The 142,527-nt window shown below is 40.5% G+C and overlaps 8 protein-coding genes and 2 long non-coding RNA genes across 15 annotated transcripts in view; 2 read left to right on the top strand and 8 right to left on the bottom strand.

Annotated features, from left to right (window-relative positions):
* Positions 1-3,682: 3,682 nt before the first annotated feature.
* Positions 3,683-7,988, bottom strand: LOC101477367 (dickkopf-related protein 2). The gene is made up of 5 exons (XM_004574876.3): positions 7,820-7,988; positions 7,481-7,650; positions 5,743-5,899; positions 5,513-5,635; positions 3,683-5,431 (listed from the first exon to the last, which is right to left on the bottom strand). Exons 2-5 carry the CDS (start codon positions 7,646-7,648, stop codon positions 5,097-5,099), a joined length of 783 nt encoding a protein of 260 aa, XP_004574933.2. The 5' UTR covers positions 7,649-7,650; positions 7,820-7,988; the 3' UTR covers positions 3,683-5,096.
* Positions 7,989-15,194: 7,206 nt separating this feature from the next.
* Positions 15,195-41,099, top strand: LOC105940517 (uncharacterized). Its single transcript, XR_001167293.2, has 3 exons — positions 15,195-15,282; positions 15,388-15,565; positions 40,781-41,099. It is a non-coding gene; the product is annotated as an uncharacterized LOC105940517 (long non-coding RNA).
* On the bottom strand, positions 38,561-53,885 carry cfi (complement factor I). The gene is made up of 17 exons (XM_024800872.2): positions 53,624-53,885; positions 49,779-49,975; positions 48,668-48,821; positions 46,191-46,254; positions 45,941-46,097; positions 45,599-45,795; positions 44,658-44,759; positions 44,450-44,572; positions 43,737-43,772; positions 43,626-43,646; positions 42,894-43,042; positions 42,106-42,209; positions 41,739-41,843; positions 41,099-41,274; positions 40,187-40,288; positions 39,967-40,115; positions 38,561-38,822 (listed from the first exon to the last, which is right to left on the bottom strand). The coding sequence occupies exons 1-17, from the start codon at positions 53,681-53,683 to the stop codon at positions 38,754-38,756; spliced, it is 1,965 nt and encodes a 654-aa protein (XP_024656640.2). The 5' UTR covers positions 53,684-53,885; the 3' UTR covers positions 38,561-38,753.
* Positions 53,886-59,165: 5,280 nt separating this feature from the next.
* Positions 59,166-60,244, bottom strand: LOC143416975 (uncharacterized). The gene is made up of 2 exons (XR_013097218.1): positions 60,011-60,244; positions 59,166-59,413 (listed from the first exon to the last, which is right to left on the bottom strand). It is a non-coding gene; the product is annotated as an uncharacterized LOC143416975 (long non-coding RNA).
* A 1,954-nt stretch (positions 60,245-62,198) lies between these two features.
* On the bottom strand, positions 62,199-87,097 carry ttc39b (tetratricopeptide repeat domain 39B). The gene is made up of 19 exons (XM_014413189.3): positions 86,730-87,097; positions 74,967-75,001; positions 74,726-74,830; positions 74,487-74,618; positions 72,941-73,011; positions 72,772-72,839; positions 72,138-72,202; positions 71,942-72,047; positions 71,192-71,257; positions 70,994-71,102; positions 70,745-70,812; positions 70,609-70,668; positions 70,206-70,367; positions 70,016-70,107; positions 69,769-69,889; positions 69,539-69,650; positions 67,726-67,843; positions 67,494-67,610; positions 62,199-66,514 (listed from the first exon to the last, which is right to left on the bottom strand). The coding sequence occupies exons 1-19, from the start codon at positions 86,766-86,768 to the stop codon at positions 66,418-66,420; spliced, it is 1,743 nt and encodes a 580-aa protein (XP_014268675.3). The 5' UTR covers positions 86,769-87,097; the 3' UTR covers positions 62,199-66,417.
* A 641-nt stretch (positions 87,098-87,738) lies between these two features.
* psip1b (PC4 and SFRS1 interacting protein 1b) lies at positions 87,739-98,224 on the bottom strand. 2 transcript variants are annotated; one of them, XM_076879943.1, is made up of 12 exons: positions 98,067-98,224; positions 95,762-95,886; positions 95,616-95,680; positions 95,400-95,535; positions 94,089-94,565; positions 92,752-92,928; positions 91,114-92,517; positions 90,932-91,038; positions 89,925-90,858; positions 89,585-89,686; positions 88,980-89,259; positions 87,739-88,409 (listed from the first exon to the last, which is right to left on the bottom strand). In XM_076879943.1, the coding sequence occupies exons 2-12, from the start codon at positions 95,843-95,845 to the stop codon at positions 88,390-88,392; spliced, it is 3,786 nt and encodes a 1,261-aa protein (XP_076736058.1). In that variant the 5' UTR covers positions 95,846-95,886; positions 98,067-98,224; the 3' UTR covers positions 87,739-88,389. The 2 variants fall into 2 exon arrangements, with proteins under 2 accessions (XP_076736058.1, XP_023010809.3); XM_023155041.3 differs by having other exon boundaries at positions 91,114-92,556.
* A 2,072-nt stretch (positions 98,225-100,296) lies between these two features.
* Positions 100,297-103,473, bottom strand: LOC143416976 (low affinity immunoglobulin gamma Fc region receptor II-like). Its single transcript, XM_076882624.1, has 6 exons — positions 103,416-103,473; positions 103,296-103,331; positions 102,028-102,291; positions 101,703-101,948; positions 101,436-101,627; positions 100,297-101,324 (listed from the first exon to the last, which is right to left on the bottom strand). Exons 1-6 carry the CDS (start codon positions 103,444-103,446, stop codon positions 101,224-101,226), a joined length of 870 nt encoding a protein of 289 aa, XP_076738739.1. The 5' UTR covers positions 103,447-103,473; the 3' UTR covers positions 100,297-101,223.
* Positions 103,474-109,298: 5,825 nt separating this feature from the next.
* Positions 109,299-114,402, bottom strand: LOC143416668 (zinc finger protein basonuclin-2). The gene is made up of 8 exons (XM_076882124.1): positions 114,382-114,402; positions 114,176-114,278; positions 113,292-113,461; positions 113,154-113,219; positions 112,223-112,352; positions 111,262-111,318; positions 109,911-110,095; positions 109,299-109,670 (listed from the first exon to the last, which is right to left on the bottom strand). Exons 1-8 carry the CDS (start codon positions 114,400-114,402, stop codon positions 109,299-109,301), a joined length of 1,104 nt encoding a protein of 367 aa, XP_076738239.1.
* Positions 114,403-123,623: 9,221 nt separating this feature from the next.
* On the bottom strand, positions 123,624-137,818 carry ccdc171 (coiled-coil domain containing 171). Of its 5 annotated transcripts, XM_076879954.1 has the most exons (25): positions 137,523-137,796; positions 136,908-137,058; positions 135,988-136,258; positions 135,419-135,569; positions 134,885-135,054; positions 134,541-134,687; positions 134,364-134,456; positions 133,320-133,480; positions 133,047-133,185; positions 132,724-132,927; positions 132,556-132,645; positions 131,929-132,132; positions 131,493-131,660; positions 129,885-130,052; positions 128,275-128,782; positions 126,794-126,910; positions 126,528-126,703; positions 126,313-126,450; positions 126,067-126,246; positions 125,237-125,382; positions 125,105-125,159; positions 124,864-124,995; positions 124,567-124,719; positions 124,336-124,446; positions 123,624-124,060 (listed from the first exon to the last, which is right to left on the bottom strand). In XM_076879954.1, exons 1-25 carry the CDS (start codon positions 137,563-137,565, stop codon positions 124,001-124,003), a joined length of 3,936 nt encoding a protein of 1,311 aa, XP_076736069.1. In that variant the 5' UTR covers positions 137,566-137,796; the 3' UTR covers positions 123,624-124,000. The 5 variants fall into 5 exon arrangements, with proteins under 5 accessions (XP_076736069.1, XP_024656629.2, XP_024656626.2 ...); XM_024800861.2 differs by having other exon boundaries at positions 123,624-124,446; positions 137,756-137,818; XM_024800858.2 differs by having other exon boundaries at positions 123,624-124,446; positions 126,528-126,676.
* A 360-nt stretch (positions 137,819-138,178) lies between these two features.
* Positions 138,179-142,527, top strand: part of wdr55 (WD repeat domain 55) — a 6,843-nt gene continuing 2,494 nt past the window's right edge. Inside the window, exons 1-3 of the mRNA XM_024800841.2 lie at positions 138,179-138,787; positions 140,457-140,563; positions 142,296-142,527. The exon at positions 142,296-142,527 is cut by the window's right edge and continues 38 nt beyond it. Coding sequence (XP_024656609.2) covers positions 138,236-138,787; positions 140,457-140,563; positions 142,296-142,527 — 891 coding nt within the window. The 5' untranslated portion in view covers positions 138,179-138,235. The remainder of the gene's footprint in view (positions 138,788-140,456; positions 140,564-142,295) is intronic.

Genomic DNA, 142,527 nt, shown 5'->3' on the forward strand with positions numbered 1-142,527 from the left:
AACTATTTAACTTAGCTTACTATAACATTGTAAAATGGTACTTACACTGTAAACACTTGCAAATTACAGTATAATGCTGCAATTCGTTACATGTATTATTTTTATGTCTTTAGACTGAAAAGTACTCACGGTGTGTTGCCATCAGTGTTGGGTAAGTTACTTTAAATTAGTAACTTAGTTACATTACTAGTTACTTCTATCAAAAGTAACTCAGTTACTTCAAGTTACTCGTTACTTTCAGAGTAACTAGTTACTAGGGAAAGTAACTTTGGTTTTACTCAGAATTCTCTTGTTGATGTGTTGCTTCCGTAACTGGATACCCAGCAAGACTGTCAGTCTTCTAGCTTGCTTACTTGCCACAAGTGCACTGTGCCACCTACCAATAGAAAGGAAAAGATAATGTGCATATTTCCACGAGAGAAATCCCACGCCTGATTCTATCCTAGCCTGCTTTTTACATCCAACACAAAAACTGCAGTCGTGGTGCTTTCGATTGTACTCAGAACTCGGAAATTCTGCCTTCTGAATAGGAAGATGTAGGTAACATCAGACTGCAGATGAGCTGCATACAGGGCTGGACTGGGACAAAAAAATCGTCTCGGGCATTTTGACTAGAGACCGGCCCACCATTATAGGAAAAATCATAAAGCCTTTGAATGAAAATAAACACTGTTGTGACAGTGATGTACACTGTTCTGATGGTATATATGCATCAATCTATCAATTGTTTGTTGCAAGACTCAGATAATTATTTTTTTAAAAGCTAGACATTTGAAATGAGAATAAGAAAGTATTTCCTTCTGCCCCCCTTTCCCTTTTAATGTCCTACATGGACCCCTGGCAACACTTTGCTAGATCCGCCCCTGCACAATTACCAGCTGTCAGCTACTTAGAAAAGGATCCTGGTGTTATTTGTCTCTCAGAAACAGTTCATAACTTCCCTTCAACTCATTCATGTTAACTAAAAGGTAAACCTGTTTCTCCATCACAGCTCTGATGATCCAGTAAGGACATCTCCTGGTTTCATCTTCATGTTTCCCTCTCACCAGATAACCAAACCGTCATCATGACCAGCAGCTTTACAGCTGTGGCTCCAGCAAACATCAGCTGATACTAGAAATTAATATTAAATAAATTCTAACAACAGCTGATCAAGCTTAAAAGTGCTGCTGTTGTTTAACGCGACATCCGCTGGTTTCCTCTTTCTGGCACAAAGTGAGCGATAAATAAACAAGAGAGAAAAGCCGATCAGCTGATCATTGATCAGTTTCATGATTTAAGTAGAAACGGGAGAGGGAGGGTGAGAGGATGAAAGAAGAAGAGGCAGCTGTGCAGCGTAAACACAGAATAACTCCAGCTTTGTGCCTTTTTCATTGTAGCTGAAGTCCGGGACAAACTGTTCCTTTTCACCTCAATAAGAAACCCGTAATATTTTCTCTGAATACCAGGCGATTCCGTTTTTTACGGGACGGTTGGCAACTCTAATAATTAACCTTATGAACAAAATAAAGTTCAACATCAGTAACATAGCACCACCCAGCTGTATAGAAACTCTGTCATGCTAGCTCAGGCAGTACGAGTTATTGTAACTGACTGTAAAAAGTCAGCACAACGAAAATAAACTCCACCTAAACTTGGTTTATATCTGACCCAGATGGACTGCAGGTCATAACTTCTTACCTGAAGTTCAGTTCACCTGATACTCGGACCGGCGGCCGCTTTGGGTCTCTCCTCTTGCCTCCCTTTTCCTTCATCCACCTGCTGGCCTCCACCACTTGCTAATGTTATTGAATCTGTGGAAGCTCCGCGATAGCCACCACACGAAGTAACGAATAATGAGCCTATCTAAATCCCAGTAACGAGTAACGCGTTCCTGGTTTTGGCATAACTAGTTACCGTGCTCGTTACCACAATAATAACGTAGTTACTGTAACGCGTTACTTAATAACGCGTTAGTCCCAACACTGGTTGCCATAAAACCAAAACTAACACAAAATTAATTTTAAAAACTGACTCAAAACATTAAATTTATGGTGTTACTGCCATGTCAATTTAAACATATTGGAGAAAATGCAGACATGTTTAACAGTGAGCCCTTACACCAGCGGTGTGAAACATTAGACTTGGGGGCCAGTAGTGGCCTGGCAAACACTCCAATCTAGCCTGTTGGACGACTTTGGAAAATGTGAAGGAGGACATAAATTTTTAACTTTTAATTGTATTTTTTTTTCTTTTAACAGATTTACAACTTTTCTTACCAATAAAGACCTGCCCCATAGCCGCTGCCTCATATGACACCAAAATGATGGTTTTGTAATTGTAAACACTTTCACTTTCTTTCATTTACTACAGCTGCATTTCATTGTCATGTAGAAAAACCGAGACATATTGTTGCAATTACGCTTCTTTTTCTTACATTAAGTTAATTCGTTGATTAATTGTGTAGTTACATTTCAATACAGTAGAAGAAAGGGGATTTTTACCGGTTTGGTCCAAACATATACATATAGTAGACTAGATGTTGTCTTATATCCTGCTTTATTTCACTTTGACCATGCGGATAATAATGCAAAGTTTAAACCTTAATACAATTTTAAAAAGTAAGTTATAATAACAAAGAAATCACCCGCTGGTAATGTTAGTATGAAGGGGCAGATTAGGATTAGATCTAGGCCAAAACCATAAATGCTTAGTTTATTTTAACATGGATTCTTTGGGATGGACTCTCTGTTGGAGTCAGCCTCAAGTGGTGATTGGAGGAACTAAGCTAAGAGCTAAGAATCAGGTTATCATGAGAGCAACAAGGAAAACTTAGGAAGGAAACGAGGAACGTGACGCTCATGCAGATAAATCACCCACGCAGAATATATGTGAACAGGGAAGCTGGGAAACACAGCTGGAGGGGTATGGAAAACACTGTGTGTGTTTGTTATCTTTATGACAACCATACACAGAGCGAGAACAGCTATGCCCAGCAGCTACCAGCCACAATGAAACCAACACATGTTCTTTTCTGTTGTCCTGTCCAGACCTTCAAAAGATCACAATCAATTGGAAGGAAGGTTTTAGGAAACAAACAAACAAACAAATCCTTACATGGTCATACCCACATGCCATCAGATTGTAGTTTTATTCTTGTAGACCTTTAAAACGGTTTTTATCAGATCAGACCTCACTTAACCTCTTTCTTTACAAACCTTTGGAGATGATTCCTTTCCCACTTTAGCTTGTGTTATCAGTGCCCATCAGCTAAGTGGAAAAACATTAAATAAGCATGTGGTCTGAGCAGATGCAGGGCTCTCTGTAACAGATATTAAAGCATGAGAAGGATGTGATTTAACCACTAGTTTTATGTACTCAAGTTCAATCTTACTGCATTGTATTGTTCAAGTGACCAGAGAGCCTAGGGATCCTTCTTACTGGTCTCCTTTCTACTTAAAAACTTTAATTTTTCTCAGTTCAGAACAGAACTCCTAATGATAGATTTTCTGTCTAAAGTATGCTAAACGCTACTTTTAACCAAAATTGCAGCATTAGCTCTATACAAAGCCACAACAGTTTAACACATCTTAGATTAACACACAAAACAAATATACTTAAGCCCATTTTGTTGTTTAGATACACAAAAAACAAATAAGAACAACAATCACAGTCACAACTTACATTTATTATGATCTAGGCTACCACTTGCTACAAGCTAACTGCTAGTAAACAATAACAAATCCAATAGAAATGGGCATCTTACAAGTATCCCAACAATAATGAAACAGAAAAAATAACTGATTATGATTGGAAATGACAACTTAAATCTTGTGGGTTGTTATCAGACATTACACTTTCCAAACATGGCATACTTTCAGCCATATAGCTTAAAAGGTAAATCTTAAGGAGTTCAACTATGTTCAACTTAGATTGACAAATAGTTTTATGTTACATTACAATTTCCTTTATAATTGCTGGTATAAAATCAGCAGAGTGCTACAACCAATTAAATCTGATACATATTTACACCAACATTAACTCAAAAATATACAGACACCACTTACAGGAAAGTAATTCCTCTCGACAGCCTCAGACCTGAAACTTGAGGATGTTTTTAAATGTGTTTGTGTAAAAAACTGTTTGAATTATTTTATTGAATTATTTTGTCTTTTTTTTTTTGGAATTTTTGGTTCCTTACTTTATCATTACTATAAATTTTCCTAAAGAAAATATTAAATTTGGAGGTTCTTGGTATAATTTCGTGCTCCAGCATCAAGCACATTTTTTTTTTTTTTTAGATGCCTCTGATTTGACAAAAGAAGAGAAGGTTAACATATCTGAGGCACTGTTTTGGAACATTATTTTATTGTAACATTATATAACTACAAATGTATTTTTTCAGAAAATTTAGCACTTGGGTCTCTGAAGTCCAATGGGTTAGAGTAATATTTGCACCTCTTGAGTGCTTCAGTTGAAAATCATCACCTAGTTTAACACCTGTAAAAGCTTATTTTCTTTTTTCTTTACAGGTTGAAATTGTGGAGAAGTGTTTGAAGATTGAGTTCAGTATTCCTTCTTAGTTTTAATTCAATGTTTTAGCTAATACAGGTTTGTTTGATAACTATTTTTCCTCTTTAGTAACGAAGTAATGATGTTATCTTTGTTTTGGGAATATGAAAACAAAACCTTTTCATTTCAGGTTTCTTCAAAATCTCAGCACATGAATACATGTGCTGGAGGCAGTTGCAGCAGATATGCATTAGGGATCAAACACCGGTTCTTTTCGTGGTGGTGCAAATGGGGTCAAACTGGATTTCAAAGTGGTTTCTGCTTGTCTAGACACAAATGAGGAAACAAGATCTGCACCACAAAGAGTTTCACTTCCTGCTGAGTTTGCCTGTCAGTGCAGCCTGGCAGGAAGCTAATTAGCATTAGCATGTAGAAACACTGTAAGATGTAGTGGGGGAGGGGCCACGGGTATTGTCATGCATTTAACAAGTTATGTTATTCACCCCTCCCTTCATTCCACAGGTCTTCATTTTCTGTCTCTCAGGTAAGTCATTGGCAAAAGCAGCAACTCACTAGTCCTTAGTCATTCTTTCGGTTTGTCCACTTCATTTAGATCGGTGACACACATGAAGCCTTGCCTTGGCTGGTGATGCAGAGCCTGAAGACAGTCCTGAGGAGTAGTGAGATGAGGTTGCCGAGAAGTTGAACCGTGACACTGCAGCTAGTTGGGTACCGGGTTCTCGCAGTGTCCGGCAGATGAGTCCGTCCCCACAGGGACAGCGCTGGAACAGCTCCAGACCGTGGTTCCCCTTGCGTCGGTGTCGCGTGCAAACCTGTCCTTCACGTAGCACGGGCTTGCAGATGCGAGTCCAAAAGTGACGGGCGCAGCACAGACCGTCCAAGCAGTCGGATGAGCGCAAGCAAGGATTCCCGACCTGACCTGAAACAAACACACAAACCCTTAGAGAAACATGAAGGAGGCAGGGGGAAACATACTGCGGGTTTATAACACTAATCTCACTTCTGCCAGGGGATCCTTTGGCTTCCTGCCTCCCGCCTTTCTTTTTGGTGAGCGGGCTTAGCGCTCCATCAGTGTTTGGAATCCTCTCAGACACAAAGCCGTCCACATCAGGAACACAAATATCTGCCGCAGGAAGAACATAGAGATAATACACTTGATAAAATTTTAATTATGAATAGTTTATTGTCATTAATGTTAAACTGAAGTTTTCTGTAGAGGAGCATCTAAACTGTTGCTGCAGTGGTTGGTGGGGCAACACATTGTGTCCCTGAGGCAGGGCCTCTTCCTTCTGCGGCAGGTCTTGCAGTGGGAGTGGGCAGGACGTCTTGAGGAGGTGTGACAGTAGTTCCCCTCTCTGCACTCCAGGTCACTCATGCACTGGTAGACCTGCAGACAGACACACAAACATTATTACAGAGTAACAAATGAACCTGGTTTTCGTTTTGTAATTTAAGGTGATCTTTTCGTACTGGTGAAAAAATAGCATGAAATAACAAACGGAGGGCTTAAACTACTCTGACTTGCAGTGCCCTGAGCCACTTTATGTGAGATTTATACTTCTGGACTAAATCTACGCCATAGGTAAGTCTTAACTGCAGACCTCTCTGAAAAAGTAACTACATGTAACATAAACACAGTCTTCAAATATTGTGATTGGCCTGAAATCCGAATATGCATTTCTGGCTAGTTTTCCTCTGATTGTCAATGGATCATAAATGTCATCGACTCATTATAGGCTTGCATAGGCGACATCATAGGCTCAACGCAGAATTATCAGCGTTTAATTTTGTAGCACTCTTCTAAAGTACACCTCAACATTACAACTTAAAACTGTACATTGGGGCAAAACAGTCCAGTTGATAAACCAAAGAAACCTTTTATTATCCTTCCCGATGATGTTGAAAGCCAAAGAAATTTTAAAACATCATCATAGTTTTTTTTTTATCACGAAAACCATCATAACAGCTGAGAAGTGCACCTGAAACAGTATCCTGCTGATAAAAAAGGCCAATGAACTTTTTGAAACAATGTGATGTTCTTGATGATAATGTTTAGAAACATGTAAATATTATAAGTGACTGGTAACCCAGATGGTACCTGTAATTTGAAAGTGAATACAGACTTGTAATATTCCCACCAATCAAATGTTTGAAACAACAAAAAAAGACCAAAACTCCTGTCAAACTGAAGCAATGTAACCAATAATGTTCAGTCAATAAAGCTTTTGAAACATTGCAACAACACTGCAAATAAACATTTCTCTCTCTCTCTCTCTCTGTATATATATATATATGTGTGTGTGTGTGTGTGTGTGTGTGTGTGTGTGTGTGTGTGTGTGTGTGTGTGTGTGTGTGTGTTTTATTTAACAATGAAAAGGACCCGAGTCCAAAAGTGCTTTGTCAGCAGCACATAACTTTACAGGGAGTAGGAAAGAGTCAACTAAACTAACGTTTTCGATACAACTAAAGATTAAAGGCCAATAAAATTTTAATGAGCTTTGTAACATTGTAATAGTTTGGTCAATAAAATTTACATATTAAAATACATCGTAACAAACAAAAATCCCCTGTCCATTTAGTTTAGAAACATTGTAGCTAAAAGTTTAGCTAAAGTTGTTAATTAACTTTAATTAGTAGTAAATTAGTTAAAAGTCATATTTATATATGTAAATAGTGAGATCTGTGGACTCGGTTAAAAAGCAGCTAAAAAGTCATCTGTTTAAATGTGCTTTTGTAACCAATGCTGTTTTGGCTTTTAAATTGATTAGCCCTTTGTTTTATCCAACTAGAAAGTTCCTATAAAAATAAATTTTTCACTCATTTCTTACTTGCCATTACATTTGCATGAAGTGGGACTTTAAATTGTGTGAGAGGCAAATGTTTGATTTGATTGACTTCAAAGCACAGACTTGTTGAGACTTCTGTGAACCCCCTCAGACTGAAACACGCATCGTGGTAACAGACTCACCGTCAGGTCCACTCTCGGCTCCCACGCGCTCCTGTTTATCGGCAGCGCGTCACTGTCCCCGAGGATCTCCGTACTGACGGAATTCTGTCCGACGCGCGCCTGCCCGCAGCGAGAACACGCCAAAAGCGCGATCCCGAAACTGACCAGCAGCACCAACCAGCGGCTCATGACTGCAATCAAGATTTCATTAGACACTGTGAATAAAATCACTTCATGTACTGACATACCATTATCATCATCCTTTCTTAAACATACGGACTTTAATATCTCCACAAGAATAAACAAGAGACAGTAGCGGTCTAAATGTTTTCCATTTAAACCAGCAAAAAAATCACTCACTTGTCAGCTGTAGACTTTCTAATGGATGGAAGAAAATCGTCACAGTCCCGTGCAGTTTGCTGCTGCAGGTTTAAATTTCCCGTTGCTTCCTTTTTTTTTTTAATTAAACCAACTCCCAGGAGCGCACGAAAATAAGAATAAGAAAACGAGCCTTCGCTTCAGTCCTGTCCTTCAGTGCAGGACAGGTGAGAGGAACCCGGACCCTGATCCACTTTATACAAATCCGATCCTCCCACATCCTTGGTCACGCGGAGCCCTAACCCGCCCCTGCAACGCTTACATCGATACCCCCACCCTGGCACTTGCATCCACGGCTGCAGGTGACAGGGTGACAGCGGAGGCACTGTTTAGCTGTAAAGCTCCATATGGTGAGTTTGCTGTTTTTGCCATTCAAAAGTCCCATTGAAAAACAGAAGTTTTACTGGGAAACCTGAAACATGGGGTATAAAAAAGTGGAAAAGTACACACACACACACACACACACACACACACACACACACACACACACACACACACACACATATGAAATGAAATGAAATGCATATTGAAAACAATATGCAAATTTAAATATAATAAAAAATTAAAATAAATACAAAAAAATGCTGTCCTTCTAAAATGTGTTTTCAGCAGATGTTTTAATCAAACTACATATCCATTCAATATGATTGATGGGGCTATGGATTAGGTTATCCTTCTGACTCACTTGTATGTGAAATTCCTTGAAGTGGTAGTGGTGAGGATCTCAGTAATCTGAGCTCTCATTTTGATATATCACTGAAATGGCAGGAAAGACTGACCGCTCGCACTCTTGTGTCTCCACATCAGTGGTTCTTTTAATAAAAAGCTCATTAAACCTAAATCTGGTGATAAAGTGACCAAAGGGCTTATCTTCAGGAGTAATTAACAGTGTGTAGGAATAAAAATATTTCAGCCTGAAGTGGAATTGTGACAACAGCTTGTACATTGAGGCGATCGTGGGTCAAGAGTTGGCAGTTCATCTTGTAATTGAAAGGCTGCCGGTTCGAGCTTGGGCAAGACACTTCACCTACCGCCTACTGGTGTTGGCCAGAGGGGCCGATGGTGCGATATGGCAGCCTCGCTTCTGTCAGTCTGCCCCAGGGCAGCTGTGGCTACAACTGTAGCCTCCACCAGTGTGTGAATGAATAGGGGTATTGTAAAGTATATAGTAAGTAAACTATATAAACGCAATCCATTATTATCTCCTACACACACAAACCTTTTACTTATCTCTCCATCTCCATGACCTTTCTCAGACACATTTAACCTTTCCACACCTACAAGAGGAACAACACATGAGTGCGTGCGTTTTTATTGTGTTGATAAGATTGGATGCTGTAATCGTCAGATTAACACACCTACAGGATCAGCATTACACTCACACATCCCCTTACTGAAATGTCAGTTAGTCTACAGTAAATTAACCGAACCACATTAATAAGATGCTGTTAGCACACACACTTATGTCTTAAAGTGAAGCTGTATGCGAGATATCACTAGTCTAACAGACCTCATGGGAAACATTAAAAAAACACATTATACATACGAAGGGACGGGGGAGCTGGAGGTTCACTAACAGCAGGAGGGTCAGGTCTTGCATTTCTTATATTGATAAGATGTATAGAAGTATATGAAAAATTCAACACGTTCTCACTCCAAAAGCATAACATGCTACACTATGTGACAAATCGTCAGTATGTTACGCTTTCGGCCACCCAACACGTTCCTATGTTATACGTGCGGAAACAGGAATAAACATGAGAAGACTGAATCTACACGTGTACATTCATCTTACTTTCTCACCATGAATCGCTTTGGAAACACTTTCTAACACGATGTTGTGGTTAAGGTTAGGGATAAGGTTATCGTTAAGGCTAGGTTTGGGGCTGGAATACATGGCTGGAACATGTCTTAGCGTCGGGAGCATCATACTATTGGATTTCATCCCCAATCTGGAACATATCATAGGGATGCAGAAGGTTACCTTTCGCGTTCCCATGGGCCGCCTCGGGACATGACAAATCGTCGGTATGTTATGCGTCAGGAATGAGAAAACACTTCAGGTTAGTCTAGCCCCTTTTCCCTTCATGGAACAAGGTCTATCTACACCTGCCCACCAGCTCGGTCTGTGTTTTATTTACTACCTGTCTTGATCCCACTTCTGTCACTTTGATGTCTGGAACAAGGTCTTGACTGGATGGAAAGTGTTTCATGGTTGTCCCTGCTTTCTCTTTCTTCATGGGTTCCCAGTGAGGGAGTCTCTAGTGTTTTTGGCTTTGTTAGGGAGTACCAAAGTCATCCCACCTTCATCTCAGACTATTTTCTTCCATTGTGCTACCTGCTCTGTTGCTGAGGTTTTGGGGTGGAAGGGTTTGGCTCAGGCACTGCCATGTTCAGTTTGTCCATGGCAGGTTTTGTAGGTCTCCATGTCAGAAGTGTTGATGCAGTTTGGTGTGTCGGCAGATGTTTTCCTCATCTGGGCCTGATAATCACATCTGTATCTGGTTAAATGTGCTTATCTATCACACTGCCAATGTACGTGAAGGACTCTGCTTGTTCTAGAGGTTCACCCTCCAGGTTCTTGGCCTGTTGATGTTAATTCCCTGGAATGTAAGATAATCAGCAAAGTCAAAGTGTCCACTGGATCCCAGTCCTCTTTCTAGTGAAAGTCTTCATGATCCAGGCAATAACCGGCAGGAGTAAAACAGTGACCACCTTCCTGGTGAGTTTATGGTATCACTCACAAGTTTTCCTGAGTAAAACATGATGTTCATTCAGTCCCAGTAGAGTCAACATAACAGGTTAAACAGGAAATCCATATATCATAAATCCAATGCAGTTATAGTTAAAAATACAGTTCAAAATCCACAATCTGTGCCCCCCTACACATTTCCAGTGGGCCAGTTTAGAGTCTTGCTGGTCGATCCTGGTCTCTGGGCCTTATGCTTGACTCCACTGCTTCAGAGGAGCAGCCAGATTTAGAAGCATGAGGAAGTGGCATTGGAGTGACAAACGGTTAAAGTCCAATTAATTGAGTTCTTAATAAAACAGTTTAGTTACTCTTTGGAGATAATAACTATACACTAAGCACTATTAGGCTACTTCAGCTCAGAAACCAAAAGTAGGTAAATGAATGAAAAAAGACTCAGAGGAGTTGATTGTTATAAAGAAGTAAAAGTTTCAGAGAAACAAAAGACATACTAGTTTTTCTTGTGAAGTTGTTGTAGGTGTAAGGTAGACCCCCATCAGCTATTGTAGGGTCTACCTTACAATATAAAGCGCCTTGAGGCGACTGTTGTTGTGATTTGGCGCTATATAAATAAAATTGAATTGAAGTCATCAAGTGAGCATTCATGCAACATATACACAAACACAGAAGAGGAGGCAGGTTTAGCGTGAGGAGGAAAAGAAAGAGTCAAACTTCTCTGTTTGTCTCTGAAAAGGTTAAACTGACCACACAGGAACAGTGAGAGGAGGACTCCTCGGTTTGATTCAAAGCTTTATTCAGAAATGAATTTCATGCTTTTACAAATGAGCTGTGGGTAGAAGGAGAATCAGGTCAGAATGTTTTCCACTCTTGTTCTCTCTCTGATGTAGCACACAGCAGGAAGTAGTAGCTTCAGACACGTTGTTACTACAGGAAATATTCTGTGTGGTTGAGGCGACGGAGCTGGACACTATGAAAGAGGGAGCTGGGAGGTTAAGCAGCAGCTCAGTTGTGATGTACTGTGTACTTCTACCAGATGACTCTCAACAAGAAAACTGTGTTTTATTTGTTGCCTTTGGTAGGTCATAAAGACAAATCTCTTTACATATTTGTATGAAAAAAATTATATCCCCAGTAATATGTTCTGTTGCATTGCTGCGCTGCTGCTGCTGCGCTGCTGCTGCTCACCGTTGCAAGTTAAAGCAACAGAACAATGACTCCACCCTTAGGATGACATCTGTAACTGCAACAAACAGACACGAGGGCCAAGATTAAACATGGTACTGGTTTTATTTACAGTGAGTGAATCATCATGTGTCTGTGATATCTGAGATCCTGCCTGGTTGAGCCCTGATGTTTTCTCTATATCTTTTGCTTTCACATAGACTTCTACACTTAACACTTACACACACTTAACAACAAAAACCAAACATTTCAACAAGAATCTGTAAGCATCTGGGAACTGAGGAGACCAGCTGCTGCAATAAATGTTATTAACCTTTGCCCAGTTAACCTAGTTATTTACAAAATGTTGCTTCAGGCGATTCTCCTTAGTAGTTTTGAACATTTTGCTGCCTCTCTCCTGACTTTTTTGTGTTGCTGCCATCAAATTCAAAATTAGCTAATATTTTTCTTTTAAACCTCTAATATGTTTTTAATGTTCTTTTGTAAATGAAATATGGATTTAATAATCATATTATTTTATAACTCTATCGTATAAACTCCTATAGAGGTTTGATAATTTGTATGTTTTTATTTGAATTGTACACAAAATTCCACCTGTTTTGGCACTGGGGTTGTATTGAAGTCCCATTTATCTATCAACATTACAATGCACTGTAGGTTAGATATATAAACAGAAAATATCAGAAAATTATGAAGGACAAAAGACAAACAACAGCCTCCCATCAGAGGACCAGTACCAGTACCAGCCCTGGCCATTTCACCAGCACTCTTAGAAATTTGAGCCCAGCATGTCTAATCTGTCCAAGATATCCTACAATAGTCACCTTGGAGGTGCCTGTGCTCGATGGAGAGTAACTGCACAGCCAGCAGCAACTTGTCTATACTCTGGTTTCCCATCAGGCTCATGTCAAAGACCAGAGGTTTATCCACATTTTGCAACTAACCATAAAGAGCTGCTGGCTTCTAAGTTTTCTAAATCCATTCTTTTGACACAGAGACTTCAATTACATCAACATGCAGGACAGATTTCAAGCAGGGTTAAGCTTGCTTCCAGAGAAAGTGGCCAGCTGCAATGCCAGTAATTTAAAATATGGTGTAAACACCTGATGAGAGAAGCTTTTGGGATAGAACCCTGTTTAAGTTGCAGGGAAAAAGCTTGCCTTACCTTTGGTTTAAATTTATCGCATTTTATCTTAAAAAATTGACATCATACTATTGTTTAGATGTTTGCCTAACAAGTGAAATATTTACAGTCCAATTCTATGATGAGAAGATACAAATACTTTTGGAGTTGTAACAGCGCATCAAGCGTAAAACCTATACCAAACCAAGGATGGTGCTTCCCACTGTACAAACTGCTTGTGAATAAGAGAACAGTCAAAAAATCCTTTAATGGGCAAGCAGTGCTCACCTTGCTGGCCCTGATAGAGTTGATTTGGGTCAATATATCACTTATATAAATAAACAGTGGATTTAGACCAACACTAGCCCTGGTATCTAGCTCTTTTCAGCAGTTTCAGCAGCAAAAACTAAGAAAAACAATGGAATAGAATAACACAAAAATAACATAATATATACAATAGAATAAAATACTATGTTGTCAGAAAAAAATACACTTAGTGTTATTGCACATGTGTGGATGTCTGTGTTTGGTCAGCTGTGAAGTCTTTGTTGTGGAGTCTGACAGCAGAGTGTGCGAAATCTCTCCGTCCCACATGGTGGGTGCTGCAGGCTGCCATTGAAGGAGCTGCTCAGTGCTGTCAGAGTTTCCTGCATGGGGTGGGGGATGTTTTCCAACAGAGATGAAAGCTTAGCCACCATTCTCCTCTGCACAGACATCTACCCAGACATAAAACATTACATTTTATTTTAAGCTCTTTGACAAGAGCAACAATTACAAGTCCACGGAACTCTTGCAGTTATTTGATGGTTCAGTTGCACACTATTTGTCCTTGTTTAACCAGTGATATAAAATGATAATTTACCAGGTTTATTACTATGGCTATTTCACAGTTTTTTTGTACTTATTTTACTTCTTTATGTCTGTCTGCAGCCTTTGTGTTTTTTGTAGAAACTTTACTTTACTTTTTGGTTGTTATAATGTTATTGTGTTGGTTCCGTCATTTTTATGTCTCCCCAGTTGTTTTTGAATGTTTCTATTGTTCTGTGCCTTTTGTTCCTTCATTTTAAAGGCTTGTTGGTCTAGACCATGCCTATTCAACTACGAAGTTAGTTGGGCCAGACTTTCAAACCGAGGAATTTATCTGGGCCAGATATTTTTTTTGAAGCCAGTAAGCAGCAGATCATGATCAATTTCAAACCCACACAACTGTACTGAAAAACAAGTATTTTTTTTATTCCTTTTCCCCTGTAAATATGGTGACCTCTCACAAATGCACACCAAAAGGTCCATTTAAAAAAAAGGGAGCTGTAACTAAACAATTTTTTGCACATTTGAAATAATAATAATAATAACAAAAAACATTTTGATAATTCCCTTTCAAATTAAAATAAATATTTCGCTGACCACTCACTTTTCCTGCCATGGATGGAGCCCCATCCGTCACAAGTATACAGACACGCTTCATATCCAGACCATTTTCCTCAAAAAGAGCTGAAATCTTCTCAAACATTATTTCGCCAGCTGTGTGTCCCTCTAACGGTAGTAAGCCGAGCAATTTCCCATCCAAAAAACGGACATATACGCACAACTGTGCATTATCAGTTCTGTCAGTGATCTCCTGCTATAGACATTACATCAGTTTTCTTCAGGTCATCTAACAGCATTTCAAACTCGTCTGACGCCAGAACTTCAATTCTACGAATATTTGAACTGTCCTACAGGGGTACGTTTTTAATAGCAGATGTCACCCTCACTTTTCACCGCATCCACCACGGCCAGCATGCAATATTTCACTGTTTCAGAATCTGTGAAAGGCCTTTTCTTCTTCGCCAAGAAGCAAACACGAAGGGAAGATGCTGCAGCTCTCTCTTGGGCTGTACAGGACCCTCACCATGGTAGTACAACTCCGGTTGTAAGATTATTAAACTCAGTAAAATGAATAAGTATTTGTCAGTCCAGGCAGGGTTAAACCGACAGTTTTCATTGTCAATTTTGCGCTTTTGGAGTGAGAAAGACATGCTGTTGTCGCATCATATATTATGATGATCGTTTAACATGTTTACATCACGGTGCATTGTGGGTTAAATATTGCTAGGCTACTAGGAGTGTTGCATTCACAGTCTACACTACGCTGTAGGAATTTTTAATTTTTTTAAAATTAATTAATGAATTAATTTTTTGCGTTTTCTCTGTGTTTCTGCCAGGACCACAGGCAGGGCCACTCGCAGGTTGCTTCTGGGCCGCATTTGGCCCGCGGGCCGCCATTTGAATAGGCTTGGTCTAGGGGGATCGGGTGTGAACACTCCCATAGGTGTAGTGAACTGTGTAAACAGGTCAGGTGAAACGTTAGAGGGTGGAAAGCTGCTGCCTGCTGAGTTAATCTGGAGAGCTCAGACTGACTTTATCCTCAGGCTGTTTATTAAGGAGTCGGTGGGTTTTTTCCATCATAAAACACTTGGAATAACTTTAAATGTACCTAAATCTTGTTGAACTGAAACGTTTATGGATTAAATTGTTTTGGGGTTTTTTTTGTAGGTTCATTAATGCTTTCCACAGATGCTCGGGGTGACTTTGAGTGTGTCTCCTTGGTGAGAAAACGGAAAGCGGTCTGCAGCCCCATATGTAGCGAGACAGAGTGAGGAGGAAGAGGAGGAAGATAAAGAACCGAGTCACTGTGGTTGTGAACAGGAAAGACGTAGCCGCATCTTGACTTGTAAGTACGAGTCATATTTCTGGAGTAGCAAGCCGACTATTTTCGGTGTTTTTGGGTAAATTTGTTGGCTCACAGCAGCCATTTTAGGCTCCGGGCTTTTTCAGTCGGACAACCTTTCACGAGTCTGAGTGATTCACTTCTACTCGCCGACTGGAGCAGGTATGGGATTTTTTAACAGTCGTTTTATGTTTAATCCCTGTTTGTCTCGTAAACGTACAACTTTTTAAGGGGACTACATTCTGAATAAAGTCTCAGAAAACCTCTTAAAGACCAGACACCCTCGTCGCTTTGACACATCTCTAGGACAAGTAAAAAACCCGTTTTATTATATGACTTTCAAATCACAGCGAGCCATACAACTGGAAACGTAACAGACCGGTAAAACAGGCGCAAGGTATGGAAGTCCAAACCTGCCAAAAGGGATGTCCCGTTCAATGCACTGAAAGGGGATGTATGCTGTTAATAATTTGCATAATGTAACATCTGTGGTGTAATGTGCTTGTCAATCTTTTATTAACCTTGTTTTTATTCATTTATTAGTTGGTAATTATCTCTTTATATTTTCTATTACTTAGTTCCCTAAACATATTTACTCTGTTTCTCATTTGTTTCTGTGCAGAATTTTAGCTAGATGGATTAGCTAAAAACCTAAGATTTCTAACAATCACATGAATGGAGGCAGTGCTTTCAGTTTTCCACTGGGCTGTCTTGATGCATGCTCAATCAACCAGATAAGTAAATCCAATAAGGTTGATTCTGTTCATCTGGACGTAGCGGTTGTTGATCAGTGGTCATGACAATTTGTATATTAATGATAAATGAACTGATGTCACAACCAGTTGTTCATTCAGTAGTGTTAGTTTCACCCATTGTGCAAATGTACTGTTTATAAGATTGGAGAAACCTGCAGTCAGCTGAGACTGAAGAAGTCACTTGGATGCGTGACGAAACGTTTCTTCACTGAAAACACTACATCCAGATGAACAGAATCAACTTTTGGGGGGTTTTCGTTGTATTTGTTTTATTTTGAAATATATATGCAATACTGTGCAAAAGTCTTGAGGACAATGGGTATAGGTGCAGTAATCACTTGAAAGATGCGTAAACATTTTACATACAGAGTTTATACAGAGTTTGATATGACCACCTTCATTCCTCAACACAGCTTGGACTCTTTTAGGTAAGCTTTCCTATAATTTCTTTAACCCTCTGGTGTCGACTGAGGTACTGGCGCAATAAAATCACATCACCAATTTAAGATGACATATCAGCAAGATGAATCATGCTTTAGTCTCTATGTTGAAAGTGTGGACTTTAAACTGTATAACAGTCTTTTAATTGTGTTGATAGACCAAGTAAAGACAGAGTTATGATAAATAATTTACACCATGTTTTTTCCTGAATATTCTCACCATGTGTAGTGCAGAAATAATTGGTAAAAATTTGAATTTTAAAGGACAAGTGAAAAAAAACATACATGTTTCTCACCAGTGGGAAAGTGCACCAACCCATTGAAAAATTGTGTCATGCCTGTGATCTGCTCCTCCGTCGTGTTGTGGATGGGAAATAGGAACTGCACAAATAATTTTTGTGGCATTTTATTGTGACACCTGAATGTTTATGGCATTATTTTAGTGCCTCTATTCTGAGCGCACATAAAAAAATTTGCAAGCACAAATGTTGCATGTTGAAAATTATTTTGAGCAAACAGAAGTTTAATTTGAGTGAACAAAATTCATTTCTGTGTGCAAGAAATGTATTTCAGTGTTTGCGATTATCCATATATGGTCTTTCGTTAAACATGATATATACCCTGACTTCTTTAGTAAAATATTCAATCTCGTCTCACAATACAATGACCATAATATCATTATCGGTGGTGATTTTAATTGTTAGTTTGATCCATTGTTGGATAGGTCCTCTGTGTCCCTGGCCCCAACTTTGAGAGCTGTTTCTGTACTCAATACTCTTACTAAATCTTTGGGCTTGGTTGACATTTGGAGGCACCAGCATCCGTTACAAAAGCAATACTCTTTTTTCTCCCCTGTCCATGGCAGTTTCAGTAGAATTAACTATTTCTTATTGATTCCAGGCTTATTTCGAAAGTGATTAGTTCCACTTATCACAGTTTTTTAGTTATGGGCGATCGTGGCTCAAGAGTTGGGAGGTCGCCTTGTAATCGAAAGGTTGCCGATTCGAGCCCTGGCTTGGACAGTCTCGGTCATTGTGTCCTTGGGCAAGACACTTCACTGGGGAGAAATTCAACCCCTCTTTATATCTAAATGACTGTTTTACGGATTACCTATCTACTAAAATTGCAGAATTTTTACAATTCAATGATAACGGTGCAGTTTCAGGCTCTGTTTTGTGGGAGTCCTTTAAAGTCGTCTAGTTTGCCCTTTAAGGTCTCCCAGGATTATTTTTCATACCTGGGTATTAACATCCCTAGGAACTCAAAACTCCTCTTCAGGCTTAATATTCGGTTCTAACTGATGAGCTCAAGTGTATGATAGATAAATGGAAACGTCTCCCACTTTCAATGATTGGCCGTATCAATATAATCAAAATGGTTGTGCTCCCTAAATTCACGTACCTATTCCAGAACGTTTCTATTTCAAGGTTCAAGGTTCTTTATTAATTTTATTAATTTATTTTTCTCAGGTCTTCCTTTTTCAAAGCGTTGGATGCCATTATCATGCCTTTTGTTTGGGCCTACAAGCCCCCCCGCATCTCGAAGTCTCACTTGCAAAAGCCCACGGACGAGGGTGGTCTGGGCCTTCCAGTTTTCAAACATTATTACTGGGCCTGTAATGCCAGAGCCTGGGTCTTCTGGAATCTGCCTATAGTTGGTGATGCTGTGGAATGCGGGTCCAGCTCTAAATGGCTCGAAATGGAGCTTAGCACCGCTATCGAGCGCACTGGAGCATCCTTGCCAACGATCTTATTTTCAAAACTGGTTATTAAAAGTACACCATCATGTAATAACTTTATTCTTTGCAACTCTATAAAAATATTGAATCAAATCAAGAGAATCTTGAACCTCCCGGAAATGCCAACTTTTGCCCCGATCTGCCACAATCCTACCTTTAAGCCTAGTACAATGGATGCTGCTTTCAAACAATGGCCTGTTAAAAGGTTGACTGCTATAGAGGATCTTTATATTGACAATCATTTTGCTTCTTTTGCTCAACTTCAGACAAAGTACAACCTCCCTACAAGTCATTTTTTTCAGTACTTACAAATTAGGAATTATGTCAAGCAAGCATTCTCAAATTTAGATACTATCCCCATACAGCATGTCTTTTACAATATAATGAACGAACCTCCCAACTCAAAACACTTAATCTCTCAGCTTGTTAATCTTTTTTCTTTGGCAGCCCCCTCTTGCCATATTAAAGAGGCTTCGTCAAGAGACACTGGTTTGGTTATCTCTGACGATTTATGGGCTGAAGTGTTAAGCCCGATAAAACTATGCTCTGTTAACGCCCGGCTTCAGTTAATTCAGTTTAAGGTTGTCCATAGACTGCACTATTCCAAAACCAAATTGAACAAGATTTTTCCTAACGTTTCCCCCAAATATGATAAATGTAAACTTGTGGACGGATCTCTTGGCCATCTTTTTTGGTTCTGTTCTACGCTTACAGCCTTTTGGATTTTTTATATTTTTAGTTTCTATAGCATTGTTTACTACAGGCAACTGTATCCTGACTGTCTTATGGTGATCCTGGGCTGCTACAGCAACTCCTTGGCACTTCCCTTTGCTGTGCAACAGGCCCTCATGTTTGGTATGGTTATTGCCAAACGTCTGATTCTGGGGGAGTGGAAATCTGCCTCCCCTCCCTGCTTCAAGAGGTGGCTCGAGGAGATGGTCTCCTGTTTATACCTGGAAGAAATTCGGTTCTCTACGTCTGATTCCATGGAGAAGTTCAGGAAGATATGGGGTCCCTTTATAGACCACATTAACAAGGACAGTCCACACCCTGGGTCCTGACCACATTGTCTTAACTGTTATCATTCTGAGCTGTTGCCCATAACTGTTATGAATCGGCTCCTCCTGGCAATCTCTGGATTCGATCTTCAATGTGGATTGGTGTTTGACATGTATACCATTTGCTTTTGTCTTCTCTGCTGTTTTTGGTACTTACAAATTAGGAATTACAAATAAGTGCTGGCCGTGTACTAGGGCTGCTCGATTATGGCAAAAATGATAATCACGATTATTTTCACTGAAATTGAGATCACGATTATTTGAGGATATTTATTTAACTCTTTAAGACCTACTATAGAACCAAGTCCACCAGAGCTTATATAATTTTTTTACATGCTGTAGTGCCATTTGTGGGAGCATTTCAAGTTGCTATACATCAATACAACTGTTATAGCCCATATTTTAATAATATGTATGCATTAAGTCCATAGTAATTACATAAATTGCAAAAAAGTGCAATAAACTACAAAAAAAATTGAAAATTGCTTTTGTTTTGTTTACATATATTTCTATTTGGAGAAATTTAAGAGGCTTATCCCTCAAAACTTTAAATACAATAAAGTTGCAAAAAATAGTTTCCCACCACAGGAAATTTATTTTGAGTGTCCTCATAGTTTTATTTTGGAGATACAGCAATTTTTATATACTGCAGGAAAAACAAAAAACAATCCTATGATGCAAATTTGGAAAGAAAACAGCATGTGCATCATTTCACTGTGGGAAGTGTTACGAACAGCTGATAGGAACGGCAAAGCGTGTTTCTGGAATATTATGTTTTTGTTCCTGCAAGCGCTTTTTATGCAATTTTTGCAAAGCTATATGTGGAACGAAACCGTGACCGAGGACAAGCTGATGGCATAAGATGTAAGTACAACTCCTCCGGTTTCATATGCAAAACAAATTATTGCGCTAGCTTACATGGTTCAGGTTCTACAGGGATTTAACAATAGTTACGCAAAACGGAGCGTGCTGCTCTGACCGGCTTTAAAGGGTTAACAATGACTTTAAAAAATAATATAAAATAGTGTGCAACACCACTGAAGTTTTTTTTTTTTTAAACTCTCTTTTCAACCAACGGCAGTCACTCTCCAAATAACTTCTGCTTAGCTTTCCGAGCTTCCCTCGGGTCCTCTTAATCAGCGGTCTCCAACCTTTTTTGCGCCACGGACCGGTTTATGCCCGACAATATTTTCATGGACCGGCCTTTAAGGTGCCGCGGATAAACGAGGGAGGGGCTAATAATCGGCTCAGTCATTTTTAATGATCGTTGAAAGCCCAGATCGTAATCGTGATTAAAATTCGATTAATTGAGCAGCCCTACCGTGTACCCTGTTGTGGGGTCTGTTTGTTTGTTTTTTGTTGCTGTTTTGTTGTTGTTTTGTTTTTTGTTTGTTTGTTTTTTTCCTGCTCTTTGGTGTTGACTTTCTTTTTGTTGTCTTTATTGTCTGTGTTCCTCTGTCCCGCTGTTTGTGAATGTGTAAAAAAAATGAAACTTGCATAAATAAATAATTTAAAAACAAACAAACAAAAAACCAAAACAAAATATGATATATACATGATATATAAATCAATTAGGTACCTTTTAAATGTTCATGTTTGGTTTATTCCAGTGTTTGATTTGTTCCTGAGTAAATCGGTTTTGCTAAGATTAAAATTCAGCTTCATAACTGGACCGTTTACACAGCACCATTCTCGCCTTAAAAAATATCTTAAAAGATTATTTTGTGATCCAGAAAGAGTAATATTTCAAACTCCGCCACTCTGCGTTCCTCCCCAACTGCCTCATTTGAGTTTTGGACAAAATGCATTCTGGGATATTTGCCTGGGTTTGGCTACAGTAGCTAGCGAGGTGATTGGAGAACAAAGCAGTCAATCAGAATTTTTTGCATCCAAGTCTGTGATTGTTTGGTTTTGTGGCACACTTACAACGGTGTACAGAGAGTTGAGTGCGCACTAAGCAGAGATGTTGTGAGCAAACGACACACTTAGAGCAGGTCTGCAGATGTCTGTGAGCGCACAAAGCAGATCTGAGGAAGAGCAAATGCCAACAACTGAGCGAGAGGAGCTGTTATTGTGTGTGTATATGGATAATCGCAAACACCGATTTTTGCACGCAGCAATGAATTTTGTTCGCTCAAAATAATTTTCTCCTCAACATGCAACATTTGTGCTTGCAAACTTTCTTTTAGGTGCGCTCAGAATAGAGGCACTAAAATAATGCCATAAATCTTCTGTAAGTAGTTTTAAATAATTGTACAAAAAACTGCATTGGAAAAAGTGATACCACACAAGGCAAGCCAATTAAAAAATGGCCAATTATACCCCAGACTCCAGAGGGTTAAGTAGTCTTTAGGAATAGTTCCCTTTTGTTCTGTTCTCCGTCAAGAGGATTCCACACTGCTTCAGTAATGTTGAAGTCTCTGGGGGAGGCCAATCTATGATTGGTAGTGCTTCATTGTCAAGGATGGGTAGGGGAAAAGCGAAAAAAAAAACCCAAAACAGGAAAAAACAGTGAATTTATTTACAGTAAGTAAGTTGAAGGATATATACAGTTCATTAATTCTGTGGCTTCTCTGAGGCAGGTCCCGGAAATGTCTCTCGACGTTGCGAGTGTCTGTGTAGTGTAAAACAGTTCCAAACAATCCTGTGCTCGTGCTCCGACCTGTGGCTCCTCTCTTGTACTTCTCCCGCGGATCCACTCTTGTAAAAAGACACTCTCCGTTTCCAATTCCTGATGTAAAAACACACATGATGGCAGGCAATTCTAAACAATAAGCGAGGTTCAAACACAATTAATCACGGCCGTACTGACGAGGATTGACTCAATGATCCAGTGTCGACCGGAGCTTAGCCACACTGCTAAATAGGTCGCTCTTCTGATGGTAAGCCGCACAGCTAATGAAGGCGAAGAAGAAGAAAACTTATAACCAAAGGCGAGCTGCTTAATTAGGCTGAAAAAAGGTACAAAAACAAAAAGCACAACACACTGGGGAGAAACTAAGTAGAACTGAACTGGGAAAAACTAAATGCTAAACACAAAAGACGAACAAAAACTTGAACATGGACCAAACCCTTGAGATGTGTAAGTATGGAACCATGACGAGACCAACAGACAACCTGACACTGAAGAAAAGAGGACAGAGGACATGAGTACACTCAAGAATAATATGGGGATGGGGAACACAGCTGGGACAAATCAAATCTAACAAGACAAGGGAGAGCAATTTGGGGTTAGTATCTTGCCCAAGGATATTTGGCATACAGACTAGGGGAATCCAGGAACCGAACTACCACCTTTCCAATCAGTAGATGACCTGCTCTGCCGCCTGAGCTACAGCTACCTCAAGGTGCAGTTACCTCCAGCGCTAGACACTTATGGATTGAGCGGTCGCAACCTAAACTCTCTCTCCGGGAGCGAGAGATAAGCAAAAACACAGGGAGACAGAAAAAAAGAGGGAGACACTAACAGAAACAACAAACACAAGCATAGCGAGGAGGTCAGCCGCGGAGAACTGTCATACCGTGACAGTGACTGTGTATTTTTCTACCTGGGTTTTGTTTACTGCACTGGAAGTGTGTTTGGCATCATTTTCATGCTGAAAAATAGAACTTTTTTAGTTGGCATTGCATGATGGATCAAAATCTGATGCTACTTTTCTGTGTTCATAATTCCATCTATTTTTATAAGATCTAAACACCACTGGTTGTAATGCAGCCCAAACCATGACAGTTCCTCAGACATTTTGTACACGTGGCTGCAGACATTCACTATTGTAGCTCTCACTTGAACTTCTCCCTACCTTCTGAGAAAAACTTGAACACAAGGTTCAAGGTTTGGATTCATTACTCCATCAGAGCTGTTGCCACTGACTTTCAGTCCAGTTCTTGGGTAGTTTAGCACACCTCAGCTTTGTCTCCCCGTTTCCTCTTCCTTAAGAAGGACTTTCACTGAGTGAACAGTAGTTGGATCAACTGAAGAGCCAGGTGCATCTCTCAGGTCCTGTGTCAGGTCTGTGTTGGATCTCTTTCCATTTTTTTGATGACATGACTTTCAGATAATCTTCCTGTATATAGTTAATCTTTTAGGCCTCAAAATTATTTTGTCCTTCACTTGTCCAGTTTCTTGTAGATTTATTTGCCTTTTTTGGCATCTACTTGATAGAGAGAGTGTTTGTGTCACATTTTTAAAAGAAATCTAAGGCAACATTTATTGTGTGTGTCAGTGATACTTTTGATGTTTTACATTTGTAATAACAGCTTACTGAGATGCTAGATTTTACTGCAAAGAAAAAAGTATTTTGGTACTGAGGTAATTCCATGCTGTCAAACAGGGAAGAAGAAGTGACTCACGACCTGCTAAGTTAACCGTTAACAACAGTGAGTCAGAGGGAGAGTCCCTAGTAAAACATGGTAGGGTGGTTCAATTGGGACTCAGAAACAAAGTTCACTGTCCTCACATTGTCAGATATTTTAGAGTCAGTGAGAAGCTGCTGTGCTGCAGAAGTTTCTCAAAACCAAAAGAGGTTTCAGTTTTAGTCAGGTGTCTCAAACAGGAAGCCCCAGCTGCATATAAATGTTGTGAGGTTAGTTTGTTCTTTACATATTGTTATTTTCTGTTTGCATGTTGCAGTTCCTCTCTGCTGCTCCATTGGTCAGTTATTTTCAAAACAATATATTCGCGAGTGAGTGAGACACAGACTCATTCAAGGGTTTTCATAAATACTTTATAAATTGTGGAAGAAAATTCAAACAAGATAGCAAACATTTTTCAGAGACACTTGAGGCAAAGTCCTCCTTCTGTTATAACTAAGAAAAAGAGCTGATAGTGAAAATACCCCTCAGATGTGTTGCAGTTGTCGCAGGAAGAACTGATGACCAGAAAAAGGTCTCAACTGACAAACAAGGAAAATGGAAGGAAATGAAACCGTGATCTGTGCGATATGAAAAAATTATATTGGATGATGATATTAAACACAGACATCGATGCAGCAAAAGTCTTCTGCCACTAAGTAATATTTAAAGATTATGGAGAGAGTTTACAAATCAGAAGGAAAAAGGAGTCTCCTGTGCTAAAAATTAGCCTTTAGACTCAAACATAAGAACATAAGAACGGGTGCCATATAATAAAGTTCTACGATGATAATAGCTGACATTTTTTAATACATGGTTTCATGCATTGGTCAAAAAACTCAACTCCAGGTGCACAACGCCCAGTCGAAAGTACTTTACACAAGTTGAGTTGCCGTGTTTATATTACGAGTTTTGGGTCAAAATATTGAAGGAAATCATAGCATACTACACTGCATATGTGATCCCTGTGTGAGCCTAACAGTACACTGAATTAAAGACTGTGCAATCTGCAGTTGATGTCTGTAGACAGGTTAGTTTCCTGATGACCAAACAGGAGGAGCAATGATAGCTGTAGGCCTCAGGAAGCACTTCCATGACTGTCACTATGTGACTGCAGTAAAGCCAAATGTGGCATGGCAGCCAAGTGAAAAGGCGTGGGTCTAGGTCTTCAATCCTGATCCATACCTTTAGTATTCATGGGGCAAACTTACACATGCTACATGTGAAAGGATATTTTCTATGTGGCTGTTGTTGTACATGGTCTAGTAGTTGAAGGTAGTCTTTGGGTCCAGAAAATCAGGTCAGTACATCAATCCTTTGTACGTTTTTTCTAAACATAGCAGTGGGTGACTCATTTGGGTAGTCGTGTACACCAGGGCTGGACTGGGACAAAAAATCTTCCCGGGCATTTTGACTAGAGACCGGCCCACCAGGTATTAAAGGAAAAACCATAAAGACTTTGAATGAAAACAAACGCCGTTGTCACAGTGATGTACACTGTCTTGCTGGTACATATGTATCAATCTAATAAACTTAAACCTACACCATCCTCCCTATTCTGGTATTCTAAACAGTACCTGAAAGTAGACTGCTTGGTCGAGTTAACCTCCTGAACTATCTACAACACATGGTGAAAACCTGAAATTAAGACAGAGAAGACTAGAGGTGAGACATGATCATTACTGATTACTAGGGATGGGTATCGTTTAGGTTTTATCCGATACCGGTGCCAAACCGGTACTTTTGAAACAGTGCCGGTGCTCAAACGGTGCTCAAACCGGTGCTTAAAGAATGGAGAACACAAAATTGGTCCAAAAACCTCTCATGTTCAGCTGTTTTTTGTAAAAATATAACAATGTTAGCCTTTTCTGCAGCTATGGGGCATATATGGTGTCACTCTTGGCTGGAAGCAGTGCTTAATCAATGGAAAAAACACAAACTTTGTCCAAAAACCTCTCATGTTTAACTGTTTCCCACTTTTTCTTTGGTCATTTTAGCCTTTTTAGCCAGGGTGAAGGGAGTATCTGCCATCAAACAAGAGGACAGCCGCATGTAGCTATGATGATGTTTGCTAGTTCACCTTACATGCATTAATGTAATAACGTGGTTAGCCTACTCAACGTAAATTACACACGAACAACATTAAACTACTCACGCAGAGAAGAACGGCTGCTGCCATCATCATCCGTCATCATTTCTGCTACACTGGCAGGGCTAGGGGCCAGGACTCTCCTCTTCGTGTTTTTGGGGGATGTTGCATAACAGGCAACCCACCCGCAGTAGATGTGCTCGATGTGAGGTCTCGCAGCAAGCTATCAAATACGGCGCATTTCTGGGCTTTTAAAAAAAACGCTATGCGTTGCCAGGTGTTTCATCGGATTCGAGGTGTTACTTCCTTTGACAGTATCACAGTATCAGCTTAAAGCACTTGTTGCAGGCTGCTGAGTTTGCATATTTTGCTATGAAGTACAGCCAGACTTTTAACCGCTTCGCCTTGGGCATTTTTAATCTGTAGCTCTGCTTTAACAGAACGTACGTACCTGGCCCCGCCTACTATCCTCGGAAACGTAAAATGATTGGCTAGAATCTAAAGTGTATCACAGCTCAGGAAAAAAAAGCACCGAAATAAAGCACCGAAATGTGCGCTGCTTTTCGGTCTGGTTACTACCGTTTATGTCACCCATCCCTACTGATTACTGATGACAGATTTAGATATATTTTCATAAAGCATTCATTTGCCACATCAATAAACAGCATGGCAGGGCAAAATATTTTTTCTAACATGGCAACCTTTAATAAGTGAAAGGAGACAGAAAGACAGGTGAGAAAGAATAAAACTTAATTGACTTTTTGATGGCATTTTACACACAGTACTGGTGCAGTATCTAGAAAATGTGGGAAAATACTGGCATCATATCCAATACTTAGTTCTGAAGAAATTATGTTGGGACCCTCAAAAAAATTACTATGTACAATAATGGATTTCTATATTTTACATCAGATGAAAACATTTGTTTTCAGATAATTATTTATTCAAAGTTTTTAAATGACATAACAAAGAAAAGTATTTCTTTGTGCCAACCTTTCCCTTTTAATTCCCTACATGGACCCCTGGCAACGCTTTGCTAGATCCGCACCTGCACAGTTACCAGCTGTCAGCTACCTAAAAAAGGATCCTGGTGTTATTTGTCTCTCAGAAACAGTTCATAACTTCCCTTCAACTCATTCATGTCACCTAAAAGGTAAACCTGTTTCTCCATCACCTGTTCAGCTCTGATGATTCAGTAAGGACATCTCCTGGTTTCATCTTCATGTTTCCCTCTCACCACATATCCAAACCGATATCATGACCAGCAGCTTTACAGCTGTGGCTCCAGCAAACATCAGCTGATACTAGAAATTAATATTAAATAAATTCTAACAACAGCTGATCAAGCTTAAACATGCTGCTGTTGTTTAGCGCGACATCTGCTGGTTTCCTCTTTCTGGGGCAAAGTGGGCGATAAATAAGAGAGAAAAGCCGATCAGCTGATTATTGATCAGTTTCATGATTGATGTAGAAACAGGAGAGAGAGGGGAGAGGATGAGAGAAGAAGAGGCAGCTGTGCAGCAAAGACACAGAATAACTCCAGCTTTGTGCCTTTTTCATTGTAGCTGAAGTACGGGACAAACTGTTCCTTTTCACCTCAATACGAGACGATTCCATTTTTTACGGGACAGTTGGCAACTCTAATAACTAACCTTATAAATAAAATAAGATAAAACAAGTTCAACATCAGTAATATCATAGCACCCGCCCAGCTGTATATAAACTCCGTCATGCTAGCTAGCACGCAGTACGACTAAAAAGTCAGCACAACAAAGATAAACTCCACCTAAACTTGGTTTATATCTGACCCAGATAGACTGCAGGTCATAAATTCTTACCTGAAGTTCAGTTCACCACCTCAGGTCTCTGCTCCTCCTGCCTTTCCGTCATCCACCTGCCAGCGTGTTGCACCTGCTGGCCTCCACCACTTGCTAATGTTACTGAATCTGTGGAAGCTCCGCAATAGCCACCACCAAACAACTAAGTTATTTTTACACATCTCCCTTCATCTGGCCAATCCACCACCTTTCAGTGTTTATACCGTTACGGAAGAAAAAAACGGAAAAAAAAAACCATCGGCCCATAAAAACGAAAAACCACCAACCCAGCTACACTGAAAACGCTACGTCCAGATGAACAGAATCAACTTTTGGAGATTTACTGACCTGGATGATTGAGCATGCATTAAGACGTTAAACACCACTTCATAAATTTACAGTGGCATGTGGTAATTTCCATCCCTGGCATTGCTCAGGTTTGATTTTGGTCAATTTTTTAAGATCTGGTTCCTTGAGCCATTTTATGAGCTCAGGATTTTGTGTTCTCAGTTTCTTATATTTTAGTATCAATTGTTCCTTTAAAAATGATTTTATTAATTAGCAATAGTGTGCTTTGATGCACAAAATTGTTGCTGCTGAAAAGTAAGATGGTGTGCCTCAGGATTTTACTGTCCTATGTACATTTTTTATTGACCTGCGAACACACATGTAATGTATAAAGTGCTCTGAGTGCTGCAGTAGAGTACAAAGGATCTATATAAGGCATGATATAATTCTCTGGAAAACTTGTTTGAGTCCATAAGAAGAGATTCATTCTTAAATCTGGAGGAAGATTTTTTTTTTCAGTAAATATTAATGTTAGCCCGCGACCTTGTTCCAGTTTTGAATTTTGGCCCACTGTGTATTTGAGTTTGACACCCCTGCTTTAATCCATCAAGCTTCAATAGAAAGGATCAGAGCAGTCCCTGGGTATAAGGCAAGGCAAGGCAAGGCAAGGCAAGTTTATTTGTATAGCACAATTCAACAACAAGGTGATTCAAAGTGCTTTACAGAGACATTAGAAACAAGAACAAATAAAAAGCATGATTTAAAATTGATTAAAACAAGCAAATAAACTAACTAATTAACAAACAAACAAACAAACAAACAAACAAACAAACAAAACAGTATATAAAATCAAAACAGATAAAATACAGATATAAGATAGAAGGGAAAACAAACTTTAAGGGAACAGTCACTTCACCTCTAGTAGCTTGACTTAAAAAGAAGCACACTATACAAACTATACAGTACAGTATATATAGAGAGGAGACAACAAGGCTCTGGTTATATCTGTGCAAAAGTAAGTAAGTAAGTAAAAGTAAGCAAGTTTAGAAAGATGAGTTTTTAGCTGTTTTTTAAAAGCAACCACTGAGTCCAGTGTTGTTGTGTCTGTTGACCCAAGACGGCTTATATTTCCATGGCGACTTATAATTAATGGCTGCGATAAAGCCATTTAAACCAGCGGTCCCCAACCTTTTTTGCGCTACAGACCGGTTTGTGCGCGACAATATTTTCACGGACCGGCCTTTAAGGTGTCGCGGATAAATACAACAAAATAAAACTAGTACCGGTACCCAAAAAAATAAGATTTATTCATAACACACATGAAAAGACCCGGGAAAACAGAGTTAACGAAAAAAAAACGATAACAAAATAACGCTAAAATCCGATAAAAACCCTGAAAACCATACATTTCACATCCGAGTCTCACTCTCGTGGCCCGGTAGCAAATGACTCACGGACCGGTACCGTTCCGTGGCCCGGGGGTTGGGGACCGCTGATTTAAACCATCGTACATAGAAAAAACTTGCAATACATCGAGTTTATTTGATATATCGCCCACCCCTAGTTCTTTGTTTGAGAAATTAAGTTAGGCATAAGTCGCATAATTACATATTTAAGAATTAGATGTGAAGATGCAATATGCTGAACCATGGTATTCACATTTGAGACTAGAAAGTCTGAGAGTCAGCTGTAACTTGATAATTGATAGTTGAAAATACTTCAGGTCTTTTACTTGTAGTTTTGAATGTTATCTGTAATGTTTCCTGTAATGCTGCTAGAAAATACAATCCCACATTACAAAATTTGTTAAGGTGTTGAGGTCAAGTGTGAAACTGCTGTCTACTGAACTGGCATCGACTTGTGTGGCTCAGGTGTCATTTTGGCCCATTCTTACACAAACAGTCTTCAGATCCTGAAAGTTCTGTGGGCCCCTGCTATGAACTCTATGTGCTATGAAGAGTTTATTCTAATTTAGTATCAATTATTCAGTCAAGTAATCAGATAAGAAATGCTTATTAATGATTAATAGTAGGGCTGGGCCATATTATACCGTTCACGGTAATACCGGTATAATGTTAGGCAACGATAGGAAAATGAAATATCGCGATAGAATGGGAGTAAAACGCGCATGCGCGGTGCCTTTGTTTTCATACGCACATGGCCGATTGTTGAGTGAAACAGATGAACCAGAATTGGTTTGTAAAAATGGTGCAACTTCCGTGATGTGGAACTGGTTTGGTGTTTGTCTGTCAGATACACAACAAAGCACATTTTTTTGCAGAACATGCAAGCGGCCGTTGTTATTGTCATATTTGTCGGACTAAGATGCTCTTAAATCTGGGAGTAATCTGGGTCCTAAACTCCGTATGCTTCAGGTCAAACAACACTGCAGCATCACTTAGAGTTAAAAACTGTCTAAATTTTTTCATCTTTAATAAAACGATCAGCATTGCTGCTTTACCAGGTGTAACTATAAAGTTTAACTTCCAGGCATCCATGAAAACAAAAGTTATTACATTTAACGGAGTTAGAAGTTAGCAGGAAGCTAGCGGAAGTTAGCTCGCTAGTTTCGCTAGTTACCTAAGCATGATATTGCATGTTCTGACGGAGAGATTTCTGAAAAAAATCAAACGTGCAGCTCTGCTATCACTTCCAACATAAATGAAGACAGGAAACTAAACAGCAGTGATGTTTGTAGGGTTACTGAAGTTGGGCTAGCTGGTATATAATGATGTGCTACGTGATCGCTAGCGACACAGCTATGTTAGCATAACATAAACAGTGAAGCTGGAGGACGAACACTAACACTTTTCCACTTATTAAAGTTAACGTGAAGGTTCTTCATGGTTAGAGACAAATGCAATCGCATGGCAGGATGCTGTAAACGGACCAAACTTCAGTCAGGAGAACAACTGAGATAATCCATCCACAATGCGAGGTTAGTCATTAATATACTGCAACAACATGGGAATAGAGCAGCTGCCAGAGAATTCAACATTAATGAATCAATGGTACAGAAGTGGAGGAAGCAAGAAGAATGAGTTTAATAAAGTTTGATTTATCTGACTGCTTTGTTTCGCTTAATGTGCCTTATAATCCCGTGCACCTTATGGTCCGAAAAATGCATACTGCACACTACAGTTTAATGTTGAAAGCACCTCTTTTTAACTTCAGTGGATATTATACATGGTTATGCTCAGGATATGTCAGCCCATTTCTACTGGAAATGCCTTTTGGTTAAACTTTCAGCAAGGAATTTGCATTTGCACTGTTACATTTTTATAAAGCTTTAATGTACATAAAAACCAGCTTCTTGTTTATGTGAAAATAAATGGAAGGTTGTCTTTTTGCGCTAGTAATGTTGTGGAGTTGTATTTTGTCTCGCATCAATTATATCGTCGGTTATATCGTTATCGCAAATTTTCAAATATATCGTGATAAATATTTTTGGCCATATCGCCCTGCTCTAATTAATAGTAAATATTCAAAAGAGGGAAAAAGCAAAGGTCTACCCAAACAAATTTGCTTATGTGCAAGATGCTGTGCCTCAGAGTGTTTTTTCCCCATGGCATTTTTATTGGCCTGCAAAAAACCCCAAACTGTATAGTTATAATTTTAAACATTAATGTAGTTGTAATATTTATTTTGAGTGACTGCGATGTTTATCAAACATGAAAAAAGTTTATGTTGAGAAACATAATGTTAGAAGACTCATATAGTCTGGGATTGGACTGTGAGTCCTGTGTTTGTGTTCTGTCTTCCTGGCTGTCTGCCTTCCCTGTCTTGTTCAGTTAATAAATTTGTAGTACTGTCCCTATAGCCATATAGTCATTTCCCCTGTTGCCAGGTTTAAAAAAGGACGGTGTTAATTTTCATGAACGAGATGCCCTCATGACTTATCGAGTGATGCTGCTGGTAAGCCAATCGCTGGCATTCAGTCTATGACGTCACATTTTAGTACTTGCTCGGATCAGTTGGAACCCGAGGTGAGCAAGTATTAAAAAGTACTTGATATCAGGTACTATAACCTAATGGAAAACCCTGAAAATAGTGGCAAACCATGCCGAGTCGATCTGAGTAGGTACAGTTGAGACCAAAATTATTATCCCCCCTCATGACATTGGACAACACTCTTGATTTCAATATGAAAATGTTAACAATGAGAGCATTCTTATAGTGTATCTGTTTCCAAAATAACAATGTCCCTAAATTCAATCAGGATATTTTATTGATACGCCGAGTTGAAACAAAAAAGGGCAAAAATGAGACATCCAAAATTAGTAGCCACATGGCTATTAAGATACTGTACCCTTTCTGAGCTACAACTGACAACAATATCTTAGAGATTGGTTGGCACAGGTCTCCTGAGATATTTTGGCCCATTCCACCATTGCACATTCTTCTAGCTGGTCCAGATTGCATGATTTCCGAGCACGGTCATTCACTTTGAGCACTCGCCACAGATTCTCAATAGGATTGAGGTCTGGGCTCTGTGTGGGCCACTCCAGGATCTTGGTTTTGGTATCCTTGAGGAACTGTTGGAATATTTTGGTGTATGCTTTGGGTTATTGTCTTGTTAGAAGACTCAGCGACAACCTAAGCCTAGACTTCTTCTGGACTGATGGTCCTGAAACCCACCACCATGAAGACCCCTCACAACTGTGTTCCTTGAAACAACTCCAGAAGAGTCAGCAAGAGTCGGCCAGGTCAGCAACAATGGTCTTGGCAGATGTACAGGATTCCTTGTGTAACCGGTCTGCAAGTGTTACGCCTGTCAATGCGTTGTGTTCTGGCGTGAAAGTAAGAGGCAGGAGACAGCACTGGGCCTTTGGCTTTTTACTGCACATCTGCAACACAGAAGTAAAGGTCTGAGCTGTTTGTGTCACGCGCCTGCCAGGACACCTCTCCCCGAACGAGTCTCTTAATAACAAAACGTAGCAGTTCGGCTATATTCACATTGCAGCTTGGGGTCTAAACAAACTTTAATTAGCTGAGAGCAACGTGGCAAGTGACTTACCTCCGGCCACGCTGAAAGGAGCTGTGACCGGGACACACGTGCACGCGCCTACGTCACCACGCAGCACACAAAAACACGAACACACACAGACTCAGATAACATAGGTAGGAGATTGAGATGCAAAATGAAATATTTAATTTTAAAGAAAAGGTGTTTTGGGTCAAATTCACAAGTATTTAACGCATTTGTTACACTTGCTGACATCTCTGAATATTTTCCTCTCCAGAGTTCTTGAAATCTTGCACTTACAGCCACAGCCAGGTTTGTTTCTTACAGAATTTTTCTCCTTGTACTTGGCAATGATGCAACGTATAGCAGTTCTAGACACTGTGAATCAATTGGAAATGCCAGTGTAGCCTTCCCTTCTTTCTGAGCTCCAGACTTATTTCCTTTGTTTCTGGCACGGTGAATAACAGTAGTCCCTCTCATGTGTTAAAGTGTCCCGTTCCTTTTTATGTTGACTGAATGTTGCAAGGAAGCCAATTGACTGCACAGGTGTGGTTTCTGTAGGTTACTGTAGGTGTGTTTTGAAAGAAAATATTCACATGGGGCTAATATTTTTGAACACTGCATTTCTTTTGCTATATTTGATGTCAAGCAAGCCTAAGAATACATTTTATATTACAAAATGTACCAAAAGCTATTAAATAGCACTGGTGAATGTTGCATTATATCAAGTTTCATCAATGTTGCAAACATTGGGAAGAGTTTTAGGAGTCCTGGGGGGCTAATAATTTTTGCCTCAACTGTTCTAATGGAAAAGGGGCTTATGGTTTCTCCCTTCCTGTTCCCATGTTCATCTCTCTGTGTTTTGTCGTTTTGTCTCCCCAGTCTATCTTGTCCCCATGTTTATCCCCACACTCAGTGTCATGTTCACGTGTCACTGGCCTGCGATTTAATCTGAGATGCTAAAATTTCAAGGGAAGGAGTCTATATATGGGTGCAAGTGTATGTGAAGCAGAATGTGTAGTGAGGCATGGTGGCCAAGTGATAAGGCATTGGTCTTTGGTAAATCGCAGCTCATGGGTTCAAACCCCATTCATACCTTTCCTGTAATCTTGAATGGGGCTCCATGCTAAGAATGGAAACAAACAAGGATTTTAGTCTACTATTGGAGTAGGACTATTATACTAGTGGACTGATATCATATAATGAGGTACCTAATAACAGAGAAGAGATGCACAATATCTTTAAACACAAGAACTGGATAGACTTGTGAATTAATTTGACCTAATTTTAATGACTAGCAGTGGTCATTCATTTTTCTATGCATTTAATAGCCTCGCTTCGGTCAGTCTGCCCAAGGGCAGCTGTGGCTACAACAGTAGCTTGCCTCCACCAGTGTGTGAATGCGAGAGTGAATGAATAGTGGAATTGTAAAGTGCTTTGGGTGCCTAGAAAAGCGCTATATAAATGCAATCCATTATTATTAATTTGACTGACCAGTCTAAGCACTCACTGAGACTTGCATCAATGTTAGGGTTGTAAACATCTGCACCTGGTTTGGGAACAGCACCAAGCAGGACAGACGAGATCTGCAAAGAGTGGTGCGCTCAGCCGAACGCATCATTCAATCAGAGCTCCCTGACCTGCTGTCCATCTACACCAAGCGGTGCAAGTCCAAAGCTAGGAAGATTATGATGGACCTCTCCCATCCCAACAATGGAGGTCTGGGAAGCGCTTCCGCTCCCTTAAGGCCAAAACAGAGAGAATGAGGAGGAGCTTCTTCCCCCAGGCTATTCGGGGCCTGAACCAGGTGTAGGACTGGACTCTCCCAAACACGTCACTATAAGACTGGACTCTCACACACGTCACCACACGCACCACCACACATTTCCTATAATCCTATAATTCCTATACTTTATAATCTTTATAATCTTTATAATCTCTTCTTCTATTTGCACATTCTTAACTGTAAATTCCCAAGTTAATTTGTAATTTTTGTAGTAAACTGTAAATTGTAAATATTGTAAAACTTTTCTTCTGTCATTTAATGGTCGGGCATTGTACAGCTACAAGCATTTCACCCCCATGTCATACTGTGTATGGTTGTGTGTGTGTGACAGATAAAATTTGAATTTGTATTTGAATTTGTAAACTAAAGATCATGAGATCAGTTCCCACATCAGAATTTACCTGGATATGTTATGTGTGGCGAGTCCCTTTGAATGTGAACATTAATCATAGAGTGACACAGTCTTTGGCCCATTCATCCTTCCTTCAATTATATAAGCACCAACTTTCAACATGCTTTTCTTTAACAATGGGGTCTTGCGTAGTGAGCGTCCATACAGACCATTGTGATTGAGTGCAATACTTGCATTGCTGTTTTATTTGAAACTGTTGTACCTGCTAGTTCCAGGTCTGATTCACTTCCAGATGATTGCCCCAGCAGTGCCTACTGGAACATTCAGTAGTTTAGAAATTCATCTGTAACCAATGCAATCCATATGTTGTATGTGACAGCTGGGGAATGAGACATCTTTTTAAAGGCCATCAGTTGGGACTAAACTAATAAGAACTTAGTATAGCCCATGATTCAGTAGTTTGGAGAACCACCTTTAACAGAAAGAGCTTTAACTAATTCTTTTTTTTATGACTTTCCCTATGTCTCTCTGAATTTTGGCCCAGTTTTCTTTGCTAATTTATGTTTGCAGACATTTGTATTGTATTAAGGTCCCACCGTAGCATTGTAATTAGGTTGAGGTCATCGTGGCCATTGTGTTGTAGATTTGCTGCTGTACTTGGGATTACTATCATCCAGTTTCAGCTAAGCTTTAGCTGTCAGAAAGAGGGCATCGCATTTGATTCTAGAATACTTAAGAATACTACAGAGGAATTGATGGTTGCCTGCAATGTGCAAGGGTCCTGTGGGGGCAAAACAAGTTCAAACCATCATGTCTCCACTATTGTCCTGACAGTTCGTATGACGTGTTTGTGCTGATATACTGTGTTTGGTTTTCTTCAAACATGGTGCTGTGTATTATAGGCAAATATCTCCACTTTGGTATTGCCTGTCTGGTGGTTGTTCCAAAGGTCTTGCGGTTTGTTAAGATACAATTTTGCAAACCTAAAGCTGCAGATTCTGAGTAGATGCTTAGACTCCTTTAAAAGTTTGATGGCTCACAACTTTTCCAATTAAATGAAGAAAAAAAAGGAAGTACTTGCTTGTGTCAGTGGCAGATTTATAAGCTCAAGATCATTTTGCAACATTTGCTAAATCTGCTGTCACGAACTCTGGGGTAACTTTTCACTCATCGTGTTACCCCAGACTCAGGAACTCTCTCCCTTCTGAGCCTGAGATCTGTAGACTCAGTGGTCTCTTTTAAGAAGCAACTAAAAACTAATCTTTTCAGATTTGGTTGTAGTGAACTCTTTTTTTCTTCTTCTTAATGTTTTGTTGTTGTTGAGAATCACTTTGTGATCTTTGTCTTGATAGGTGATGTATGAATAACATTTTACTCACGTATATACCCTGAAAACTTTCTTTTCCCCACGTATATAGCAGCTGAATTGGGGTAGATCAGCAGTTGTATTAGATACCATCATCAGTTTGATCATCATAACATTGTTAAAAAACGGTTCTTGGAGTAACCAGAATTATATTATAATGATCGGAAAAACGGTGAGGGGGAAGCATAGTCTTAAACAGAAGCCCCAGGCACACCACCAACCTGTTCATGTGTCTAACCATTTTTCCCCACTCAGCGACAAACCCACTGGGGGTCAAACTCTGGTAATTGGCGATTCTGTTCTCAGACATGTGAAGCTAGAGACACCAGCAGGGGCCAGAGCAGGCGACACTGAGGGAAACGTAAAACTGCTGGTTAAGGGTAAACGTAAATTCAGTAAAATTATAATTCACGTCGGCAGTAATGACACCTGGTTACGTCAATCGGAAGCCGATTGACTGATTGAAGAAAATAAGAACAACCCCAGGTTTCTCTTCAGCACTGTAGCCAGGCTGACAAAACGTCAGAGCTCTTTTGAGCCAACCATCCCTTTAACGTTAACTAGTAATGACTTCATGAACTTCTTCACAAATAAAATTTTTATCATTAGAGAAAAAATGACCAGTAATCATCTACAGCTACTCTTAGTACCATTGATGTTTGTTTAGACTCTTTTTCTCCAATTAATCTTTCTGAGTTAACTTCAATAATTACTTCCTCCAAACCATCAGTGTCTTTTAGACCCCATTCCTACAAAACTGCTCAAAGAAGTCCTGCCATTAATTAATTCTTCGATCTTAAATATGATCAACCTATCTCTAATGATCGGCTATGTACCACAGGCCTTCAAGCTGGCTGTAGTTAAACCTTTACTCACAAAGCCATCTCTAGACCCAGCAGTCTTAGCTAATTATAGGCCAATCTCCAACCTTCTTTTCATATCAAAAATCCTTGAAAGAGTAGTTGTCAAACAGCTAACAGATCATCTGCAGAGGTATGGCTTATTTGAAGAGTTTCAGTCAGGTTTCAGAGCTCATCACAGCACAGAAACAGCTTTAGTGAAGGTTACAAATGATCTTCTTATGGCCTCTGACAGTGGACTCATCTCTGTGCTTGTCCTGCTAGACCTTAGTGCAGCGTTCTGCTGAAATTCAACTATATGTTCTCACTGATCCCGAATAAACCCCTTACGGCTTGATATAAGTCAGTATTTAAAAACATTTTATGTAAACACCCCCCACCCCCCATCATGAGCGAGTTTTAACACTCTTCTTATAAAACAGATTACTGTGTTTCTGTGTTGTGTAAGCTTGTTAGACACCTCATGGTTGGACGTAAAGCAAGCACTCAGTGAAAAAGCGATCTGCTTTATATTAGCTCCTGTATTAAGCATCACGCCTGCTTTAAACACCTTAGCAAAAGCAGCTCTTTGCCAGTTTGGTGGGAATTTAAAAAAAAAATATTTTAAGTCTTCACTTATCACATGTAAAAACCCATTTGAAAAAATCCAGATATGCATCAGAGATAGAAAAAACTGAACTGCATTACAAAGGGATATCCAAGGTTTGGTGATGCTTGGTGGTGCAAGGGCACACGGCTGGATGTTTTGGCATGTTTCCTGACGTGCTCCTTTGGGGGTTGTGGTCGAGGCTGGGGGTGTTCTACTAGGTGTTTTGCCAGGTGGGATTCTCAGGTACCATGGGCCCTGTGCTTGCTCCATCTGTGGAGTCCCTGTTACTTCATGATAAATGCACATACACATATTTGTTTGTGTGTCTGTTCAGTTCTTCTCTGTCTGTGCAGTTGGCAGCCCCTTGTGTTTTATTTTTTTGCTCTATTCTCTTTTTTATCTTTCCACATTGTTTTCCCATTTAAGAACAAGATGCTATTAGAGCAATCAGACATTCCAGAAACTTGAGTAAACCTCAGCAAGTGTGTGTTAAGGCTCAAATTTAGTTTAGAGATGTTTACAAGTAAAGATTAAGTCTCATTAGTATGTTTACAAGCAGATTTTATTGGTGTTTTACTGGATAGAACGTAGTATTTTAATACCAATACAAACAGTAGGTCCAAGCAGTAACATCAAACAGTGAATGCGTCTTTTACCATCTTTCACTGAGCAGTTTTAACCAAAATAAAATGGCACACCTATATTGAAATGTGGCCACATGCTGTGGGTTTTCCATATTATGAGTTGAATTTGGTGACTGCAGACCAACCTATGTGAAGCCTAATCCACTCGAAGTAATGTGCGACCTGTCAGACAGAGACACACAATGTTACTGTTTCTAATAATCCTAAAATGTGAAATAAGTACTATACAAGTCATACAAAATATACCACAATACATAACAGTCACTAAATCAACAATAACTATACATGAAAAAAAGAAAAGAAAAGTAACTATTTATAATGCTCTAAAAATAAAACAAACTGTCAAAACTATTTGGCGTTATACAAAGCATTTGTATCTAATTAAAGAAACACACCATTAAAAAATAGTAAAACAAAAGGTCATGGACAATTGAAATAGTCAAAAGCTACAGTTCTTCAAGCGTCTAAGTGAGGATCTAAAAATGAGTCAAACCCATTGACTCCAGTTTTAAAAAGTCAAATTTTACAGCAGAAATAAACATGTTTACAGCCAATTACAAAAATTACACTTCAGGCTTATTTGACCACAAAAACAAAACCCTGATGTTTCTAATAGACTCCGATTTGTTCATGTAAATGTAGGGACCTCTTCACACAAAGGTTAATTATGGAGTTGCACAGGGTTCATTTTCACTGCTATAGAGATGACACCCAGCTCTATCTGTGCATGAAGCCAGATAACACACACCAGTTAGTTAAACTACAGAAATGTCTTAAAGACATAAAATTTGGAAAGACCTCTAATTTTATGCTTCTAAATTCAGATAAAAGAATTCACATACGGTAAATGTTTGGACCCAGAACTTCCATTTCGGTTCGATATTCTGTATTATTTCATCTTCTGGGTAGAGCATTGTATTTACTACGCTGTTAGTTCCCTGTTTACTTTTGTATTTCTATTCTGTCCTTCCTGTCTTGTCTCTGTTATTGTTGTTTTGGCTCTGAGTGACGTTCTTATGTTTTAGTCCAGGTCTCAGTGTTAGTCATTTCCTGTCAAATTTCTCAAGTCCTGTGTGCCTTGTGTTCCTCTGATTAGTCAGTTATTGATTTCAGCCTTGTCTCCACTTGTTGCCTGTTCCCTCATCATCCCGTGAATTTATATACTGAGTCAGTCTTTATTGTGTTCTGACTCAAGTCCAAATCCGGGTTGTCACACAGCTGATCCCTGACACTTGCAGCATATGTACACAGTATTTGTAATAAATTTCTCCTTTGTATAGTATAGTATTGTCTTTGTGTACTGTACCTGTGTATAAACTCCAGGGAATCCTGGCTGTCCACACCTCTCACCCCAGCTGACGATGCCCCACAGGTAGGAAACGCCTAACTCATCCACACAAACCAGAGGACCTCCACTGTCACCCTGACAGGAGTCCACGCTGCCTTCCACATCACCTACAAATAAACACATTTCCATCTGTACTATGTCCAGGTTGCAGTAGTCCGGCTGTGCATAGATCACTCACCTGCACACATCATGCCTGGTTTGAAGCGGTTTCCATAGAATCTGCCGCAATTGTCGATCAGAGAAACGTTGGCCCAGAGCAACACGGAAGCTGACCTCCCCTCTGGACACAACGACAGGAATATTTCATCTTTGCTCATTAATCAAACCAGCTGATGGGAAAACATAACTTCACAAAGTAGATGGAGATATAGATCAATACTGTTGCATTCTTGTCTGATAAAAGTCTTCTTTGTCCTGTTTTTCACTTCATGATGTTCCAGATATATTCAGCTTGTGTAAGATCTGGACTGTCAGCAGGCCAATTTAGCACCTGCACTGTTTTACAATGAAGCCAAGCTGTTGTAATAGCTACAGGGTTCTGCTTGGCACTGTTTTGGTAAATTGTACATTTTTCCTGAAAAAGATGGAACCTGAATGAGAGAGCATGTTGCTCTAAAGCATATATATGCCGATATACCTTTCAGCATTAATGGTGTCTGTTTCTTCAAGGGATCGTTGGGCTAACCTGTGTCAGTGTAGCTCCGGCTTGCTTAGTGATTTCTTTGTATTTCCTACTGCTTCTATCTAACATCTATCTCCTCTCCTTTTACAGGCTTCCCCGGACCCCTGCTTGTTATCCTGCTTTGTGGACCCTGAGTGGATGTGAACGAGTGAGCTTTTAATGGATTGGACTTGGAGTTGGATTTGGGGAAACCTGCAGTCAGCTGAGACTGAAGAAGTCACTTGGATGAGTGACGAAACGTTTCTCCCACAAAACGCTACGTCCAGATGAACAGAATCAGCTTCCGGAGATTTACTTACCTGGATGATTGAGAATGCATCAAGAAGATGATCCCCTTTCATTTTTAACCTGGATTGAACAACATTACTGTTCTTCTTGCAACAGGAAAATATGATTTTTTATCCATACCTGCAGTTCGTCCCCACCCAGAGATACTGCAGGTGTGGTTGGGCTGGAAGAGGTGTGTGGACCAGGGAACACAGACTGCGCTTATTGCTGGATTGTCCACCAAACATTTCTCTGTGAATGGAAGCTTCTGGAGTTTTACCAGAGCGATGTCGTTTTCATATGTGTTGGCAACATAACTGTGAGACATTAAAAAAATTGTTCTTATTTTATTACACATATTTGATTATAAAGTAACCATATTTAGCATTTTCTTATTTCTGTGATATATCTGCTGTTCCAGTGATGGATGTTCATATGTAAATACGAGTAATCTCAGCGAGTCATGAGCTCAGACTTCAGACTTCTCTCAACATTCAGTTTCACTCAGCTTTCTTCTGTCATTGGATCTTTATGATATCATTTACCCACAATGGGAATCCCAAATACGGTCATCTCAGGTGCAGAAGCCTACCTACCCACCGAATAAAGGGGAAGTTGCCTGATAGAGGATGAATTGAGTGTCCTAACTAAGACCCAGTATAAGAAAAATTGGTATTTCTAACTGTGGATCATTCAAAACTGCTTTATTAGAATGAAAAAAGAAAAAGATGTACCTGTAAATGAATGGAGTACATTTATGTATAGATAGTGTTGTTCATACTTTGGGTGGATAATGATGTCCTCAACAGGAACAATGTCAGTTGTGTCTTGAGCTCGAGATTTTTTCCAGAGGGAAAACTTCACTCTGAAGGCACGGGGGTTGGGTCTGTAAACAGCAAGGGAGAAAAATATGGTTATTGCTGACTTCCAAGGCACAGCATGACTTTTAACTGCACTGACCAGAGCATGGGCTTAATCTTTCTGGAAATTGTATCAAATTTACACTACTTTTGAAAGTGAAGGTACCAGGAGAGAAAAAACCTAATGTGTGAGGACTTTCAAAGCAATGCCTAGTCTTAAAAAAGTGTTTTAAAACCTTCAATGTGTTGATGTTAGGAAGGGGGAGTGGTGTGAGAGATTTGTCCGACCTGACACAGTGAGCTGCAGTGATGACCCAGCAGCCTCCGATATAAGCTCCTCCACAGTCAATCCTCTTGTTTTCCTCCAGAGCAACCTGCCACTGGATTTGGGTCTACACACCAACAGGAAGATATGTGGCAGGTTATTCATGTGTTGCTTGTTACTTATGATGACAGTTATCATTCAGTTGTGCCAAATGGGGTGTGGCATTTTCGTGCTAAAATAATCAAGACCTTCTATGAAAACAATGTCATCACAGAAACAGACATGACATTATCCTCTTTCTTGAGAGGAACGGTAATGGAATTCTTCATTATGTTCCCAATGGTTTCAAATTTACTCCGTGTGATGATACTCAGCTGGGATTTGAATTTGTGGACGTCTGCTAGAGTAACAGAACTGTCAAGAGAGAAACTGGGGTTTCTTTTCTTTTCTTTTAGTCTATGTGACTTGTTGTTTGGTTAGTTTTAGCCACCAAAGTGATTTGGTTAGGTTTGGGAGTATATCATGTTTTGATTTAAATTTGTATGTCTAAGCAAGGTAGGCATGCCATGACATAGCATTTTGGATTTAACCAACAGGGCTATCATACACTATCATACACTAGGCAAGAGGTCTAGGGCTTCAAACAGGTGGAGCATCTGAGGATCTACAGGACCTTAAAAATCCCTTTGGGTATTTAGCATCAGAGGGAGATCATTATGCTACATTGTAAGAATGACAAAACAAAACAAAACCACATAGTAGCAGCAGGAACGGTAACTGTACTCAAAAAGTTATGTTGATTCCAGCTCACCGGCTTTGCTGGTACTCCCCCGACTACCCTCTTGACTCTTCCATGGGTACTCTTTCCTCGTTGCACCACTTCCTCATCATACACTGTGGTAGCATTTGGAATGCCACAGACCAGATTGGCCTCCAGGGCTTTTCTGTTGGCCTTTGTTTCTGGACAAAGTTAACAACACACAAAGCTATATAACGCAGAGTTTTGTTGAAATTCATACCCTGGGGACTAGATATCCCTGTATATAAGGTGATCTTGTACCCTCAGGACTGATTTAAAGAACATGTGCAAATTGAAATGAGGGTTACTATAGGTCAGAGGTTCCTAAACTGTTTTTGCTAGGCCCCCGTTTGTTTTAAAAGAAAAATCTTCGTGACTATTTTTTCATACTGCGCCCCCCTGCAATGGCTCAGCCCACATTTTGGGAACCTCTGCAATAGGTAGACTTCCTACTGTTCTAATCATATAGTATGTGAGAGGGTTACACACTAATACTAGTGACTAATTCTGTATTGCAGTTGGCTGTCCAGTGTATCCCAACTGGATTAGATGAAGCTTTGGAATCCATGTAAACTTCTGAGGTTCTCTTATGCCAATGATTAAAGGTCTCCTAAACTGTAGCTAGAAGAAAACTGTTGTCAAAAATGTCATTGTCATGTCTACTATAGCATCAAGATTATCTAATCATTGTATATAAAATAAGATGTGCCACCACCTCTGATAAGTCACTTTTAATCTACATACCATTCATTGGAGAGATGTACTCTGAAATACAGGAAGAAAAAATAATTACTGTCATCATCACTAATTAAAACAGTGAAATATTCAAACAGCTGCTGTGAGGATTTCATTTACCTGAATTTTTGGGCAGATCTTTCAGTGAAAGTGATTCTACAGAAAACAGAAACATATTGCTATAAGGACTCGGGTGCATGGAAAAAAAAAACTGATGGTTGTGGACTTTCAGCTATGAAAGTCATTCACCAGAAGTTAGCGTTTTTCTAACTGTGACAACTATTTGTATTGTAGTTATATGAAGCAAACCACATGACACTATCAGTGTGAACAGGTGTTAAATCTAATCTTTCTAATCTAATCTTTTACTTAAACGTAAAAGATTAGATGACACAGTTAAATTTAGTTTAACGTAATATAAATTTAGCAAAAATGTATATTACAGTAATCATAAGGAGCTTTCAGATTACAGGAGCATTTTCGCAACTTGTATTCCAGACTTACACTGTGTCACAACATAAACTTTTGAGTTACCTAAGTCAGATGAATACTGCTGACATATTCAAGAAAGGTCCATGTTAAACTTGGCTGTGTAAGTAGCAGTAAGTTATAGTAGGAATTTCTGCTGGTATACTGTTCTTGGACCAATTTTGCTCCAAGATGTAACTAGCCTTTATGTAATTGCCAAAGTTTGGGTAGATCAGGAACCCAAGTGAAACCAGTTTTACAAGTGGAAGAAACTAAATTGCAACAAAACAAAACAAAACAACTTTCTAAGAGCAAACATCTGTTTTTCTAAAACTGTGTGGAAGTAAAGATATGTTGTGCCTTACTTTGCTTTGACTTAAATTTGTTTGATTCATCCTCGCCATCCAGGCAGTCGATCTTGCCATCAGCGAGTGCTTCTTTATGAATACACACTCCCGTTTTACAGTGGAAAGCATTTTTTCTGCACTCTGATAAATACAATGATTCACATTGTAAAACTTGGGGCACAAAGCTAAGGTAAGATAATTTCTGATTGTGTGTGTGTAGTTTTACTTTTGCAGCACATCTCATCACTTTGGTCACCACAATCATCAATTCCGTTACACGTCTGGTATTGAGCCACACGCTTTCCATTCACACAGGTGAAGGGATGGTCTAAAACAGACAGAAGAGACAAACTTCTTTTAGACTAGATGAGAAAATATTAGATTCTGTTGAAGAATTTTTTTTTTTTAATGAAGACTGAGCATCACTGTCTCCAAATTTTCAAATTCAGGGAGTCATATAAGCCTGATGATGATAAAAATGTTCATGTTGGGTTTCAGAAGCTGAAAGATGGGTTGACAGTTTAGATTGTGAATACAGAAATGTTTATTTAGCAACTTAATTTTTTTGAGAAAGCTCAAATAAATGTCTAAGATCCAAATTTATACCCAACAAGAAGTCCCTGCTGAGGACTAACGACGTTTAAGGTGAGTTTTTTTTTTTATTTCAGTTAATTAGTTTATTCTAGAAGTTCCACTGAATTTTCCAACAATCCATTCATCGTCTGCTACTTGTCTAGGTCCAGGTTGCAAGGGCATAGTCTATACATAGACACCCAAACGTCCCTCTTCCCAGGCACCTTTTCGAGCTATTCTGGTGGGGGACACTGAAAGGTTTCCAAGAGAGGTGTTATATCTGCAAAATATGTTAGGTCAGCTCTGTGGTCTCCTTATATTTGAACCAGTTCGAAGCACCTAACACCGAAGGCAGGCAGAAGGCATAACGGTCTGATAAACTTTTACTTTTAGACATTAATTCATACACATTCTCTTAATAGTGTTGATTCGGAACAATTTTAAGTTATTTCTAAATGCATTTATGATAAGTACAAGTAGCTTAAGAGCACCCTGAAAACCTTCTTACAGTTTAAATTTACCAATTACAAATTTGTAGGAGTACATTGTTTTCTAACCACAGACAAGAATACAGTAGAATTACCACATACTGACCTGTTGGTGCTGTTGATTCCTGGTAACAGGTTGCAGTAGCAACTAACGATCCTTTTGTAACCTCCACTTTGTCGTAGATAACACACTCAGCTAAGGACGTTTCATAACCTTGGCAGTAGACACTAACACATCTGTGTGGAAGCTGTGTGGAAGCTGTCAAGGTGTTGTAATCCACTGTGTTTTTGGATGCTGCACCCCTGTACACACAATGTTAGAAGTGTCTGACTCTAATACTGTGGTTATTTGCTGAATTAAATTTTGATTGACTAGCAGATGATAAACATGTATATTTATCCTATATGTTCATGCTTTAATATTCTTAGTTTGTGTAATTTCTCTCACAGTGGTTTCTTCTGTTCCTTGCAAGCCACATTAGCAGCAGCCATGTTCCACATCTTCTTACACACCAGTAATTCCTCCCCACCATTGCTGTCAGGAACAAACAACCTGACTAATCCGGTTTCCTCATCTATTGAAGTTCTGAACTTTGGACCATTTACTGTTGTGAGAAAAAGAGGTTAAAGTAACATAAACAATTTGTAGGAATCTCAGAAAGAATCACAAAGCTTTGAATGCATCAGAAAGAGCGAACCATCACAGTCATCCCCAAAGTGGGACATGTGGGATTTCCTGGTCCGGCATGAGAGCGCCATCACCTGGAAAAGAGATTAAATAGAAATTTAAAAATAGTGGCACCTAAATTTGCAATATAATCTAATGTTCTGTAAACTTGTAACATACAGAAGATCAACTGTGTCTTGGTTAGGTCAGGATTAATTTTGATTTTTAGCTAGGAAATCTTAGGAAATCTTAAAAACAAAATGCATGTCTGTGAAGGTTCTCAGTCATCCAGGTCATTGTAGTCTAAAGAGCTTGGAAGGAAAAGCGTCTGGACTTCTTAGAGTTTCTTGAAGACGTTTCACTGCTCATACGAGAAGCTTCTTCAGTTCTAAGAGCAATTGGTGAAGAGCATAGCTGGACTGGCCATCGGGCATACCAGGCATTTGCCCGGTATGCCCGATGGTGGTTTTTCGTTTTTTTTCCGTAACGGTATAAACACTGAAAAGTGGTGGATTGGCCAGATGAAGGGAGATGTGTAAAATAACTCAGTTGTTTGGTGGTGGCTATTGCGGATCTTCCACAGATTCAGTAACATTAGCAAGTGGTGGAGGCCAGCAGATACAACACGCTGGCAGGTGGATGACGGAAAGGCAGGAGGAGCAGAGATCCGAGGTGGTGAACTGAACTTCAGGTAAGAAGTTATGACCTGCAGTCTATCTGGGTCAGATATAAACCAAGTTTAGGTGGAGTTTATTTTCGTTATGCTGACTTTTTACAGTCAGTTACAATAACTCGTACTGCGTGCTAGCTAGCATGACGGAGTTTATATACTGCTGGGCGGGTGCTATGATGTTAACTTGTTTTATCTTATTTTATTTGTAAGGTTAGTTATTAGAGTTTCCAACTGTCCCGTAAAAAACGGAGTCGTCTCGTATTGAGGTGAAAAGGAACATTTTGTCCTTTCTCCTTTCACTTTTTAAAGGTTGCCATGTTAGAAAAAATATTGTGCCCTGCCATGCTGTTTATTGATGTGGTAAATGAATGCTTTATGAAAATATATCTAAATCTGTCATCAGTAATCAGTAATGATCATGTCTCACCTCTAGTCTTCTCTGTCTTAATTTCAGGTTTTCACCATGTGTTGTAGATAGTTCAGGAGGTTAACTTGACCAAGCAGTCTACTTTCAGGTACTGTTTAAAATACCAGAATAGGGAGGATGGTGTAGGTTTAAGTTTATTAGACTGATACATATACACCAACAAGACAGTGTACATCACTGTGACAACAGCGTTTGTTTTCATTCAAAGGCTTTATGGTTTTTCCTGTAATACCTGGTGGGCCGGTCACCAGTCAAAATGCCCGGGCCGATTTTTTGTCCCAGTCCAGCCCTGGTGAAGAGCCACAGATTTTAAGCCCTATGGGTGTGTCCCCACGACGGTCATGGATCCCTATTGATCGTCTGTCTAATCACATGAGCCAAGGTGTGAAAATGGGTGTGGGTCACAATCAGCCAGGGTTTTGGGTGAGCTCATTGTGAAACCTGGCCCCACCTTATCATGTGATTTCGTGAGGTCAGATGGCCCAGGATGTGAGTGGGCGTTAAGGCGTCTGGGAAAGGATCTCAAAACTGGATTATAGATGGCAGACAGTTGATGTCGTAAACCCCCGCCTCTGTTCAAAGATGGTCGCTCACAGTGGACATAGATGGCTTCTTTCACTCCTCTTTCAAACCATCTGTCCTCTCTGTCCAAAATGTGAACATTAGCATCTCCGAAAGAGTGTCCTTTGTCCTTTATATGCAGATGGACTGCTGAGTCTTGCCCCGTGGAGGTGGCTCTTCTATGTTGTGCCATGTATTTAAGAAGTGGCTGTTTGGTCTCTCCGATGTAGAGGTCTGGGCATTCCTCGCTGTATGCCATACAGTACATTGTTAAGTTTGTGTTTAGGAGTTTTGTCTTTGGGATGAACCAGTTTTTGTCTCACTGCATGTACACTGTATTGCCAAGTATCCACTCACCCATCCAAATCATGGAATTCAGGTGGCCACCAGTGTATAAAATTAAGCACCTAGGCATGCAGACTGCTTCTACAAAACATTTGTGAAAGATTGGTCACCTGATGATCCACAGTCACCTGTTAGTGGTATTATAACAAAGTGGAAGAGAGCAACTCAAAATGCTGGGTCCTGTAAAATCACAAAGCTGGGTCAGTGGATGCATAGTGTGCAAATTCTCTGCTGATTCATTAGCTACAGACCTCCAACCATCATTTGGCCTTCAGACCAGCTCAGGAACATGGAGAGCTTCATCAAATGGGTTTCCATTACCGGTATGGTTTACTGGTATGCACAGATTCCTGACCTCAACCTGATAGAAGACCTTAGGGATGATTTAGAGCGGGGACTAACAACCAGGCCTTCTTGTCTAATATCAGTGTCTGCTAGTTTAGTTCCTGACTGGTTCCTGACTGAAGATATAGCAGTCATACCTTGGACTATAATGAGTTACCTGGCAGTAGGATCGGTAGTTCCTGTTGTCATGGCCACAAACTGGGTTCACATTCTCAACGGGGCACAGATAAGGAGGTTTACATGTGCACTTTCCTTCAACGCAACGCTCCCATGGAAGGCAAAAAGCCACATCACATGATGCACGAGTCTTCCTAATAAATGTAGACCAACAGATCAGGCAGACTGTAAATCACACAATAATCATGCAAAAATGTGATTATTGTGTGATTTGCAGTCACACAATAATCACATTTTGAATGGAATAACAGAATAACCTTTTGTGTTTCCTTCATGTCACTTTTATTTTGCTTATCTTTCTATCAAGAGCATTCAAACGTCACACACACACACACACACACACACACACACACACACACACACACACACACACACACACACAGAATATCAGGAAGAAATAAATAATCTCACAATCTCCAGGGCTGAAAAATTAACATTAACATTTAAAATAAAAATGGCTTGTCCTAGGAATAAGTAGCTACAGTAAAACCAAGTGCCCCATCTGCAATCACTGGAAAAAATTTAATTCCACTTTAACCTCCTAAGACCTGAACTCTTCCACAGCATTTTTAATTCCTCTTTGATATTTGGGCGGATTGGGGCCTGATGAATGTAAAAACAAAGAATTACCAGATTTTTTTTTTTACCTTACTTTTGTTTCTAAGAAAAATATGAGGATATTCGTTTAAAATTGTGATAGAACAGTAGCAGTATAATGTCCTCGTAAGTGGATATCAGGCCCTTGTAGAGCAAAATTGAGTATTTTAGTCTAAATAACCCAAAATGTGATGTCCACATATGTGGACGCAGGTCCTAGGAGGTTAATTCCACTTTAAGTCCACTTTAAGCTCCAAAAGGGAGTCAGCCCATGTTAAAATGTTCAACTTTTACAGGAGGAATAAATATGTTTTCAGTCTACAGAACAAATCTTCTACAGCACAGCTGTTTAAATTGGATTATTCCTTTGTCTTCATTTGTTTATGGTCACATTTGCCTTAAAAAATCAAGAGAGGAAAGCACTGCAGGTGAGCCGCAAAAGATAACTCCAACCAAGGTGAAATTAAATCACTTAAGCACACAAGTCCACATACCAACATTGAAATGATTCCAGATACTCATTGCTCTCAGGTGTCTCTGGGGCTTTGGTAGTAGCCAGTAGGGTGGGAAGTGGGGTTGGTAAGTTTGGTATCTGGATTTTCTGATCCGTCTGCTCAGTCTGCTCGATCTGCTCAGTCACATGGGGCTGATCATCTACGTGTGCTCGGTCACTTTTGTCTGATGGTTTTACCTGGAAAAGCAAAAAACCCATAGTATAGTTATACTGTGGTAGTATCTACCCAAAGCAACACTGGGTGATAAAAAACTTCAATTATCACGGTTCTGGGTCGTTTCGACCCATCTTTTTGAATTTCTTATGTTTTGGTTTATTTTTGCATTATGGATTATTTTCTTATTCTCTGGTGCTTTGATCATGATTATAAATATGTCATATTTTTGGTGAGGGATTAGTTTTTCGGTGGTGTCTCATGTTTAGTATAGTTTGAGTTCCATGTGTTATATTCTTTCAGTCTGCCTCTTAGTGTAAGGTCTGTGTATTTGTGATTTGTTTCCTGTTTTATTTTGATAGTCCCAGTCTGTTGTCAGTGTGTTCAGTTTTACTTCTTCCCTGTAGACTTTGTGACCCAACATATCCCAGAATGCATAGCGCGGCGATGGGTGTGGATAATTTTGCCGAAAAAAATGGTGGACGAGGGGCGCCCGAAGAGTAAACTTTAAGTAAGTACTGAATATTATGTCACTTATTTATGTGCAAATGTTTAATAACGAAGAACATTAAACATTACTGTTGGCAACATGTCGGCAAAGTTATGTGACATTAGTGACGTTTGTACTAACTTGGTTTTAAAGCCTTTACTTTAAAATATACGCCGTTCAATAGCTGAGCTTAATCTTACAGAGAATGATCAAAGCTCATGTAGAAACAAACAAATGAACAAAAGATTTTCTCCTTCATTTCTGTCAAACAAAGCTATGAAACGTTTCCAGTGGTTAGTATCATGGTTGCTAGACAACCTGGGCAGCACAACGGAGGCTAGACCGTCCCATTTCACAAGCCTCGCACTTGCGGCCTTAGCGGTCTTTAAGTACGCGGCCTTGAGGATTGTTGAGGCTGCGTACTTTAAGGCTGCAGACCCTGAATTGGGATACAGCCATAGTCAGGTTGTCTGCTATGTTCACGTCATGTTTTTTTTTTCCATGTCTCCATGCCAGGTCCCATGTTCAAGGTTTTTTCATGCTTTAATCTTAGTTCACCCAGTTTAGGTTATTGTTTAGTTTCGCCTTTTCCTTTTGTTTTGTACTTCTTTGCCAGCCTTAATAAACAGCTTGTTTTTTGTTAATCCATGTCACATTTCACATTCTGTTTTGTTCTGCATTTCAGTCCCTTTTTAGAATCAGTCTGCCTCAGCCAGACTGTGACAACTACATGAAACTCACAAAACTTATTTTTCTAAAAGTACGTTTTTCAATGAGTGGTGAACGGCTGTGAAGTTAAAACTCTTTGGAATCAGGTGATTCTTTTTATAGACCCTGTATTTTACCTTTATGACCTTTATAATGCTCCAAATTTTCCAAGGTTGGAAATATCACTGAAAAGCTGGGTCTCCTCTCAGTATATTCCAGTCAAACTACCCTACCCTCAAAAGTGTAGATTGGTGCCCCCCAACTGGTTTGCTGGTCTTAAACTTGTGATGGTTCTATTGGTATTTAATACTGGTTAGTCATCAACATTGTCCCTAAAGTTTTCTTGGCTACATCACTAAATAATGAAGAGTCAGTTTTTCAAAGATGGATTAAACTTTGTCTTTGGTCATAACCTTATTTCAGTGAGGGTCTTCATTTGTTGTACTTTGAGTGTAAATGTTATGAATGTATGGAAAACCTACTACAAATCCATTAATTCATCTATTATCTTGCACTTGTTCAAGATAATCACACAGATTTGCAATCTGATGAACACTTTGGAAGGCAGTTTGGGGGTTCAGTATCTTGCAAAAGGAGACTGGAGCAGGCAGGGATCGAACAACCAGCCTTGATTAGTAGATGACCTGCTCTAACTCCAGAGAGACAGCCACCCAGTGAGGACTCCCTCCAGTTTTGTGCGCCTGGAAAACCTGCCAAGGGAGGGAGGCATCCCGATCAGATGCCTGACCGCCTCAACGTCATGATGTAGAGATGCAGGTTGTACTCCTCATTCTCCTTGTTTGGGGTGGCTGTAGCTCAGGGAAAGAGCAGGTCATTCACTAATTGGAAGGTTAGTGGTTCCCTGACTGCTCCAGCCTCATGTCTGCATGTTTAAGTGTTTTGTTTTGTTTTTTTGTTTTGTTTTTTTTTTAAAAACCCACAGTGACACAAAATTTGTAGCTAGATAACCCTGTTCACAAGCAGGCAACTGAAACCCTTCCCTGGGGCTCAGGCAGGACTGGGCAAAACCCCAAAAATAAAAATGGCTCTTCAGAGGGGTTGGCAACTTGCAAAGATAGTCACTGGGGTTGAGTGACCTGTGGGGTGGGGCCAGCAGGTCTGTCCTGGACAATAATTCTGGGGATAAGACTTTTTATGCTAATCTCAATGTTTTCTCCCGCACTACAACCCACAGTAACTAATCCATGCCCTTCTTTTGTGGACTATAACCCCCTTTATGTTGTTTGTTTATGCTGCTACTGGATGACTGCCAATAAAAGTTCATTTGGTTTGGCCCCTTAAACACACACAACCTTTCCAAACCTGAAGTCTTATCCATATTTCTGAGGTCGTTTCACTGATAACAGTCAGCTTTTACTGGACCTGAGAGTAGAAATCAGTAAAGATGGCAAACGTTTCGCTCTCCTGTTAATCACCAGTAGCTCCCTATGGCCTATCTACCACTTAACCTTTTAATTTGATGAAAGCTTTGTGTAGACTTCACCAAGAACAGGATGGAAACTGGATCAATTTAACAGTATGCAAACAGATTTTTTTGCTTAATGCTTAGTCTGGAACTGGATTTTAGTCCAAATTCATAGAAAAATGGTTTATTCATTTTTTTTATTCTTTGTTATTTTATTTGTTTGTTTTATTTTATTTTATTTTATGTTATTTACAGTTTTTAAAGCTAAAGTAGCCTACTTATAATAGGAATTTCATTAATCCCACGTAAGACTCCATATGTTAGGTGTAAAGTTCATTAAACTGTCTGTTTGGTATTAATAAAAATAATTGCTAAATTACAGAAGATATGCAATTTAGTTATGTAATTTTTGTCACATTTGACATTAAATCACTTTATTTATTTACATCTATTGGAAATACTAGCCTGTGACCTCTGTTATAAGGCTTAAACATATTTTGCAGCTTTTTAAAGCAACACACGCAGCTGCATTGGTGGAAGTATGTTGCTTCAGGTGGGCAGAAGGTCAAAACAACAACTCGCTAACCAGGCTACCTGATCACTCCATGGTTTCAACCAAATTTGAGCACTTTTTGGGTCTAGAACATCTGGATACTGTTGGTGATTAAGGTAAATAAATCATATATGGGCATATGATTAATAGTACTCGGGATGCTTGAGGTGCCTGTTTGATTCAGTCCAGGTTTTTCAAACTCAGTCACGCTGACTGATTACATTTGCCACAGTGAAGCCTCCAATTCCCCCAAAGCCCAACCTCAAATGTTATTTTTATAAATTTGCATTCAGATCTAAGTGATTTTACAAAACAGTTTTTATAATAGCCCATTTAAAACAGAAGTAAAAGTATAGCAACTGTAAATTCTGTAAATTTGCTAAATCTCAGTTACAGTTATTAGACAACACAGTACTGAATACTGGCCTCATTAGCCATGCAGTGTAACTCTGATCAACAGATCAACAAAACTGATAAAAGAGAGGCTAACTCACCATTTCAAAGTTAATGAAGACAAGAAGTAGCAAGGAAACAGAAACTCTGGCAGATCTCATCCTGGCAAATGTAACGATAACAATGAAACTGTAAAATTGCTCTCGTCTTTACAGTTTTGGTCCCTCAGAAATGTTTAAACGGGCAATTTGTAAGGCATAAATCTCTCGAAATAAGTTGCAGCTACAGAGAGTTATTCTCTCTGTTAGGGAGCAACGGGTCTCTTCTGCCCACTGATGTCGTCCCCAATCAATCATCAGCTTGTCTGTGTGGACACATAAGTACACAAAATGATTGATCCAGCTGATGATGAAGAGCAGGGGGGAGGGGTTGTTGAAGGGCATCTGCAGAGAACCCAGATTTTAGCGATCAAAACAAATATGTGTTTGGAGGGTGTTATAACTAAGTTACCAACTTACATGATGAGAAGTAAGAATTTCAGGAAGATGTTGCTTTTTAATCTGGACAGATTAGGCTGTAACTTAACCTCGTGATGAACCAAACAACGATGTGCAGTAATGCCAATAAGGTTAACAAGGACAAATTGAAATAATAGCAGAGATTTATTCAGAGATTTGTGGTGTGTGTTGCTTGGCAGACCGTTTACCATGACTGTGCCAAATTATTACAACAGTAGAATTAAACGCATGTTTTTCTTGGCTTACTGTATCATAGTTTAAGATAGATTAACAACACTCTGAATTGGGGTTGCTGTGAGAGGAGCTGTTAATGAAGCTGGTTTTTAAAGGATGTGTAGCAGAAATATAATGAAGAAAAATGTTTAAATTTTGAGATTTTTAAAAAATCTGAAAAAAGTGTGCTTCTATATGTATGTGAATTTTTTCATGCCCATGTTCTCTGTCCATGCATTTGAATGGCAGCTTTAAAAACAAGCACAGGAGGATTGCCTATGCAGTCCTGTAAGCAGCAAGACGTTCTAGGATCATTTAAATGAAGCAAAATTAAATTCTAAAAGCTATGCTAATAATTGTTTTTATCTTTTGTGCTAAGTTTAGATATAATGAAATATGCCATGTAACTAGTGCACTCGTCCCACACTGTTCAAATTTTGAAATGATTGGCTTGGCGGTGAGATACATGCTGCCATACACTTTGCATACATTTTAGTACTATTGAATGACTGATATCAATAAATAAATAAATACTTACATACATACATAAATACATGAATAAATATATGTTTTGATCTAGAGTGGAGAGCCTCACTTGTTGCTCCACAACAACATTGTGGAGCAACTATTCCTCCACAGCCTGGTGATCTGCCCACAGTTTTCATTCTATAGTCATCAGTTAACCTTAACATTGTAGGAAATTTTTTTCTTTAAAGTCAACAGTTTTACACTTTTTGTGTCACGTGTCATTTTTCTGCTTTGCAAAGTCAAACTGTATTTGTTGAAAAGGTGAAAAAGGCTTGACCTGGCGGGAAATCCTGCAGAAGAGGACGACAAACTAACAGATGAAAGTACAAACAAGTTAATATTCAATGATGAATCAATAAAAGAGCATTTCAGAAACACAGCGTGCTTTAACAGAAAGGCCGACTGAGGCTTCAGCTTGGCTCCCACTGACTACTTAACGGTAAACTCTGGATATGTTACTGGGGTTCAAAATCTATCTAAGTCATACATCCTCACTGACACTTGATAAAAACGCTGATGACCTGTTGTTTCAAGTTGTCTCCAAGGCTGATGTAAATTTCTTCCACATCTGTTACAGTGTGTGGCTTAAACCATAATGGTGTGTTCATTTAATGTTACACAATTTTGTTTTCCCAGTCACAAACGGCAGTCCCATGAACACGTATTATATAAAGTATAATAATAGATCTATTTTGTTGTTTTCTAACAAATTTCCTGTGTCAGAGTTTTGATCAACTTAAGTTCTTGTGAATATTACACGTTTTTAAAACCACTGTTTGTTAATTATGACCTTTATGCCTCATTACTGATTAATAACTCTAATAATACTCTAAAAAAGATCATTTCTGGATTATTTTGACTCTAAAAAATAATCAAATAAAAGGGTCAAATTTACCAAGAACATTTGTTTTGAAATCATTTATATTGTCTATACAGTCTTTCTGCAACACCGTCTGGAGGTTTCCCAGTATAAACCTGTTACAGGCATAACTGGCATCACATGTTGGCCATATCTTTATGCTATATTTAGATTACTTGCTTGGCATATATTGTTTGAAAGGGTAGTGTCCCTTAAAGCACACAGACATTTCTTCTTAATTTTTGACACATAAATGCAGTCAAAGGGCTTTGGGGTTTTTTGGTTGCCTTGTTTTTCAAGAGATGTTGCAGTTAAACCTTTAAACATTGCAGTTTCTAAAATGGAAGGAAATAAGCAGTTTATTTTGAAATACCAGCTTTTTCTCTTATGGATATTTATTATTCCTCATCAATTAGACAAAGGCAGTGTCACGAACCAGGCCATACGGTCATGACAAAAAACAAAACAAAACAAAAAACAAACAAAAAAAACAGACATGGTTAGGAATGTATTCCAAGCTGCTTTATTCTTTTAAACAAATAAAACAGAAAAACGCCTACTGTCAAAAACAAACAGTGGTGTGTGAAGGAATGGATGAGTGAAGATGATGCATGTAATGGCAAAATGGGCCAATCAAGAGCTGGAAGCCGTTTTCTGCTATGTGTCATCCATATCAGACTACTCCATTAACTGGAGAAAATCAAAGATTCTGCCTCTGAACTATGAATTTCAGAGCATTTCCACCACTCAACTGCAGCTGGGTAACATTAGATGTTTAGTTATAGATGACAGTCTGTTGGCATCACATTTTAGGATGGCCTCAGCTTTCTTGGAACCCCAGCAGAGTAGGTACTGAAAAAGGATCTGATCTAATGGAAAAGCCTAAAAACTAAATTGAGTCAGTCACTACTTTTATAAATGAGGCTTTTAGAGAAGAAGGAGAATTTGGACCTGGAAACAGCTGATTAGGGATGGGTATTGATAAGATTTTCACGATTCCGATTCCATTTTCGATTCTGTTTAACGATTCGATTCTTTATCGATTCTTTTTAAAAAAGGAGAACACTAAGTTCGATTAGCTTAGAACTTTGTTTTATATCTTCTCTTTGAACAAGATAGAAATTGAGGAGTAACATGGCCTTACAAACCCAACAGTGAGATCTTAAGAGATCCACAGTCTACGGCTCTTCAATGGGGTGTCACAGGGTCCCCAGGAAAAAAAATTGTAAATGTAAAATAATAAAATAAATATTCTTCTGTAGCAATAACAAAGTTTAACATAAATTATTCTGTAGCAATTACACAAGAATATCCAGTAATGTCCCTGCCTACAATTAAACACATTCACTTACCTAAAATTGGGGGCATCTGCTGTGGCAAATGGGTTCAAGCCAGTGTTGCCAACTTAGCGACTTTGTCGCTATATTTAGCGAGTTTTCAGACCCCTTAGCGACTTTTTTTAGAAAAAAAGTCGCTAAAAAAAGACGTGAAAGCGCGTATTGCTTTTACTCTCAACAAGCAGTGGGTGCTGTAACGCAGTCAGTTCTTCTTTTACTCTTTTACTCTTATGCTGTTTTGTGGATCACAAGGTTTAAAACTACTTATAAACACACACACAAAGTAACTCCACCAGAGTGCCTATTTCAGGTCACTTTTGCCGGTCCAAGCCCGGGTAAAGGAGCAGGGTTGGAATTGTGACATTAAAAAAAACAATAATTGCTAAAAGAAATTTAATTTGTAGTTCTAAATAAACTCTAAATGCATTTAGGACGTTTTTTACTCACTTTGTCTCTTCCACGATGTTATTTCTCTCTCCAACAACGTAGGTTACAATTAGATTAGCATGACCAATTATGCAAATTAGGCGATGACGTCATTTAGCGACTTCTAGCGACTTCTAGGACAACCAATAGCGATTTTCCTTACTGAGGAGTTGGCAACACTGGTTCAAGCCTTTTACCACAAACTTAGTCACTGCTCGGTGACATTTGTCTATCCTGGCCTGAAAGGAGACGCTACCGGTAGACTGCAGTGAGAACTGCCAGCATCTGAGCCAGACTCTGTCTGTCTCTCTCATCATGGTCACCTAAATGCACAGTAATGGCAGGTTTTGTAATAAGGCAGATCGCGCTAACATAATATGCAGTGTTAGTTGATTATTTACCTGCCGCATTAACGGGAGAGGACGTGCAAACGTTACCGCTGCTGCTGGGTTGAGATTCACGAGTCCGGAGCGGAATTAAAAACATGACATTCATTTAAGGTCATCGCGTGTTTTGTGAGCAAATGCTTTTGCATATTTGTAGTGTTTCCTCCCTTAAATGAAGTATCTACTTTGCAAGTATTGCAAGTTGCCCTGTTGTCATCCGTTCTCGTAAACTTTTGAGCATTTGAGCCGCTTACGCGCCGTGTTTCTTGCCAGGTAAATGACGCTCCGCAACGTGGTGACGTCATTCGGGGCGACTGGAATCGATAAGGGAATCGTTTGCAAAAATGTCAAACAATTCCAAGGAATTGAAACAGTGGGAACCGGTTCTCAACAAGAACCGGTTTTCGATACCCATCCCTACAGCTGATAGCAACAAACTTAGAACAAACAGTTTATGAGGGGAAGAGATGAAGCAAAAAAGCCAAAGACCAATTGTTTTATTAGTTTTTTAAACCCATATCCTTTATTTCTTTATTTATTTTAGTCTTTTGGAGCAAATAGGAAAACAATGAAGGAAACAGATCAGAGCGTCAAGTTTCAGTTACAGCTAAACTGTTATTTGCACTATTGCCTGTTTTCAGAGAGGAAGGCTGAAACATACGTATGTTCTTTACTTCTTTGACAATGCAAAACTGCACTAAATATTTTGTCTATCAGCTCTGAGAGTAATTTCATGAGAGGACTAAGAGATCTGGTTAAAAATTTATGAGCAGTGGGATTTGTTCAGTCCTCCAATGGGAGCTAAACTGTGGCACAGAGCGTTGGGATGCTGTCTTGGCATGGTCACATGGACTCCAGCAATTGGATGGCTTCATCTGCCTGAAAGTGGTCTTAACATTACTCACATGCACCAATGAATCCTGTCAGCCAAACAAGACTGTCCACCTTAAGAAGCTTTGATAACTGGACCTGACCATAAGTACACTCAGTTGTTGTCTTCTCTTGGATCTTTCTCCAATGACATTTAAACTGTTGCTCTTACACATGACTACACAGCAAATCCAGCATGTCCAAATTAACACTGTCGGATTTGATTTCAACACTATTAAAGTGTCTATATGGGTCCACACCAGAGAGTGTTAATTTAACTCTTTTTGGAGAGTTGGTACGTTAACTCTGATTTAGTGTTAAACACCAAATCTGTCTGGAGTTGATAATTTAACACTTGGTGTTAAGAGTTTATATATTAACTCTCAGAGTATTTTAGTTTAACTACGTAAGAGTTATCTTCTAATTCATTCTAAAAAGCGGGAATTTTACTGTTCTGACCTTCTAGAAATTTCTTTTGGAAATAAACATTTACTAAAAAGATGCAATGGTTTTTGAAAAACATTTATTCTGAACTGTGCACCACAATTTCAAAACATTTTCTGAAAGATGTAACAGTATACATGTTCTCACTTTCATTAGAATTTTGTTTATCAAAAGGTCTGACATGGTAAATGCAAATAACAGCATCTCATCACTTATTTCTTCAATACAATATGCATGTCCTTCATTCATCCCTTTGTGGAACTTCAACGCACTTCTGCTCTCCCCCATATTCCATCTTCACAAGCATATCCTGTGTGGAGATTGAATAAAAATTAGTTGACACTAATTAATGGCACAAATAATCCAGTAAACAATTGCAGCACAGTAAAAAAAAAAAAAAAAAAAAAAAAAGGAATCCTCTTTGAGCCATTACTTGTGTAAAGTATTTTCCCAAAAGACAAGGACACAGGCAACAGGTAATACTGAACTAAATGTAAAACCTCAACCTTTTTCATTTTTACCTAAACCGTGTGCACAAAACTCTGGAGGGATCTATGCTAACGTAGAATCCAGTCAGGACGTCTGCTACTGCTGTTTGCTCGGTTTGTTTTGTTTTTTTATGGGCGATCGTTTTCAGGCTTCAAGTAGCACCATTATACCAACATTTCACACTCTAGACATTGTTTTAGGTGTATTTGACCAAACGTTTGACTGAAAATTCACATGGAAGCTTTTTTCAAGGCTGTGGTATTTGCCCGCAAACAATACCTTTCAGCTAGCTAAAACAGAATATTATGCTATCAGCGAGCAACATGGCTAATGCCTTTCACACAGCTTTGTCTCCAAAGAGCCACAGAAGTAAAAGCTCATAATAACAATTGAAACAATCTTTGAAAAAATGACTTACCAAGCATGGCAAACAACTCAAATATGTAGAGCAAAATGTTCTGAAACGGCTTCACTTCAGCTTCGATTGGAGCCGTGCTGGGGGCGGAGTCTGTGAATTTACTCTGTTGGTGTCATAGCCCCTGTAGGAGTTCAGAGTTAAGAGGTCAAGAGTTAATGTTTCCATTGTAACACCTCCAGATTTGACAGAGAAACACTCATTTTTAACACTCGATTTTAACTACTATCATTTTACACCTCAGAGTTACATTAAAAGAATGTGACTGTGCTTAGAGTAAAATTAACTCTACTTTTGCAAGAAGACTATTAACACCAAAACATTTAACACTTTTGAATTTGCTGTCGTGACATACCTCAAACTGAAGAAGTGCCTTTACATAATGAAACATGTCGCCATGAAGAGAAGTTTTGTCTTTATGTCATCTAAACAGGATTTGTAATGTGACTCCAACTTCTGTTAGTAATGTTGTGTTACTGTTGAAATGTGAACTGTTTCTTTAAAGGGCCCATAGTCACAGTCCACACCAACACAAGTTCAACATGAGTGAAACAGAAACTCTGACTCCGTGAAAGGTTCATGGGTCAACATCACATTAACCATTATGGAGTCTCTGATATAAAATCATGATATGATCCAAATGGAGGATCATGTTTATTATTATGGAGAAAACCACAGAGAGAGGCTCAAACTGTTTTTGTGTCGCGGTAACTTCTGCTGTGAGTTTAATATTCACTCACTTTAATGTTCACCTTAGAATCCTTTTTGTCAGGTGGATGTTACATTCACCAGCTGTCTGTTGGTCTTTGGTTTTACTTTAATGTACAATGACTCTACATTTTGCAATCAAGTCAAACCGAGGACAGTAAGGATCTCCAGAACCATTCATATTCATGAGAGAACTCAGATAAGTTTTTCAGAAGATAGTTACCAAATTATGGTAGTAGAATAAAAATGTACAACTAAAAATACAAATTTATTACTGTTCCCAAAAAAGATGTAAATGTTTTGGTTGATGTGTATTTTCAGTCTTTACTGCATCATTGGCGATGACAGGAAGGAAGAAGCTTTTTATTTGTGAATTTAAGGCAACTAGCAAAAAAATTATGGCTTTTAAAATGTGTTGAACACATTTCCAACATAGTAACATCGACAGTATATTTACACTATAAACACATGCAATAAACATTTACTACACAGTACACATAACAGCAAACATTTGTCTTCTAGCAAACCATCAGCACATTTTCAGTGAGACATTTCAAAAGCTGCTGGGTTAAACCGAACAATAAAAAGCACTAAATACAAATGTATTTCTATTCTTTTTTAAGAGCCTCAATAATATTTGTCTTAATGAGGTTTCTGCTGTGATGTCACATGTGCACAGAGTTATCCACCATACTGAACGTGATCAGAACCACCTGAAGTTTGCATTCATGAAGAGGGCGTTACACCAAAAACCTCTCCTTGCTTTGACTGCTAGCAGATTGCCACAGTTGTCCATAGTTTGGATGGAAGAAGCTGACTTCTGCAGGAACGTGCCAGCTGACCACTGAGGAGTAGTAAAACTTTAAAAGTGCAACGCAAACCAGAAACGGAGAATATTAGCCTTCAAAATAAAAGAAACGCCTCAGTGCAGCAGCTGAGAACAAATGGTGTTTGCAGACAAGTTGGTGTTTTCCATCAAACTGGAGTGACTGCAGCAATCCATTAACTAACCAAGGAATTGTAAGGCTTTAACCAACCAGTTGTATTTTTCCCTGGTGACAGGTGGTTACCAGAGCTCCAGTCCTGTGTGACTAAGGTCCTACTCACTTAACCCTATGACCTGTTCAAAATAGCAAAATAATTGTCATGTGACTTCAAATCCTTAGTATTATCCAAATAAATCATTTCAAACACCATTTAATTAACATCTTAGTTATGAAGATAAAAAAGTGGGTCTCTATGTTTTTTAATCAGGGTTTAATTTTTCTATCAAATTATGAAGCCAGAGATACAAAAAACACTATATTCAGCTCATATTCATATTCAGTTATTTTTTTCCTCTTTAGTTCAGAGTAATTGTTTATGTGTCTGTTTGCTAGAAAGGACATGTTCTCTTCATAACACAAACATAAAACAGTGACTCACCGGCACACTCATCCACATACCAACATACATACTAGTAATAAATAAAAACACAATATAATTTAAAAGGAGTAATATTCTTCTGTTTTCATTTTATTGTGCCACGTGTATCACCACATCTAATCAGAAAGCCTCTAATCTCTCCTCCAGCCATAAAACACATGCAGCAACACGTTGTATATGGGAAAAACAAAAAAGCAAAAGCAGTTTGAACTTATAAAGAACAGAAAAACATATACAGATTAAACACAGAGGCACTGAATTAAGCTACTAAACGAAAATATGGCCCAAAGCCTTCTATGAAGAAAGGTTGTGGCAATAAAAGGTGAACATTTTATAAACACAAAGCAGTGACTTTGTTTTGGTGATTGATGTAAATCACCTTCTAACTGGCTTAAAAAATGCCTCCACTGCCGTATGTTATCTACCTATTATTCTATTATTATTTATCTTGTTGATCACTGATTTATGTTGACTTTCAGATACTGCTGTAGTTGGTTTTTAGGCCTACCATTTCTTTTGTTGTTCATTTGTCCACATATTTTTTAAGGACCCAGTGCACACCATGGTAAGATACATTTTTGGCTCATAGCTCGTTGATACAAATTAACGGCGGTGAGACTGTCGTCTTTGGTATTTTTTGTTGTTGTTTTGAGATTCAAATTAAAAAAATAGAAACCTGTGATCTGATTTTGGAACAGATTGGTAATAACAAAGTACCTAAAGATACAACATTTAATTAAAATTAACCATCTGCTTGTTAGCAGGTTTTAAATCTCACATAAAAGCGAGGCCCTGCCATTGTGCATACATTTAATAACATTTTACCATTTTTTATGCAGAACAGAGAAACCTTGCTTTAGTAAATCTTAAATAAAGGAATAACACAACTTTGTAATTCTGCTTCCAGGATTATTTTATCACTATTATTAGTTGCATTATTTTACTTCCTTACTTCCTGTGCTGAGTCAGTTCTGCATGGCAGCTTTGGCTAACCAAGAAATGGAGCTGCAATTTTGGGAAAACTAGCAAGAAGGAACTACTGATGAGTGCAATGCTAAAATTGCATCTAGCATTGTTAAAGCAACATTTTATTGCACAAAGAGACACAGAATATCTTTTTAAAACTACCTGATCATTTTTAATAATCCTCACAGAGTCAGATGTCTTAAGTCTTTCTAGCTGAAATTTTAGGTAGGAATAACATTGCAGTATACTCACAGGACAAAACTGGGACTTAAGCATTTTCATTGCTATAACTTTTTTCGACAGATGACTGTGGTCTTTTACTGGACTGTTATTAATAATAATATCAGTGAATGTTGGCAAATTACGTAGTTTGGAAGCAAAGTTTCAGATCACACAAAGACATGAAGAAAAATCACATCCAAAAACATACAGGCACAGAAAACACGTCAAATAAAATCAAATCAAAACACACATCCAGCAAGACACATGTGGAGAATTTGGTCTTTAGGTTGATACATTCATGAAATGGAGAAGGCTAATTGTCATTTATTCAAGTACAACTCAAGCGGGTCCATCACACTTATGTTTAAAATGGAAGCAAAGATGTGCTTACTTTGACGAGCATTAGTGTACAGTTTTTCAGACATTTTAAGTTAAGCTTACAACATTTTAGGGATAAACTGTCCTTTACTGTCCTCTGAGAACTGAGTAATTATCTGATGTGTTAACACACAGCACATAATAATAATAATAATAATAATAATAATAATAATAATAATAAAATCTTGTTTAGGTATAGATTGTGCTTATCCTGATTCATCTGTACATGATTAGACACTAAAGTTGCTCTTCATGTACACTGTAGCTCTACATAATTTATGTTATTTAACAGAAAGCAACACAACATAAACAAAGAAACAAACAGACATCTTCCAGAACATGTGTGATCATAACCAAAGCTGTAATCATCAAGAACGTCGACTAGAATTAACGTAAAGCCTTTAGTCTTGGTGTTTTCTCCCAACAGACCGTTGAGCAATCATGGAGTGAGGGACGGCTTGGTTATGCAAATATTTCCCAAAGGCAGAGCTGCTTCAGTATGAAGAAATCATCTCTTTGAGCAGGTAAAGAACTACATTTCTTTAGCCGAGTAATCATTAACTCACACTTTATACCAAATCAGGTTGCCGCTTGTGCCAGGGCTAGCATGATTTTCAGGGCAACTTAATCTCAGTCTAAGGCAACGAGAATTATGGCTTTAAAAATGTATTGCACATATTTCAAACACAGTAATTTTGGACAATATTGCAATTGATGCTGAAATATTGCAGTTAGCCTTTGACCACCAGCACTGACTCAATTTGAAGATCATCAAAGGTAAAACAATCACAAGTGACAATATATATTTCAAAGTAATCAGTTATATATTAACTTATTTATTCAAAATATTAGTTAATTTATTAGCTAGCTCACTTTGAATTAAAAAAAAATGTTAAGGGTCGTTAGTTTTTGTTTTATAAACTATTTATGCTTAACTTTGTTTGACCGGTTACGTTTTACTGCTTTACCATAAATAATGTATTTTCAATCCAGTGTTTACGAAAGACTGAGGTTCGAGTTTAGTGGCAAAAAAAAAGGTAAGTATAAATGCAGATTTCAAAGTAAGCAGTAATTCCACATTATATTCTATGTCCATTTAAATATTAGCTATACTAGTAAGATTGGGAGTTTTGTATCTGAGGTTGCTTAATGTTGATCTCAAGAGAAATCTGGTTTTAGGATATGTATTAGTGGTACTGTGATTAATGTTTGAGGCCAAAACACTTAAAAGGGGTGTAGCAAGTAATCAGTCCATGGTTTGGTTCATACCTTGCTGTTTTCTTTAATTCAATTACTCTTAGGTATTTCCAGGGGACTGTCTTTGGATGATCTTTCAACACCAGACTAGCGTGCCTTAACTAGAAAGTAACAGTTCCACATGGCATCAGAAGATGGAGCTAAGTGGGAAGTGATTAATTTCTCTGAATTGATACACCTACACTGGTTAATTTAGTTTTTTGTTTGTAACGTCCAAAACGACTATTATGACAGGTAACTCCGATCCGAGAAGTCTAGAAGAAAAGACATAAAAATCTAATATTACGTGTTTCAGATACAGGATGAACTGAAGGGCTGTATAAAAGCACCATTCAAGGATTTTTTTAACTCAAGGAACAACAAAGAAGAAACTTAATGCATCTGTTATGTTGTAGATGTTTTTACCTGTTAGATTGTTTTGTTTTTGAGCTTTTTATTTCAGGCTTCTAAGAGACGATCAGCGCCACCAAAGCAGCCCTGCGTTTGAGACATAGAACGTGGACTCTGACGTACCGACAGAATAACTCAGAACTTACTAACAGCACAAATTTGTTTGTATTGCTGTTAAATGTGTGCGTTTACAGCCATTACTGCGTTGTTCTTTTAAATCTGCATATTGCCCAGTCTGTGCGAGCTTGGAAGGAGTGTACTACACCGTATCAGTGTTTCCTGTTTAAGCCACAGTCGGTGAGAAGGCTGTGATTGCTTATGCACGGACACACTTGTGCGTCGCGTGCATGTGTGGCATGTAGGAAAAGAAAAAGGCAAAGAACGTGCAAACTGCTAAAGATGAACAGTGTGTTCTAGTATTCATCTTCAGTGGTTTGCACATCACTTCCTGTTTATGATTCATAAACAAAAAAAAAGAAAATCATGTCTTCCACGATAAATAACTGAAATCATAAACAACAGATTTATATTTTGGGCCCATTCAGACAGAGAAATGCAAGGAAGCTAACACAGAGCTGCAAAAGAGAACTTGGTGACTGGATTTCCAAGACGATTTGTCAGTGACTGGGTCTCTCCTGTGGGCTGACATATAATTGCTAGTTTTTTTATCTTGTGCTTTTACATGAAAAAGTGCAGCAGTCCAATCAGATATTAGCTATGAAAGACTTCATAGTTGTTCTCCTATGCAAAGTGCCTCTGAGTGAAAGAGCCGTATGGACTCAAAAAGAGCCTGTATCAGTTTTTAAGTTACAGATAAACCTGCACTGATTGAACCATTGCTCTACCAGTGAAGTCTCTATTTTAACTGGTAGAAGAAGTGCATGTGCAAGTAATTATAATCCAATCTTTCCAAACTGCAGAAAAATAAATAAAAAATGTAAAACATAATTCAGAGGAAAAAAAAAACCCAGGTGGAGGTGTCCTCTTAAAACCCAAACACACCTCCACTTCTTTCTTCACTCCAGCTAAACAAACAGCTGCAGTCTGACTCATGTTTTTGTGTATTATGGGGTGCCGGCAGGTGATCCTTTGAGGCTGTTAAGGGCTGCGTGGATCCTGAAGTGCAGTCTGGACTCCATGGAGTAGTCCTTGTAGTTCGTCCTGATGATGACACACAATCAGAATCTCAAATAAACACGCGTTTCGCAATCCTGCCTGCGCAGGAATGTTTTGTTTGGTTAGTATTTTTTTCTAAACCACTGTAAATACCTCACTCGTGCATTTAGTGCCACCTAAACAATGCTGTTTTTCCTGTCTGCGCAGCTCGAGTTATGGTTGCAAATTTCCACTGTAGCATCCTTTATATACACTATGAAGTGTCTTGATGCATGCTCAATCATCCAGGTAAGTAAATCTCTAAAAGTTGATTCTGTTCATCTGGACGTAGCATTTTCGTTTTCTCCGAATGAAAATGAATAGAATATAAGTGTGTGTGTGTGTGTGTGTGTGTGTGTGTGTGTGTGTGTGTGTGTGTTCATTTAAAGGTATCTAAAGAGCAGCGACTCCCAAACTGTACGCTGTAGCTCCCTGGTGGGGTATTAAGGTACTTCAGGTGAGACTTGGGAAGTCATTTAAAATAAAATAAAAAGAATAAAAGAACTGAAATAGTTATTTCTTGTAATTCATTTGTAATGCTATCTAAAATGTTAAGGACAATACAATATAATTATTTCATATTTCCATTTCTATTCCAACTTTTTTGAGATATTTTGATGCCTTCAAATTTATTTATTTTTTTGTGTGTCTCATAAACGTGTGTTTATAAGATTTCCAATGATTACATTTAGTTTTTATGAAACTTTTTACCAGCATCCCAACACATGCTCTAATTGGGGTTACAGTAGAATTGCCATTAAATATGTACATTTTAGACAAATCCAATTAATCCAATGAATTAAATAAATTATATATAAATGGAGGCATGGCTGTCAGGTGGCAGAAGTAATGAAAATAAACAGGAAATGCTTCATTTTCTGTTTGTGTGATCAGCACAGTTTGGGGGCGCTGCAGATTTTCACATTACAGAGTTAGAGCAGTCTGTTTAGGAATGGCTTATAAAGAGTGTTTAAGCAGAACTTACTTGGCGTTCTCGATGTATGTGGTGGCCTTGAGGAAGTCTCCCTGTTGTTTATACAGCAGACCCAACTCATAAAGGGTGAAAGGAATCAAGTAGTGATCATATCTGATCCGACCCTCACTGAAAGTAAAGCCCATTAAAGCATTATCTTTATTTTCAGAAGGTAAACCACAGCATTAAGTGGCTACACAAGGTCGTCGGCATGCTTTTGTGTTCTTATCTGTGCTTGTGTTACCTGGAGAGCACCTGTGTGAAGCACAGCTCAGCCTGCAGTAACCTGCCCAGGTGCTTCAGGCAGAGTCCCTTCAACATCTGGACCAGACAGCTGTCATCTGTGTGAAACTCTGACGGATCTGAATGAGAGATGGACTGTTAGACATAGATTTACATAAGCTCCTAACCTTTCATTAGCCAGTAATTATTCAGCAGTAATAACCTTACATGACAACCTAACGCCTTCTGAGATAAAAGGATTCAGAATGGAGACTTAAACATATTTAGCTCCTGGAATACACCAGCTGTTTTTTGGCTGTATGTTTTAAGTCATTGTCCATCTGCATTATGAAACGCCGCCCAATCAATGTGACTACATTTCGCTGAATTTGTGCAGACAGTATGTTTCTTAACATCTCATATTCCTTCAGCTGCTTCTGTCCTGTGTCACATCATCATTAAACACTGGTGTCCCAGTGCCACCTGTAGCCACGCACGCCCAAGACATCACACTGTGTCCGCCGTGTTCTACAGATGATGTGGTGTGCTTTGGATCATGACCTGTTCCACTCCTCCTCCGTAGTATTTTTCTCACCATCATTCTGGTAGAGGTTGGTTTTGGTTTCATCTGTCCAATAAATGTTTTTCCAGAACTGTGCTGGTTTTTTTTTTAGAAATGTTTTAGCAAAATTCAATCTAGCCATCCTATTCTTGAGGCTTATAAGTGGCTTGCACCTTGCAGTGAACCCTCTGTATTTACTTTCACGCAGTCTTCTCTTCATGGTAGATTTGGATATCAACTCCTGGAGAATGTTGACGTGTTTGGCTGTTGTGAAGGGGTTTGTCTTTAGCAAGGAAACGATTCTGTGATCATCCACCACTGTTGTCTTCCGTGGATGTCCAGGTCTTTTTGCATTGCTGAGTTCACCTTTCTTTCTCAGGATGTACCAGACTTTTGCCACTCCTAATATTGTAAAAATTTCTCAGATGGGTTGTTTCTGTTTTTGCAGATTCAGGGCGGCTTGTTTCACCTACATGGAGGGCTCCTTTAACCAAATGCAAGCACCACACCTCAAATCAACTCCAGGCCTTTTATCTGCTCAATGGATAATGACATAGTGAAGGAACTGCCCACACCTCATAAACCCTTCATCCAATTTGAATGTGGACAGCAGAGTTCACACATTGTTTGTATATAAATGTATTTAGAACATGTTTCAGTAAACAGGTAAAAAAATCCAAGTATAAATGGCCTAACTGTAATAATGAGCTTACTGTATTCAAATGGCCTCCACAGTAACCAGCTCTCTCACAGATCTCTTCAATAGAGCACCTTTGAGATGTAGTCCAACAGCAGTTTCAAATCATGGATGTGAAGCTAACAAATCTGTCAAACTGTGTGGAGCTATCATGTCAACATGGTCCGAATTTTCTGAAGACTCTTTCGAACCCCTTGTTCAATCATTAACACAAAGAATTAGGGAAGTTCTCAAAGCAAAAAAGGCTCCAACAAAATGTGTCAAATGAGTGTAAAATACCCAAGCTTTATCGAAGACTTAAATGTAATTAGATTCTTAACAAAACAGCTGTGGTAACATCTTATAGCCAACTCCATGTGCACAGTTTTGTGATGTCTCAGGAGTTTTAATCAGTGTAGATGCATGAATACTAATATCAGCTGCTTACATGCAGACTTGAAATCACTAACATGAGCAAAATAGAAGCAGGCCCAGGACAGAACCCTGTGGAACGCCTGTTTTACTCTCATGAGATACTATTGGCAGCACACAGTGTTAGCAGTAGTGCTAATAGCAGAGGTGCAATGTTGAGCTCACTGGGGTCATTGCGAAGCTGCTCCTCTGCCTTCTCTATGGTTACCAGCAGGGACTCGGCACAGTCGGCTCGCTTTCCGACGATGGTGAAACCATTCCACACGTACATCATCTCCTAAAAGAGACAACAATTGTGCGTTATACTTCACTACCAGCTCATTGAGAGTTCATCACACTCAACTAACCACTCTCAAAGTAGTGAGTTTATTATGTGCATGTGAATGTTTGTGTACCAGCAAAGGGATGACCAGGGGGATGGGGTTAGCAGCTTTGTAACGCCTGGACTTCCTCACTGCAAATTTCTCCGTTGGAATGGACTTCCCAGCCAGGCGCTGTTTCAGCCCCTCCACCTGCCTACACACACACACACACACTGTCTTACTGCTAATCCTGGCCTTAAACATAGCTCGGCTCTACCTACTTCACATAGGTCGATTCAGCTCAGGGTGTTTAAAAAATACATGTAAAAAACCGGCTGACCTGAAGAGCTCCACAACATTCTCCCCCGTCTTCTTCAGCTCCTCCTCTGACATCATGCTTAAAATGGCTGCCTTCTGGTAAACATAGATAGCCTGCAGAGAGCAGGTTTTATATTGAACTATCGCAGACTTTTATGGTTCCATTTCTGTGCCTGATATATGAAACACATCTGTTTTTATTCTGAGCTTACCTTGGACCAGCGACTCTCCTTGCACAGCAAGTCAGCATATTGGTATGCCTGTTCCCACTCCTGCTGGTACGAGTGAGTCCACATGAGCTCCCAGTAACACAAGTGGTGAATCTGCTTCCACTCCTGCTGGCTGCTCACACACTCCTCGTACTTGGCCCGAGCCTAAAAGAAACACAGAACAGTTAGACCTGCTGTTCAGGTTTGTAAAGGAAGTGCAGAGGGATGGGAAAAACCAGTGAAAAGGGAAAGATTTCTATTAACTTCATTTTAATTCCACATAAAGTAGAACAGAGAACAATTTTACTTCTTTGTTTAGCTGATAAATGTGCTGAAATCCTTGCGCTGAAACGTCTAGTTTTCATTTGGACTTTGGCACTGAGGGTCTGAAAACACAGGGACAAACCTTCTCAAAGTTTCCTCGCAGCGCGGCAATGCGAGCAGAGTAGAAGAGGATTATGGAGCCCTAAAAGAAAAAACAAACATGATGTTTATTTAGTTACGGCCGAGTTTACTTAGACGACTGTTTGCGGTTTACTTACTTTGGGGTATTTCTGTTGGTATGGCTCCAGCAGAGCTTCAGCTTCCACCAGGTTCCCCTCTGCAGTTCCTGATCAAAGAGAACACAACAACATTCACTGCCTAATCTGCTAAGCAGCAGAAGATGCTTCTGGCTTTATTTAGGCCTTTGTGGTCGGACATTTGAAGCCAGATTAAGATGGTGAAGCTGAGGTTTCTCTACCAAGACTGAACCCCCCCCCCCAAAAAAAAAACATTAAAGTGTTTCCTACCCAGTATGAGTGAGACGTATGTGTGGTAGAAGAGCAGAGTCAGAACACAGAGGATTGACCGCAAACTGTGGCTGGAAGCTCCCTCTCTCAACTGGGACAAACCAAAGCCCTGCAGACAGATAGAGAAACAGTATGATTTTGTCTGTGTAGCCTATAGTGGGTTTTTAAAATGTTATTTTAAACAGAGCTTGTACTCACCCTGTTTCCTGAGAACCCGATAAACTCCAACAACCTCAAAATTCTCTGAGGGAGGAGAGACAACATCTGGAAGACAAAAAGATTTCCCTAAAATCAATCATTCAATAAAATCAACAAAATTGTGCTTTCAATGAACCATTATGTGCCAGATTCAATATAACCTGTGGATTGATGTAAAAAAAAGAAAGGATGTGGGGCCAGTGATGGTGCGTCCAACGACCAGTTCAGCTGTGAAACAAACTGGCTGAAGTGGACTCTCGTTAATCTTAAGAGCTTAAAAGGAGGTGTTTAACTGAAAAGTGACGATTCTGACTCGATTAATGAAAAAATTAGTGTAAGGACACATGAAGTATATGAAGCCGTTCATAGGTTTATAGGACTCTCACTAATATTTTTCTTTTATCTGTACTTTCACATTAAAATGCCAACCAACGTGCTTCATCAGCTGCACTGTGTGGACGTTTTAGCTGCTTCCATCCAACTAATAAAGAAAATTTGTAGATTTCTTGTAGATTATATTAAAGTAATAATATAGATAAATATACAATACAGAAAGCATTTACATTGGCCTTTTTTTGGATCCGTAAAAGTTTGACCCTCTGGCCTGATGATCCAGTGGAGAAAAAAAGATGGACACTGGATGTGCTTTATTCTGAGCGAGACGGCATCGTCCTAATTACGGCAGATTAAACCAGCATTAAACTTACCTACATTAACTGACTCCTGTGGATTAAAAAAACAACAACTCACCAGGTTGAAAGAGCCAATGCCCAGCTTGACTCCACCCTCGAACTGTCTAAATGAATCTGATTGGCCGGCCACGTCTTGAGTGGCATTGAGCACATTCTGACAGTCCCTATTGAATACATAACAATCATGTTAACAATGATATTTCTACTAAAATACATTTAAAATGTTTCATTTCCTCCATAGATCATTCACTCACTTGTAGATTTGGTAGCTGGTCCGAATCTTGATCCCTCCTTTGATGAAACTGATCATGTTCTCATCCTAGAAAAAGGAAATATAGATATAATATATAACTAAACAGCCTTATTATTAGTCTTACCAGAAGCTACTCATGAGTCATGATTCTGGCTCAAATCCTAAATGGCTTCTAACCACACACACTATAAAAGATGCAGTTTCCGAGTGTGTAAAGTGAAGCCAGTGCTCACTCATCATCACATCCATTTTCGATGGTGAAAACACTCAGCTCGAGGTTACAAAAGGCATCACAGTGGCAACAACTCAAACCAGAAGGTTTAACTGAACCCAACCTGAAAAACAGTGGACGACCCATCATGTGTCCTGAATCACCCTTCATTAATGCTGGCGTCAAGCTATGATTGATGAGGAAGCAATTTTTAATCTTTAATTTAACACTCAAAGCGTCTGTACTTCAGGTTCTCTGCCTTTTAATGTTGTTACACATTCACACGAGGAACATTTAGCAGCCACTGCGGGAACTGCGCTTTAAAGGGGCTTTCAACTAAGGTTACGTATGAAATATATATGAAACGAAAGCAAATACGTGAGCAGGCACACAGGTGAAGTTAAAGGCAGACAGCATTTCTGACCTGTACAAACGTCAGCGTTGCTTTCTGCAGCAGACATTCAGCGTAGCAAAGCTCTGCGTGCATCTCTCCTGCAAACACACCAATGCAGCACACTGACTTCCAGCTCTCTAAATTTTCTTCACTTTCTGTAGACGTCAGTGGAGTGATGTGTGGGCATGTGTTTACAAACCTTCCTGCAGGTTGGACTGCTTGCTGATCAGCCCGGACAGAGATCCGACCATCGAGTTCTTCTTCCTGAACCTAGAGAAACAACGAGGAGACGTTAAATCTCATATTTAACCAGTCTCTACTGTTGCAGTTTGAGATGACATTAAACGTTGCTGTGCATGGGGGCCTAATTGTTCTCATTTGAAAGAGACTTTGAGATGAAGAACTAAAAGTATATAAAGTATAAAATTGCGATAAAACAATTAGTAGAAAAACCTCCTGTGGGTATTCCCATTTACTGAACCTTTGTTGAGTGTTTTCTTGTAACACTATGAGGATCATTTTCCCTTTCCCCTACAGAGACAGGATTGCTTGATATAGATTGTGATTGTGATATAGCTTTTTGAAATCATATTTTTTCTCCCTCATTTTTGGAACACAAAGCTACGGTATATATAATATTCTAGAATATCTAATATCAGCGGTCTCCAACCTTTTTCGCGCCACGGACCCGTTTATGTCCGACAATATTTTCACGGACCGGCCTTTAAGGTGTTGCGGATAAATACAACAAAATAAAACCAGTACCGGTACAAAAAAGGAAGATTTATTCATAACACATGGGAAAAGACCCAGGGAAACAGAGTTAACAATAATAACGCTAAAAAAACAACGAGAAAAACCAATAAAACCAATAAAAACCATAAATTTCACACCCGAGCCTCAACTCTCGCGGCCCAGTGCCAGATGACTCACGGACCGGTACCGGTCTGTGGCCCGGGGGTTGGGGACCGCTGTCTAATATCATAAATGGCTTAAAAGACGGAGATAGCCACTGTGGCGTCACCCATTAGTTTGTGAAGCCTGGAGATTAGATTAGCGTTTTCACCTTGAACTTCTTGGTGTTCGGGACTGGCTGCCTGACAATCTAGATAACAACTTGTCAAATCAACAGCCAGTGAGTAGATCTTCGATAATTCTCCTTCATGAAACTTAGAATGAACAAAAAATTACAAAATGGATACATTTTTTATTTAATATGACCTGAAACTAATAACTGAAGCCCATAAGTTCATTGGGAAAGTGTTTTCAGAAGCCACACAGCAAGCGTACTGCTCTGTCAGAGTTCTTTAAGCTGCATGTTATTCTGAAACCACAGCTATTGCTTCCTGCAGGCCGCGAACAGGAATGTGTATTTAAGGCACTTCAGCACTGGCTTCACTTTTCAGACTTGAACGTGCCCATTATGATGCAGCCACACAGCCCGGTCACCATTCATACAGTTACTCACTGCAGTGCCACTGCGCACACACAATCTCTGATTCAGCGCCAGAATTGGAGAAGAAAATGAAATTATCTGCTGCTGATTTTCTTTATTATTCTGGACAATTCAGGGCTCAAGGATGAGTCACTTTTTCCAGACTTTTCAGCCTCAGAAATCTTTTTGCAGCCACAGTGGTCGTACCCCAGTTTGTTTCATTACGTTATTACATGTTGTGAATGGACTGAAAAGCTTCCTCGCCCAGAAACATTAAGGCTATAAACAGGAAGAAGACCATGCCTCTCACCTCTGACAGGTGTGCAACGCCTCCTTGATGGTTGCCATGGCAGTCTGGATGTCTCTGTGCTCAAAGGTCATGGTCGCCTGCATCACCAGGATGCTGCTGTATCCCAGAGCGTGGTACATGCTGTCCCTCCACCTGCGCACAGCAGCAGTCATTAATAACAGGGAGCTACGACTCCAGCAGACACTAGAGAAAGAGAGAGGTGTAACGAAGCAGCGCGAGGTAACGACTGCTGTGGTTACCATGGTTTGAGGAGATCCAGGGCTTGAGAAAACTTGTTGTTGAGGACCAGGTTGAGAGCACACTGAGTCTCCTGGATGGCAGTCTGCAAATCCATGTTACCCGCCCTACACAAAGGCAGAACCAGCAGTCAGCACAGAGCGTGACTAAAAGTGAAAGATACACAGGAAACGATCCTCACACACACACACTCAGTCTGTGCGCTGCAGGTGTGTGTGTGTGCATGTGTGTGCATGTACTCACGCAGGTATCCGATCAAAGGCATCTTCGAAGCAGTCCTGAAACACACAGAAACACAGAGTTTAGTTCTCAGCATCCTCCTCCAGGTGACAGAAAGGCCTGTGAGACGTCTGATTGGACGCGATTCTAAAGCACCACATTTCATTTGTACAATGTGTGTAATCAGCAACAAGTTTGCACTGCTCGGGAATTACTGGAAGGCTACATGACCCGAATCGTGAACCACGCCGCCATGACTCTGACCTACTCGAGGGCTCTGTGAAACCATCGGGGTCATTTCAGAACTGAACCACGAACTATTCATTCACCGCCACACACGCTGGGAACAAAAAGAAAACCATTTTTATCTCATTCTTCAAAGTGATGTAAAGAATCCATCAGGTTTCAGTCTGAATTATATCCTATAAAATAATACCAGAGTCTTTTGACTGTTAAGTAATTGTAGTTTGCGTTTAATCGAACTGCTTTAAATTTTTAGTGTAGAATGAAGTTATTTCCGACTATCCAGGCAATGTTCTATTTAATTTTTATTTATTTATTTTTTGGGTCTTGTAAATTTATTCCAGTTTTTTTTATTTTTAACCTTTCAGACACTACTTTTTGAGAGTTATTCAAGAGTTTTCGAAGCTTAAGGTGTCTGGATTTTCCAAATTGTTATCAGTGACTTCTCGAGTTGTCACAATTCAGGGCTTCCTCTTAAAAAGCCTTTGAGATTTATTCCTGAGTAATCAAGGGAATACAGGACTTATGATAAATATTCTGACAATTGTAAGAGCTTTTCAAACTTTTTGCAATTTTTCTGCCTTTTCACAATTTTGCACAAATTTCAGAGTTATTCCAGTTTTGGGGGAATAGTGTGTCAGTTTTATGGACCTCCCAGGGCTATTCGAGAGTGCCTGGATTATTCCTAAATTTCAGGTTTTTCGTTTGTTTGTGTTACTGAGACTTTTCAGCGTTTGGGGGGCGTGTTCCAAGAATGCCCTATATTCCTATACTTTTCAGTTACTATGCTGTAAAGTGTTACAGCCCCGAGAAAGCAGCCATAGAAATTAAAATATGAATAGTTGAGAGCGTTTCCATCATTCAGTGTAAGATGGTTTCTCTGAAGTCTGGAATTTGTGTTTTATATTTTAGTAAATACCTGCAGTGCTAATAAGGGTCACAAGGGTCATACATGGCTTAACATGAGTAATAACAATCATGCTGCAGAGCATTAATTCATTAGGCTAATTCAAGGTTTTCCATTCATTTCAATGCAGTCAGCGATTCAGGGAAGATTGCTGTTAGAGGAACTGCTGCCCATTGCTTAATGCTAAGACCTGAACCCTAGAATTAGGTTCGAAACTCCAGATGTTTGAAAGACAATATTTCTAGCATAAATCCAAAAACACTTTTACACACATCTACACGTGTAAGCACGACTGCAACACTTCAGAGGTCTCAACTATGAAATATAAGGATTCATATATGTGCGTAATGGTGTAAACAGATTTGTGTCCACACTACATAAGTAACATTTACACAGCATGTCAGCAGCAGGCTAATAATAGCTACACAGTGGCTCCTTACATAATAGGGTGCAGCTGCAGTCAGCGCTGTAAAGTAACTCTGCCTGCAGGCAGCAGCTTCTCACTGCTCCACATTGGAGCACTGTGACCCATCTAACCACAAAACATATATTTAAATCAAAAAGATATAAAAGAAAAGAACCAAAAAGTGAATCATTGTGAGTTAATAAGAACACAAAAATATCATAGAAATGTGGAAAAAAGCCTTGGAAAGAGAAAAGAACAAAAAGTGACAACATAAAGAAGTGAAAACAAATATACAGAGACACAAAAACACCCCAAAAAGAAGCAAGACTAGTAAACAGACAAGGTATGTAAAAGAAAAAAGCAGGAATTAGAGACATGAAGAAAATACCTATAAATAAACAAATAAATAAAAGTGCTAAACTTCAATAAAGTACCATACCACCTTTATTTATAAAGCACTTTCACATAAAACCAGGGTCCACAAAGTGCTGTTCAAATAGCACAAGCAAAGTAAAAGTAAAATAAAAAAATAAGATAAAATATGTTAAAACAAATTGAGTTAACCTCTTAATATATTTTAAGAAGCGTTTTAAACTCAGAAAGAGAAGAGGCCTGCCTAACGTGCAAGTACTAAGAAAAGACACAAGAAGTTAAGCAACAAATGAGTTTAAAGACACACTCACAGAAACAACCACAAAAAAGCAAAACAGCTAGAAAGACTTAAAAGCAATATAAATACAAAGTATCAAAATAATCACGAAAACATTCAGCAGAAACAAAAATTACTACAAAGGTGAAAAAATAAAAATGAGTACAAAAAGACTTTAAAAGTGGATCTGTTCATTTTGCCAGTGTTTTACCTCATTTTGATTGTGGTTTTCCTCTTTTTGGGGGTTATTTTATGTTGTTTTGAGGGCATATTTACTGAGAGTTCAAATGGCTTCAAAGAAACAAATTGACAAGAAAGAAAAATAAATTTAAATAAATTCACAAGAACAAAAAATAAAACATCAACAAAGAGGCAGAAAAAGTTCTTATTGCAAGCAAACCGCAACAAAAAAAAAAAAAAAACAGCACAAAAACACATTACTGAAAATAATGAAGGCCTCAAAAAATACATAATCAGAACTGACAACCAGAAAAAACTAAAAATATAGAATAAAAGAAAAAAACAAAATCAAAAAAAGAGAAAAAGTCAAAATCATGGACAAGCAAACATCGATAATAAAAGAAAAAGAAAGACTGGAATAAGTAAGACGGGATTAGCACAAAAAGTAGAAAAAAAATTAAAATATATACACGAGTAAAAAAGAAAATAACCATGAACCACCACATTTCACGCTTTGACTCATTTAAATTTAACGGTAGAATTTTTAATGAAACAACAAAGTAATGCAAGTATATCAGACGTGTCGATCAGACATGTGCACAGGAGCAAATAAAGGACATTAACATGTGCTGAGTGTCAGCATCCCTGAAGGTTAAAAATGGTTTTTACAAGAATTACAAACTCTACGGAGTGACTCTTCCTGCAGGCAACAGCTTCAAGTCTGATTTTTCTGACATGTTTACATAACTCACTACAGCCCTGTGTGTGTCTTTTACCCTGAGAGAGAGGCCTTTAAATGAAAACAATGGAAAACGAGACACAGGACAGAACACAGAAGAATAATAGGAGGCAGAAAATTACTAAAATACGAGACATAATCCCTTCAGAAGTAACATTTGTAAAAAGTTTCTTTTTAAGTTAAAAACAAAACCCCACAAAGAGAATCAATTACCTCCAATGCCCAAGAGACAAAACTAACCACACACAACAAATACAAACATGACAGAGGCCAAAAACCAACCAGAAAAAGAAATGAAATAATGGAGAAACTAAAAATGATTAAAAGTACATTAAAAAAAAGATCAAACACAATCAAAAAGACATAAAAGGCCCACAAAAAACAGAAACGATGCTATCAGAAAGAGCATAATTCCCACAAACATAGATGCAAAGAAAAATATCCAAAAAACTAACAGAAACACGTAAAATGCCATCAAAAAGAAACAAAATTCCCACAAAAAGAATTAAAGCAAATGTAAGCAAGCAGCAAAGCAGCAAGAAGCAAAATGTCAGCAAACAATGTAAAATAACCCCCAAAAAGAGGAAAACCCCAATCAAAATAAGGTAAAAAAGTATGTATGTATAATGTAGAAAGATGAAATCAAAATGAGGTAAAAAACTGACAAAATGATCAGAGTATGTAGAAAGTTTTTATTGGCTGAATTATGGACCGTGTGTTATTTTATGTGCAAGTTTTTCTCTGTTTGAAAGTGAGGTGGAGAAAATGTAGCAGATGATGGAGGAGGAGGAGGCCGGCTGCAGTCAACAGAATATTTTCACAAAACTGGAAAAGTCCAAAAGTAAAAATGTGTGAATCCAAACAGACGTTGCTTCCTAACTCTTTTCATTCCAGCAGATGCTCCGTGTGGCATTCCCCTCTCGCTCTGTCAATGTTTTGGTCTGTTTGCGACATTCATGGCTAAGGAACAGCTAGCGATCACAGTGAATAAGACCTGGTTATGTTGTAACTCAGACCTTGCCAAAGTGTGGGGCTGGGGGGGGGGGGGGGGGGGGGATGAAATGGGGGAAAAAAAAGCAAAAAAAGAAACAACAACGCTTGGACACTGCTAGCACGGGGCGCCCACAGAAACGCAAAGCAGGAGGTGAAGCATCGCTGAATATGTTTCCAAACAAACTATCTTCCAAGCCAAAGACTAGAAAATATGGTGAAGCAAATCTTCTCTTTGGTTTCACCTGCACAAGTGCCGAGGTAGGTCTCCCCTGCAGGATTGGTTTCCCCTGCGTCGGGAGCACGGACTGGGCTCTCCAAATCACAGACAAACAGTATCCCACATTCTTGATTTTTAGTTCACAAACACTTGTTGTAATGACTAACTACTCCTGACATTTTGGAGATGTTAGCTCTTTATACAGTAAAGTTACAGCTGGATACAAATAACATCCGGCTGATCCTGCCACGATTTGTTCCCTCGGTTCAAATCACGGACAAACAGTATCCCACAGCTGTTTATGTTTTTAAACCCATTTTGCACAGAGAGGCCTTTTTTGAAATATTTTTCTTGTAAAACAAAGGGGGGCCTAGCAAAAAAAGTTTGGGAACCACTGTTGTAACTACAGCTGATAAAGTTATTTAAAGCAGAAAGCTAAGTTACATTATCAGCCCCTAGCATTTGGATGAATCAGCTAATCTTACTCAAGATTTAGTTTTCTTGAAATACTTTCAGATTTGCTTGTGTTAACACCTTTGGGATGACTTATAGTGGAGACTGTGACTATGTGATTAGGTAGAGGATCATCAGGGGGTCCTTTGTCCCTCTTTGAGGGGAAACTCCCACTGGGTTTAAATCTGGGACCTTAGAACTGAAGAAGCTTCTCGGATGAGAGGTGAAACATCTTCAAGCAACTTAAAGAAGTCCAAACGCTTTTCTTTCCAAGCTCCTTAGACAGTCTGATCTCACAAATATGTTTCTGGAAGAACGGTAAAAACACACTCCTGAGGCTTGTGGAAAGACTTCCTAGAAAAGTTGAAGCCGTTATAGCTGCAACTCTCTTGGGCCAGATAGCTTTGTAGAAAACAGAGACTACAGATGAGGAACATACAACCATTTAGTGTATTAAAGAGGTTTGAGTCATCGCCAGTTTTACAGCCTAATAATCGTGAAAGTCATTAAACCTAACCCACCATATCATACCTGAGAAAGGTGGCTACGCCCAGGCATCCAGACAGGCAGCAGTGGCTTTTTTAACAACTATATTTAGATTAACCATTAAATATTAATTTTTCGACCATAAAGAGAAAAAATATTGTTATTGTTATAGGCTGGGATCAATTTGGAAGAAATATGATCCAGTACATCTAAACAACCCATAAAAAACTGAGTTTAAAAGCTCATTTAGAAGTTGCATCATTTTATTTTATAGCTTTTTATTCCTGTTATACTTTGGTAGTTAAAGAAGTCAAACTAATACCAGCAGACCAGATACCAGTGTATTGCAAACACACAAAGCAAACACAAAGAGACAAAAAAAAGACAGAAAGCCTTAAACACTGAAAATAACCACAACTAGACACTAAATGACTACACAAATATGGGGGAGAAAAACACACACAAAAAAACAGAAATGGGCAGAAAACGACTATAAAAGGTAAAAATACAGGAACAAAAACACAACCAAAACGTAACTACAAAGTAACACAACACTAACACAGAGAGACACAAACAGACTAAACTTCAACGATAGGCGACGCAGGATTTCTGAACACGTTTGAAACAATCGAGATATAAAAGTCATTGAATATTTTTATCTTTCTATTCACTGTTTGACTTTATTAAGATGTAATGGTGACTTTAATCATGTTGGGATTTTCTGATATTTACAATCAAACAAAAAACAGATTTTTCGGAAAAATCTGCGTCACTTCTGTTTGATGTTACAGAGCAGGAGAGGTCAAAGTCAGAGACGCGTCTCCTGTGACTGCAGCAGCTTCCTCATCAATTAGTCAAGGCCTGCAACTTGTGTCCAATTACCCAACGCACAAATAACCCGGCTGCACTCGAGGAGCGCCTATGGAGCGTCCTCACAGCCCCATCGGAGCCTCGGACCTCCCTTACATCCTCCAGAACCAAATCTGTGACACCTGGAGTTAACAATGATCTTCCCTGACCTCTGACCTCACATGGGGAACAGAAAGCAGACAGAGAGTGTGTTTTCTTAACCACATCCTGCAAACTGAACTGGTTGCAAACCACTACGGGATCTGAGGTGTACTTAGGCTTACCAGATGCCATTAATAACAAATTAATACATTTCATATAAACTAGTGAATCTGAATTATATTTCGTCATTTTTTGGTATTTTGTAATTATTCTTTTTGAATTCTCCCACTTTTACTCCCATTTTTTTTTACCCATGTTTGAACCCTCCCTTTTTCTCATAGTACCACCAGGAGGAAACACAACTCCAAAGGGATTTGTGTTTCCTCCTGGTCCTGCATTATTGCCAAACTCACCTCTGGGATTCCTAAAATCTGCTCTCTGGACAACCTACTGCTTCAATTAAATAAGCATAAATTAAATTATCCACTTTGCGAGTATCTGTAAAAAAAAAAAAGCCTCTGTGTTGTCTGAGGAGGGCTTCAGCAGTCAGGCTTCCTAACTGGCTGTGAGAAAGGTGTGCATTATATTCTATAAGACTGAGCTGATCTGTGTTTTCTTGGCGTTGCTCACATTCCTGTCGCGCCTTTGGGTGTGTGCACTGCATGGTAGGATGAACTTGAGATCCTGGATTCACAGACAGTCAAATGTCACAGCAAACATGCCAAAACTGACATGATTAGTAGTTTCAGTCTGAGCAGAGGCAATACCCTTGCACTGAGTGTTTTTTAAATAAAAACAGCTCGCCTCACATTATTTAGAGCTGAGCGAAAGTCAGCTGAATTCCTCTGTATTAGGATGAGTCAAGGCTGAAGGAGTCGAACACAGGAGCATTTGTCAGCTGAAATGAGGAAATGACTGGCTGAGGTGTGACGCAAGAGGGCCTTAACAGAAAAAACCAACCCATGTCATCAACCTTAATGTCTGCAGCGGGTCTATCAGGGAAAATGGTCATTTCCATCTGAATCCTTGACACCTCTTCAGAGACAAACAGGTAAAAAGGCTTTATGGAGGCTAATTGGGTGTCCTGCTTGCTAAGTTCATCTGGTAGCAAAACAAGTAGTTTTAAGGGAGCTTAAGAGCCATGGACCTATAAATATCCTACTAAAATCCCCCTGGATTTTTAGTTTTGCTGAAGTCCTTGCAGATACCCAAACTTGCAAATAAGTGAAAGTCCTCATAAAAATCTTTCTTTAGTGTGTGCGCTGAACTGAACTCCTAGACGTCTCCAATTCTCTTCACATAGCAACTTGACAAAACCCTGAAACATCTCTAAATAGAAGTTAGTACAGAGTTTCAAAAAATATCCCGATGGCCCTTCAGCCCCCTTGGCATGCTTTAGCGCTTGTCACTACCCGATCTGTACCGGAAACCCGATGTGTACCATGATGCGTGAATCTTACGTCACTTCCTCTCTTTGCCAACATTGTGACGGTTAATGTATTTGAATGGCATGGTTAGCGCCCAGTTAGCTCCTAGCATTTCTCAACAGCTCTGCCTCCTTTTCGACTGCCCGGGACATTTAAACAATGGATAATCCGTATACAAACAAAGTCGTGCTTTTCTACTCAACAGAGAGCGTTCCCCGATTGAACAACAGCGCCGTAAAATAAGAAGAATGGCGCCTAATTACAGACTTAACAATACTGACTTAGTAATGTGTCACGTGAAGATTCATCAGCCAGATTAAGTGTTTACTGACAATTGACAGTGATAGCGAACATCATCATCACTATTCCAACAATCCTCTCCTCACAGACAAGCATGAACACACTCTATCACTAAATCAAGTTTAACACACGTTTATAATGACTAGGGATGGGTATCGAAAACCGGTTCTTGTTGAGAACCGGTTCCCACTGTTTCAATTCCTTGGAATCGTTTGCCATTTTAACAAACGATTCCCTTATCGATTCCAGTCGCCCCGAATGACGTCACCACGTTGCGGAGCGTCATTTACCTGACAGGAAACACGGCGCCTAAGCTCAACGCTCAAAAGTTTGATTATACTTTACGAGAACGGATGACAACAGGGCAACTTGCAATACTTGCAAAGTAGATATTTCATTTAAGGGAGGAAACACTATGAATATGCAAAAGCATTTGCTCACAAAACACGTGATAACCTTAAATGAAGTTTTTAATTCCGCTCCGGACTCGTGAATCTCAACCCAGCAGCAGCGGTAACGTTTGCACGTCCTCTCCCGTTAATGCGGCAGGTAAATAATCAACTAACAGTGCATATTATGTTAGCGCGATCTGCCTTATTACAAAACCTGCCATTACTGTGCATTTAGGTGACCATGATGAGAGAGACAGAGTTTGGCTCAGATGCTGGCAGTTCTCGCTGCAGTCTACCGGTAGCGTCTCCTTTCAGGCCAGGATAGAAAAATGTCACCGAGCAGTGACTAAGTTTGTGGTCAAAGGCTGCCACAGCAGATGTTCCCGATTTTCGGTAAGTGAATGTGTTTAATTGTAGGCAGGGACATTACTGGATATTCTTGTGTAATTGCCACAGAACAATTTATGTTATACTTTGTTATTGCTGCAGACGAATATTTATTTTATTATTTTACATTTACAATTTTTTTCCCCGGGGACCCTGTGACACCCCATTGAAGAGCCGTAGGCTGGATCTCTTAAGATCTCACTGTTGGGTTTGTAAGGCCATGTTACTCCTCAATTTCTATCTTGTTCAAAGAGAAGATATAAAACAAAGTTCTAAGATAATCGACCTTAGTGTTCTCCTTTTTTAAAAAAAAAGAATCGATAAAGAATCGAATCGTTAAACAGAATCGAAAATGGAATCGGAATCGTGAAAATCTTATCAATACCCATCCCTAATAATGACGCTACTCCGGTTTACAATAGGGTTCATTCGCTCGGTCAGCAAGTGGCGGTATCCTTGTACAAACTGCCATTAAATGAAACAGAAGAATAAGAAAACATCTGCACATGCGTGGTACGGATCCTGTAGACCCGATTTATAACTGTCTTTGTTTTTGTCTACATTATATAGAAAGGTTTCATTATCGCACACATTTTAAGAGATACCTATTATTGTTAACACCTTAATACAGGGGTAGGGGACGTTAGTCCTTAAGAGCCGGTGTCCTGCAGGTTTTAGATCTCACCCTGGGTCACCACACCTGAATCAAATGATTAGTCCATTACCAGGCCTCTGGAGAACTTCAAGACATGTTGAGGAGGTAATTTAGCCATTTAAATCAGCTGTGTTGGATCAAGGACACATCTAAAACCTGCAGGACACCGGCTCTCGAGGCCTGGAGTTCCCTACCCCTGCCTTAACAGATACTCTGACCTGTAACTATCGTAAAATGCTTCGAAGTACACGCCTGTCGAAAATGCATGGTACGGATTGGGTTTCCGGTACAGATCGAGTAGTGACAGCTCTCTTGGTGGTCCACTTTCTCAGGATATTTTAAGAGTTTATGGAGACTTCTTTTGGTTCCGTTTCTGTTTTGGGGGTCTTTTGTGCCTATTGCTGGGTTTTGTGTCTAGTGTCTTGTGGAGATGATTTTGAATGGCTGCTTCCAAAGAACACCTGATGGTCTCTACAGCCCAGCCATATATCCAGTATACAGACCTGCTGAACCCTGTCATCTAAACTAGAAAACCTCAAAATATCCTTTAACACCATGACAAACCAGTTGATGAACTCTCTTCTACATTACAGCTGTACTGCGACACTCCCCATTTGAACAGTGTGAACCAGGGAGGGTCAGGGTGGAGGACTGGCTTTAGTGAAAACAAAGGTTAAAAATTAAACCTGGGAACTCGGTTCCCATCATGTTACCACTGACAAAGTTAGCATACTGTGAACATTTTGACTTCCTCAGCTCACTGATGTTATCTTGTCACTAGTTTGAATGTGAATGTGAATTTGAATGAATGTGGTGGTGTGAAAGTGCAGAAAAAAACCTGATATTTCCTGTGTTTACAGTGCAGGAGGCAGCCTGTGGCTGAAATCAGAGCTGTCATTTACATGAAGCTGTGCACACATGCAGACACGTGAACCAATACTATCAGCTCACTTAGCGCTGAGACATAAATCCAATAATGAGCAGGCTGCCTCCACAGCTCTACACATAACTGAGGAAATACATCCAGAGCTCAGTGAGAATCCCATATTATGACAGATCTATGGTCCCATACATTGCTCAAGGATGGCGATCAAGATAAAATGAAAAGTTACTGTGCTGCATTGTATATTTATTAATGAATTGCCCTTTGGTGCACACCCCTGTCCTCTACTTTTACCACTTAATCAAAGTCCAAATTCACTCCCCACAGCCTGCGGCACATTTAGTTCAGTTCAAAGTAAACTGTTTTTTCCCCTGTGAGTAATCATTGTAAATAAAACGGATCTGGAATAGGTGTGATGATGGGTTTTGCTGTAACTCAGCTGCCCTACATGCGTGCAGCACTGTATGTTTGGAGAATTGTATAGATTAGGATCTATTTACGGTCAGTTGGGAGTTCATTTTGCATCCATGGATACAGTCTGTGGTGACTATAGAAGCACAAACATAGGAAAAAATGAAAGTCTCACTGAAATACTACAGGAGGCTTTGTAAGGTCGATTTCAACAGAAATATAGACAGGCGTGGTGAAAAGATGAGAAAACCTGACAGAAACCGATAAGAACTACGCGTTTATGTTGCATTATTTAGAAATGGTACCACTATACAGTGATAAAACACACTATATGTACACATATCTAGCTACCAACACATATACCACATAAGGCTTTCTCCTCTAGCAGCACAGTAGCAGTAGGTTATTTTTTTGTGTTTTAACGCACATCAACATTCAGAGCTAAAGAAAGGTAGTGCTAAAAACTGCAGTTCCTCTAACGTCAGCTAGAGGCTGGCTAGTGAGACTCTAATGTTAAAACATACAGTGGAAATTGAAAGAAAAAGCTGTGCAGCTAAATTTGACCTTCATAACAACTGTAAAGGGTTATAAATGTTCATATAACTCACCTATTCAAACTATATTAATGCTAGGGGGCGTGGCCACTGTTTTTAATGACGGCTGCTTGCTAGGTTTCACTCGAGCTAATTGGAGATGCTGAACCTTGTGCTGCTTGTGCCTTTCAAAGCATTTTATTACCAACACGTCCCTTTTAGGTCCCTGCAAAAATCCAGCATGGTCGCGGCCAAAACACCAATTTTGAAGCCAAAGCCATAGCTGTGGCCATCTTTTAATACAGTCTATGCTTTCCAGCCAAACAAAGGTGTGTGTTTTTAACGCCTAACCAGTTTCTGATATCATATTCACAGTTTAGGTGTAAAATCTGTCCTTTCCAGAACTCTGATGTGACAGAGAGACTAAAACACCCTCAACAGCCTGGTGGATGTAGCCCACGTGATGTAGGTATATGAGATCAAAGTGGGAACATCATCACAAATAACTGGTTACATCACGCACTGTGGACATGTCAGTGGAAATGCGTGCGTTAAATGCGATCTCCGGCTCCCACCTCCTCCTCTGCGGCCGCTCCGTTGCCTACGTGGGCCATGTCCGCTCCCGGTGCCTGTTCTCCCTCTGGTCCGCGGGTCGCCTGGTTCCGCTACGAGGACGGGCAGAGTCCCATGACAGCTGCAGCCGAACCTCCGCTCCTCTGCGGCTGCGCACGGATCTCCTTCTGCTCCTCTGTGCTCCGTTTATTTTGATTCTTATCGCCGTAGGTCCGCTTCGTCCTTGAGTCAGGCGCGCTTCTTTGCCTCTGCTCTCTTCCGTGAAAGAAACACGGAGAGAAAACACACCTCCCACATTTCCGTTTCTCCGCCCATAGAAAATAGAAGAGAGGGAGGGAATGAAGGAGGAGAGGAGAGAGGGAGGAAACGGAGGAGGCCAGTGTTTGTGTAAGCTGATCAGGCAGAGGCGCAGATTACATGTGGGCACGGGACGGGGGCACATTAAGTGTGTAGGGGGGGGGGGGGCTCGTGTTTATTAATGGGACAAAAAAAACACTAAAACCAGACAGCAGGCAGAAGTTCAACCTACTGTTTTGATTCAAAGCAAATCCCTTTTCTTCTATGTGTCATATATAAATTATATTTTAACTATAAATTTAAAATCGCCACTTTATTAGGCACAGGCTCCTCTGCATGTTAATGCAAGTATATAATCAGCCAACTGTATTGTAGCGTCGACATGCTCTACATGGTTGAGTTCAGACTGGGGTTCAAGCTGTGGCTGGTGTGAGAGTGCCAACTGAGCCTTGTTTAAACAACCTGCCCAATTATTGTCCAGGCCTTTATGATGGCAACATGACACACTGCCTACATGACGATGAGTTCACTGTCCTCAAATGGCCTCCACAATCACCAGATCTCACTGCAGCAGAGCAGCTTAGGGATGTGGAGGAACAGGAGATTCACACCATGGATACGCAGCCTGTCACTACCAAGGTGTACCTAATAAAGTGGTCGTTGAGTGTATGTGGGTAAAATAATAATAATCAGACTTGAGACTCTTTGTTAAGTTTGTAAAATTCTTATTTGTGAAATAAAAAAAATACATATTTACATGAAGACCAAGATAACAGGAATAAAACTGCTAAAAGGAATAAAAACACATCATTGAATCACAAAAAAACCAAAAAAATTAAAACGGCCAGAACCGTCTGTAGGCCTCGTGCATCTCAAGGTTTAATGCTTCAGTTTAAAAAAAGAAAGAAAAAATATCAGCCCCAGTGACGGCGATGACAAAAAACTTCATAAGAGATGACAGAGTCAGAACTGTGTCAGGTGCAGGAAAATCTCGCCTCTAAATGTCACAGCAACAGGACGTCAGCTTAAACAGCAGGTACACATTAATGCTTAGGTGTGTAATGCTCTCGCCGTCAGTTTAACGCTCATTACATTAAAGTGGAAAATAGATAAACATCCAGTTAAAATAAAATCAGCTGCTCCAAAGCGCTTAATAACTTAATAAGGTGGCCTTAGCACAACAAGCTGTGGGGTAGGAACAGCACACCTGCTAAGGTGTGACAGTCCACACTGCGAGAAGTTAAACAGGTAAGCACGCTACTGCCCAATGAGGTAAGTGGTTTTGGAAAATCCTATTGTGTGTCTGTGTTGCTCCCCCCAGTAGCAGTTGGTCCGGTCCAGGCTGCTTCCAGTGATGATGAGCCGTCAGGAGGAGTCCACTGGAGCTTTTGGAGAGGGGGGAAAAATTATTACATAAATCCAAAAAAAAAAAAAAAAAAAAAGTGTATATATATATATGTGTATGTATGTATGTATGTATGTATGTATGTATGTATGTATGTATGTATGTGTATATATATATATATATATATATATATATATATATATATATATATATATATATATATATATATATATATATATACACAAAAATTATGAAGTGAAACCAAACAAACAGCAAAAAACCAAAATGTACAACAGCATTTTTGCATTTAAATAAACGCCCCTCACAAAATGTCAGTATTAATGCTTTAATAAAAAAAGAAATAAAACTTACAAAAATAAAAAGTAAGCAATTTTTTTCTGTATATAATTTTAATTATTGAATGATACAAAAACAAAAAGATGTGGTGTAAATATTTCAGTGTTATTTATGAAATTATGTTTTCTCAATTTTACTTTTAAAATATTTTCTAATATAAGCTATAAACGCTTGTCTTTAATATTTTTACTTCTTGTAAGTTTGTGTAATTTCTTGTCACAAATCAGTTGATTTAGTTTTTATTTATTTTTACCTTCAGCTTTCTCCTCTCCATCTTCTCCTCTGTTATTCCTCTTCTTGTTCACCTGCCCCATACTTCTCTTCGCCTCGTGCAGCAGCCCCTCCTTCCTCACCTTCTCCATACAGCGCTCCACCCTCTGCGCCTCCTCCTCCTCCTTCTCCTCCAGCAGCGAGCGCAGAAAGGCGGCGCTCACCACCTCCTCCCCCTCCCCCACCAGGAAGGCGTTCTTGAAGCGGTTATAGAGCATCGACGCCTTGTCCATGATGTCCTGGTTTGCCCGGTAGTAACGCATCTGCTCACGAGGAAAACAAATACATAATAACAACTGACACGATTTGTATAGTTATTATTTGTTTATTCATTTGATTTATTTTGAATTCAGTCCAGGTTTAAGGTTGCAAGTGACCAATCACCTTGGAGTGATGTCATAGCTTTGCTACGTGGAAACACCATCACACCTAATCCCAAACGTAATCACAGTGACACCCTAACCCCCACCCCATTTTTGTGATTTCTTGTCCTGAGTGGACACAAAGCGATGACATCATAGTAGTGTGACAGGTCAGATGCATTGCTTATCCAAGAACCACCACGAGGATATCAGTATGTGCGTTTACCTTCCTGAGCGTGGCGACGAGCTCGCTGTGCCTCTGGACGTGTTGAGACGTCACATAAACCATACTGAGCTGATTCAGCGCCGCCAGACACTTGCTGATGTCCTGAGGATGAAGCACATTAGTCGCGTCGTTCAGTTTCAGTAAACATGCAGCGTTTTTGAAATATTAAAGCTGCATTTAGATTTTCTGGCCACAAGGGGGCGATGTAGCTCCTGATAGCTAAAGCAGTGAGAATCATAAAAATGATCTAATGTCGGCTCACTTTTTATAAAATCACTGTGAACGGTTTTACATTTTGTGCCGTCGTTAATCTGCAGCCAGTTTAAGTTTCGGCTCTTACGGGATTGTCGTTCTTCAGAGAGATCCGGATGTCTCCGTGGATCCGGTGTAGCGTCGAGTCCGTCAGCGTCACCGTCGAGCGCTTCTTCTGCTGCTCCTGTACCGGGTTACCTTCTCCTCCAGCGCTCTTCTCCACTGCTGCTGACGTCTCGGGTCGGCTCGCTCCGTCACTTTCCTTCTCCTCGCCGGTCTTCCTCTGCCCGCCCGGCTCCGCGCCTTCACATTTCTTCTCGCCCGTTGTTTTTTGCGTTTTGTGTTTTTCTGCATTTTCCGCCTTTTTTGGTTTCTCCGCCTCGTCCTTCTTCTTTTCTTCACCCTCCTGTTCTTTTCTTCTTGCTGCTGCTGCTTCCCCCTCCTCCTTGCGCTCCTCGTTTTTCTTCGCAGCCTCCGTCACGCTCTTGGCTTTTTTCTCCTCCGCTTGAGTTCTTTCAGATTTCATCTGGACCTCGATGCTTTTCTTCGAGCTCCCATCATCCGACTTCTCTTTTTCTTCAGCGCCCTTCTTCTTCTCTTTCTCCAAACTTCTTTTCTTTTCCACCTTCTCCTCTGTCTTCTTCTCCCCCTCCTTTGCAGATGTTCCTCCCACCTTCTCCTCTTCCCTCACGGTCATTCCTCCCATCATCGTCTTCACCTGGACCTTCGGACCCTGCCCAGCTGTTGCCTTGACAATCTTTCCAATTATTTTTCTCTCCTCCTTCTTTTCTTCATCAGTCTTCTTCTCCTCCTCCTTTTCCTTTGTCTTCAGCTCCACATCTCGACTTTTCTCCAACTTTTCTTCTACCTGCATCTTCTGCGATGTCCTGCCGTTCCCCTTCTTGGCTCCTTCCTTCTTCTTCTCTGATGTTTTCTTGGCTGAGGCTGACTCCTTCGCACTCCTCCACTCTGACCTTGTCGGGCTTCCTGTCCTCCTCCTCTTCGCTCCGTCGCCGCCTCTCCTGATGAGAAAACAGACAGAGGTTTAAACTCCTGACTGATTTTACCGTATCATTTTTTTCCCCTTCCTCTTACAGAGCGCTCCTCGTTGCCTCCCTCCTCCTCCCTCCTCTCCCGGCCTTCAGCAGACCCCTCAGAGACTTTAACACGCTCTCCCTCTTGGCGGCCAGGTGGCGCTGTCGCTGCAGGAGAAATGTTGAGACGTTTTCATCCTTCTCTTCAATTTAAAACATTTCCTTAATGAAGACAGACTCTACCTCATCGTCTGGAGCAGCACCTCCTCTTTTCTCCCTCTCAGTTTTCTCCTTCTGCTTCTCTCCCTCAGATCTCCTCTCCCTCTTCTCCTCTTCCACCTTTTTCTTCTGCTCCTCTTCTCTTCTTAAATCTTTCTTTGCTTCTATAACATCCTTCCTCGCCTTCTGCTGCACCTTCTTCACCTCCTTCTCTCTTCTTGACTGTTTCCTTTCATCTGAATCATCCTTCCTCATCTTCTGAAGTGCCTCCTTTTCTCTCGTCCTCCTCATTTCTTTGGGCTCCGGGCTGGTGTCTTTCCTTGTCGTCTCCTCTTCCACCTTCTGCTCCTCCTTCTCTCTTCCTAAATCTTTTTCTTCTGAATGATCGTTTCTCGTTTTCTGCTGCACCTCCTTTTCTCTTGTTTTCCTCGTTTCTCGGGCCTCTGTGCTCCTTTCTCTCCTTGTCTTCTCCTCTTCCAACTTCTTCGCCGCCTTTTCTCTTCCTAAATCTTTCCTTTTCTGTGAAGCATCCGTCCTCATCTTCCGAAGCGCCTCCTTTTCTCTTGTCCTCCTCGTTTCTCGGGCCTCACTGGTGTCCCTACTTATTTTCTCCTTTTCAACCACCTTCTCCTCCTCCTCCTCTGTTCTTAAATTTTTTTCTTCTGATGTGTCATTTCTCGTTTTCTGCTGCTCCTCCTTTTCTTTCGTCCTTCTCATTTCTCTGGCCTCCAGCCTCCTGTCTCTCCTCTTCTCCCCCTCTTCCTCCACCTCCTTACTCTTCACATCTTTCTTTTCCTCTGAAATATTCTTCCTCGCTTTCTTCTCCGCCTCTTTTTCTTTCATCCTCCTTGTTTCTTTGCCCTCTGTGCTCCTGTCTCTCTTCTGCTTCTCCTCCTCCTCCTCCTTCTCAGCTGGACTCGTCTTTACTCCTTCCTCCTCTGTTCCCTTTTCCTGTTCCTTGTGTCTTTTTGATGATCGTCTCTCCATCGTTGCCTTTTCCTCGCTGCTGTCCTGACTTTTCTTCTGCACCTCCCCTTCGCTCTTCCTCTTGACTCCTCGGGCCTCTTCTTTTTCTCCTTCCTCTTTCTCATTCGTTTTCCTCTGGACCACCTCCTCATCGTTTTTCTTCTCTCTTCTCTTCTTGACTCCTTTGTCATCTTCCTTCTCCTTCCCCTCATCCACCTTCTTCTCGTCCTCCTCGTCCTTCCTCCTCTTCACTCCTCGGCCCTCTTTCTTCTGCTCCTCCCTCTCATCTCTCCTTGTCCTTACTCTTCTGCTGTCTTCCTTTTCCTCCTCCTTCTTCTCCACCTTCTCTTCATTTCGGCGCTTGAAGTCTCTGCTCTCTTTCTTTTCCTCCTCCTCCTCCTCCTCCCTCCTTCCACCGGTCGTCATCAGAGCAGGTTCCATCTTCTGCAGCTTCACATTGATCTGACGGAGACGAGGAAAACATGAAACTTTATTCAAAAGCTGAAAAGACAAAATGAGAAAAAGAAGTTTAACATGTGTCTCTGTTGCTTAGCAACGCATCAGATTAGCAGAGGGTCTGAATCGAGCTTTTAGATTAAATCTTACATTTTAATCAAAGAAAGAACTGAAGGCTTTTCTTTGAACAGTGTTGAGCTGCTGAATAACACAAGTTATTAATGGCTCATTTAAACTTACAATGGGCAGCATCACTCCATGCGTGTTCAGCTTCGGCTCTTCTGCTCGGCTCCTGGTCGTCACTTCACTTGCAGCTTCTTTGGAGGCTTCAGCCTGTCTGGGTTCTGCTTCAGTTGTGCTTTTAGCCTTTTCTTTACTCGCTGTGGTTTCACCCACTGAAGCTTTGACCGCTCCTGTCTGAGAAAAAGAAGAAAAAGAAGAAACAAAAGTTTATTTGTAAGCATTTAATGTCAACAGTTCACCATGCTCTTCCCCACTGAGCTCTAATAAAAGAAGAAGCTCCAGTTTCTTCCATAAACTAGAGGATGAGGCGAGCCATGGATTGCTGGTGTTCTCATGAGGGTGTGTTAGAGCAGAATGAACCTGACACTTTTTTTCTGTTGCAGGAAAAACTGGAAAAAGCCTTCAAAGGCGGTGACGTGAGCCCGAGACCGTCGTCCACAGATTTGTTGGTGCTTTGGAAGCTTCTGCATGGGAGCTTCAAGCTTCAATTCAATCCTCCAATTTCGAGCACACAGAGACGGATCTCCGTCGCCCTGCTTTACTAATCTATATATCCAGAAAACAGGAAAATATCCACAGAAATATCCGCAGGTGCAAAGCCAAAAAAACAATATCAAGCAAAACCTTTATTCTCTCTCCACTGTAGGTCCACGTCATTATCTGTGATCTACAGATGCAGAAATGTGCTAAAATCTCCATGAAAATGTTTAATCTGTGACATCCAACTACTCCACAGCACCACCCGTTGAGACAGACACTGATGGACACATGGATGGGATAAACATTAAGAAGATGAAACTATTCTACTTGTGTTTATGTCTCGAGTTTCCCACATCCCCCTCCTCTGCAGACAACTCCTCCGTGCTTCTGAATTACCCCCCCCCCCACCCAAAAAAAAAAGAAAGAAAAAAAAATATATTTTTTTTTAAAATATAAAAGTATATATATATATATATATATATATTTTTTTTTTTTTTTTTTTTTTTTTTTTTTTTTTTTCCCCCCTCACTTTGCAGCTTTCAAGTTCAATCTCACAACAGACAGTGAAACACCAGCACACAACAAGGAGCTTAATCCTTCTAAATCCCTCCCTGCAGCACACTCTGAGGATGTGATTTTTCCAAGTTCACAGAGCACATACAGAGTGGGTCCAGTGCTCCACAACCAGGATGGTAACCCTCACTGTCTGACTGACAGGCACCATCTCCAGCCCCCTGGTATAGTTGTTGCAGGGAGGCTGAGAGACCCCAGAACCACTGCTGAACCACTGCCAGTCCAGAGGCCCTCTCCCCAAATGGAACAGCCCCACAGCTTTAAAACATTTAACCTCTCACCTCTTTGTCTGTCTTGGCCAAGGCGGTGTGTTCACCTGCACTCCCTCCTGCAGACGGACCGCCGCTTGCCGACCTTCTGGTTCGAGCAGTCGCAACGGTCTCTGCAGTGTCTGCAGCAGGGGTGGAAGCCTGCTTGGACTCCTCACTTTGCTCTGCAGCCAATCTTGATGAAACTCGTGTGGGAGTTTTAACAGCAGCTTCCTTTTCGCCTCCTGTGCGCCGCCTGTCGGCGGCAGCTTTACTGGCCGACTCGGATCTGCTGGGGGAAGATTTAGTGACAGCACTTGGAGTTGGACTTTTAGCAGCAGACGTCGGTTTAGAGGGTGTAGATTTGGTCGCTGGTGCGGACTTGGCAGGTGTAGCCTTGGGTGATTTGGCAGGTGTAGTTTTAGGTGCTGGGGTTGGTTTAGCTGGAGTAGCTTTGGTTGCAGAAGCCGGTTTTGCTGGTGTACTTTCTGTGTTTGTCTTCCCCGGTACCTGAACAGAAGATAGAACGAAGAACCTTTATTAGAACCGAAACATGCCTCACTCATGGGCTATAAACATTTAGAATCAGAATCAGAATCCTTTATTGATCCCTGGGGGAAATTATTTTTTGTTACAGTGCTCCATTTTAAACCAACATTAAGACAAGACAGACAATACACTAACTAAGAATAGTACAATAAGCAGAGGTGCCAGCAGTGTGAGAAATATGTTGGAAATAGCCTTTTCAGCCCCCTATCCATGCCTTTGACCCTAGTCTGTTCTGATTGGTCAGCTTCCAAAACAAATGTAACTAGTTGAGATGATGCTGCACGTGAAACATTTACTCTTTCATGTCTGTCACATGAGGTCATCCTGAACCTGCTCACATCTGTGAAGAGAACCTGCCCTCACTGTTGGACCTGTCACTTCAGGTGATGATCTGACCCAACTGGACAGACTGATACTACTGAAGTAAAGCTGTGCCACATCAAATCACCCAATATAATTGTTTAGGTGATGTAAGAGTGTCTGATCAATCACAGCAGCTAACTGGAGAAGGTGGAAAATGCCCTGAATTCACTGACATTAATAAAAGCGGCAGCATCAATGAAAGCATCAATAAAACACTGTTCAGTATTTTTATATACCAGATACATCATCACAAATATAATTTTAAAGCTATATAAGCTTTTTTTAAGCAGTGCGTCAGAAATATTACAAACACATCATTAGAAAATGCTTTTAGCAGTTCATTCATAACCATTCAATTACATAAAAATGAACTGAAGCGATTACGTAGCATTTTCATTGCAACTGATGAGTGATCTTTAAAGAGAGACTGACTTTGAGTTTACTCCCGACTCCAGGCGTGTTCTGGATCTCCCACATGCCCTCGGTGAAGCCTTTGATGCGAACGCCGCTGCCATACTTCATCTTGTTTCCCACATAAGGGACGATGTTCTCCGGCGGCAGGAAGCCTCTGGGGAGGGGAGATTAATCACAGTTCGATCAATGCTGCTCAGAAAATGATACGATCGATCTGCAGCTGCACGTACGTACATCTGATGGGTGCCGAAAAAGAAGACGGGGACTCGCTTCTTGTACCCCTCGTCCGACTTACAGATCTGTAAAACACAGAAGAAGAGTTAAAGCGCGTACACACAAACAGCTGCATGCAGGTATTTACAGCTGAGGTGTGAGCGCACCCTCGCCGGCCAGTGAGGGAAGCCCTTCATCTTGGCGAACACCAGGTCTCCGGGTTTGAACTGGTCGCCGTTTTTTCCCGGCATCCTGTTGCTTCAGAGCTCGGTCGCACAGCAGGAATCAAACACTGAAAGACAAGCAGACCATTTAGACCACAGCAGCTGCTTCACACACTTTACCGTGTTTCATTTAAGGAGGTAAATGTGGGTAAGAGTGCGAGTGAATGAACAGATGTTGATTCGAGCTGTTCTTCAGCCTGTAGTAACCCCACACAGCTGTGACATACGTTGTAGTCAGAGGATTACAAACACTCATTAGCATGAATGTGATGGTCGTTTGGGGGTTTTTAATGACTTATTGAATCCACTCTTTCTCCAGGGTGAAATGACCGTACATCAATCTTTAATAACTTAAATAAAACAAGAACTGGATGCACAAGTTTGAATTCATTTTGGACTCTCTCCACACAGGGTCAAACATACACACAATCACTTAATCTTTTATTGATTCATTGATTGATTGGTAATACTTTATTCATCCTGAGGGAAAGGGTGGAAAGATCTCATTTCTAAACAAATGCAGATTCAAAGATCATCAGTTCAAACTGTATTCAAGTACAAGTTATTCAGATCTGTCACCACTTTTGGTCTAGAAGCCCCATGATGTGACCCTCAGATGATGTTCTCAGTTAGGATGTTTGGGAACCACCAAGAGCTGGAAACAGAACACCAGTGAAACCAGTTTTATATCACCATGGACTGAGAGGGTGAGAAAGAAGAAATAAGCCTCCAAATAAGCCTCCAAATAAGCCTCCAAATCAAACTCCTTCAAGCCAAGCAGCCGTCTCGTCTGAAACTGTGCTCTGTAGCAGAACACAGTTTCAGACGAGACGGCTGCTTGGCCTTGTGTGTCAAACAGAAATAAAGACTTCATTGTGTCAGCTGACGTCAGCATGAAGATAAAATATCTCTGGTAACATTTATAAGGTGGGGATGGGTTTTCTTATACAGGACAAGATCCCTGACTTGAGGTTAATTCCGCTGTGGCCAAGTGGAAGGACGACGAGGAGAACAAATCAGCAAGCACTAAGTCTAAACCACAGCATCTCCCCATCAATAACCAACCACAAATATGTTTGTTTGCATGTGTCTAATAAATTCTTCTCTGTAAGCAGACTGAGAGTCCACAGCTGTGCAACCCAAACCTTTAACTGCCTGATAATAAAATAGTGTGAACTCCTGAACTTCTCTCAGCAAAAAAGAAAACCACTCAAACCTAAGAACACAGAGCAACTGTACAGCACGGTGGTAGCATCACACCCTGGGGCTGTTTAGCTGTGAGTGGTACTAGTAACATTACACATTAAGGAATAAAGAAGAAGAGAACTACCTCAAAAATCTTCACCTTAAATAAACATCTAGGTGGTTGAAACATAGACAGTCAGGTGTTCCAACAGGACAAGAGCTGCTTTTTATGAGATAAAGCAGGTGAACACTGAGCTTCTGGTCTTCTTAAAGCCTTTCTCGAGTTTAAAGAAACGACCAATTCTGCCAAGAAGATATCCATCCTGAATTATGAGGAAGCTTGTTAATCCAAATTGTGCACCCAATTCTCGTTTTTTAGCTGTGCAAAGATTCCACAGTTCAAAGAAATCATCAAACGCCTAAAATTATCATGACATTCATGGGTGGGTGTGAACTTCTGACCACAGAATACATGGACTGTGACATTTTTTTTAAGTATTACTTTGCTCCGTGTTTTGTTCACTGTGCGTGTCCAGCCCTGATCTTACCAAGTGCATAAAATCGTCTGTAGGAAACAATTAAAGCGGAAACCCCAACTGTTTCCTTTCTCTTCTTTTTAAATATGAATGTCAGGCCTGAGTTAGAGGGCTTTTCCACTAGTTGGGGATTTGAATATTTCCTCAACTCAATTTCAAACTCAAACACACCACCACACAAAGAATTAATACATTTAACGTGAACTTGGAGATTAACGATAACGTGGCAGCAATACTTCAATCAATACACCCAACATGTGCTAAACCTGAGAGGATGCATAAGCAGGGCCAGACTTGAAGTCTGTAAGTAAAACATTTCACTTCCTGGACCTGAATCGTCCCACCAGCTGACCTTTGCGTGTGCAAAGTATAATCTTTCACACTAGCTCATCAGTTTCGCTCTCGTCTGCGTGTTTACGCTTTGTTTACAAATACAGGCTAACCACTGAAAGCTCGCGCTAACATGCCGACTCGCGCACCCTTACTCCGTGTTCGTGGCATGCACCGTGGATGTGACGTGGACTCACCTGCACACAGAACGACTGCCGCCTGGCACCGCGGACAAAAAACACGAAACAACAAGGCTTCTTGTTACTAAGCTATCCTCTAATGCACGTCGCCATATTGACCTCTGTGTTCGTGTCACGTGATCCACAATGGTTTTTCCCGCCGCTAGAGGACCGTTCCAACCACACGGGAGCTTTTGGACCGTACCACCTTAGGGTACAAAGGTTTTGTTTGTTTGTTTGTTTTTTTAAATCTGAATTTAGATTCCTTTCTTTATAATCACCATAATGATGTCATCAATGCACACCTTAAGAAATAAAGCACTACTTTGAACCAATAATTCTGTCGTCATTTCCGACTTTCGGCATTGAGCGTCTGCCCGTTGCTACGATACCTCAGCGCGTGGATTGGTCTGCCCTCAATATAAAGTACTGAACTTCATAATAAGTTCATAACTTCATTCACATATTCACGCGTGCACTAATGTGTTTTTGGGGAAAAATAAATGTAACGAACGTAAAGTTCACTGATAATTATAAATGAGAACTACTCGGTGTATGTTTAGAGTGCAGACAGGTACCACACCAAGGTGCATTTTTCTAATGATTTTTTTATATGGTTACGTCTTGCATTGTTAGTAACATAGTAAATAGTTAGTATCTTTGTTAGTAACAGTAACTCCAACAACTTTTAAAAGTCAAAATAAGACACTGTAATTGGCAGTGATCTACTCCATCTTCTCATAGCAGTGACGCTATATGAAAAAAAATGTAGATCCTCGTTTTTCTGTATAAATTAAAATTTCATGGTTAAAGTAATAATAAAAAAAGAGAGCTAGTTTCAACAGTTGCTTTGCAAATGCAAAGTGTGCCAGAAATTAAATGCACTACTATATCGTTCTAAACCTTGTGGAAGGCTTTCCACAAGGTTTAGAACTAATAAATCAATCAAGCTTTATTAACAGACTTAATTCGATGCTTACACAGATTAAAAATGAACACAAAATCTAAAAATCAGTCTCTGCTCTAATTCATCCTGAAGGTGTTTTGTCAGGTTTCGATCAGGACTCTGTGCAGGCCTTTATGGACCTGTCAGTCATGTTGGAACAGGAAGGGGCCATCCCCAAACTGTTGCCGCAAAGTTAGGAACATTAAATTATCCAAAATGTCTTATGTCAGTGCTCTAGAGTCCAGTGGTGGCATGCTGTACACAACTGCGTATGACATGTTGCATTGTGTTTGCTGATATAATGCTTGGATGCTGCTGTTTCTGTGGAAATCCATTCCATGACACTCTCTAAGCTAATCTGAATGCCACGTGAAGTTTGGAGGTCCATAGTGACTTACTCTGCAGAAAGCTGCTGGCCTCTGCACACTATGTGCCTCAGCATCTGCCGACCCGCTCTGTGATTTTACGTGGCCCACCACTTTATGGGTGAGCTGAAGTATATGTCAGTGGGACTCGAGTGAAGGTGATATGGGCAAGAATGTCCCTGGTCACAGTCAGCTGAGAGTTACCTCATTGGTATCACTGTGATCTAAAAGCTCTAAAAGAAAAAAAAAATCTTAATACCAGTTGCAAGTGAACAGCAGATTAAAAGCCCTGCTGCTGATCTTCAGTCACCTTAGCGTTGAGGATAACAGAAAACATCCAACCTGCAGTCAGGTTCTGACCGTCTCAAGTTCTGGCAAACTTTTTAATAATTTTCATTATACTGGAGAACGACTGTCAAATTACAGTGTTCACTCTAATATTAGGTTTTACCTAAAGTTTTACATCCATTCACAACTATGAACAATTAGGAATCACTAATTAATTGAACACACTAAGTGCATGTGTTTGGACTTTCGAAGTTGGAGCACACCACATCCACAGATGGTGGTGTCAAACCCAGGAGCTTCTTCTTGTGAGGCAACAGTGCTTAACTGTTTTTTTTAAGTTATTTTTTTATTTATTTTATATTTAAATTGTGTTAAATAATAATAACAATAATAATAATAAAAAAATTATAAATCACTAATCATAACAAATCTAATAAATACAATAAAACCCCTCTTTAATCAGCTTTTGATGTCCATGTTTTAGAATGGTTCGTATATAACAGAAACCATCTAGAATTGTATTTTTTTTAAAATAAGAACCTCTTTACCATCAAACATTCTGTGAAACAAAAAGCATAAACAATTGTGTGTCTGAACTACCACTAACTGTTATGGAAATATGAAATAAATTGAATCACACAAGAACAGGTCATCTTTGTGAGGTTTAATCTGTTTTGCAAAGAGACAAACGACAGTACAGAGTACTGCAGTCTGCATCACATCTGACCAACAAGAACAACAAGCACCAAATCATTTATAGACACAAGTTATTTATCATGGTGAGAAAAGCAGAGCTGTACATGTGGGAATATTTAGTACTGAAAGATTATATGGAGGCAGAGCGTGACACTGTGGAGCCTTTCATTCAGCCAGGTTAGCCTGACACAGAGAAGAGCAGAAACTTTCCATCACACAACTGGCTACAGAGCTTTGTACACAAATATAGTTATATTAAAAAAATAAATTAAATATAATTTAGAATTCAAACAGTTGTTGTTTTGAGCCACCAGATGTCAGTAAAGAGCTTCTATGCATCCTGCAGGTTCTTTCTATAAAGTGCAGGCAGGCAAACCTGCTTCTACTAACTGTTAGAAACATTTAACAACAGACAGAATTTAACAAAGATTTTTTGTTTGTATTCTTAAACAAAAGGCCTTTAATGTGAAAGGATCGAGAAAGTGTTGAGAGTGCAAACAACCAGAGAGTACTGTAATATTGTAATAATTATTATTTTTTCATTTCTTGTGTTTTAAATGTATTTTCATCCATGATTTCATTTTTAATTAATATAGTTGTTGATCTTTGATCGTTGGATCTAAAGAAACTCTCGTCTCTTTCATGGTGTAACGTGTAGTAACTCAGCCTGGGCTCTGTCTGAGTTTCTCCTGTGGATGTCAAATACTCAAGGATATTATGACACAGTGAGAGTGCATAGCTGGTCATGCACATCACATATGTTGCTGCTTTGTTTGAGGTATTATTACAAGGGTTAATTTGTTTCCAGTGTGGAAATTTACAGGAACAGCAACAGGACCTGAATGCAATATGAGACTGCAGGTCTCTGCTTAATTTCAGGTCAGAAGTGATGCTCTGTAGTGACATCATCATAGTGGGCATCTAATCCCTGCTCAGCCTGACTGGGTTGCATCTTTTCCACTGATGCATGAGGTTCATTTCCTGAAAGATAAGTTTTAAAATGTATCTGCTGTTAACTTATGAGGAGTTCAGACAGAGAGATGAGTTAATCATCACCATATTGATTGTTCAGTGAGTGATTCAGAGTGTTACCTTTGGCTCTGAGTTGATATAAAGATATCATGAGAAGAGTGGACATGAAGTATGGAAAGAACACCATCAGGTGGAGGAGCACTCTGAACGCAAGCTGGAGGGAGCTGTAGTCAGGGAGTGGAGCTGTCAAAGGCGGCACAGCAGTGGTGGATCTCACTGTAGATGTGAGTGGAGGTCTGGTTGTAGGTTTTTCTGCAGAGAGAATCCCACCTGTTCAGGTGAATATGTGGATGAAATAAGAGCTGAAATCAGAGTGAAGCTCCTCACCTGTGACAGTGATCCAGCTGGATGGAGACTCTCCATGACCGCTGATGTCACACTTGTAGAGGCCTTCATCAGACCTGGAAACATGCTGGATGGTCATGTGACCTGTAGGCTGCTTCCTGATGAGGGAGCCATCTTTATAGAAAGCAGCTGGGAGCTTGGAGGGAGTGGTCTTTGTTTTACAGAGCAGAGTGACGTCATCTCCCTCCATCACAGGGAGGACAGGACTCTGCAGGATCACTGATCCACCTCAACACAGAGACAAACTACAGCATTTCATCCATTTACACACAGCTTCATCAACACTAACTCCACACACTCAGCTTACCAGTGACTGTCAGGTTAACCATGTTACTGATGGGACCCTCTCTGGACTCACACCAGTAAACTCCACTGTCCCACATGAAGATATAGGTGATGTTACAGGATGAACCAGCTGGTTTTTCCCACCCATCTCTACACTGAGTCCTCTGTTCTGTGCTTGTGTTTCTCCACAGAGTCCATCCAGCAGAGCTGTCGTCCTCCTCACAGCTCAGAGTCACAAAGTCTCCTCTAAAGAACTGAGAGCTGCTGGGACTCACAGTCAGACGAGCTGTGATAGAGAGAGCAGGATATTTATTGTCTATGTTTTTTGATCATGAGACAGTTGCCAGTTGTCTCCTCTGCTGTGACATATGGTCCTGAAAGTAACTGGTTGTCTGTATTCACAGCTTTAAGAATCTCCCCAAGTGTTTCAAATTTGCCCATTTTGAAACAGTGAAAGATGAAACTGTTCAGTTTAGAAAAGATAGTTGGGTTTTAAATGTTTCTACTTTTCAGAGCTTTGTTTTCTTTGATTCAAGGGTGGGGTATCTAAACAACATATGTGCTACACATGAAACATTCTTCCTAAAGAAAGAAAGAAAGAAAGAAAGAAAGAAAGAAAGAAAGAAAGAAAGAAAGAAAGAAAGAAAGAAAGAAAGACGGGTGTAGGTTTAGCTCAGTTGGATGAGCATGTAGTCATATATCGAATCACTCTGAGAGGCCGGCCCATGTTCTAGTACGACCGTTCTTTAAAAAGAAAGAAAGAAAACTTGATGTTGCTGTCATTTAGGTTAGGTTTTTTTAAACATATAAATTCCCCTCTCGCCCCTGCGGGGGGTCTACCCTTCAAGCTCAGGCGAATGAGGCGTTGACAGATAGTTTTTTTCTTTCTATCAATTTTGTTTTTCTTTACTCAAAGAGATCAAATTATTGGTGGGGACAATTCAATAATCGCTGGATATTGGTGGGGACATGTCCCTTCCATCCTTGCCAAATCACTCTTGCATTTTTTATTCTAACAACCAATGAAAATAATGACTATTAGCAAGGTTGCCCAAACTTTTGCATCCCATTGTAGTTGCCTGTGTATGGTGACAACTTTAATAATCTCTTCAAGTGAGTCAAAAAATACTTTCATCTTTAAACAGCCAAAATGTTTATGCAGACTTGCTAATGAAAAGAAAATGGAGAATTCATATCCATGAAAACAGACAAAAAGGTTATTTTTTAAAAACTATTTCACATTTTGCTAAGTCTGCCAGATTTACAGTGTGACAGAAGAAGGTTACTGACCTTGGTTTGTGGTGCAGCTCAGCAGTGAGATCAGAACTAAAGAGAAATTAAACTCAGGTTAGTTCAGAGTTTCACATTCAACAAGACAGCAGAGGCATGAAAAACACAGAGTGAGCTTACAGAGCAGACACAGCAGAGACGTTTCCTCCATCCTGCTGCTCAATGGTATCAGACCAACACCGACATCAGCTCACAGTCATATAAAGTAAAACCCGCCTCCCTCTCCTCCTCTTCCTCTTCCTCTTTGATAGGATGTCAGTATTGTGGTTTCCTTTGTAGTGATCATCATGAAAAGGTTTCTTTGTTTGTTTGTAGAAAAAGAGTTTTAAAGTAATAAAAAAAAGTCGTAGGTAAGAAAACTGAACCAGAAAATAAGGCACAATGGATAATAAATTACAGCTGACCCAGCATCTGTAGCTGTGGGATGCTTTCACTGACAATCACTAAGGCAGTGGTTTTGAACGTGCTTTCGTTTCCTTAGACTCCTATATTAAAATCCTATTCCTAATCCTAAAATTTCCATCAAGACTAATAAACCTCACTGACAGACCCTTCTGTAAAGGATGTTAGCGGTAGCTTTTGTTCACCTGTACAGGTAAAAATTCTCTAGTCACCAGGTTTCTGGGGTCGATGAGATTCACGTGTATATCTCATCTTTCGGGTTGGTCACTGGACTGGACCTTTCAAACACTTTTCATGTCAAATTGCGCTCTCCAAACATTCACCAATCACACACACACACGTTCATACTGTACTTTATTCTCTACCTAAGCGCTTTGTCTAGCATTCACACACACTCACTCTCAAGGTTCAGCCACCTTCCCCATGGATACTCCAACATGCAGACTCAAGTAATCGGGAATCAAACTACGGACATTCTGATTAGTATTCAATTGAATTGAATTCACTTTTATTTATACAGCGCCAAATCACAACGACAGTCGCCTTAAGGCGCTTTGTAAGGTAGACCCTACAATAACACATACAGAGAAAACCCCAACAATCATATGATCCCCTATGAACAAGCACTTTGGCAACAGTAGGAAGAAAAAACGCATTAGGAAGAAACCTCCGGCAGAACCAGGCTCAGGGAGGGGCGACCTCTGCTGTGACCGGCTGGGGTGAGAGAAGAGAGACAGGATAAAGACATGCTGTGGAAGAGATTAATAACAAGCATCACTCAATGCAGAGAGGTCTGTTAATACATAGTGAGTGGTGACTGGAAAGGAAATACTCAGTGCATCATGGGAATCCCCCGGCAGCCTATGTCTATTGCAGCATAACTAAGGGAGGATTCAGGGTCACCTGGTCCAGCCCTAACTATATGCTTTAGCAAAAAGGAAAGTTTTAAGCCTAATCTTAAAAGTAGAGATAGTGTCTGTCTCCTGAATCCCAACTGGAAGCTGGTTCCACAGAAGAGGGGCCTGAAAACTGAAGGCTCTCCCTCCCATTCTACTTTTAAATACTCTAGGAACAACAAGTAGGTCTGCAGTAATCTTGTTGCAGCATTTTGGATTAGCTGAAGGCTTTTCAGTGAGTTTTTAGGACATCCTGATAATAATGAATTACAGTAGTCCAGCCTGGAAGTAATAATGAGAATCAGAATACTTTATTGATCCCTACACAGCAAAATCTCCAGTGTTAAATTAACACTGGAGATTTTGCTGTGTAGGGGAAATTCTTTTTCGTTACAGTGCTCCATTATAAAAAAACATTAACAAAGACAGACAATACACAAACTAAGAATAGCACACTATATACAGGCATATATATACACGTAAAGGTCACTTATTAATAAATAGCTGAAAGAGGAAGAACATGTGCAAAAAGGGTGTAGCTGTTGCAGTAAACAGTGTGTTAGATGGAGGAGTTGTACAGGGAGATGGCCACAGGCAGGAATGATTTCCTGTGTCGTTCAGTGGTGCTTTTCGGTAATCTCAGTCTTTCACTGAACGAGCTCCTGTGACTGACCAGCATGTCATGGAGTGGGTGGGAGGTGTTATCCAACATTGTCTTTATCTTGGACAACATAATAAATGCATGAACTAGTTTTTCTGCATCACTCTGGGACGGGATATTTCTAATTTTAGAGATGTTGCGCAAATGGAAGAAAGAACTCCTACGAGTACAATAACCTCAGTTTTATCTGAATTAAGGAGCAGAAAGTTAGCGGCCATCCAGGTCTTTGTGTCTTTAAGAAATTCCTGCAGCTTAACTAATTGGTGTGTGAATAGGGAAGCATGTATAATGTAAACAGAACTGGTCCTGGCACTGAACCCTGTGGAACTATGAGTGGAACTAATTAACTTTAGTATGTGAAGAGGACTCTCCATTTACACGAACAAATCAGAGTCTGTTAGATCAGTGATTCTCCAACTGTGGTACACGTACTACTAGTGGTACTTGGGCTCTCTCTGGTGGTACGCAGTTAATCTCCAATTTCTTTAAGATTAAACAATATACTATTGTGGAATTATGCAAAGACGAGTTCCCGAGGCTCTTCTGGGAGCCGGAATCAACCAGAAAACATCTCCCCGAGCGTGAGTCCTCTATGAAGAGCAGCCTTTCCTAGTACAGAGCAGTACTATCACCCAGGTCCGAGAGAGAGACGAGTTTCTCGGCCGCTCTGCGTCGGAGAGGGAGTAGCCCCACACCAGCAGTGCCTTCAGAGCAGTTTATTTTATTTTATTTAATTAACAAAAGCTGACTCAACACTTTGATTCAGCAAAGACAAAAGTCACTACGTCTGATTACCTTCCTCTTTCTTTTGTGAAGGATTTCACTGGCAGGGTAGGTTCAGCTTGCCATGTGAAAGAGGTGGCGTTCCTTGAGGGTTACACAGGAAACCTCTGACATATGCCTTTTTTTTGCTGAAGATAGCTCCCATCAACACTCTGTCATGGTTTTGGCATGGGTAACACCAAGATGGAGGTTGCTTCCAGTAGCGGCAGGTATCGACCACCCTGTTATTTCTCCAGAAAGTTCTCACAGACCCACAGAAACTACAGCACTATTGTTGTTGATGCTCTGTCTGACATTTATGAGTGCCATCACCTTCATGAGGATGAGTGTTACATCCTGTTTTATTTTAGTGTTTCCTGTTTCCCTCGCCTTCTTGATGAGATGATTGGCTACAGAACGTTCTGGCTCATGGGCTGTTCTGATATCAGTTTATCTTTTGTTTGCAGCTCTCTATCCTGTTGCAGCAGAGGGTTTGAAGTGCATTGCATATCATTTTCAGTTATTGGCTCATTTACGGTAAAATTAATCTTGGTGCATTAAACTTTCAGTCTGGTGTTGTGTCCAGTTGTTTGTTGACCTGCAAAAAACTCAGAAAGAACCAAACCCACAGCTGTGTTGTTAATGATTTAGGTACAGTGAAGCCATCACATCATCTCAGTGGGTGTAGTTTGATGTCATTTAACCACAAAGTTTATTTCTAACAACATGTTAGAAATAAACTTTGTGGCTAAATGACATCATTTAGCCACATCATGTAACAGAAGCTCAGACACCCCAGCACCTCCACCACCTCCAGCTCTCTTCCTCTCAGCTGACCTGCTGTCAGTAACAGTAACAGTCTTTATATTTAAGATCATCCTTTGACACCTTCAAAGAAACTCCTCCATCTTTCTGATGAAGCCTCAACTTTACGTTCACATGGAGGAAACATCTCTGCTTTTGCTGCTCTGTAAGTTCAGTCTGTGTGAAGATTCAGCTGAGGAAATCTAACAAAAAGAAAAACCTCAAAAAAACAGTCTGTAGTTTGTTTTTAGTGATGTTTGTCTGTAAGATGAATCTTCTGTACATGTTTCAGCTGAACAATCTTCCTCCTTTCTGCTCCGATTCTTAGCAAACAGAGATGTTGCGTCTGCTCTGCTCTCTGATCACTTCATTAAACACCACAAACCCTAAACTAACCTGAGTCTTGTTTCTCTTTAATTCTGATCTCACTGCTGAGCTGCAACAAAAACTAAGGTCAGTAACCTCCTTTACTCAGTCTGAAACTCCCTGATTGTGTCTGCTAAACTCAGGCTACATCCACATGTATAGAGGTATTTATGAAAAAAAAAATCCCATACACATGTGCAAAGATGTCTCCGTCCACATGTAAACACTAAAAACCCAGTCAAATGCTGTCATTTAGCCGTGTAGAAATGTTGGCCAATTAGAAGTCTAGAAGCATGGGAGGTAAAGAGTAAACAGGATTCTTAAGTACTCCGGAATAGTTTTTGTATTTTTCTGGAAAGGCAGCTAATTTTGTGTTACTTTTGAAGTGCCTTTGTAGAAATTCATCTCATGTAAACAATGACGTGTCTTAGACTGGGATAGTAAAAAAAGGCGCACACCTTTGATGTTGCGTGACTAAATCCCCATTTTCCTTGTCCACACGTAAACGCAAAAACTGAGTTTTTAAAAAGCAGTTTTTAGTGATCAAAAACGCTGTTTAAGTGTGGATGAAAGGTAGGAAAAACTGCGCTTTCAAAAATACCCATGTACGTTTGGACGTAGCCTCAGGCTTGGTTTGATTTTGTGTTTGCAGGTCTCCTCCCTGTTATACTCTGGTGGCTTTTAATGTGGGCACAAATATAAAAGATCACTGTTGTATCATTTTAACCCTCACAGCTCGTCTGACTGTGAGTCCCAGCAGCTCTCAGATCTTTAAAAGGAGACTTTGTGTCTCTGAGCTGTGAGGAGGACGACAGCTCTGCTGGATGGACTCTGAGGAGAAACACAAGCAAACGACAGAGAGATGGGTGGGGAAAACCAGCTGGTTCGTCCTGTAACATCAGCTACATCGACCCATTGGACAGTGGAGTTTACTGGTGTGAGTCCAGAGAGGGTCCCATCAGTAACATGGTTAACCTGACAGTCACTGGTAAGCTGAGTGTGTGGAGTTAGTGTTGATGAAGCTGTGTGTAAATGGATGAAATGCTGTAGTTTGTCTCTGTGTTGAGGTGGATCAGTGATCCTGCAGAGTCCTGTCCTCCCTGTGATGGAGGGAGATGACGTCACTCTGCTCTGTGAAACAAAGACCACTCCCTCCAACCTCCCAGCTTCTTTCTATAAAGATGGCTCCCTCATCAGGAAGCAGCCTACAGGTCACATGACCATCCAGCATGTTTCCAGGTCTGATGAAGGCCTCTACAAGTGTGACATCAGCGGTCATGGAGAGTCTCCATCCAGCTGGATCACTGTCACAGGTGAGGAGCTTCACTCTGATTTCAGCTCTTATTTCATCCACATATTCACCTGAACAGGTGGGATTCTCTCTGCAGGTAAACCTACAACTACAGCTTCATCTTTCATTTCTTCTCCCTTCAGCCTTGTGTTCAGAGTGGTCTTCTACCTGGTGGTGCTCTGTCCATACTTAATTTTCGCTGTCCTCACAGTGTCTTTATAATGACACGTACCCACAGGTGACCCACAGACACCACATGTTCATCAGGTTTCACTCACCACAGAGCATCACTTCTGAAGCAGACCTCATGTTCTGTCAGATTTCATATTTCTTATTAATGCTTCTATTGTGTCTCTGTGGTTCTCACTTGCCTTCATCTGTCATCTTTATTCTGGAGATGATTCGGATACATGGACTCTAAAGTACTCTAAATGTACTTATGTGGTCAATTGAACTATATTGGTATTTACTCTGTACTACACTATACTGAAATCACATATTGGGTTAAATTGAGATATATACCATACAATTATATTGAAACACGAGCATTCTGTTTTCAATATTTTTAATCATATTATAAAATTATTAAAATTTTTAGTCATATTACTGAGAAATTATTCTTTATTAGCCTCTCTGATTCTTCTTCATACTTGTTCAAACTCTGCAAAATAATCTATTCTGTAAGTCTCTCTGAGGCCTGTACAATAACTCAGAGATAAGAAATTCCATTGTTATCACACTGCAATTGTTTTTTCTGTATTTGTTCTTTTACAAAAAGTTTACTTCTGAATATAAACTTTGAACAGCAACTCTGTGGCTCTTCAGTACTCCTCTTCATTCTCGTGTCTCCTCCGCTCCACCATCTCTCTTTCTATTTTCACTGGCATGCTTGACTTCCTGGGCTTCTTCTTTGGCACGGGGTCAATTGACTCCGGCTTCCACCGATTTCCTTCGCAGTAATGGGATGCTCTCTGAGTGTCACAACTTTCTTGGGAAATTGGGGTGGTGCTGGAAGAATGGTTAGTCAGACGGGGGTGTTTGATTTTGTCTGTTGCAGAACTGACTACAGGGATCAGAGAGGGAGGGGAACCTAGCGAAGAAGCAGTATGAACTGAATGGAGGTGGGGTGGAAGCGGAGGCAAGACCTGGGGGTTATTTAGGGCAAAGGTGGGATTGGTGTGTTGGTTCTGGTGCTGAAGAGGGGAAGAAACAGGAGTTGAGTCAGAGTGATGTGGCATGCTCTGGAGAAAGCAATGTTGGAGGTTTTTGTGACCATTTAAGCCACTCCCCACAATGTGCACATGTGCCTGTGAATCCTTAGTATGTTTCCAAAATGTGTTGGCATTTTCCTTTTTCCTATACACATACATGTGACTGTCTTGTGTGCTTTTGCGAGCCTGTTTAGAGCCATGTATCTGTGTATCAGTGTGAACGCTTGTGTGGTCAGAGTGTAAGCTGCTGTAGGTGTCTCTGCTGCTGCTCGTGTGAAGTCTTGGGTTTGGGTTGGCGCTGTGTCGGTTTCGACTACGCAGCGAGCTGAAGACCATGGTGCAGCCTGCCACTGTACAGCGATGTTTGATCTTCAGATGGACAGCGTTGTAGTGGATCTTCAGTGTTCCTGCACAAATTAAAATGGGATTTTTATTAGGTTGCTACCGAGCTACAAATAAAAACTTTTCAGGGCTGAAAATTAAATGGTATTAAATTAAATTCAAAGTTTCTTTTCATTAATGCTGGTGTATGATTCAAAAATGAGATCATTAATAGACAAGAGTAGTAGACCTTGAATTAAATCTTCTGGATCTCCATCGGACAGACACAGGTCATTTTTATAGGCTGCTTTACTGGCAGAAAAAAGACTCTCTAAGTATACCATGAAGTAAGGGATAGAGTCTAAAGATAGAGTAAGGAAATAGAGAATATTCAATTGGAGTAAGGGGAACCACAAGAAAACAAGATAAACTATATAGGACCCAAAACAGAACCCTGTGGTACTCCAAAAAATACTTTGTTATCCAAATTTATAACTAACTGCATGTCTGTAGCAGTACTTGTACATAACCCTCACAGACATGAGTAGAACATGCAAACTTTACAAAATGAGGCCCCAACCAGATGGTGGATTCAAACCAAGGACCTTCTTGCTTGGAGATAACAGTGCCAACCACCACACCACCATGCTGCAGTTAGCGGGGTTAGGTTAATTAGCGATTCTGAATTGTCCAAAGAGGGTTAGGGTTAGGGGAATGGTTGCCTGTCTCTCTGGGTTTGTCCTGTGACAGACTGGTGACCTGCCAAGGGTGTGCCCTGCCTCTCGCCCTAAGAGAGCTGGGATAGGCTCCAGCCCAACCCGCGACTCTGAATTGGATAAGCAGAAGAAAATGGTGGGATGGATGTTATACGTAATACTATCATGTTTAATGTTAGTCTTGTTTAAGCTGTCAGTAAACCATTTAAGGATGCATAACTAACATTTACTTTCTATAGTAACAGCATAGATTAGGCAGTTAGCCAGCTAGCTGTAACTTAGTTACACAATATCCATCTGATGTTTTTAACTTTGTCCAAGTAAATTTTGTTATCAGTATAGTGATACTGAGGTATACATTACACATTCTGGTCTCTCATTTTGCACAAGACACTTGATATACAGCACATATAAAAGTGCAACACAAAAATTAAGTCCTATATTTATACTATAGGATAATTTATAGTATATATTTTTTTTTTCTTTCAGACTCTATTATTGCACACACACACTCACAAAGGCCTGAGGATCCATACCTTTGTCATAGAAGCTTTTCCCGCAAACGCCACAGCAGACCCTCCCTTTCCGACCTCCTGCAGCAGATGAAGGGACAGAGCAGAGGGTGGAGGGGAGTGGATGGAAGGTGGTAGATGAGGAGGGGGGAGGATGCAGGGAGGAAGAAAGTGAGGCAGTGGGAAGAGGACAAAGGAAAGATGAGGAGAAGGAAGGGAGAGGATGTAGAGAAGAAGAATGGGAGCCTGGCACGTTTTGGGAAATCTTCAAAGGTGAGGACGGAGAGGGGGAGATGGGTGAAAAGACTGAAGAGGAAGAAATGATTGTCGATGGGTTTAAGGTAGGAGAAAGGGAAAAGTCACTCTCGTGTTTGGCTGTTCCCCTCTGAAGGTCATAGTCCTGCTCACTGTGGAAGGAGGGATACCACAGTGAGCGAGGCGGGCTTGGCTTATCGGGGTCTGCTTTGACTTTTACGGCCAGTTCTCCTATACACTGAGGTAAGATTGGATCAGTCTCTTGGTCTGTTCTTCCTCCTTCTGGCTTGTGCTTCTCAACCAATTTGCTGCAATGGGACTTTCGTAGAAACTGTGTCAGCTTACTGGGAGGAATAAGCTCCTGATAGAAAAAAAGATGGTAATTGTAAATGTAAGAAGCCTAAATCTGGAGGAACTTTAATGTAAGAGATTTTGAGTATTTAAAAAACTTAATATCATTTGATTACCTTAGTGGGAGAAACCAAACAGTGGAAGGCCGAGCTTGGAAAATGGAATGGCAGCAGAAAAGAAAGTCCACCAGCAAACTTTTCAAAATGGCGGACATTATTGTTGTGGTCAGCAGGACTGCTTTTTTCTAAATGACAGACACTGGTCACCAGTCGTGAATCTCCTCTTGAACTCCTTAACATCATCATCGTTCCTTCTTTCGTGCTTGACTGGCAGCTGCTGTGTGTGGGTTTCAGCTCAGGATCAGAGAGGATTTCAGCACCGTCTGCAGTCTGAAGCATCAACTCGACTATGGGTCGCGTCTCTCCAAAGCGAAGGAACTGTTTGAAGATGAGCACTTCTTCTTCTGGAGTCACCATAAACCAGCGGTCCAAAACTTTTCCACTGGGAAACTGCAGAGAACGAAAGCTCTTTTAAGTTTGGTTGTTGGAAAACGTCCATCATGCACTGCTTTTAATCAGTTAATTACTGTAAATCTAAAGTGATGCTTTGAGAGCACGTGAGGAGAGGTTCCTACTGGCACGAAAAGTCAAAAAGCTTGCTTAGCTGGATGGACTTATTTTTAAACAGTTGTTTTCTAGTCTTACTGACTACTCAAAGTATTTTAGGCTCAAGTCATATTTACACTGACATTCATACTTTTTACACATTTCAGCACTTCTTCATCTGAGGACAATTTAAAATCGACATGCAACAGTTGTTTTATAACTTCAGCAGAATGAGTGTACATTACGTGTGAATAGTGAAGAACTAGTCCAAATCTGCTAAAACAGAAGCAGGAGCAGTTTTAAAAACAGAAATTCAAGTTTTAGTTTTCTCATTAGTTTCTAAATATCATCCACCTTTTAATCCGAGCCACAGTTATAAAAGCAATTCTTGTTTGATTTTTCCTCTGGGATCTGGTGAAAGGTGTGTACTTCTTCTTACCTGGGTTTAGTAAATGCTTACATCTAATTGGTGCTTTTTGAATGCCCCCAAACTACAAACTCAATTTTGAGAATCCTTAACTTAAAAAACAAAAGGTAAAGAATATACTCATGCTTGCTGGTTTACAATTAATTTGTAATTATTTAATGTTAATCATATATTCGTTTTAGCTGTTACTTCTTCATATGGTATCACAAAGTACAGGTTATTTTAATGTCAGACATTAGATGTTCATATTCACTCAGTCACTACTGTGAGTAGTTTACCTGCAGCATGTAGCCTCTAACATAATCCCCCAAATTCCAGCCCAAAGTGTGAAGTATGTGTCCGACCTGGAAAAGAGAAAAAGTAAATTCAAACGGCTTCTCTGCATTACTACCAATCACAGAGGTGCACTTACTTACCTGCTCTGGGGTCAGGATGCTGTAGAGGCGGTCCAGCAATATCTTGAGACGAACAGGAATGGCCTGAGCTCCGTACAAGACCAGGGAGCTCAGGTCGAACACCACCCCAGGAAGAGCCACCTCCACTGGACCACAGCTGGAGGGAGGCTGGGCCTGGAGCTTCTCCAGTGCTGAAGGGGCAAATACAGTTTCCAAGTTTTGTATTTATACAAATGAAAAATGAGTTACATCCGTGATAATCTGGTGATTAAAAAATATACAAAAAGGTCAACAGTGATAAGATGCCTCTGAAGGCCAGCCACAGGTATGACTCACCTGTTTGTCAGAGCAACAGATGTGTGTTTACCATCTACACACTGCAACATTTGTGTGTGCGAGTGTACAGATGCTTACTCCAGATGCTCACACTGATGTGATGACAGCGACACCTGACTCCATGTCACCATAGTGACAGCACACATCTGCACTCTGAGGGCTAACATGACTACTGACATTTTGTCAAGAAGTTTGTTTTCCACAACTTCACGTTACAAAAAGAAGCCGACTCTGACTCAATACTTAGCTTCGTCAGACACATGACCTCTGTTTTACATATCAAAAAGCACAGTTTTATTTATTGAAATTTAATTAACACAGTTTAATTAAATATTGCCATTTGGGGACTCAAATTTTATTAAACCTATATAAACATTTTTTTTCAGTCTCCAGGACTTTGCAATACACACATCTGTTCGAATACCTGCATCACGGGGACATTAACCTGTCACCTATATTATGGAGACAGTTTTTTATTATCAATAATCATTAAGGCTAATGTTACTGTCCTCTCAAATACAAACAGTGTATGTAACAGTGTAATATAAAATGTGTATCCATGGTATTACCATGTGCCACCCAGCCGTGTCCACAGCAATCACATGACCTGAGCTGTACACTTCCTGGTCTGAAACACACGCAGCTGCAGCAGGATAAAGTGCACCTGATGGACTGCCGAAGCACGACACATTTGAGACTTAAACATTTGCATTTTCCACTTTGACATATTTGTAATAAAACACAAACGTGTTTGCCTCATTAACAGAGTCGGTACCTCCTCTGGGTCTGGAGTCATCCTCACGTCTCGGTCCTGCAGTCAGAACAGAAACATCAGCTCAGGCCTCTGATTGGTCAAATACAACGTAACCTCTATCTGACTGGTCACTGTGATTATTTAAAACTTTATGAATATTTATCATAAATGTGCTGATGACTTCTTTTTTGCAGACATGATTTACCACTGTTTTAAGTACCAATGCAATTGGGAGTAATTGTGAGTGTGATTAATGATAATCAGTTAGTGAAATTCCTTTTTGATAACTGGGTTTTGATCACAACTTATTAAGATTCATATGAAGTACTGTTTTAACATAATATATAATATTATATAGCATTATATATTAATATCTTTATTATTATTATATTCTTATTAATCATTAATGTACAATTTCTTTTCCTTCTTTCTCAGAAATGGTCAGACTTATTATATATTTTATTTTGTTATATACTTAATATAATTTTAAATGATGTTAAACAATCTGTTTTAAAAAATATTTCTATTTTATGCTCATTTAAATTCATTTAATTTAGTGTGTTTCCAACTTTCTTGTTTAACAAATCAGATTTTTTTTTTATTATTGTTGAGTGAAATCGTTTTTATATATTTGAGATATAATTTTTTCCCTGATATAGACACTGTATATTTTCTTGAAAATGTAGTGAAATTAATATTTAGATGTTCTTTCTTCATGGTTTAAAGTTATTAGAATGTTTATATTATATAAAAAAAAAGACATACTGACCTTTTTTGCCGATGTTAAATTCTCCACTGATGAACAAAAAAAGCTCTTCTTTCTATTTTGAACCTTTTCCTTTTTTATTAGGATTCTTGGTTTTTATTTTCCTTTCCTTGTGGTTCTTCTTGTCTTTTTATTTCTTCATTTCTTTTTTCCGTCTTTCCCTCCTCCTCCTACTCACTCTGTCTTCTCATTTCTTTCTATCTCTCCAGTACAAAACTCCACTTTTCTCTCTCCCTCATGTATTTATTTTCCTTTTTAGGGCGCTCCATCCTTTGACTCCACCCTCTAGCTACACTCACTGGATGTGATTGGGCCCTTTTGTTCTTTGTCTCCCACCCTGACAGAATATCATGATTATAATAATGGCAATGATGCTGATGGTAGTTTCATGTTTCTGATGCTTTTCAAAACAGAAGTTGGAAAACTATCTGAAATAAGCAAATAATAATAACAATCATGTGTTGTTGTTTTTTTGTTGAAAACCTGTAAGCCACACACCCAGCATCCCCACCACAAAAACAGAGGTTAGAAGTTTCAAATACAAAAATTAAACAAATTTGGTATGGATAATCAGAATCATAATAATTAATTAATCCAAGGAGAAATTGTATTATTACAGACACTCAGCCCTTTAAAGCCCAAATCATGATATAGTTGCCAAATTTATTGAAATTATTGTGTTTATTGAATCATCTGACATTTTTGTAAAATAATGTAAGTCATATATAAAAAAAAATAGGGCCAAATGGAAATGAAATATTTCAAAGTTAAAAAAAAACCCAACAGTATTTACAAAATGTTACAAGTGAAAACAATCCAGATGTCACAAGGAGGAGTTAAACTTTGATACTCACAGGTGGGAATAATTTCCTGTGATATTTTGTGATGCATCACATGATGTTGATTGAGTCTTTTACTGAATGCGCTTCTGTGGCTGTCCAGCATGATTTTAAGAGAATATGAAACAGTATCTACTGACTGACGCTTGGACAGCTTCCTCCTTTCTGAAACCTGGTGCATTACTGGCGTTGGGGATCAGTTTAATTAGTCTGTTGTTATCTGCTGCACCACCACAGCCTCATCAAACATCCTGAGCATCATCTAGCACATGTTAAAATACCTCGGTCACATCAGAAAATGATTTTTGCAAGTGTTTTTCTTTTTGCAAGTGTTTTCTGAAGTTGCAGTCCGTTTGGCTTCTCAGGGCCACCGTAGAAGAGGGCCATGTGACACATCAAACTTATTGGTAATGTCACAAGAAAAACAATGGTGTGCTTGGTTTCAACGTAACTTTATTCTTTCATGAGTTATTTACAAGTTTCTGACCACTTATAAAATGTGTTCAATATGCTGCCCATTGTGTTGGCTTGTCAATGCAACCCTCTTCTCCCACTCTTCACACACTGATAGCAACACCGCAGGAGAAATGCCAGCACAGGCATCCAGTATCCGTAGTTTCAGGTGCTGCACATCTCGTATCTTCACACCATAGACAATTGCCTTCAGATGACTCCAAAGATAAAAGTCTAAGGGGGTCAGATCGGGAGACCTTGGGGGCCATTCAACTGGCCCACGACGACCAATCCACTTTCCAGGAAACTGTCCATCTAGGAATGCTCGGACCTGGCACCCATAATGTGGTGGTGCACCATCTTGCTGGAAAAACTCAGGGAACGTGCCAGCTTCAGTGCATAAAGAGGGAAACACATCATCATGTAGCAATTTCAAATATCCAGTGGCCTTGAGGTTTCCATTGATGAAGAATGGACCCACTATCGTTGTACCCCATATACCACACCAAACCATCACTTTTGTTGTTCCAACAGTCTTGGAGGGATCCATCCATGTGGGTTAGTGTCAGACCAATAGCGGTGGTTTTGTTTGTTAACTTCACCATTCACATAAAAGTTTGCCTCATCACTGAACAAAATCTTCTGCGTGAACTGAGGGTCCTGTTCCAATTTTTGTTTTGCCCATTCTGCAGATTCTGTGCCGATCTGGGTCATCCTCGTTGAGATGCTGCAGTAGCTGGAGTTTGTAAGGCTGCCATTTGTGAGTAGCTAATATCCGCCGAAGGGATGTTCGACTAATGCCACTCTCCAGTGACATGCGGCGAGTGCTACACTGTGGGCTCTTGCTGAATGAAGCTAGGACAGCCACTGATGTTTCTTCATTAGTCACAGTTTTCTTGCGTCCACATTTTGGCAAATCCAACACTCAACCAGTTTCACGAAACTTAGCAAGCATGGGAGATGGGTGGTCTCGTAGGGTGTCTTGCATTGAAATCTGCTGCAATGACCCGGTTACTGCGTTCACCAGATATCAACACAATTTCGATCCGCTCCTCACGTGTCAACCTCTTCGACATGTCAATGGCTGTGAACAAAGAGAAACTTGTAAATAACTCATGAAAGAATAAAGTTACGTTGAAACCAAGCACACCATTGTTTTTCTTGTGACATTACCAATAAGTTTGATGTGTCACATGGCCCTCTTCCTATTGAAAAAACAAAAGTTGTACCCAAGATGGCCGACTTCTAAATGGCCACCACCCATCTTGAGGAGTTTGCCCCCTCACATATACTAATGTGCCACAAACAGGACTTTAATATCACCAACCATTCCCATGTTATTACGGTGTATCCATATAAATGGCCCACCCTGTATATTTCTGCATGTGCAAAACAAACAAAAAAAAATTAATTGCAAAGAAACTCAGAAGCTAGTCAAAAAGAGAATAAAGTACACAACAGTATGTGCATTTAGAAAGGATAAGCAAGCCATGTAGTGCTTGCCCAGAAATCTAAAAATCAATTAAAATGTTTTATCTGTTAAAACGAAAATTGTTTCCACCTTCTTTTAGCCATAGTCCTGGTTGCAGATTTAAAAACTGATTATTACTTTGTTTCTTTCACAGGTCATCTAATGTGAGAGACACCGCTCTAAGACTACTAAATAAATAAGGCTGCCCTTGGTGTGTCCATCAGCATCTGTGTCCCCTGAGAAACAGCTTCCCCCAGGGAGGAAGGTTCCCCACCCGAGGGTCAGATTGAATCAGGGTGACAGTGGGACTTCTGCCCTGCAGTTAGAAACAGCAACAAGGTTAAATTGATTATATCGTCCTGAGAGTTTTGTTCTCTCAGAGCTTTAATGAAGCAGTCAAGTTCTCTTGTGAATAAAAAGAAAGAAAGAAATGTCACACTGTTCCAACTAAAGGAAGTTAAAGTGTTTTTCTTTTTAAAGAATCTGATCTGATCGTCAGCTAAATCTGAGGCATTGGGAGATAATAATAAATGTTTCTGCTGCACAAATATGTAATTTTCTCTTGTTAAGGACTAAGTTTAGTTATTACCTTTCTCTGTGCGTTTCTCAATAATCTTATCTCTGTATAGATCTTTAAAATAACTAAAATGTTTAAATACTTTCCTCTGTTGAGCGCTGTAACTTTCCATATCTAAATACTTTTGGTCACATCCAGAAGTTGAATAATCTGAGACTTGTTTTGGATAGTTACTGCTCAAGATTTTATTTTTATTTTTTTTAAAGTGATCTGCATATATTTTTGTTCACGTTTGTTCACTACACATTTAATTCTTTCTTGGAGCCTTTTTTAAATTAATCTTAAGACCAAAGAGAGATGGAATTAACTATTTCATAAGACATAAAATAAGATGACTGATGAAATATGTCAATGTATTTATTGGTGTTAGAATAAAACTAGTGTAATTGATGTTACCACCCAAATCCTAAACAAAGTACTTTTAATGTTTTTAAAAACCTTTAATTAGAACATTTATTTAGGCTTGATTAAGAACCCATTATGCAGATTTAGGACAAAAAGAAAATTTTAAATTAAGCTGTGAATTAAAATAATCCAGTAGACCAGAGTTCAGTTCAGTCCTTCACACCGAGATCAGCAGAAGAAAAAAAAAAGTCATACCAGAAGCAGAGAGACTTCACAGTTGTTCCTCATGGGAACTGAAACGACCTGAAAAGTATCTTGTATTGTTGCTGTGAGGTGGAGGCACCCGCATACAGTGAAGGTAGGGCTGTTGGACAGGCTGTCTGTCTGCTGGGATCCAATGGACCTCTTTCCCGTTTTGATGTCGTACTAATTAAAATATCAGACGATAACTCCCCGTTAGCGCGTGATCATCGCCGCTCCCTGACATACTTCCTGAGCAGAACCTCTCTGAGGGGTGGTGTTTGAAACACAGCAGCGGACCACCCCCTCTTTCTCCTCGTCCTGATGTGTGTTTGTAAGTCCTGGTCCTGTACTCTTGGCTCAGTCTACAGGAAACTCAGTGAACCAGGTTACACTGGCTCTCCGACACTTTAACATTAAAGTATGTTTGAAACAACACTTTAACTCAAGGTGTTTAAAAATACTTTAGGTGCTTTTGTGAATGAACTTTTTGGTAGTTGCAAATGTTGCTTTTACAGCTTTTTGTTGCCATGTCCTCCTAACTTGTTTGAGATGTGTTGCTGCCATCAAAGTCAAAATGAACTAATATTTTTCTTTAAAAGGCTCATTTTCTTAGTTTAAACATTTAAAATGTTTCATGGATTCTATTGTGAATAAAATGTGGGTTTATGAGATTATTGGAAATTGGCCGGCATTTGTATACGCTGCACTAAGATGGCCTGTATTTGTATAGCGCTTTACTCAGTCCCTAAGGACCCCAAAGCGCTTTACGCTACATTCAGTCATTCACACACACACATTGGCAATGGCAAGCGACGTTGTAGCCACAGCCACCCTGGGGCGCACTGACAGAGGTGAGGCTGCCGGACACAGGCGCCACCGGGGCCCTCTGACCACCACCAGTAGGCAAACATGGGGTTAGTATTTTGCCCAAGGATATTCGGCATGCAGCCAGGAGGCAGCCTGGGATCGAACCACCGACCTTCTGATTTGTGGCTGACCTGCTCTGCCACCTGAGCTACAGCCACCCAAATTGGTTTTGGTTTTTTTAATTCACATTTTACACAGTGTCCCAACTTTATTGATTACTTTAGATCAATTCATCTCTAAACACGTGATTCTGAGACGATGCAAATGCATGACGAAGTTGACATTCTGCTTCAAACTCAATTCAAATGATCTAAACAGGAATGAAGAATGTGTGGCCCCTTGGTGTGATCCAACCTGACTTTCAGTTGTTCTAAAGAGTTTATTCAAACTAGCTCTTTCCTCAGGCCCCCTGCACATGTTTGGGTTTAGTATTCCTGATCTCCATTTAAACAGCTAATACATTAAAAATTTGCTCTGCTTCCAGCATGGCTTTTCCCCGTCTGTCACTTTTCTGCCATTTGTCACCTCAAACGTTGAGTTCAGCGGGCTCCAGAGGTGAATTTTACATGACACTAAAGACTCTGTGTGTGTTTTGTGGTAAACATATATTTAACAGGACATGTTGAGTGCCTGAGTGTGTCCTCTCTTTCCATCTTCGTTCCTCCCCCACTCTTTGCAGTCCCTTATCCCACCCCCTTTGTATCTGTGTCATTGCTCTGGAGAGTGAGAGGGTTTCTCTTTGTAGCGAGTCCAACTTGGCAGCAATGCAGTCACTGCTGGGAAAGTGTGTGTTTAAGTGTGGGCTTAAATGAAATGTGTGCGCTGTCACAGGTGGAACTAGGACAGCATGCTGGGAGGACTCGGAGATGGAGAAGAAAAGTTTGTGGAGTATTCATATGGGAGATCGAGAACAGAAACAGGACGCTGACACCTTTTAATTCATTCTTTTTGTACTGATGTTTTGTTTTCTTTCAGTGTTCCAGCCTTTAGTCGTATTATTATTTAATGAACAGGAGGCTCAAACTTGGAAGAAAGTTCCTATGATGTTGATAGAAAAACAAACCCATGAAAAGGCGGCTCTTTCAGGTCTTTAATCCTGTTACAGTTTGAGGATCGCGCTGTGGATTAACGTCTGTCATGTGTGTGAAAGGATAACATGGGATTAAGTTGCTGTTTGACATTTCGCGGTGTCACATCAGACTTCAGAGCAGAGGCCGATTCATCACATGAAACAAGTCAGGGCTTATTATCAATACTTTAATGTGGCTGCCGATGGGTAACGATACTCCACCCATCTGCAAACGGCAGGTTTGCAATCCTAAAGTCATCCTGCAAATGAAGTAGCTGTATTTACTGATCTTTAACAAGTTTCAGAGGAACGACTATGGTTAAGAAGAAAAACTGGACAGTTTTACAGATGATTTAAACCATTTGAGAAGGTAATTACCACACAGTTCTAGTGTTCTCTTGAATACTAAGGGCTTCGATTTTGGCACTCTCTAAAGAGAGAAATGGTATAACCTTCCAGAACCAAATTTCCACGACCAAAGAACAAACAGAATCAGAACGAACTTGTAATATTTGAACCTCAAAACTGCAAACCAGTTACTTACTCAACAAATATCCAGATCACCATGAACAATATACCCAAGCACTTGGACTCATAGTCCATCAAACACCATTGAAACACTACTAACCATTATAGGCCTGGGGTTCTCAGATAATTCTTTAATATACCATCAAGGTGCACCGTTTGATTTGCCTTTGACTCTCTGGACTACCATTGAGCCAAAACAATTTTCCCCTTTCAGATCTTCACACCTGCAAATGTCTCAAACTGACTGTAAAGATAAAGTTTGTCAGTTTGTTTAGTTTTTGAAGTTCCTGATCTCATACACAGTAAATTCTGCTATATTTCATGCATTTAAACATGAAAGTAGTCCTTAACAAATTTGCCTGAACTCTGTAGAGGTTTAAGAATTACAAATAAAAAGCGCAGAAACATTTTGCTTCATTGAAAACCTCCTGGATATTATTCCATGGAGGTTAGTGTTCTGTTATTGACATATGGCCACTCCGTCACATCCTTCCTTTGTAGACTGTGACATTTTAAAGCAAAGGCTTTAACTACGAGAAGAGCCAATATTGTGGATGGATACTATCAGGTTTTCGTCCCCAGTGGAAATACTTTTACTTCACAGATTCTAACAGTCACAGGAGACATTGTGTTTGTATGTAATTTTCTGGGAAACGCTGAGATAAGCAGCCTCGAGTGCAGCTGCTGGTCACTGTGGCACGAGTCGAAGCGGTTAAAGCTGGCGATCCTGTTGTGTCGCTGCATGCCGGAGCTTATCTTTGTTTCTGGATTACATTTTTTATCCTCTGAGGGAATTCACAGCTCCTCAGATTTGTCATTTGAATCTGGTTTTCTATGAGAGAAGCTGCTGCTTCATCAGGAATTAAACTTAATCTGTCGTTTGAGAGCGGGACAAACTCTGACCGCTGCCTCCTGTTCAATGAACCTGTCACTTTTCTATTGGTGGAAAACACTAACCCAGCTGTCCTCTCTGTGATGCTAAGCTAAGCTACCCACTCCTTTCAAAGCAAATGACAGAGGAGTCAACAGCTGAAGGAGGGAGACAGCTTTTACCCGATTCCAGTGACTGTCAAGGAAAAAGCTTTCTGTGCACACCAGCAGTTTCTTTGATAGAGACTTTAAAGCTTGCATGCTAAATAAAACTAAAACTGTGTAATCTGTGACAAATAAATACTCTAAAAAAAGTAAGCTGGGAAGGACTGGCCACCAGGACTCATAACTGAAAAGGTGAGAGCAGGTGAGCAGGTCATGTTACGCCCACTGAAAACGGTCTTTGTATTGATAAGAGCTGAAGTTTCATTAGGACTGAGTGGCACTTATGTGTATTTTTTCTTTTCTGTTTGAGTTCATTTTGTTTCTCTTTGAGTGCAAAGAAGAACTCAAGACAACAGTAAAAAGCAGAGAATATAAGTTGGATATAAGTATGAAAGGAAGAGTGTAAGACAGGAGGGGGAGCTCAAAGGGACTCCTCAGAGACAGAGAAAAAAAAAACGACGAACCCCTCCAGAGGAAAGAGAGTCGCGTTCAGCTGAATCAGCGCGGCTCTCTGTGTGTCAGCAGCTTAAGTCACTTTGTAAAGACGTCACACACTCAGAGCCCGAGGACATTTCTTTGGCCGTCTCATGGTAATGCCAAATAAAAAAAAGAAGCACACACCGCCTGAGGCTTCACACACACACAGAGTTATTGTGCTGATGCAGTAGTTATGAAATGTTTGTCTTGATTGCTTTTCCTGCTGAAAACTTTTGTTTTCACAACTTCAGTTTTGATCTTTAATGTTTTTTATTTTTGCAATATTTTGTTTGGAGGAATTTGTTTCTCTCTGAGGTCATGTATGTTTAAACTTAGTGGTCATTCAGTGTTCCTGAGATTATTTTTTTTTGCTTAGTTTATTTATTTAATTGTATAATTTTAATTTTCCTTTAAGTCATTTGTTTTCTACTTTTTCCTCTTAAGGACTCATTTTGTGTCTGTGATGATGTCCTGTGTCCTTAGAGATTATTTGGGGTTATTTTTTTGTTTGTGATCATTTTGCTCCTTTAAAAATTATTTGCTGTGTTCAGTTACTTACAGATTAGTAAAATGAAAATGCTGCCGTCACTCCTTAGTGTTTTATTTTTTATTTTTAATTCCTAACAGTGAAAATCTGACAATAAATAAGTAAAAACAAATACAATAAACAAAAAACATACATTTATATTTCTTTAGTTTTTCTGCTTTAGCTGGACATGTATCTGCTCGTGAGTTCTGTGTGCAAACAAACAAAATTTCAGCTCACACGAGAGCGAAAAAGTAACACGAACAGAAAATCTGCAGTGAGGTAACTGAGTAAAACCGACTGAACACACTAAAGAAGAATTTTCACGCTTTCTCTGTGATGTTTTCTTTCACATGAATCCTTTGAGAACGCACTCGGCCACAGCACACGAGCAGTAGCGTCTGAGTGACAGCAGCTCTGGTGGCAGCGGCAGCTGCTGATCCGTCACCGAGTCGCCGTCGTAACGCTCGACCATCTGGCCTTCAGGCGTCTGTCACCAGACAGCTGTGGAGAGAGCATGTTTGCCCGCTACTGCAGATGAATAAAGTTTTGGTTATTTGAAGGAGAAGTTTCTAAAATCAGAATGCCTCCACAACTTCAAAAAAGTGTTTCTTCTTCTGTGGTTTGTATCATTATATATGTGATCATTTCCGCCCTCCGCTCTTCACGTGGCCTCTGGTTTTTTTTGTGGCTTTCTTCAACTTCATTTGACCCACGGTGACTTTGCAAGAAGCCGATGTAGGGGAGGAACTTGCTTTTGATGGAGGGGTGGGGTTTACCTTAGAGGGGGAGTGGTTTACAGTGATCATCGGGTTCTTTGAATCACAGAGGGGAACAGCTTGAGGTATTTCCAAGTCAGCGACAGGAAAGGTTTCTGTGAAATCAGACACCTGAAGAGAAACAAAGGTAATATTTATTGTAAACAGGAATTGTTGCATGTATAAAAATAATTCATTACACTAAAGATAGAGGCTTATAGAGACCAGTATTTAAAGGAGAGGGAGTCTTACAGGAACAAAGGCCAAGTTGTCACGGAGACAGGCATCCTGCAGCTCGCTACGCAGTGCTGTCACATGACTGCGGTGGGCAGAGACTTCCTGCTCAAGCCAATCAATCCTGGAGCTGCAGGTGTGGCAGAGCTGAGAGACGGCGGAGAGAAAACTCTGCACAGGAAGAGAAACATGAAGGGATGAACTGAGAGCGGCGAAGGGGTGGAGGCTAAAGAGGAGAGAAAGGTGTAGAAGGAAGGAAGAAGAAAGGAGGGAAAACATAAGAAAAGAAAGACACTTCCTTCCTCGCTCTGCTACCTGGCACGCTGTCGCCTCAGGAGCTCCCATGATGCTCTCTGCTCCACTCAACTCTAGGTTCTCGTGAGGTAACAGCAAGGGGCGGGGCTTGGCCTTCAGAGAGTGTTGTGATTGGACGAGACTGTCCCTGAACTGAAGAGCACACTGCATTGTTTCAACAACTGTGAGGCCCAGAGTGAGTTTTCAGCAGTCAAAGTGAGGTCACCTCACTGTGTGTGTGTGTTTGTGCGCATGTGTTCACCTGCTTGCAACTCGCCTCTGCAGCCTTCATGAAGCTGACCACACCGTCCCGACGTCTGAGAAACAACAACGTCAACAACCAACAATCTCACAGTAAACACACTTCTGGGCGGAGGGAAAGAAGGCCCGCTACCTGCTGGCATCGCTCAGCTCTTCCTCAGCTCGCTGCAGCCTCTCCTCCACCTGCTTCTTCCCCTTCTGAATCCCTGATAGGTGCTTACCCAGAATCCTCAGTGAGCGCTCTTTCCGATTCACCTCCTGCCGAGCCTCTGACAGCACCTGGTGAGAGAGAGAGAGAGACAGACCTAGAGTTACCTGAAAGTAACCGTCACTGCACCGGGGCTAAGGTGTCCACTGTGCAGGCTTGCAGGCATCTTTTCCACATTAACTGTGAAGGTAAATTATTGACAACATCACCATTAAACAGCTCACAGTAAACAACTCTAGGTTCTCGTAAGGTAACAGCAAGGAGCGGGGCTTGCTCCTCCTGTTGGATATTAATGTAGAATATTAATGCTCGATCTTTGATTTGTACCTTTTTGTATATTTAAAATCCGTGCAGTTTGACATTAAACATGATAGCATCAGAGAGAGCGTCTCACTTTCTAAGTTCCAGGTCACTCAGTTCTTACATCGGTTTTGAAAGGATCAAAACACCAAAGTCACGTAACAGGGCAAACTTGCCCGATCAATCGAGGCAGCAGGAGGCAGTTCTGTGTTCTGTGAGGTAAAATTACTGTTTTTATGAATGGAGTCTGGTGGACAGCAATTTGGGTGACTTCCTGCTTACTGTAGAAAGGGCTGTTTGACAGAAGGCAAAGTGGTGAACATGTTCTCAATAGAGCGTCCATCAAACCCAGGTCGAGTCAGATTCTGTGTGGGCGTGGCCTAATCCCACCTGCAGCAGGTAACACACTTGTTGATGTTCAAAAAGAGCAGAGTGAATATTTGTGTGTGGCGTACCTGTGTGGTCTGTCTCAGTGTGCGCTGTGTTTCAGCTTGCTCGGCAGCATTTTCGTCGACTCGCCGCTGCAGCGTGTGCAGCTGGTTGGACTGTTCCTGGATCAGCATCTGAGCCTCCTGCTCTCTGCTCAGAGCCTGACGGAGCTCCACGCACACACTCTGGAAACGCTCGTCTGGTACCTGAACACACACACACGTACGTCATGAAGGTGTTTAGCATGCAGGTGTGTGTGTGTTTTGCCTCACCATTCTGCTCGTCTCCTTCCGGAGTCCTTTCCTCAGATTGGCCACCTCCAGCCGCAGGCTCCGCCTCTCCACCTCTGCCGAATGCAGCCGCTGGCTGAAGACCAGGAAATGCTGCTGGAGGACCGACACCAAACTCTGCTGGCGCACAGAGGTCAAAGGTCAGCAGAGGGAGACAGTTTCTCAGATAAAATTGAGTTTCTTTTGTGTTTAGCGACCTTTGTGTCAGACTGCAAAGACGTCAGGCTACTCAGACCGAGCCTCATTCGGCTGCTCAGTGTCTCCTCCTTCACGCCACAGGATGATAGGCTGGACTCTGATTGGTCGAGGAGGAGATCAAGGAGGCGGGACAAGCCTGCGCAAGCCACTGAGAGCAAGAGTGGAGGGGACGAATCTCGAGAAACAAAAGAAACAAGATTTTTTTGAGGAGGTCTGTGTGTGTGTGTGTTTGTTTGTGTGTGTGTGTGTGTGTGTTTGTGGTTACCAGAGTCTCCCAGAGCCTCCTGCAGGTCAGACATGGAGGTCAGGATGGTGGATGAGAGACGTTTAGATCCAAACAAACGAGCACAAAGACCTTCACGACCGTCAGTCAGCTTTTTGTCTAAATAAAAAAAAAAGAAAAGTTTCTCAGTTTCCTTTTGTTTTTTAAACACACTCCACCAAACATTTATCATGAATGAAACACTTATTAATGTCTGCCAATGAACTAACTGTGCCAAAACTCTAAGGTTTTATAAATCAGGACATGAAAATCCTTCAATCTTAAAATTTGGGAAATCCCAAACCAACTACAAAACACAACATATCACACTGTCTCATTATTTACCTTTTAAAAATGGCGTCTAAATCCAGGAGTGACGTGTGAAAAACTAAGTCCACCCTTACTGCTCCCACAGGAATTCAGAGGCTAAGCAGCAGCCACGTGCTGATAATCAAAAGCACTCAATTAAACTCACGATCATGTGTGAGCGCCTCTATGACAGCAGGAGAAAGCCATTGTTAAACAATCTGAACTCCACCTCTACAGTCAGAACAGATTAATCCCACATGGAAAACATTGGAGGCTGCTGCCAAACTTCCTGCTGCTGCTGCAGTGGACCTCCCCGCAAATTCACTTGAAGGTCGGAGTGTAATTTGAGGCCCTACGGTCCTCAGTTAGCACGCTAAATGCTCGAGTTCTCGACGGTACAATTAGAAAACAACAGAACAAGTGTGGCTTGTTGGGTATTTCAAGACCCTGCCTCTTCTCTCTTAAATAAGGTAGCATGGTTTAATTGCATCTGAAGAAACCGTAAGACTTCTGGAACGATGTGACCGATGGGCACATGAGAGCAAAGCAGAGATGTTTGTCCATAATGCCCAACACCATGTTTGGAGAAAACTAAACACCTCATACCAACTGTCTGTTTGTTATTTAAGATTCAAATGTGAGGAGATGCATCCGACGGCTAAAGCTTGGCTGAATCCAGGTCATACGACAGGACAACGATCCCACCAAATTAACCAAGTCCAGACTTCAACTTGATTGAAATGCTGTGGAAGGACTTTAAGAGATCTGTGCACAAACCTCAATCATCTGAAGCAATGCTGTGAAGCAGAGTGGGACAAATTTCCTCCACAGAGATGTGAGAGATCGATAGTCATACAGGAAGTGATGACTTCAACTTCTTGCTGCTAAAGATCGTTCCACAAGCGACTGAATCGTGGGCTGAACTGTTTTTCACAGGACCGCAGCTGCACAGCATGTATGTGAATCTGGTAACTTGTCATTACACTGACACTCAGATACACAGTATTTACGCTGCTCTCTCAGCTGCTGCACAACATCAGTGACACACAGCAGTGCAGCACAGTCTGTGTGTGCCTCTCTAACATCAGTGTGTTACCTTCTGAAGACGGTGTTTCCTTGAGCTGCTACAAACACACTGAAAGTGTTTCCTTTCTTGTTTGTGGAGGTGTGTGTACCTGCTGTGTCTCGACCCTTCTGTGTCGCCGTATCCGCCCCTCCACAGACGCAGACAGCTGGAGCTCCGCCTCCTCTCTCCAGACGAAGCAACACTGTCGTGTTCCTGGCCAGCGAACACCACCTCCTCACTGCCAGCACAGCGCACACAGTCCTCCTCCACCTCTTCGTTGCCCTCCTTGTCCTCTCTCTCTTCTTCTCTTCCTCCTTCTCTTGGTCTTTCTCTCCTTCCAGAGCATCAACCAGCCTCCTCACCTCCTCCTCCAGCTGCTCCCGCTCTGCCAGCTGCCGGCACAGGAATTTCTTCTGCTCAGAAAGCCCACACAGACGGTGGTGAGCGTGCCTCAGCGCTCCACCCAGCAGGGCGCAGGCTAAGAAGAAGGACGAGGACTCCTTGCGGCTTCGAGAGAGGAGGCCTCTGAGCTGGGAGAGGTCAGAGGTCAGCGAGGAACAGCGTTGCTCCAGAGAGGAGGTGCGATCACGGAGAGAGTCGCACTGAGAGCGGCAGACCTGGAACAAAACGTGGAGGGGTTAGCATCCAAAATCAGAAACACGCTGGTTCAGCAAAGAGAAGGAAGTGGGCGGAGCTGATGTGTATGCCGCCTCCAACGTAAAAACACACAAACAAACAAAATCTGCCATTTTCAGATCTTAGGTAACTGTGCACGTCTGGTATTAACACGGAGTGTGAGTATTTATTACACGGCGTGCTGCGGGGAAAAGCCTGTTTGAGTCTAAGGTTTATTTTTTAGCACCTGGCGGCTCTTTTTTGCTTCTCATCCGTAAACTCTCTGCATTCTCTTTCACGTGATTCGGTTTATTTTGAAGCAGACGATGGAGCCACACTATGGTTTTACCGTCGTTGTTGCTAACGGCAACGCATAAAAACAGGCGCTTGTCCGTCTGTAGTGTGGTTATATTACATATAAGAGAAAGAGAGAACTTTAAGAAATGAATATAGCCACTACAGTGACCATCAAAACGATGAAAAAATATTGCCGTAAACAGTTTATTTTGCGACACCACGAAACAAACGATAGCGTAAAATGAAACGATAGATGTTTTTATATCGTCATCCGATATATATCGTTATATCGAACAGCCCTAATGCTGGGTGTCACGGTATTTTTAATGGTGACAGTTGTTTACACGGTTAAACAAAGCTACTTATTTTCTTTTACATTAAACATGAAATGTGTTAACATGTCTTTTCTTCTCTGCTTTCGCATTTATTGCGTTTTCATGAGAAAAAACGTGTAAAGTGTGACGCTGCTCAGTGACACAAAGGTTGTAATAACTTCGTAACAAATCCCTATTACCGGTAAGCTTTGCCTTTTTCTGCTCTTCACTCTTCGGTGAACTTTTTCTGTTGTAAATGTTGCTGCAGAGAATTTTATGCTTTCGGAGACAACAAAGTTGGAAGTGAACAGATGATTTTTGTATCTGTCGTCTCGTCTCTTCGGAGAATCTGACCAAAGGGACTGATAACTGAAATCTTTCTGCTTCCATCCTGCTGATTCAGCTCACAGTGCCTCTGTCGCTGCAGGGCGACGTGACTGACGTACACGAGGCGCCGAAACACCCCAGGGATGAGTGTGTGTGTGAGTGTTACCTGCAGCTCGCTCTGCAGCCCTCTCACAGTGTGCGTGTGCTGTCTGCTCCACTCCTCCTCCCTCCTCCTCACGCTCTCCTCCAGACGGGACAACACACACTCCTGATTCCGCTGCAGCTCGCGCACACACACACTCTTCTTGTCGCACACGCTCTGCAAGTGGGCGATCTGCAGCGAGAGAGGAAAGAAAAACAGGGTGGGGGAGGGGCAACATTTTAGCCACATGGGAAATATAATGTTCACAGTCTGTCAGCAAACTGTTGCAGATGTGTCACAGCTGGCAGGTACAGGAAGTGAAACCTTGTAGCTCAGTGTCACCTCACCGGTTTGTGAAAATACTCTGGGGGTCTCAGGCCTCTGAATGACGCCACAGTCCTGGACAAGACCCCAATTTATTCATATAGTCAGGAAGCTAATGTTAGCCGGCTCGCTCCTATATAGCTTATCAACATGTTTGCTAGCATTAAACAAGATAAAGCCACTTTTATCAGATGAAGCCCATTTAAACAAACAGAAATTTGACTGGCATTCGAGTAAAGTTCTTTCACCATCAAAATATCAATTGATTCAAATTCAACACTCAGACTGTCTATATTTTGACTAACATGTTATCAAGTAGGCAAACACATCTAAATGCAAGTTATCTACAGCTGTGACCACACAGGAACTGATTCCCTCTGACATGATAGCCAGAAACCATACACACTACGTCACTACTAGGCAGACCCTGGTCTATTACTAGATTTTAGATTTATTAACCTGGCGCAACTTCTCTTGTATTTACAGCACAGTAATTTCAATCTGTAAAACTGTAAAATGTAAATAAGGACAAAGAAAAAGGACGAACCTTAAACTACATCTTTGTGAAAAATAATTAAAACGCAATAATAAATAATTAAACATCGTTGAAATCTTGTAGAATTGTACTTTCTTTGTTTCATTTGACAGCCAGTTGCTGATTGTATGCAGTCACTGATGCAACTGTTAGGCTACTTCAAATTATAACTTGTCATCCTGCCATAGAAGGACAATGACACTCAGCATCTACAGGTGACTCTTGGTGACACAAAGTGGCTCTGAGATGTATTTTCTCAACATCAAGGAAAACCAGTGAAGCAATGGGATTGACAGATACTGGTGAGTAACTCATGAAAGCAGAGTGAACACGTTTAAGGGCAACTAGAGTTTAAATAACCCTGTGCTGACCAGGTTTGGCACTTGCACCTAAACAATTTACCTTTTTTCTTAAGATCTGGCTGTGAAAGAAGTTAGTCAAGGCAAACAAAGTTCTCACTAACAACAAATTTTATTGGCTCTGTACCAAAGGAACAATCATCAGAGCTGCAGTGATTAGTCAATCATACTTTTATTCTTGGGGTCTGAAGAGTAGAGCTGAACAGAAAACACCTGAAACGAAACCTGGATTGTTTCTAATGACAAGCAGGGGGCGACTCATCTGGACTTCACTTAATCCTGGTTTCAGATTCTAGTTTCAAGTCTTATTAAATAAAACACATTTATTTTATAAATTGTGTTCATATGAAAGTAAAAAATGTTTTTGAGGTGAAGACAGGATGGGTATCAGTGGGTGAATTCAGCTTGGTTTACCTTGTTGTTGGCTTTCTTGAGGTCAGAGGTCAGCTGGTCCACCTGCTCGCTGATGACATCACACAGCTCCTTCCAGGTGAAGTTACCCAGAATGCTCTGAGATTGATCGAGGAGGACGCAGCCAGCCAGCAGGCGCTGGTAGAGGCAGTAGAGGAAGGACAGATGGGCCTGACACACAGACAGAGGCTCAGTATGAGGAGGCTGTAATGCATTTAAGCCTCAGCTGTAATGATATAATGACATCATGCTGCTGAGAGAGCAGGCTCAAACTGTGACTCTGCTGCCACACAACACACACAACACAAGTGTTTAACTGACAACGTTTCACTTTTTTCATTTAAATTGAGTCAACAGAAGATAAAAATAGTTTGAAAGTAACGGACAGATTAATGCAGCACCAGAATTATAACAAATGTTAAAAATCTCGATTCAGCACCGTCGACTCTTTCTTGTAGTGTTCAGTTATCTCCTGGACGTCTGCTGTCCTCTCCTCCCTCTCCTTCTCTAGTTCCCTCTTCCTCTCCTCCCTCTCTCTCTGCAGCTCGGCCTCCTGGCTTTGACTCTGTGTCGACCAATCAGAGCTCTCCTGGCGTAAGCGAGACACCTCCTCCTTCAGTTTCAGCGTCTCCTGCTGAGACTCCTGGAGAAGAAAAGAGAGAGAAAAACAGGTTGAGACATAAAAATGTCCTCACCTTCCAACAAACCAGAAAATGTCTTTGCAGATTACACAGAGATCCTGACCTTCCACCAATGTACTGAAGATCTTTAAATAAACGTCCTTTGAAAGTAACAGTCCCTGCTTCACAGAGACACACTTGTGTTAGTCCCATCTATCCAAAAAAGCAAACTTGGTGTTTCCACTCTTATGTCTGCTTATATCACGTCATGTGATTTATATACATGCTGGATTCTGTCTATCAAGGAGCACTTTTATTTATTTTTACCATTATTTATTATGTAAAAAAGAAAACTCATCCAGTGCTCCTGACTTTTCCAGCACTGGCAGTCCACATTAGTCCTATCGTTGTCTGGGATTCCATTTAGGATAAAGACCTGTACTTACATCAATCTGACTCCTCTGATCTGAGGTCAGCTGCTGAAGAGTCTGGTTCTCCTCCTGCAGCTTCTCCGACACCAGCAGCAGATCCTGGAGCTGCCACAGAAGAAGAGCAGAGGAATAAAATCACAATTCACCAGAAGAAACGCAGAAATAAACGAGAGGAATCTGTACCTGTCTGTCAGTGTCTAACAGCCTCTGCTGGTATGAGCTGAGCGTGGTCCTCAGCAGCTGCAGGACTTCAGCAGGAAGACTCTGTTTCCCATCATCCTCTGCAGGTTGCGCTGATGGTTCGCTGGTGTGCTGCTGCAGAGCGTCTCTGATCTGTTTCACACAGGTCACAAACGCCTCCTCTGTGTCGCACTGCCTGTGAACGGCCTAAACACAGTTCACAGAAATGAGCAAGAAGAATTCAGATATGATCGTAGCGCGACATGCACACGACACACAAACATGAACACACCAAGTTAAAGTGTGTGTGTGGGTGTACGTTTTACCTGCTCCAGCAGTGAGTGTGTGTTTGCATGCTGTCGTTCCTCCTCCTCAAGTTTTTCTGAGAGGTCGTAGGTCGTCTTCCTCTCCGTTTCCAAAGCAGCGCTCATGACAGACTTGCACTGCTCGTACTCTAACTGCAACCTGTGCACATGTTAGAAATCCCAATTACAGACAACTAAAGAAAATACATCCAGCCTTTAGTGATGTGATTGGTTGATTAGATCAGATGACAGTTTATATTTTTTTTTTAGCCGCATTTTCTGCAGTGACCTCACCGCTCCAGAGCGCGCTCAGTGCTGCTGCTCCTCTCTCTCTCCCGGCTGTAAGCGTTCTCCACCTCTCTGAACTGAGCTCTCAGCAGCTCCAGGCTGCTCTGTGCCTCCTGCTGGCCGGACCGCTCCACCGCCACCGCCGCCTCCAGGTCCCGCACACGCAGCTGGTGGTTACATAAACAGGGAGAGATATTAATAAGACTTCATTGATACTTCAGTGATTCTTTATGAGTTCCTTTAGTGAATCGTTTTTATTTTAACCTCCTAGGACCTGGCGTCCACATATGTGGACATCACATTTGGGTTATTTAGACCAAAATACTCAATTTTGCTCTACAGGGGCCTGATATCCACCTACGAGGACATTATACTGCTACTGTTCTATCAAAATTTTAAACGAATGTCCTCATATGTGGCTCTCATTTTTCTTAGAAACAAAAATCAAGTAAAAAACAAATCTGGTAATTCTTTGTTTTTACATTCATCAGGTCCCAATCAGTCCAAATATCAAAGAGAAATTAAAAATGCTGTGGAAGAGTTCGGGTCTTAGAAGGTTAAGAACTTTGGCTAGCACAGATAGATCAGATATTGGTCTATAATTAGTTACAACTGCTGGGTCACCTCCTTTGTTGTGGGAGGCTCTGCCACAAAATGCGCTGCCAGTGTCAAAAAGTAAGGATCTATTAAATCAGTCCTGAAGATTTTCTATGATCTAACACTTTAAGAGCATTATGGACAGAAAAAGGGACAAAGTTAAATGGCTGACTGATGTACACCGTATTGCACTACAAAGGGCCTAACTTTGACTCAAAGTGCTTGCTTTGAAGCCGGGATGTTGTTTTAAACCAAAGCGTTCACCTTGTTTGCATTTTTAACAGCTTCACAGGTTCTGAACTAGAGCTGGTCCTTGATTCGAGTTGAGGATCACACAGAGATTTTATCTGATCCAAGGTGTTTAAAAAACTATTGACGTGTTTTCTCTGTTAGTGAAAACCTCTCTGCACTTTAATTGAATATGTTAAAGCTCCGACTCTGCGCGTTTGCTACCTGGACGATCTCAGAGTTGAACTTTGTCTCCAGGTGAGCACCTCGCTCTGCCTCGATGTTCGACTGAAGAGACTTCACCCTCTGCTCCAGCAGCTGGAGAGAGAAGACACACATCTGTTCTTCCTCCCGTTTCCCACCCAATGTTAAAAACAGGAACAGGGTCTGGCCTCCCCTCACCTCCTTCTCCCTGCGGCTCCTCTCCTCTCTCTCCATCAGCTGCTTTAGCTCGTCGGCACGTCGTCTTTTCACCTCGGCCTCCTTCTCTCGCTCCGTCTGCACCTTGGCCAGCCTCGTCTCTGACTCCTCCAGAGCAACCTCCTGATCCTTGCAGACCAGAAGACACAAACCAAACCCCAAGAAACTTGTTTGAGGGTGAAGAAATACTGGATTCAATCTGTTTTTCAGCCTATTATTAGGCTGGTAAATGACATAATGTTTTAATCATGTTTAAGTTACATTTCTGAGTTTTTCTTTGTCACATGAAGACTAAAAACAGAGCTCTTTTCTGTTGTGACTCTAACCTTCAGCAGTTGGTGCAGTCTCTGGTTTTCAGAGCTGAAACTCTGAATCAGTCGATCTCGCTCCTCCACCTCACGCTGCGAAGCGTGCCGGTCTCCTTCGCTGGCCTGCCGCGTGATGTCCAGAGCTTTCTGCAGCTCCTCGACCACCTGCTGGAGCTGCGCCGCTCGCTCTAACACACAAACACAAACATTGTCAGAGCTGTCGGTGCTCTAAGCCACGACGTTTATAGAGCAAGGGATTGATGCGGTCCTGCTGAGGACAGGATTTCTTGAGTACAGATGAAGAGTTCTTATATTTCTTTGACTTGTCGACATGAAAAACTCTACAAGGACAGAACTTTGTAGCACTTCATTTCACAGATCACTCTACAATCAAAAAGGAAGGACTATTAAAAGTCTGCTCTGTTAAAGTGACATCATGTGTTGCACTAAACTACACTGCCAGCTTTATTCTAATTGGCCGATTTCGGGAAGCCTGCTCCTGCGGGGGATCGCACGCAGCATGAAGCAGAAAGGTGCGTTGGATTCGTGTACCTGTGAGCGCCTGTTTGTCTCTGCTGAGCTCGGTGATTCGCTCGGCATCTCTGCGGCTCAGAGTCAGTTGGTACTGAAGCTCCACCCTCTGAGCCTCGCCGCGCTCCACCGAACACCGGAGCCGGGTCAGCTCTGCCTGCAGCCGACACACCTTAAACACCACAGTAACCACACACACACACTTACATTATTATTATTTATTTGTAGCTGATTATTTATCATTTGCTAATTATTAATTTCTGTCCAAAGTTTTATCTTTCTATCTTGAACATTTTGGATTTTCGATGCATTATTTGCACTTTTTTGCCAAAACTCTGAACCTTCTTTCTCACTCCTTCATATCTTTTAATCATAATTATGATTTTCATCTTTGGTCACAATTTCAGGTGACTTTATTAAACGATTCACCTCTGTTTAGACTGTTTAGATGACATGAAGGGGGTAATTAGCTCTTGAGAGCCAAACCGTTTTTGTAGCAGGCTGTAAACATGTTTAAAGTTGGACATTTTGCTGCTGGAGCCTCAAGTGGACATTAGAGGAACTGCAGGTTATGATTGGCTGTAGCTCACCTCCTGGTTGTGGCTCGCCTTCAGCTGCAGTTTCTCTTTCTCCACATCGTTGACTCTCCACCTGAGCCTCCTGCAGTCCTCGCCCCCATCGTGCCCTTCTGACGCCACCCTCCTCCCTCCCCTCCCCCCATGTCCTCCGCTTCTGTCTTTCCCTCTTCCTCTCTCTTCCCACTCCTCTTCCTCCTCTCCTTTCCTCTCAGCCCTCCTTCTTCGTCGGTCTCCTACTGCCTGCTTCTGTTTCTGCTGCGGAGCGTCAAAGCTCAAATTTGACCTGAAGAAAGCAAGAAACTATTTTTTAATTTTTTTTATTAAATACCCACATAACAGCTTAACTTAATCTCAGAAATGTGATTTTTTTTATGTAATAATTTTTAAATTTAGCTGATGCTGTGAACACCTTCAAAGAGCAGATTGTTTTTAATCAGCCTTCTGTCCAGATTCTTCAGATTCTTCAAAAAAAAAAAAAAAAAAATCGACATTTTTGTTTAATTTCCACCTTATCTTCTGACTTTTTATCTCAAAATTCACAGAATCTAAAGCTCATTTCCCCACATTTTTATGACTCATTTATACCATTCATAAAAGACTAATTTCAACATTTATAATGTCGTGTTGTGTTGTACGTGGGAGTTTTCCAATGTACTATTGTACTATGTATGACTGTGCAATGACAATAAAGAGTTATCTTAAGTAAAAATTATAACTTCTTATATAGTAGCCTTTTTAAGATCTTTTTAAAAAATATGTCGAAGTATGCTTTTAACCCCCCCCCCCCCCCCCCCCCTTTCAAACTGTTCCCTTTTTGGCTGTTATTTTAGTTTAAATCTTAAAACTAAAGAAAAAACAGTCATTTAATTCTTCAATCATCCAAAGTTTACATTTTTAAGGCCAACTAGGTCTTAAAATTTGCCTGCACCCACCTTGCCTTGTCCTCCCCGGAGCTCCGGGCTCTGCTGCCCGCGGGTCTCTCTTCGATATCCCGCGGCTTTGCTCTCCTCTCCCCGCTCTCGCTTCGGTCAGGTTGTCTCCTCCTCTTTGCTGTTTCCGTCTGCATATCTGAGTTCAGTGAACCTGGAATTGCATTTAAATGTCTGTTACTGTCACGCCTGAAGCTGTCCGATTTCCTCTTTGTGACCCCGGAGACTCTTTTGGTTGCTTAGACGCTGCTGTTGCCCTGCCAGCAGACGCACACGAAATTACAGCGAGCTCTGTTTACAAATCGTCTAAGTTAATTATTGCCTACAAATAATAAAGCTTGCACAAGTTCTACAAAAACAGTTACGACTAGTGATGAATAAACGGACCAGGTGATCAATTCGGCATCAGTAACAGAGCCCCCCAAAAAACCGTATTTCCGCAAGATTTCTATTTTATAACTTAAATCTCTACGTATATCTTCAAGCGCTATAAATACTTGTCAGGTGTTTCCTGTTGGGATTTTTGTCATTTTACACAAGTCTTTGTTGGCTTAAATGTGTACCGAATTATTTAAAATACTGTCTTCATCCTAACCAAATTGTTGAGTTTTCACTCACCTCTCTGACACTTGCTATCTATCGAGTCAGCGACGAACTCCATTGTTTTGTTAATGAAGCTTTGTTCTCGTACGATAAACAGTCCCGAAAAATACTCTTACTTAATAAATAACCAACATTGGAGGGTTTTTTAGCTTCAAACCCGTGTTTAATCATTATGCGACGCTCAGTGGCATCTTATCTAAGCACACATTTAGAAAGAAAACGTTTAAAACACTGTTATTAACACTTACTGTCGCACTAAAACCGAAGCCGTTTGAATCTGACGCCATCTTTAGCGTCAGTACGTCGCTTCCGGATCAGCGCTGGATTGGCTGGTTAAAGTTTTTTTATATACGTATTTATTTTTATTTGTTTTGAATGCATTTTATTTATCTTATACTCAATTTTAGAGCAGTTTATCAGATTAAATTATATTTCATTAAATTTAGTAATTTTGGTATAATTTAGTTATTTTTAGATGAACATCAAAGAGTACTCACATGATTATATATATTAAAGAGTTACAAATATTCCCCTCAGAACACACAATATAAGCGAGTAAGCTTCAGCATATTTATTTTTAACTCTTGACCTTTAAATATATTAATTTGCTGAGTGTTCTTCTGCGTATGTGTGGTTTATTTAACTACAGCTTGGGGGCGGTATGAGGCTGGTTTTCACCTGCATCGCTTCTTTAATTCAACGTAAAAGAAGAAGAAAGGCAAAACAACATGGCAGCTACCACGGAACACGTTGAAGTAGCGTCAGAAAGTTCGGAAACTGAGCAAAAAGAAGCTCCGGAAACCACCCAAGACCCCGAAACGTCTGATTCTGAGCCGGCCGGCTCCGAGCCAGATCCGGACCCTGATGAGGACGAAGACGAGGATGCGGGCGAGCCGCAAGGACCGAGAATCCGAGATACCCCCATGGACCTCCAGCTGGAAGCGATTGCCAACACGGTTGCTCTGCACCCGACCAGGGACGTTTTGGCCTGCGGGGACGTGGACGGGGACGTGTACGCTTTCTCGTACTCGTGCACGGAGGGCGAGAACCGGGAGCTGTGGTCCTCGGGGCACCACCTGAAGTCCTGCCGCCAGCTTCGCTTCACGGCGGACGGAGAGAAGCTGTACAGCGTGTCCCGAGACAAGGCCGTGCACCAACTGGACGTGGAGCGGGGGCAGCTGGTCACACGGATCCGAGGGGCCCACGGGGCGCCAATCAACAGTTTGCTCCTTGTAGACGAGAACATCGTGGCGACCGGAGACGATGGAGGCACCTTAAAGGTCTGAACAGGGTCTCGCTCCGTCTTTACCCCGAATTTGAGTCTGTGTTTTTAGAACACACCCAGTTACCAGAAAGAGATTTAAGAGATCTTTTTGTGCCAGATTCAGTCATTAATACACAACAATTCAAAATTTAAACACTGAGGATGTTGAGTGTTGGAGGGGTCATAATTTGAAGAGGTGCACTGGTTCTGATGTTTAGAAGCAACTAAAGCAAAGCCTCTGTCTCCTCTGTTCTTGAGTCTGCCTCTTGGAACAACCAGAAGCATCAGGTCAGCTGCCCTTAAAGATCTGCTTGCAGCGTGCTTAGTTAAAAGTTGACAAAGTTAAGAGGGTGAGACTGCAATTGGTGACTTAAAACACACATTTTCAAATTAAATCTAAAACGTACTGGAAGCCAAAACAGGTCAAATATGGTCTCGTTTAGCTGTGCCTGTCAGGGGTCAAGTTGCTGCATCCTGAGCGAGGATTAGATGAGAAAGCAGAGCCTGGAAGGTTCCCTGAACCAGACCTCTTGAAGTAGAGCACATTGCACCTCTGCGCCCCCGTCAGACTTCACCATTCTCCACTCCTTCAGTTTGCAGCCGCAGTCATCGCTCTGCTCGCCGTAACATGCCGTGAACCTGTTCTTCACCTTCTGTCGGTTCTGATTGTAGTGACCCATGAGCTCACAGAGGACCTCTGGAGTAGAAAAGAACGACTACAATTGTAAGCTGCAGTCCAACCATGCTGGACGATTGGGCTCCGTGATCCTTTGACATAGACGTGCAGTCTATGGAGCAAGTTGTGTAAAGCACATTCAGAGTTCAGAGTGAAAAACCGTGCATAACAACTAGTCCAGTCATTATTTACATCTTGTAAGCAAGTGGCAGCCGTTGTTGCCATTTATGCTTATACTGGTGCATCATGTGCTAATTACCATGTAGTGCTGTCCGGATGTTTCATATGCAGTGCCAGCCATGATGGAAACAAAGTGTTGTAATGTTTGTTCCCTCCAGGGTTCTCACTCTCTGTTGTAAAAAGTATTCATTCTCTCATCCAAAACATTACATTCAGGTGTTTGATTCACTTCCACTGCCACGCTGAGGCATACAGACTGCTTCCACAAACATTTGTGAAAGAATGGGTCGCTCTCAGGAGCTCAGTGAAATCCAGCGTGGTACCGTCATAAGATGCTACTTGTTCAACAGGTCCGGTCATAAAATTTCCTCAACACGAAATATTCCACAGTCAGCTGTTCGTGGTATTATAACAAGCTGGAAGTGATTGGGAATGACAGCAACTCAGCCATGAAGTGGTAAAATGTCAGAGTGGGGTCAGCGGATGTTGAGGCACATAGTGTGCAGAGGTCGCTGACTTTGTGCAGAGTCAGTTACTGCAGACCTCCAAGCCTCATGTGACCTTCATATCAGCTCAACAACAGTGCGTAGAGAGCTCCATGGAATGGGTTCAAATCAGCTGCGTCTAAGCCTTACATTAACCAGCTCAATACAAAGCATTGCAGTGATGTTAAGCACACCGCCACTGGAGCACTGGAGATGGGTTCTGCTGTATTGATTGATGCTGTCGCCCTGTTTCTTCTGGTCTTTGGTGGCCACAATGTCCCCTTTCAGTGAGTTCAGTTTTTAAATTCAGGCTTACCTCCCTGTCGTTTGTTTCCTCTCCGAAGGTGTGGGATATGAGGAAGGGGACTGCCATCATGGACCTGAAACACCACGAGGATTACATCAGTGACATCACTGTGGACCAAGCCAAGAGGATCCTGCTCACAGCCAGGTAACAACAACTACTGATCAACTATAGACAAAATCTACTGAACAATTCAAAAATCTCTCTGGATCACTTGGATCTTTTCACATCCAACAACCATGCAAACTTTACATTCACTTAATACTTTATTTTCTGAGAGTCTCTTTTCTGAAGAGCATAAGCTCTGAAAACTTGATAAATACTGGAAATATTCCCAAACAAATCATATTTACACAGCCTCCAAGTGTCACAGTGGTGTAGGTGTAGCTCCGGAGGTAGAAGGTTGGTGGTTCGATTCCTTGATGCTCCAGTCTGCATGCAAAATTAACCTTGTGAAATATACTAAACCCCAAGTTGCAACTTTTTGTCTCTATCCAGCTTTGACAATAAGGTAAGTTTAACAAGGTGCATAACTGAATGTAGAAAATAAGAAAACTCCTCCATAGTTTGCTGCTCTAGAAGTTATACCACCGTGGCAGGTCTCGTCTTTACCTCTCAGCTGTGATAGGCCGACGGCGTGACCACCAAAATATGTGAATATGACAACATGGCCTCAAAAGGTCATGGTCAGAGGTCAAGTTTTTCTAAACATCACCTGTCAAATTTAATAACACAGGTGTGCTGCTACGAGGCTGAGGAGCAGCACTGGTGGCTGTCAGCACTTTGTTTTGAACGTACATTTGACTGAAGGCTCAAGTCTAACTTGGATCTTCTTCTGATGTTTTGATACTCACAGTGTCATTGATGTCGAGTTTTCCCAACTTGGCATCAAGCGCGTGTGCTGCTCAGCTGCTACTATAAAGTGAATCAAGATACAGTTCTGTGCAAAGTGCTGAGCCAGCCCTCATTTCTTTATATTCGCCAGAAAAATGGCAAATGTGCAGGCATTTATGAAAATATAGTATAGAAGAGCAAAAGAGTTTGTATGGTTCTAACAAGCTTGCAAGTCAATAGTTGCTATGACCACCTTCTAGATATGTTTTTGCTGCATTGGCAGTGTGCTTAAGATCATTATAATGCTGTAAAATAAAGCTCTTTCCCAAATGTGAAGCGTCTGATTGCTCCAAACTGCTTCCAAAATGACAAGAAAGCCTGACTCATTGGAAGGAAAATATGAAGACGTGACGGGTGACTCAAGACTTCTGTACAGAGCTATAGCAATAAAATGAAGAGTTGACATCCAACTGAAAACAACATTAATTTAGATCCTGGTACAGTTTTCACGAGAAATAAGTTCCACAAGAGAACTTACTGCAGAAGTCAGTCATGGCAGCAGCTCACCTGATGGAATTGGACGACTCATTTAAAATTCAAAAGGCTTGAAGCCTGAGCCAGTTTGTAGCCCACCATCAGCGATCAAACCCTGACCCAGCAGCAACTCTTTGACTCATCTTAACTTAAGCTTCTTTTTTTGTTTTTACATCAGTAAGACACTCAAGATACTCCAAGGAAACCCAAAACCATTACAGACTGTGACGCTTGGGTTGGGCGTTTGGTTGCAGTTTTTTGCAGAGCTTCGATATGTTTTTAGCCTTGGAGTTTTCACCTGGACGTCACGTGCAGCTATAAAAAAAATCACATGAATTTTAAAGTTTCCCAAATTTCAACCGAACTTTATGCGCTTAGGTGTTCTTAGTGAAAACATAAAGTTTCAGGGTTTTATTAGATATGATGGAGTTAAGGTACAGAAAAAAGCCAGAAATGGTGATCCTGAGCTCACCATCTGAGCTCCAATCTGATTTGCTGTGATTTGTCACAGTGGCGATGGCACCATGGGCGTCTTCAACATCAAAAGGCGGCGGTTTGAGCTGCTGTCAGAGTACCAGAGTGGTGATCTGACCTCAGTGGCGCTGATGAAACGGGGCAAGAAGGTGGTTTGCGGCTCCAGCGAGGGGACGATCTACATCTTCAACTGGAACGGCTTTGGAGCCACCAGTGACCGCTTCGCTCTCAAGGCTGAGTCCATAGACCAAATCCTCCCAATCACTGAC

Source organism: Maylandia zebra, linkage group LG3 (genome assembly GCF_041146795.1).
Source record: "Maylandia zebra isolate NMK-2024a linkage group LG3, Mzebra_GT3a, whole genome shotgun sequence".
Taxonomy (NCBI): Eukaryota; Metazoa; Chordata; class Actinopteri; order Cichliformes; family Cichlidae; genus Maylandia; species Maylandia zebra.

Coding starts and splice junctions, on each gene's coding strand:
- LOC101477367 (XM_004574876.3), bottom strand. CDS start 7,648: ATGAGCCGCTGGTTGGTGCTGCTGGTCAGTTTCGGGATCGCGCTTTTG. Junction 5,900..7,480: donor AGCCGAGAGTGGACCTGACG/GTGAGTCTGTTA, acceptor GTCTGTCTGCAG/GTCTACCAGTGCATGAGTGA. Junction 5,432..5,512: donor CAAAGGATCCCCTGGCAGAA/GTGAGATTAGTG, acceptor TGTTTGTTTCAG/GTCAGGTCGGGAATCCTTGC.
- cfi (XM_024800872.2), bottom strand. CDS start 53,683: ATGAGATCTGCCAGAGTTTCTGTTTCCTTGCTACTTCTTGTCTTCATT. Junction 48,822..49,778: donor CTGGAATCATTTCAATGTTG/GTATGTGGACTT, acceptor TACATTTATTAG/GAAGACTCGTGCATCATGTG. Junction 41,275..41,738: donor GACATCATTATCCACCCAAA/GTATGAACAACA, acceptor AATGTCTCACAG/TTATGTTGCCAACACATATG.
- ttc39b (XM_014413189.3), bottom strand. CDS start 86,768: ATGGCCCACGTAGGCAACGGAGCGGCCGCAGAGGAGGAG. Junction 72,840..72,940: donor GCAGTCCAACCTGCAGGAAG/GTTTGTAAACAC, acceptor GTGTGTTTGCAG/GAGAGATGCACGCAGAGCTT. Junction 70,813..70,993: donor ATACGTCTCACTCATACTGG/GTAGGAAACACT, acceptor CTCTTTGATCAG/GAACTGCAGAGGGGAACCTG.
- psip1b (XM_023155041.3), bottom strand. CDS start 95,845: ATGCCGGGAAAAAACGGCGACCAGTTCAAACCCGGAGACCTGGTGTTC. Junction 94,566..95,399: donor GAGTCGGGAGTAAACTCAAA/GTCAGTCTCTCT, acceptor TCTTCTGTTCAG/GTACCGGGGAAGACAAACAC. Junction 90,859..90,931: donor GAGGCAACGAGGAGCGCTCT/GTAAGAGGAAGG, acceptor TTTTCTCATCAG/GAGAGGCGGCGACGGAGCGA.
- LOC143416976 (XM_076882624.1), bottom strand. CDS start 103,446: ATGGAGGAAACGTCTCTGCTGTGTCTGCTCT. Junction 103,332..103,415: donor GTCTCTGCTGTGTCTGCTCT/GTAAGCTCACTC, acceptor ATTTCTCTTTAG/TTCTGATCTCACTGCTGAGC. Junction 101,628..101,702: donor CAGCTGGATCACTGTCACAG/GTGAGGAGCTTC, acceptor TTCTCTCTGCAG/AAAAACCTACAACCAGACCT.
- LOC143416668 (XM_076882124.1), bottom strand. CDS start 114,402: ATGACTCCAGACCCAGAGGAG. Junction 112,353..113,153: donor TTAGAGGCTACATGCTGCAG/GTAAACTACTCA, acceptor CGTTCTCTGCAG/TTTCCCAGTGGAAAAGTTTT. Junction 110,096..111,261: donor GAAAAGCTTCTATGACAAAG/GTATGGATCCTC, acceptor TAATTTGTGCAG/GAACACTGAAGATCCACTAC.
- ccdc171 (XM_024800845.2), bottom strand. CDS start 137,565: ATGGAGTTCGTCGCTGACTCGATAGATAGCAAGTGTCAGAGAG. Junction 132,928..133,046: donor CACACTCACTGCTGGAGCAG/GTAAAACGTACA, acceptor AACTGTGTTTAG/GCCGTTCACAGGCAGTGCGA. Junction 132,133..132,555: donor ATCAGAGGAGTCAGATTGAT/GTAAGTACAGGT, acceptor TTTCTTCTCCAG/GAGTCTCAGCAGGAGACGCT.